This window comes from Varanus komodoensis, unplaced genomic scaffold (genome assembly GCF_004798865.1).
Source record: "Varanus komodoensis strain SLA01 unplaced genomic scaffold, ASM479886v1 scaffold4, whole genome shotgun sequence".
NCBI lineage: Eukaryota > Metazoa > Chordata > Lepidosauria > Squamata > Varanidae > Varanus > Varanus komodoensis.
The window spans coordinates 28,162,100-28,306,278 of NW_025335941.1; the positions used below are offsets into that span (position 1 = coordinate 28,162,100).

General features: G+C 40.8%; 4 protein-coding genes across 5 annotated transcripts; 2 read left to right on the forward strand and 2 right to left on the reverse strand.

Moving 5' to 3' along the window:
- Positions 1-3,312: 3,312 nt before the first annotated feature.
- On the reverse strand, positions 3,313-49,585 carry ILDR2 (immunoglobulin like domain containing receptor 2). 2 transcript variants are annotated; one of them, XM_044442757.1, is made up of 10 exons: positions 49,490-49,585; positions 38,615-38,947; positions 37,234-37,353; positions 21,046-21,102; positions 15,948-16,094; positions 14,188-14,364; positions 11,304-11,417; positions 8,058-8,268; positions 5,805-6,483; positions 3,313-4,369 (listed from the first exon to the last, which is right to left on the reverse strand). In XM_044442757.1, exons 1-10 carry the CDS (start codon positions 49,533-49,535, stop codon positions 4,334-4,336), a joined length of 1,920 nt encoding a protein of 639 aa, XP_044298692.1. In that variant the 5' UTR covers positions 49,536-49,585; the 3' UTR covers positions 3,313-4,333. The 2 variants fall into 2 exon arrangements, with proteins under 2 accessions (XP_044298692.1, XP_044298693.1); XM_044442758.1 differs by lacking the exon at positions 21,046-21,102.
- Positions 49,586-64,767: 15,182 nt separating this feature from the next.
- MAEL (maelstrom spermatogenic transposon silencer) lies at positions 64,768-74,776 on the forward strand. The gene is made up of 10 exons (XM_044441763.1): positions 64,768-64,899; positions 65,732-65,803; positions 66,693-66,786; positions 68,863-69,018; positions 69,447-69,488; positions 70,192-70,319; positions 71,958-72,012; positions 72,101-72,242; positions 72,703-72,765; positions 74,635-74,776. The coding sequence occupies exons 1-10, from the start codon at positions 64,768-64,770 to the stop codon at positions 74,774-74,776; spliced, it is 1,026 nt and encodes a 341-aa protein (XP_044297698.1).
- A 13,196-nt stretch (positions 74,777-87,972) lies between these two features.
- Positions 87,973-100,319, reverse strand: GPA33 (glycoprotein A33). The gene is made up of 7 exons (XM_044441764.1): positions 100,307-100,319; positions 99,857-100,011; positions 96,841-97,057; positions 95,031-95,195; positions 91,624-91,737; positions 88,975-89,098; positions 87,973-88,168 (listed from the first exon to the last, which is right to left on the reverse strand). Exons 1-7 carry the CDS (start codon positions 100,317-100,319, stop codon positions 88,021-88,023), a joined length of 936 nt encoding a protein of 311 aa, XP_044297699.1. The 3' UTR covers positions 87,973-88,020.
- Positions 100,320-112,700: 12,381 nt separating this feature from the next.
- STYXL2 (serine/threonine/tyrosine interacting like 2) lies at positions 112,701-129,527 on the forward strand. Its single transcript, XM_044442498.1, has 6 exons — positions 112,701-112,708; positions 113,652-113,776; positions 119,971-120,065; positions 121,024-121,255; positions 122,326-122,543; positions 125,006-129,527. The coding sequence occupies exons 2-6, from the start codon at positions 113,670-113,672 to the stop codon at positions 127,840-127,842; spliced, it is 3,489 nt and encodes a 1,162-aa protein (XP_044298433.1). The 5' UTR covers positions 112,701-112,708; positions 113,652-113,669; the 3' UTR covers positions 127,843-129,527.
- The last annotated feature ends 14,652 nt before the right edge of the window (positions 129,528-144,179 follow it).

Sequence of the window (144,179 nt, forward strand, 5' to 3'; positions counted from 1 at the left end):
CCCACATTTTCCATGACAGCAGAGGGACTGTCACCCAGGAATTGGAACCTTACTATTTGGCCCCAAAGGTCTTGTCACTAACATGCCTGCATCTCTTTGCTTTTTAAGATCAAAGGGAACAAACTTGTTCCCTGACAGGCAGAAGCTCATCATACTGTGCACACACCCGCAACCTCTGATTAGCAGATAGTCATACTTGTGACACTCAAAGCAATACACTGGATAGCCTCCACACCCCTGCTGGCTTTCTACCTTCATAACAGAATTATTATTTTGTTATGTTACATTTACACCCCACCTTGCTTCCTCTTTCAAGGAACCCGAGGCAGCTTACAATGTTCTCCTCTCTCTTTTGTCCTCACAATAAAAACCTGTGAGGTAAGCTGAGCTGAAAGTCTGCAAATGGCCCAAAGTGACCAACTGAACTTCATGGCTGAGTAGGGGCCAGATCCTAGAGCTCCTAAGCCCCAGCCTCAGTTTGTTTATCTGGAAAACTTAGCAGGAAGTGTAGAGAGAGGGCCCACTTCTTGCATGTCACAGGCTGCTCAGATAGATTCTCTGATCCTGAGGTGGCGGCAGAAGGGCAGAGAGAAGGCAGATGACTTTGTAGTTTCAAAGGTACCTAATGAAGATGCTCAGACAGAGCTTGAGAACCTTGGAAAAAGGGAGACATTTCACAAGGGGGGATGAGATGACAGGTGAAGTGAACAGACCAATTAAGAAGTGTCTGGTATTCCCACCATCCAGCCCTCAAGAAGGAGCCACCTTAGGGTGAAGTCAGAAGCTTTTCTGAAAGGGAGGGTAAAGGGAGGTTTCAATCTGGATTCAGCTCTTTACATAGGCAGATGCTTCTCCCACATCTCAAGGAGAATGCTACTTCAGTTTAAACCATATATACTATAGAAGTGTTATGGTTCTAAAGTTTCATTTGAGTCTGCTGGAGAACAGGAAAGGGAACATATGTTCACTACAGGAGGGGTGTTCTTGGTTTTCTACTGGGAGAAGTTGGTGAATATACTCTTTTAGTTGTTAATCTACAGTTTACACTATGAGAAGGGAGGAGAGAGTTCTCTGCTCTGGCATACTTGACTTGTAGCTGAACTCACTTACGGACTGATGGTTTGTCACTGAGGCTGAGATGCTTCCCAACTGGGGTTCCTTACACTTGCAAAACTGGCTTCTTTATATCTCTTCTTATATAACTCTAGGTAGGTTAACCCAACTGCTGCTGCAACCAATCTGACTGGAGGCCTTTGAAAAGCAAAGGAGGCTGTGGCCAAAATCATTATCTGTCCTAGTTTCCAACATTTGGAAATGTAGATTAACTGTCTAGCCTGGGAATATTTTATTCAGTGGAGAGTGCAATAGTTAATGGGACATTAGAGTGGAGAGCAAAGAATGTAGTTTGGAAGGCTAAGTTCCTTTGTGTGCACGTGTGTTTTAAAACTGATTAGCTGGACTGGTATTGCTCTATTTCAGAGTTTTAGTTTGTGAATTTGTCTATAGCCCTAAAAAATGAAGCCTAAACTGAAGTTAGGCTTTATTTTTATAAGCAGGCTTTTCCACTAACTGGGCTTGCACAGGGGCTCTTGTCAGTATGGAGCTATGTATTGCTTTTCCTTCCCCTCACACATACCTGACAGTGCAATAGCTCAGGCAAAAGCAACTCTGCTTTCATGTTTCCCTGCTGGCTAGCATTAAAGAAGTACCTTCTTTTGCCCATGCTAAAGAAGTCATCCCAAAGGTTTCTGTGTCACCACTAAAATGCATAGACCATCATCTCATTAGTGATGTGAAGATGGGCAATCTCAAGGCCAGGCAAGTCCTGTCCTGAAGCAGCATGGACTGCAAAGTGTGAAATCATAGGGCCAAGGAAGTTGGCTATCCCTGCTCTAGAAAAATCCCAGATGATACCATTTATATAAGACCTAAATCAGGACAGCATGATGAAGCTGCCCATTAGAGGACTTTATCACAAGAAAGGAGTTCAGATTAGTAGATCTCTTGGAGATTTACAGTAAATCAGCAATTGTTTAACTATTACAGCAACCAAATTACTCTGTTCCTGCTCTAAATTGTGTGTTGCTGAAATGAAGACAGTGTGGATAAGCAGGTGTGGATTTTTGTGTGCAAAGACTGTTGCTCTGTTCATTTTTGATACTCAAAACAAATTCCTGCACTCAAAATCCTTTAATTTTAAATGTTTGCCTTCTGCACCAAACTGAGTGGTGAAATCTAGGTTGTAGCAAGTTAAAAAAAGTAAATAGATGCTTAAAGCCAAAATTCTTCCCACTTCTGTTGTACAGGGTGTCCCTCTGTTACCTCCAGGGGTCAGGAGAGAGTCTGGCTACTTACAGACTTTTGGATGGTCACTTAGTGCTTCACTGGCCAGAGAGCTGTATGGCCAACTTTTTATGACTTGGAGGTTGCAAAGCTGCAACAAATCTGCAATAGTGGTGCAGCAAGAAAAATGGCTATGTCTGTCTTTATGTGATGCCCTGGAGAAGGGCCACATCCTCTTTTTATCACTCCATTGGCTCTGCTACTATTAACAGGAACTGGATTATTTGGAGTGGTACCGAGGCTTGCAAGATGCATCCAGAATTTCACTAAGAATATCAAGAGGTTACTGGGATATTTTGGGTGAATGGTTTTGGCACTTCACCATAAAGAAGGCACAACTACACAGACACAAGGGGGGAAACAGCTGCTAGAATTAGTCTTCTCTATCTGAGTATATAGTATTTCATTTATGTATACAATTCTGCTATTCAATTTTTGCTTTAAAAATCTAAAACTCTGTTGTGTGGATGGAAGTAGACTATTACCAGCACAGATGGAAATAGATTGTTAGTGACTGAGCTTCAGTGTACAAGAGTTCATCATCATTAAGTGGTTATGTTATTCACTTTTCTTTTTTTTTTACAGCAAACTAATTTTTGTTATTTGTTTTTGTGGGGTTTTTTTGTGCATTCCTGCTGATTTTGAAGCATCTTATCTTGTTGAAGCTTAGTAAGCAGCTGCCTGTTCAAGAAAATATTTAAATTTCATAATAGAAACCAAAGCCATTCAATTAGTTATGATGCTTAAGATGCTCATGCATCAGATTCAAGTTATCCTCCCAAACAAAGCAGGAAAGACTGTTGTTTTCCCTCAGTTTAAAACTGAACAAAAAGATTCTTCATTGCTGCTAATCCTATCCTCTTGGGGATGATTTACAGAACACCCTGCATCAGCTACTAACAGTTTGAAAGAAAAACTGGGAACAATGAAGTAAGTTTGAAAGGTGATGCTTCACCCAACATATTTATTGTTCAGATTTTATTTTATTTTGCCTTGTTGAATGGCTTCAGCCAGAAAAGAGTAATATTGGTCCTTATAGACGAATAAAAACAATGGCTTTTTTTTCTCTTGCACCCTGATCTTCTCATTCTAGCCCTGTTGTTTTATACTGATTAGCTTTAAAAAGATATAGTCATTGTCCAGAGAGTAGCATCAGCAGAACCAGAGCTTGAGCTCTGCTTATGATAGGGCCAATCAGCAGTCCCAGCTGCAGCCTTTTATGGCTATAGTTCAACTATAAGGCAATGCTGATACATCATATCAGACAACAATGAAATAACATGGCACATTCTCATTATAGCAAAATCTACTGAGTTTCACTTTCAAAACAAAACATTAATCTCACTGGCAGCTCCCATTACAGAATGAGCAGGACATTTAAAAAAAGAAGTCCACAATGTTGATTCTACCCTGACCTTCTTAGCGTAGTGCCCAGGTCTCAATTTGGGTCATTTTCAAAGGATGAAGAATTCCATTTACGGTTTTCTTGCAAAGTTTACTCTTATTCTGAATCAGCCTTTAAGCATTATATGAAGTCCTTCTTTCTCTCAACATGAAAGACAGCAAATTGTGACCATCTCCAAAACTGTTGCAACTCTTCCTGCCCTATGTAAGATGCAAAGCAGTAGAGGAAAAAAATGACATGTGGGAGATGGAATACTTATTATACAAAAAAGTAGCTCCACTAATATTGTCAATAAAAGGAAACTGGCCATCAATGGCCTTTGTGGAAAGAAATTGAAGGATGAGCTTGGCAAAGAACATTTGCTGTGTTTCATTTCCTGGTGGAATGAGCTGTCCCTTTTAAGGGGTTAACTGGATGAGAGCAATTGGTTAGAATTAGCCTCCACATAAGACCTCAATTCCCATGATGAAACAGAGAAGTCTGAATATATCTGGTGGCAGCACATATTCATTGAAGCTTGTGTGGCTTCACACTATGACTGCTTCTGCTTTCTCAGTCCATTAACACAAGTCTTCTACTGTAACATCACACCACAAGGGACATCCTTGTTGGGAACTCATTCTGAGGAAAAGAGAAGCAAAAATTGTAAAACATAAAATTGCATCTTTTAGAGCATGAAGAGAAAATACAACCTGGAACAGAAGTGGACATTTGGCATCTGCTTTCAGGCAAGAGGGAATAAGTAATCTCCTAATCAGGGTGGAAGCCTCCCCACATACTTTAATCATGCCTTTCCACCTTGATCCACCCATCCACAAATCCCATAACCTCAACATGAAGGACCACTTCACATATAAAGCTTCTAGAAGTCTGTTTGGAGGCACCTTTTCATTCCAGGTTCAAAACATGCCCATGGTAACTGTACATCTGAGCATTTTATCATGAACACAAACTGCAGTTTTGCAAGCCACTCCTAGAATGCTTTTAGGGAAGCAAAATCGTAGCCTGAATTTTGTATTGAGTGATCAGAAGGCTGGTCACCACAGAACCTCAGTGGAAACTAAGTAATCTGATGGCATTCCTTACAGACTAAGAAATCTCTTTCTAAACAGTGTAGGCTGTCACTTGGTCTTTTTTTTCCCATCACTTTTCAATTAATCAAGTCAATATGCTTAGGTAGGACAAGAGCACCACCTAATTTTTCTTGGATCATGTATATACTTCTATTCCATACTTTGTTCTCAGCCCAGCACTTTTTCATGGCTAGTTCTTGTGAAGGTGCATCCTCTTCTTCAGTGATCAGTGGGCAATTTTCTAATGAAACATAATTGCAAACTGCAACTTCTAGTCTTGGTAAATAATGGAGCTCATCAATGGAATATCAAAGACTGCAGATGCACCTTGGGTCCCTCAAGCTGAGAGAAACCACAAGTCTTTAAGAAAGAAAAAAATGTCATTGACTCAAGACTGCTTCAGTAAAATATCTTATGGAAGCACTCTCCCTTCCCTTAAGTTCCTTTTATGACAGCTGACCCACCTGCTGAAAAATAGATACCCCTTTCAAGCATTGTCTCACATGAAAGCTGTAAGGACATACTTTAAATCTTAGAATGCTAAAGAAAAATGTTCTACTCAAATAACTAGGATTACATATAGGCAATTCCTGTTTCCACTTAATTACTTAACATTAATTTACCATTTAATGAATATAGGTTTATTTTGATTGATCCTTGATTATCTGCTTTGAGCCAAAGACATTCTGCTGCAGAGATTCCTCTCTGCCCTCCCCTTCCTATCTGAATGGTGCCCACTTTTTATGAGATATTTTGGGTTCCAAAACCTATTTTACAGTGCAGGTGTCTATAATGTTAGATTTTCCTGGAAAAAAACACTTGGAAGTATCTTTTTCCAATTTGCAGTTTGGCTATCAGAACCAGAGTGCAAGCTATTTAGAAAGAAGTGGTGCCAAGGTGCACCAATACCCCAGATGCCAACTACCCTGCCTTATGTTCCCTGTTCAGCCCATTCAGATCAGGAGGGTCAGACATGGCCTTACTGGTTTTTTGGGTTCTTTTTTCCTCTTCTTATCTGAGGCATTGAGGTTAGATTGTTCTCTGCTTCTGTATGAAGGCCCCCGGCCCAATTCTATCTCACTGTATGGTGGCAGAGAGTCTTCTTCCTCTTGTTGTGGAGATTGCTGCTGCTGCTGCTGCTGCTGCTTCTGCCCTGCTTTGTAGGTGGATGGTGGTGACCAAGCATAGTATGTTCCTCCTCTTTGGCTGGATTGTGAGCTAAGCTTAGAAGGTGTCTCACTATGCTCACCACCTTCATCATAGCTTTGTGATTTCCTCTCAAGGGCATTGGTGAGGTAAGAGTGATCATACTTCTGACTCCCTCCAGGTGTCCGACACACTAGCCTAGGCAGTTTTTCCTCATGGTTTCGTCTCCTGGGTGGGCTATAGGTCCAGCCCCGATCTGAATCTGTCAATGGCTCACGGTTTCCTCCCCTGCGTTTGCCATAATACTCATCTGACTTGTCTAGCTGCTGTACTGGCCCTCCACGTGCTCCTCGTGATCCTGATCTCTCAAAATGTCGGGGTTCCTGACTACCCTCTGTCCGGCGAACATGCTGACTGTAGGACTCAGCAAAGGCTGCAAGTTCATCCATGGAAACAGCTGGCACTCCCATTGAGAAACTTTTCCTTGAGAGCATTTCTGACTTTGATCTCTGTTGGCTGTGGGAGACAAGGAAAAGATGCCTTTACATTTATTTTAAATCAGTAAACCAATTTGTAATCTGCCATTAGTCTGTTCAAGCCAGGGTGAATAGATAATAAGCTCCAGGTGACTACCTGAATAACAGATACCAGCAGCCCCATATTTTCCTTCTCCCTGTCTTTCCTAGAAAAAGCAGAACTGAGATCCATCAGAGAAAACTGATTCTCAGAACTGACACATCCAACTCTAGAATGTAGGAAGCTGTTTTATATCAGGTCTGGTTCAGTAGTGTCTACTCTGGCTGGCTGTGACTTTCTGACATCTCAGGCAGAGGTCTTGCCTCTAACCAGATATCTAACTCTTTTGAAGTAGTGAGCCAGGGACTGAACCTGAGAACTTCTGCAGAAAAAGCGTATGCTCCACCAATGACCCAATGTCCCTGCCCTACTGCCCTGGACAAACCACAGGGTTGATCCACAGACTCTAATATCTGTGTTCCAGAGTGTTGTACTAGACCTCAGTACACAGACGGACACAGCTATTAACTTACTATTCAGATAATTGTCCTATGGTCTTCACCTTTGGCCTTCTATCTAAAAGGCAGTGTCCAAATTATAGAATCATAGAATAACAGAGTTGGAAGGGGCCTTGAAGGCCATCAGGTCCAACCCCCTGCTGTTGCAGTTTTTATATAAAATAAATATAGTTTATAGAAGTAGTTTTTATATAAAATAAATCAGGTGCTGATTTGATGAAAAGGAAAATGATCCATATTTTCCAGATACCAAATTTGCTGATCTGCCCATGTGTCTTGCAGGTAAACACATAATCGGAGAGCAAAATGCAGCTTCCCCTTATGTGTAAATGGAGTGACAAATGCACTGTGTGACATGGCCTGCCAACTGTACAAAAGGAAAGCACTGATGGAATCCTGAAGAAGACTGTCCCTCTGATAAGACACTGCCACTCAGACTTCAATTCTTCCCATATTCAAAGCAAATAGTAGCAACTTACCTTATTCCAGTGTTGGCACTTATGGTGTGAATAGATTGGTACACTCAATTCAGTCCTTAATGGGTGCCTTTGATTGGTCTGAAGAACCATCATTTTAAGCAAGTTACACAACAGATACACATCTGTTTTGCACCTGACCACATCTGGAGTGAGCTGGGGACACTCTCTCTCTCTCTCCCCCTGCCCACATCTCTCCACTCCCTGCCCTTAGAGATATAGGCATCATTGGGAGGGCATGGAGGTAAAGGCTTTTCCCATTCCCAAGCAATTGCCACTGAGATTTCTGCTTTAATGCCACTATTAGGAGCCAGAAAAAAGTAATCTTGGGAGAAATATCTACACTCCTCACAGTCCATCTGATCATCTAGGCTGCAGCAGGAAATGAGTGGGCCCTACCAGCTTTCACATATTGGAAAGGGAGGACCCCTCCTGTTTAAAACAATCACAACAGTCAATTGTTGATGTGACTGCCCTCTGAGCACCTTTCCCACTTGCTAATCAGACATGCAAAGAAGCAAAAGTGGCGGAGAGGCATTTTTTCATCCCATTTCTGCAATCTCGCTGGTATGGCACTTACCTGAACCTGAAGCTGCCCCTCTCTTCCCTATAATCAGAGCACGTCTGAGGCCTGGATGTGCCACCTCCGCTGACGACCCCTGCCCAGTATTCTGCATCACCATCCATATCTCCTGAAGGAGGAAGAGCTTTTCTGCGCACCTGGCGGTAAGGCTGGCGGAAACTGGCATCTCCCTCATGTAGGGAACTGAGCTCTGATATGGTGTTATTGTCTGAGACAGAAAAAAAGCATAGAAATGAGGATAAACTTCAGTGAAGATAAAAGACTGGGAAAATTAAAGCAATCTGTACTTAGGGACAGTTGGAAACCTTTCTTGTTGTATTAGAAAGGAATTAAATCACACAAAGGAGTCTCCCAAGAAAGACTAGAAATTTCATAACAGGTTTTCTAGCTGTAAGACTCTTTCTGTATGGAAATTATCTATGTATTTTCTTATGAAAATAAATATGACATGTATGAATGAAGCGAGTGAAGTTATACAAATGGTGGCAGGACTTGTCATTCAGATGATCAGTGTAGCTCTCTGAATAAGAAGGAAAAATCTTATCAGAAATGTGGGTTTAATTATCAGAGCAAGGCAGATACCATTTCCTTCCACTTCCTGGTGAGATATACAGGCAAGATTGAACAATTTCAATTAAGACTAATCAATGCATCAATGTGGAGCCATGGAGTATACATCAACAAAGTAGTAAAAACAACAACAACAATCCCAGAACAGAGGTAGACCCAAGGACATAGGAAATATATCCATGTGACCAAGGGAAGTTTTCATTCATATTTCTCAAACATCAGTTCCACAGTAAAGAAAACGCAAAAGCAATTTGTGTTATGACATGTGGGTTTGCTGGTCAAAAGAAGAAAAAAAAACCTTTTGTGGGGCATGCTCAAGCCCTTGCATGCCCCTACATATGTGCTCTATGAATTCTGAGCTGCAGAATAGGAATGCAAAACTCATATGATCCTTGTATTACTACACAAACTTTTTCACATGCACTCTTTCATAGGCACTCTTCTACAGAAATAAAACCTGAGAGAAACAGACCAAGGTGGGTTTCAGCCTCATTCTTTCAGCCTGCATGATTGGATTAATCATGCAGACAAGGTCTGTATGATTAATCCAGCTTAACTTTTTAAAATGACTTGTTCTTTTCCTCCCATCACCCTCATTGCCTACTCTATAGCATGCAGTGACGTCTGAATCCTAGACATTCCAATCTGGAGGAAGACTTTTTATAGTTTTTCTTGTGGGTGGAAATGGCAGCATGTTCAGTGATGACTTTTATAGAACACCATGTAATTTGTTAGTTTTTCTCAAAGCTGTGATTAAAGTCATCCCTTGAGTTTGTCTGTCAATTGATTGAGGCAGATTGTGTGTCTGTGACTGCCAGGACCTGCTGGCACTTTGGATCTATTGAATGTGCATGCTAAAAATAGAGGGCCCCCGAGATATCTGTATTCACTGTATCTGAATGGACTAGATGACTCATTCCCTTGGACTACCTCAATATGCAGAGCTCTATTTCCTGTCCTATTTCACAAAAATTGATGGATGTGTAGAGACAAACATAAGGTGTGAGGTTAGCCCTCTGTGGAAACACAACATGTTTGTTTAGATGTACTTCTTTCTAACACTGAACTCAAAATAAGTATGTTGATTCAATTGTTCTCAGTGCTGGTTGGCTTTAAACTGATCACATCACTAAACTTACCTCCTTCCTAAAACACTTTCCCTATATTTTAAAAATTGAGTCTACATTTTTAAAATAGTGGGGGACAATGAATGTTTTGCATTGAATAAATGTGCATGTGGTGCTTTAAAAATAAAGGAAAGAACTTCTTACTTGAAAAATTGGAGGGGTAGGGGAAAGAAGGCAGACAACTGAATGAGTGTTTGATTCATTGGCCAGTATGCCTGTAAAATGTATTTAAAGACAAGGAGAAAACATGCTTGAGCAACAGGGTTAAAAACTCCAGGGATCTTTGTATACCACCAACACTGTAGAATGTTAAGGAATATTTTCAGTAAAAGAAGATAGACTGGCACTAGCATTCTAGTCTGTAAGCAGCACAAGAAAAACACAGAAAGCTTCTCCAGGTACAAGCTCACCACCCAAACGGTACATCCTACATTTTACCTGCTATTCCCAAAGAAGTATTTTTTTTTTTATTTAAAATTATTCAAATGCTGTTTCACAATCTTGCTTCTGAGTCTGTCATACTGTCTACTCCAGGTGTAGATGACCCAATGTTCAGGAAGATGCATGGTTCTGGATTGTGGTCTAAGTACTCTATGTTCACATCAACAACTTTTCTGTATAATGTATAAGGCACATTTTTCATACCTTAATACTAATACCCAAACCTGTAAGTAAGATGTACAAGCAGTAACACATTTTGGTCCATGGATGTCCCTATTGGGGCTGAAGTATGAAGGAAAGCTAGCATTCAGAAATCATATGGTGCCCTACTTTCAGATTTTCATTCTTATTTTTGAACAGAGCATTGAAATATTTTTATATCAAATACGGGTTTCTCTGATACAAATTTTGGATTGGGATGTATGCATTTACTTTTGGCTTGGAGCAGGAACATCTTTGATCATATTATATATTGTTTTTGAAATAAAGAGCAGATTAAGCATAGTTTTAACTTACAAGACTTACAAATTATTATCTAGGCCATAAATAGGGAACTGTCTTAATTTTAAGACAATCTAATGAACAAATAAATTAAATTAAAATTATCACTGAAGTAATGCACCTGTGTTCAGACTTTAATAGTCCATACTGCATGTAGACAGTCACCATACTTCTTCAGAGTAAAAAATGTAGAAAACTTGATGTCAGAGGAAAGTTCTTAGTTTTTCATGCATGATAGCATTCTGTGGAAAAGAACTATTTTTTTCCCATGTGAAGGAAGCATTCTATCACATGTACCCCAGCCTACAGCACATGACACAATAATACCTAGACAGGGATTTACCAGCCTAGTGTGAATTAAGCTTGCATTAACTGTGCCAAATACTGCTGGAAAAGTTCCTAGTGGGTACTTTTGAAGCTTAGGATGGAAACAGGGTTCATACAACATGACAACCTACTATGGCAATTATGTGTGAACCAGTTACTGCAAGAACCATTACTTAAGAAACAGGTTGAGTAGCAAATAGGTTTGGGTTAAAATTACATTGTATTATAAGTCACACTATGTTGGCTGTTTCTCAAAATAGCTGATCTGTTTTCTCACATCTCTCTCGCATCCTCCGGGCAGGGTCAAACTGAGCCAATTCTTTCTCAACATAATATAACACCTTCATAGAATCTCTGTCTTTGTCAGCCTGGATCCGATAGCCTTTGCGCACTGTTGGGAAAAAAAAGGGATTGGTCAATATACTTCTTTATAAACTTTTATGTGCCCTGTTTGGGCTTTCTCAACTTCTGCCTTATTATTTATCTAAGGATTCTTGGCATATCCAGATATCCATTTTAAGTATCAAATAATGATGCTTCATGGGTTTCTGAGAGCTAGGAAGAAAAAAATCTTCTGTTGACTTAAAATCCGTAGGAAACAGGTAAACAATATTGTGTCCTCCAGATGTTTTGGACTACAACTTGCAAGCTCTGCAACCATTGGCCAGGGACTTATGGGAGTTGTAGCCCAAAACACCTTGAAGTTACTAGGATGCCCATACCTGCTGTAAACCATAATTTTGACAAACTTATACACTTCTACGCTTTACTGATTTCAGTGGAAGAGTTATTACATTCCTTTGCACTGAAATAAATAGACCTTTAATAGATTTAACTATAAAATGTGAGATATACTCCATTTGGATGTTGTTGTTGTTGTTAGTTGCGAAGTCGCATCTGACCCATCGCGACCTGATGGACAACTTTCCTCCAGGCCTTCCTGTCCTCCACCATCCCCCGGAGTCCACTTAAGCTCACGCTGACTGCTTCAGTGACTCCATCTAGCCACCTCATTCTCTGCCGTTCCCTTCTTCTTTTGCCATCTATTGTTCCCAGCATTTGGCTCTTCTCCAGTGAGTCCTTCCTTCTCATTAGGTGGCCAAAGTATTTGAGTTTCATCTTCAGTACCTGGCCTTCTAAAGATACAATCAGTGAATGTCAGTTTCCCCATATTCTGTGTGCTAAGATAGAAATTAGTAATGTTTGGCCCTCTCATCATCTCTTACTATTGGTCTGGTTTATAGCAAACTTCAGTGTATGGCAACTGAGAAACAGTGCCAACACCAGATCAAATCACTGGGTTAGAGTTAAAGGAAACTGAGGACTACAGTAGATGTTCTGTGCAGTGACATTTAAAAACGCACATACAAGGTCTGTGGTCCAAAATGTTGGGTTTATGGTTTTTGTTTTTTTCCAATGGATACAGTTCTGCTTTGGGCTATTTGATGATTTTTCACTCCTAAATGCTCTCCTCTAGATCTTTCATTAACAATGAAAAAATGTTTTAGCAGTTCTCATTAGCTCATCCATTCTTATTTTGAGTGAAGGAAGAATTAAAATGCACTGATTATTTAATGCATGACTTTTCCAGGATCCTTCCAAAGGTCAATACACAAACACAAGGATGCAAAAGCTGTATTGCCAGTGCATGGTAATTAATTAATTTTTCACTAATGTCATCTCAATGCAGCACTATGGTAAAAGTCAAGTTTGTGACTATTAGCAATTAGATTTCTTCCACCAAAATGCCATCTGCAGTTTCAGGACTTAGTGGCACAAGTTTTTGATCTTAAAACACTATGCAATTCCGCAGATAATGGCACAAGTGTTTTCCAATAACTATCAATTGTAGTCAAAATAGAATTTCATGTGATTCCAAATAGGCTTACTTGGAAGTGTCCCACTGAGTCCAACTACATTTATTCTAAAGTAATATGCACCTGATTGGACCCTTAAGTCTTGCATATGTAAAATGGTTTTTTGGGGGGAGGGGTTGGTTTTTCATAATCTCACAAGTTCTGATTCAAAGTATTGATGACATACTCGAGTCTACATTGAAGGCATACAGAAATTTGTGCAAGTTATGCTGAGATCAAACTAAAAACTCTGCTAGTTTGAAAAAGTGCATATTTCCCTTCTAAAACAGAACAGTCTAAAAATATTCTAGACAAAAGCATCATGTACCAAACAGAGGGAGACAAGGGCGGGGTGGGGGGAGGAAAGATATCTTGTTTTAAATTTGCATAATTGTGTGAATTTACACATTTTTATATTATCTCCATAATAGAAAATATAAAAGAAGCTATTAATATAAAACTATTAATATGAAAGGAGATGTAGGAGAAATACAGAAACAAAACTATTTGCATAAGTCCTTCAGAACATAATGAGCACCACAATAAAGCATGCTCTCAAATGCAACCCCCAATTAAGTCACAAAATAAAAAATACTGTAGAGTTGTAGATAAGGGCAAGGTGAGATCTATGTGCAATTTATAAGTCCCTGCTAAGAAGTTGGTGCAGTACTTTTCATCTCATATGTTATGTTTCTCATATGTGATGACCTTTCATGTCAGCTGGAGAGGAAAAAGAAAAATATGGCCAATTGCAAGTATTTGGCTCTGAGCTAAACAGATTCACAAAATGACAATGTATATGGGCTCTACACCAACACCTGTGCCAGTCTTTGCAAGAAAAACATGTAGACTGGAATGATGTGGTTACACCATACAGCACATTCCTGTGGATGGACTCTAAAGGGATTGTAGCATGCCTTCATAGCTCTTTTTGCAGTGTCACCTTCTTTATTCAACTTAAGCTGAATATCACCAGTAATACAGGAAGCTACCATTCAGAATGACATATCCTAAATCAGCCTGACATAAAGACACACTCAGGGTGATTTTACAATGTTGTTGTTAGTTGCGAAGTGGCATCTGACCCATTGATTTTACAATACATGGAAGCAAAAAGCAAAGCCTACAGTGAAAATAACTACCAAAACCTGTACCTTATTTTTCTGGAACTAACATCCTTTCCTAATCTTGCAACCAAGATTAATAATACACACTTCCTGCATGCAGAATTTAGCTCTGCCTTGTACTAAGGCTTCAGATATTATGACAAGCAATCAAAAAGGCTGCTGAAAGTCTTCAAATTACCGCTTTGACTTCCTGCGCTGGATTCACTTGGTGCTAAGGGAGGAAGGTGTGACTTGTCCATCAGGACAGCATGAGGGTGGACTCCACCCACAGGGCCAGTGGGAATGTAGTAAGGTCCAGGGATTGCTGTTACTGCTGGAGGATATCCAGCCTTTGCAGCCTTTCCCGCTTCATACACTGAAAAAAACAAAAAACAAAAAGCAGTAAGTAACTGGCGGTTTGCAGTTTGCAGCTATCTTGCCCTTAGAAATGAGGACTTAGTTAATAGAAATTGAAAGAGCCAACTGATTTGTCCAAGGGTGTGTCTACACCAGCCTTTGGAGTCAAATGATGTGGAACTTATTTTAAACTAACAATCTCACCCGGAGGTATTAGAATTGTTTTCATAGCTACGTTAGTTTATATAGCACTCCAGCAGCAAAATCAAGTTGGAGTCATAATAAGGTTTTCAAAGCTGGTTTATTTATGCAAAAAACCTATTGTATTTATTTATTTAAAAAAAAGTCCACTGAGTGAACAAATGCAAAGCATAAACAGAATTTGAGAGAAATTGCCCAGCAGTGCTCTTCATGTAAATAAATTGCTTCATTTCTCTTTTAGCTTCATAGCTATTCACTTTTAATTCCATTGGCTGCCTCAAGCTTGCATAAAAGGCCTATGGTTAGATGACCAGAGAGTCCAGTTTATGTCATAATGGGACTTTACTGCTCACAACAATAAGAGATACAAATTTGTGCTGTCATTCATATGTCTGATCTTTTTCATAACGTAGTTTCCCTGATGCAGCAAGGTCTATGTGCAGAAGGTGACTTATATACATGCCAACACTGTCGATTTCCATGTGAATCTAACTGCATGTTATCCAGATTGATGTAGTCATCCAGTCCCTATTTAAGTTCCTGGACATGTCTTTTGACGTAAAAGCATTTAAAATACGTACATCCAGCTTCTACTATGGATTGAAGCAGTTCACATACATTTTAAAAACATCCACTATTAAGTACTTGAACACTTTTGAAAGCTTTCAGTGGAAACTGTAGGTTTTATCCAATCATGGAACTACACTAATGGGATGTGCTCCACCTCATACAATCCAGACACCCAGTCCCTCCAAGCTACAGCAACTCTCCAATCCCGTAAGAGCAGTACAAACAGAACAGACTTTTCTCATTTTACTCCCTGAAGTCCTAAATAGCCATTATGTTTTCTGTCTTTTTTGCAAAGGCCAGCAGGAAAGGATGTTCATGATATATAACTGGGAAAATCTCTTCTAAAGCATTATCAGAGCTCATTGCCCAGCCTCAAGAGAGGAACAGAGGAAGCTTCCTCTACTGAATCATATGACTGGTCCATCCTGACCAATATTGTTGACACTGACTGGAAGTAGCTCTCCAAGACTTCAGTCAAGATTCCTTTCTAGCCCTACCTGGAGCTACCAAAGACTGAAACTGGGAGGGACTTTCTGCATGCAAAGCAGCTGACTCCTCCTATCCGGAACCTATTCATGTTAAATACAACTAAAATAGCTACAGCTGAATTGAGGTCAATTTGCTTTGTAGTCACCCCAAAGATGACTATTGTTGGAGGACGGGGGGGGGAGGGGTGGAATGTGCCTAAATCAAAGAGTGGCAGAGATGAACAGCTCATGAACTACATGAAGCCTCCAGCCTTCAACATTTAGGAAGTTCTTGAAAAAGGCTAATGCAACCTTTCCATCACATCCCAAAATGCTGTCATTCCCTTTGGAACTAGTAACTCACATGCCCGTGGACAGCAGCAAGTATCTGGGCAGCAAGGGCAACGGACATAACAGCAGCAGCTATGAGGACAGCACTGGCACCAGCAGATCCCAACCAGTAGAAAGAAGAGGAAGGCACCTAGGATCACCAATCCTACGAACACCCACTCTGCAAGCAAACAGACATATATGTAAAATGCTGTGACTGTAAATGAATTATGAATGTTTAGTTAGTTAATCTTATTCATTGATTAAATGTGCCTATTATAAAACTCACTTTTGATGCATTTGGAAGTACTAATGGAAATATAAAATAACTTCATTTAATAAACACAACGGTGAATTCACAGAAGGAATGGCTGCTTTCAATACTTTTTTTTCATTCTACTAACCTAGCAGAACCAATAAATGCTAAGACACAAGTATGTTAGCCCTTAGATCACAACATCTTTGATTAAAATTAGCTGTAATGAATTAGAAATGGTTAGCATTTCAATCAAGCAATGTCACCTCTGGAGTAAATGGGACAAAAATAGTATTTTTGACAGGGCAAATACAGAAAAAACGTTTATCTTGCAGAGAATGTTATAATGACATGTGATTGTTTTTTCTGAGAGACTCCTTCTTTACCAGTGCCCTCATAGCCAAAACTGGATATGCCATATTGGTAGGGCAGGTATCAGACAAAATGTAATTGTGTCCTACTGTCCTGAAGAAGTAAACATTTCTTATGAGGAATCTCAATATCACCGGATACATTCTGAAATCAGAATAGCTGGAACAGAGTTCTGCTCAGCACCTGCAACTTCATGACTGTGGCTTCCTTTATGGAGTCAATTCATCTCATAGTTCATCTTCCTTTTCTTCTTCTGTCTCCAACTTTTCTTAGCATGATTGTCTTCTCCAGTGGGCCTTAGCTTCTCATGATGTGCCCAAAGTATGACAGCTTCAGTTTTGTCATTTCTGCTTCTGGGGAAAGTTCTCATTTTATCTGATCTAGAACTCAAATGTTTGTCTTTCAATCAGTCCTGTTTATTCACAAGGCTCTCCCTCCAACACCATACTTTGAATGCATCAATTTTCTTTTGGTCATTTTTCTTCACTGTCCAGCTTTCATGCCCATACATAGTGATCAGTAATACAATAGTATGGATGATCTTGACTCAGGTATGCAGTCAAACATCTTTACTCTTGATCTTTTCTAGTTCTTCACTGATAAGCTTCCACGTCTCTGTTTTCTTCAGATTGTTTCCCTTGATCTTAATCCAGCTTTCCTTATGATAAGTTCTGTACAGATTGAACAGACAGGAAGATAAAATACACGTGTATATTTCTGCCTTCTTTCCTACTTTTGCATTCTGGACACCTATGGTTATCAGCATGTCTTATTTTGGTGTGTTATCAATTTCCTTTTGCACACTTACATTAAAGTTTTTGATTTCTTCTTCAGCATTGGTTGTTGGAACATAGATCTGAATGGTGGTTATGCTGATAGGTTTTCCAGGAATTCTGACTGGTATGATTTGGTCAAGCTTTGCATTATAATCCTTTATTGCCTGTGCTACATCATCTCTCAGTATTAGAGCCACTCCATTTTTTCTGAATTGTCATTTTCGTAGTAAAAAAATTCAAATTTGTCTGACTGAAAATATCCCATTCCAGTCCACTTTAGTCCATCCTCACCAAGTACTGTGATGCTTGACTGTTCCATTTCTTACTTTAGTTTCCAGTTTGGCTTGATTCATCCTTCTTATGTTCCAATTGTGCATCAGACTTTCCTTTTAGCTCTGTGAATGTGAACTAGTGGGCTTCTTTCTGCTTTGAATTAGTTGCATAATTTGTGACAGTACTGTTCATGCTAGTCCTCTATTCTTCCTCAGTAGCTAGTTGAGTGTCTTCTGACCCAGGAGTCTCATCTGCTTGCTCTATCTTTTGATTTATTTTGTATTGTTTCATCATAGAGTTTTCAAGGTAAGAAAATTTAGAAGAGGTTTACCATTGTCTTCTGTGCAAAGCTAACCAGTGTTAACCTGAACATCACAGGTTTTGTCTGTGAAAGATCCTCCGCAAGTGTCATTTAGAACTACTACAGCTGCCCAATAGCTGCCCTTCAGGAGTTTCTCCACCCCATCTTCATTAGAGATATCCATTCTTTTCTGCTGATGTGGCCATTCCTCCTGAAGAGGGTGGATACACCTCAGTCTGGTGTCTGTTTTGACCATTCTGCCTTCAGTGATCTGCTTAGAAGGCCAGCCTAGTGAGAGAGTCTGGTCTCCTGGTGGCATGGTTCTCAACTTCTCTGACATTTTCAAACCCTTTCACCATCTAAAAGTGGGGGTCATCTTGTACTATACTTGATGAAAATCATCTTAGCATCTCTAAGCAAGCACCTGTAAGATTGAAACATTAGAACACTATTGAGTCCTATTACCTCATTGTATATATACACACATATATATGGTGCTATGTACAGTACATCTTCTTTCCAAAAGAAACAGATGGCAGCTCCCCTTCCCAAAGGCATTTATTAAGACACAGAAAACAATCAGGCAGTGGGTAGGGGTAGGAATGGAGGCATGGATAAGCAGGGGAGAAATATAATATTATTTCAATTACAGGACAGAGTGTGCTGGCTGGTGATGATACGGGTTGCAGTTCAGTGCCTGGTACGCACTAGGTTGGGGAATGCTGATATTTGGACTAGGAAGATATTCAGAAGCCAGACATCAATTCTGCATATAATCAATCCATGGAAAAGGAAGCAGTTCTCTCCCTGATATCTGTGTGTGGTTTGGATCAGCTTTACTGAGCGTGCATGTACACCCATGTATGCATACCAGACCACATACGCAGTCTGTCTGCATGATGAAAAAACAAAATGTGTGTACAAAGTTTACACATGTTCTAATTCTGTATGAAAACAAAACAAGTCAGCTGGGAAAAAATCTTCTCCATCAGTTGTTTGCATTATTTATTTAATTTTTATCCCACCCCATTAGTCATAAGGCTCCCTGTATATAGAACTGCTGTCAAGAAAAGGCTCTGAAAGTATTGAAAGGAACTTTTATTCTTGTTTTTGCCATAATTTATGTTCAGGTGTGATATACCACTGGATCACAAAGTGATCGTATTGGAATATTTGGAAAGCCAGTGTAGTAAAGAACAAACATATACGTTGTAGATTTCTGACAAAATTTTAGTAACATAAAAATAGAATAATTAATTCCAACATGAAGGCAGTGCCTATGGGAAATATGAACTTTACTGAAGTTTCTAAAACTAAGTAGTCTTATCCAGTTTGGTGAAGGAAGATAAAACTATGTAGGACTTTTATGGAAACTTGGTTTCCATAAAAGTTACATCTGGAAGTTTTCTTTGCATTGTTACTGTAAGTTTTTTTTTAATTTTTAACTATTCTTAAACAAATACTCTGATCAATTGTATCAAAGAACAAAACAGTTTACAACTTGTTAAAATAACAGCCCATTATAATCATCCTAAACCATAGTTTAGATACTTATCAAGTGAGATATATGATTCTCAGGCATGGCTCCTCCTGCATGCATAAGAAAAGAAGATTTTTTTCCCTGCTGCAGCTTATTCTGATGGTAGCTAGTTAGAACAAACTATGACAAAACTGAAGTTTGCCCTCTACTCCCTTAGAGTTGATGTTTTACTGCAAGTTGTTCAGAAAATCATCTAAACCAGCCTTCCACAACCTCATGCCTACCTGGTCTATTGGACTATAATTCCCATCATCTCCAGTTAGCACAGCTATGGTTATGCTGGTTGTGAATGATGGGAGTAGGAGAATGCTGGTTCAGATGGTCACCTGAACGTCACCTGCATTTCAAATATAGTTCAAGAATTCAGTAAGACTGGAATCATATTTAAAATTTATCTGATAAAAAGCAATGTAGTTCTTTGATTAGAAACTATCTATTTCTAATTGACAAGGCATAGCCATGTAACACCCCGTGACTTTGTAAGTCTTAAAGAAAATAGTTTTCCAAGATAAACAGCAGCTATTTTTTATAAGTAGAATGTATAAGCTATCAGTAAGTCATATGATCAACATAAATAACTCTTAATTTCATCTACTCATTCCAGAAAGGCTGTGAAACTGTTGAACCAGTGTCTGCAGGTGGACTTAAGATGGAGGAAAACAAACGGAAATTGAATTAAGCAAAGATTCAAGTACTGTGGGTAGGGAAACTGACTACCTGAATGGAGGCTTGTTTCTAAGTGGGTATTCTCCTTGAAAGCCCAAGCATGTGCTAACGCAGTACTAACTGGGGAAGGCTGTAGTGGCTAGGAGTGTTTTCTACCAGCTTAAGAGTTGCAATTGTCATGCCAGTCTATCTGGAAGATCAGATCTTGCTTCAGTTATCCACACTCCAGTAAAAGTAGGCTGGATTGTCCTAATGCACACTTATGTGAACTGCTTTTAATCATGGCCTGGAAATTTCAACTAGTATAAAATGTGGCCACTTGAACTGGTAAGTGCTAGGCAGTGCATAATTATATCTTTATTGTATCAGTTGCCTGATGGGCAGTATATTTGTTGTGTAGCCAATTTTAACTGCCAGTGGTTTAAAAGCCTAAATCAGGTGCATGCACCTTGAGGCCAGATGTTTTGGCCTAAAACTTGTATCATTTCTCACCAGCATACCTAATGTGGAGAGAGTCTGCATGCAAGCAAACCTAACACATTTAACTATTTTCCCTAACCTATAATTGAGTTAGGATGTTATTGAATGATATGGTGCTATCTAGTTTTAATTGTTAATGGTGATTTTTATTCTTATTGTTTAAATCATGGTTTTAATGTGCTTTGAAAACTTGCTGTTTGCCACCTAGAGAATGATTACTTTAAAAGGCAGGTTTTAAAAAAAATCAATCAGATAATCAAACTGTTTTCTTTGTATCCCCAATACCACTTGCTAAAGCCCTTACTGCACTCTCTTATTGTCAGTTGCAAGCAGTTATAGGAGAGACAAGGAAGAGAACTCATGTTTGCAAACAAGGCATATATTATTGCAAAAGATGCTGTGGGGTGGTAGAGAGATAAAGGAACAAAAGAATGGATAGATAAATAAAAGTGTTAGATGACAGAGTACCTGGCATAATCTCCACAGCAAAACTGGGCAAAAGATCAGCAAACAGCCCTGTCCTGCCTAGAAAAGACAGATGAGGAAAAGAAGAAGAGAAGTTAGTGCAGGAAAATTACTCCCCATCTCTTGCCTCTATAGCATGCAGCCTACTATCTCTATGTTAACTAAGATAAGGCCTCCAGGCACTCTGTGGCAAGAACTAAATACTTATTTTACTTATTTATTTTTCAATTTATATCCTGCCTTTTTCCTACAAAGGACTCAAGGCAGCTTACATCTCCTCCTCCATCTTACCCCAACAACAACCCTGTGAGGTAGGTTGGGCTGAGAGTCTGTGACTGGCCCAAAGTCACCCAGTTGGCTCCATGGCTGAGCGGGGACTAGAACCCAGATCGTCTGAGTCCCAGTCCCATGTTCTTAACCACTACACCACCCTGGCCTTTTGGCTAAGATCAAGTGTAAATACTTCAAGAATTTAATTCCTTGGCTTTAGCTACTTCCTTGATCCAGATATAGCATGATAAAATAGTGGCTGAACAATTGCTAACCAAGATCAGAAAGGTGTATTTCATAAAGGTAAGCACTGGAAAGTTGGTAATACAATCAAGACTCTGTTTCAAGACTTTGTTGTGTTTGCTTTCAGTGATTTTCACAGGTCCAATATTATATAGTCCTTTCAAACATTTGCATTGGTTGGATGGATTGTAACTCCAATTCAGAGTGAAAGCCCTCTGGCCTATATATAAACCAGGCATGTACAAGAATACACAGACTTCTTAAAGTGTAAGTTATTTACATGTGAATATCCTGTATGGTCTTTGGATGATCAGGAGCTGGTAAGAGAAACAAAGCTACTATGTCCACAAGATTCAAACAGCCTTGGATGGTGGTGAAAATTACTCAACAGTGCACTCAACCAAAATCTCACCAGTACTTTAATTGCTAGAAAAAGTTTAGAAGTCTACTATAATAACTTTCAAAACATTAATTTTCTTTCTCAAACCTCTTCTCTAATGCTGGATACTTTTTCCAGGCAGCATTTTTCAGGTTGGTCCAACCCAAATTGCCACCAAAACAATAATGTAGGTGGGAGCACACAGATCTTTTTAACCATGTCAAGCTATTTCTTTCTGTAAAATGTTTGAAGTGGTTTCCATATCAACTGGGAGCAATCTTTGTAGGCTCAGTGCAGAATGTTTGGCTCTTATCTCCCTAAATCCTCAAAAGGCATAACCTAAATATATTGCATAAAGTCTAGTTTGATACCAATCCTGTTGAGAGAGTTGTGTCCTTAATGATCATAAGCCCCCAAATTCAGAGGCTTATGCTTATATTTTATGCAGGGCAGGAGAACCAGCAGAGGAAATTGTTGCCTCCCCATCCTCCCTCTCTACATTTTTCACTAGGCATTTTTCACTTCCAACATTCCTAACTACTGACCATGCCGACAGGGACTTCTGGGAGCTGAAGTCCAAAACATCTGGCGATCTATTGTCTACCTAGGGCATGGGTGACTTTTGACTAGAAGGAAGTACTGAGGCCTCATACTTCTAATCTGCCTATTCTGAGAATAATTTGTGGCCGATCTCATTACAACACAATATACTTTCTCCCTTTACAAGATTTCTCCCTTTACAAAGCTGAATCATTTTCTCCCTATGTGTTCTCTTGTTTTTGCTGGGATCTTTAAATTGCTTTAGTGTAGCTTTTCTCATTGAGACTATGCTGACTGGAATGATGGCCCTTCTAGACTGGGATGGTCCTTTCAGACACAAATGTTGACCCTATAAAGTTCCTGTAACCACATCTTATTAGGTATTTTCTAGTATCATGGTTCTTCTCTTAGGACTAGCAACTTCACATGACTTGTAAGGGATGGGGTCCCCATGTTCTAGAATAATTTTCATCTTATTGAAGAACATTCCATGAAGAAGAGTAATAAAGGCTGGGAGAAGTATCTTTGGATGGAGAAGAAATCAGCCAGTGTGACTGTAATGATTAGAGAACCAATGTGTCACAATGGTTAGAGTACTCAACTAGATCTTGGCAGATCTGTGTTCTATGCCCCACATGGAGAGGAGAATCATGTAAACCACCTTGAGTTACTTCCAAGAGGAAGAAAGGTGGGTCATAAATGGTAATACAACAATAACAATCAAGTTTCCAGAGGATATGGAATACTGATTTTACTTTTCTCATTTGTAATAGTGACTTTTTACAGCAACTAATTTAATGCAACCTTTGCATTACTTGAATTGAGTTCCCACCAAAAATAAGATCCTCAGGTACAAAAGATTTCCAAAGTAAGCCTGCATGCAAGCACAGAGGCCACAAAGACGAGGAAGCTGCTTGGCTCACTTTTGCTGAGTGGAAGAGTGGTGAGTGGGAATGCAGCTGACCGTAGTTTCACCAACATGGTTAGTGCTAACATGAGAAGTTAAATATGAACATTTAGGTAGAGCTCCTGATGAAATGGTTGTATTAAGCCATTTGATAAAATTCAGGTATCAACTCTAATGTTATCTTAAAACCTCTAGCTTTCTTAAATGTCCACAAGGCCTTCTTGACAAGGCATCACTGGACTGTCGAAATTATCATATGGTATATCCACATTTAGAGGTCTACAGTGACACATTTCTTAATGCACAAAGTTCCACAAGTATACTGTGGAATTTAAAAGATTGACCCATAAAGATGGATCATTGTGAGTCAATATTTTGCTGGAGCAGCCTATTTCGCTTTATGTATTTAATTATAATTTATTTACCAGAAAAGCTTTTATATGGCTAAAAGAAACTGCAGACAGCTGGCTACAATCTATGGAAGAAAACTCTGTATCTGTACAGTTGCTTCTGCATTAAGTCAAATTAAAATTGAGGGCCATCCACTAGAATCAAAATTTCTGTTCTATCTTTTCACTTTGATTAAAAAAGGGAATTACAGCCAGCCTCATAGGTATCAATACTTCATGCAGTATGCATCTAAGTAACCTTATGACTGTCTGCCTCTAAAATAACAAAACATACTCTACATTCTAGCCCTGTTTTGCTACCTACTGCAATTATTCAAAGCTGCCCTTTTATCATCACTGTAACACCATCAATCATGAGAGGCTCTTGGAGCTACAGTGCAAGATAAAACCAATCCTTCAGATAATCATGTTTTCTTATAATAAGAACTGGTTCCATGATCATGCAAACAGTGTTTTCTTGGGACTATTTCCCAGAGGCTAACTACATAGGCTAACTACATGCATCAGTCTTTTTCCCACAGGAAAGCAGCTTCAGGGAACAAGTTTGGAGTAAAATGGAAGGCAACAGAAGGAAGGAAGAGGGGGTGCTCTTTCTGCTCCCACTGCTTTGCAATTCAAAATTCTTCCTTGTCTATTGCTCCCCTCTACAGGTAGGATTTAGAAGAAAACACATATTTGGGTTCCTGAGGAAGGAAAGTTCCCATGGGGCAAGGCCAGCAGTTTTTTGCATTTGGTTACCCACTGTGTTGTGACAGCACTGCTGCATTAATTGTCAAGCTAGCAATATCAGGATGTTCAGAGAAGGCAAGGCATCTGGCTGTTAAGACTTATGTGAACCTTTTTTACTATGGGGAAGTCACCAAGGGCCAAAACTAGATGAGATGCAGGAAATCCCTGATCAGATCTCATGATGTGTCCTTTTATTTGTTACTATGTAGTTGAAAAGGGCTGGTTGCTTATTTCCTTCTGTGCTACTTTCTTGATCTAACCTCTAATGCAACTATCTGGTTTGCTGGTAACAGTATAAAACAGAAAAATTGGTACCTATATATTGGTGGTGCCACAAAAAAACCCCCCAAAACCGTATGCACATTTTAAGAGATGTTATCTATGCATTACTTTTTGATGTTGAATTGAATTATGGTTGCAAAGGGTAGTATGATGTTCACTCAAAAGATGATGTTAATCAAATGAATGCTAGTGTCACCATATGACAGGCAGGACAGTCAAGGAAAATGGTGGAAGCACAGTTGTCATTTGAGGAGCACAAGACCATTTTGAAGTGGTATTTGAAATTTGAGAGTATTGTGAAAGTACAATGACAATGGAGGCATGAGTACGCAACAGAATCTCCAACACACCTAACAATTGCAGGGAACTGGGTCTCTTCAGCCTGGAGAAGAGGAGACTCAGAGGGGATATGTTGGCAACATACAGGTATGTGAGGGGATGTCACATGGAGTCGGGTAGAGACTTGTTCTTCCCTGCAGAGGAAGGCAGGAGGCTCCAACGGAGCAAAGCTCAGGGAACCAAGGTTCCATTTAGATGCCAGGAAGCACTTCCTGACAGTTAGGACCCCGAGGGTGTGGAATGGGCTTCCACGAGAGGTCGTTGAGGCCCCATCAGTGAGGGTGTTCAAAGACAGGCTGGACATGCACATGGTGGGCATGTCGTGAGTGGAGCCGGCTGGTGCCGGAGTTCAGACTAGATGGCCTGGGAGGCCCCTTCTGACTCACTCTGTTTCTATGTTTCTATGTATTCATGATAGGTTTGAGACACATGGTACTGTGTGTGATGTATACAAGGCAAGATCCGGGAGGTCTTGCACAGCAACAAGTTCGCCATAATCATAAACGCCACTGATGGTAACCACCTGGAGCGGCTCTTGTAATTGCAGAAGTCAAATGTGACTTGTATTCATCTTTTGTTATCGGTGTACCGTATTTTTCACTCTATAAGACGCACTTTTTTCCCCCTCAAAAGGGAAAATGTCTGTGCGTCTTATAGAGCAAATGTGTGTGTGCCCGATGCCTGGGACGCTGCTGGCCGCCTGCACCAAGTGGCACCACCTGGCCGGCACGCACTCGGCGCGCCCTGCTCTGCCCCCCCCCTCCAGCGCAGGTGAGAGCTGTGCTGCTCAGGGGGAGGCATGCGGAGGAGGAGGAGCCACGGGCTTTAACCCACCGGCCGCACGGAGAGACGGATTGCTCACCCACACCTCCCGGGAACTGCTCACCCCCACCACCTGGGAAGACCTGCCGCTGCCGCCGTGCCGCCCAGAAGACCACCGCCAGCACGCTGCCGGCCCCACGTGGGACCACCTGGCCGGCATGTGCTCGGCGCGCCCTGCTCTGCCCCCCTCCTCCGGCACAGGTGAGAGCTGTTAATCACAGGTCGGTGTGTGTTTTCAAATGGCAACCCGTCTTTTAATGAAGCCCATGGGGAAGTGATGGGGAATGTGCCTGTGATTATAGGAAGCTTTCCATGGATCAGTTATCTGTTAGCTGATCAGACACATTTTTTTTAGGATCACTGGATATTTGAACAGCATTACCTTCGTGTATGAAGTTTATTCTTCAAAGGCTACTTAGTCCTCTGTGTGTTTGATTTACTGTACAATATCTCATCTTTTGTCAGAAGTTTTTTTCTATTTACTAGTAAGGCAGCATGGACATTACTGGCTTTTTTAGATTTGTTATTGAATTGCCTGCAGCAGCTCTTGTATAACTGGTGTAGATTGTGGATTCTTTCAATAATTCCACTACTGACTAAGAAAGTGATGTCAGTGATTGTGAGCAACAGAGCTTCATAAATTCTGACTCTATTGATGATGAGTTCTATGGGTTCAACGAAAACTAGAAGAGTACTCGAACTTTAAAGTCTCTCTTTTGTTTATTATTATTATTATTATTATTATTATTATTATTATTATTATTATTAGAACATTTCTATGCCGCCCCTTGATGGTTTTTAATGCCACTGTTGACTGCTGTTCACTTTACAAGGTTGAAATACGGTATTACTGTATTCTGTTATAGTTTATTAAATAGTTTAGTAAACCATTTGATTCAGAATATTTTTTTTCTTGTTTTCCTCCTCTAAAAACTAGGTGCGTCTTATGGTCAGGTGTGTCTTATAGAGCGAAAAATACGGTATATTGAGTATTACAATTTTAGTACAGTTTCTTCTTTTCTTAAAGTGTGTATACATTTTTGCATTCTCTGTATTTCCCCCCAATAGATAAATAGCAATTTCAACGACAGGAGGGAATATAGATTTGGAAAAATGACATGAGAAACCAGTAAAATTGCAGGTTTTGCCATCCTACCTGCTTCCCCACAGCTGCTTCTAAGAATAAAAACATATTGGGAGATCTCCCAAATCAGTTATGGAAAACACTGAATTAAGCATAATCATTTATTCACATGTAAAATCCCAATTGCGTTAAGGGTGGGGCTCTGCCTTTCAGCTGCATGAAGAAAATAATTAGAAGTAACAGAATTGTGTGCATGCGTGCCCACGTGTGCAACTGCTTCCAGCACTGTCTGCATGAATGCTCAGGCAATGTCAGATGTACCGAAAACATGATCCAAGTGCATCAAAATCTGGGGAACTGAACATCCCCTAACTGTTCAGTACAGTAACCTCCCATACAAAACAAATGTGGTAGCCACCCTAGACGTCCAATGTTTTAGCATGTTCTAAGCAAAACAATCAAATCAGTGCAGATTGCCAAGGACAATGCTGCACCCTTCTGCTCCCACAGAAATTTTAATAATGGAATTCCAGAATGCCAACAATAGTTCTGGCAAAATACACACACTCACAAAGATTGTGCATTTTTTCCAGGCTCATAGATTTTTTCCTAACCCTCCCTCCCAAGCCACCATCCCGTCTTTTGTAAGGAATTCAATCTGTAAAGGAATTCACTAAGCTCTTTTCTTTGTAGCCAGTTCAACAAAAGGCAGGACAGACAAGCATGCCTAGAACTGAATCTGCACATAGATTTGAATATGCCAGCACACTCCCCTATCCACAAAAAATAAAAAATCATCACTAAATAAGCATGCTATCACAACCACCTTTCAGCATTTTGGTCTTTCCCCCCACTAGCTGAATTAATTAAGTGATTGATGATAACCCCTCTTCCTACTAGCATGTACTTCTCCCCCTTCACAGAATCTCCCCCTGAGCCTATTTTTTAATACCGGCTGTTAAGTAGGCTGCTGAAAAACACTACAGCTGACCCAGCCGCTCTTGTTCATACCAGTGGTTACCACAGCAACGGCAGGGGGAGGTAACACATAGGCCTGTCATGAATGCTCGCTAATTGAAGGCCAACTTTCCTCCCACAGGGATGAGCAACAAGTGAACCAAAAATATATAACGAGAAAGGACAAAAGAATACACTCTGGGTGGGGAAGAAAGAGGTCTAAAATCCTTTGGAGATTTGTAGTCAGAACATGGAGAACTTGCAGTTAGGTAAGTCAGACCCAAGACAGCTTGGAAAAAAAATATATTTTGTAGGCCAATTTTGGCAGAGGGAGGAACAGAAATTCTAGGGGAATGATCAACAAATGCAAGGTTGCAAGATAATTTTAGGTGGAGTTGTAACATTCTTTGGTTTCAGCAATCATCCTGAGCAACATTCAGTTGTTGATTTCTAGCCAACCGCTCTGCTGGACTAGCTGAAGTTTCTGAACACTTTTCATAGGTGGACACAAGTAGCGTGCATTAAAGTACACTAAATGGAATATAATTAAGGCATGCACAACAATGGCCTGATTATACATTTTTACATGCAGCACAGTTGACATGCTTTCGTAAGCTTTGCACATCGCTGTCACCAAGTCATATCACTTTACCACTTTAAAATATTGCAGAAAAATGTTATTTTTCTTATGTGCCCCTTTCTTATGTGCCTCTTAGCAAAAATTCTGGTTCATGCCCAGGTCATCATTAGTTTTTTGGTTACTACACTCTTTTCCTCTCTGTTGCTGGTCTTTAGTCCTCTCACCCCAATCTAACACTTTGTAATCAAAGATCACACATCACTTATATCACTCTGACCACATGGCATTCTGTCCTAAATTTCTGTGTTGTCTTTCTACCTGCATCTACATCTAGTACAAACTCTTCATCCATAATTTCAAATTCTTCCTTGGCTTTTCCTTCCTTATAATCTCATATCATATCCCAACATACCCCTGCCTGCCTCTATCACCCTCAGACCTCCAAAGATATCCTCCTCCTTCAAATGACTCCATCATTTTCACCTTCTGGCCCAGGGCACTTTCAAGATGCTGTAACCTCTCTTCCATCAAATCCCTCCTGAAACAGTTCATCTTCTATCAAGCAAGTGGCACAACACTTTCCCCATTGAAACTAGCCTCAGGTGACACAACAGAAGCAAATGCATATTCTCCCCCATCTACCCTCACTTATGTCATCATTCTCTCTCTCCATTGCCCACCTGTTGTCCAATTTTAGGATGTAAGGGGCAGGGACTGATCTTCTTCTTACCTTTACAATGATAATATATAAAGTAGTAACCATCATTAACATATTATTTGTGCCTGTAGTTGCTACCTCCTTGCTGATAAGCTCTAGCCTCCCAAGGAAATACTGAGCCACGGTTCTTTCTCCTGTTACAATGCTGTTAAAGAGATAAGAAAAACAGAAGCTACTTGGTGGTCTTTCTGCTCCACAATTATGAAAGTGTCTAAGATTCTTTTGGGACTAAAAATTGCATACAATACTAGTATCCAAACATCTCAGCACAACTAAATTGCCCCAGCAGGGTTCTAACAAGAGAGCAGGTACGCCTCTCAGTTTCTAACTGGGTTTCATGCTGGAGAGGATGCCTTCATACAAACAACTACAGGCATGTCAGTTATTTTAGTAGGAGAAAATATCTCAGTCCAAAAGAGGGAGCAAAACCTGTCCCTCTAGACTGCCTCTATTAAGGGACAGCTTCTTTATCATCTAACCTGAACAACTTTCAGTTCCTGCAAAGAAGCAAGGACTTTATTCTGTCATTTCACCTATTGCTGTAATTGTACAGTGGAAATAGAACTCAGTCTGGCACTTAACAAAGGTGCCAAACTCAGTTCAGAATCAAAAGCGGGGGAGCACAGTGAGGGAACAAACTGGCAAGGGAAAATAGCATATTAAACTCCCCAGATAACAGATCATCCATCTTTGCTTCCTGTTTATTATTGTTCTCTCTCACTGGAAAGGGAACTGCAGACATTTGATAAATGGATTGAAACAGTAGCATGGTTTTTCAGTGGCTTTTCTATAAACATCTCTTTATTCTGTTCTCATGTGCCAGTGACTCACAGAAACTATATTCCTGCTATGCTGACTAGATGTCCCAGTTTATAGTCAACTTTCCCAGATGACTATATCCAAATAGCAAGTTTGTCCTTGTTTCAATATTAATAATAAAGTGAAATCTAGGACATGCTGTCATTGTCTCTATTCCTGCTGCATTGCTGATTGTATGTTTCATACAAGTACTTTCAGCAGCTGCCTCTCAGAAATTTCCCTAAATGCACCTTCTGCCTCTCACCCATAAGCAGAAGTATGAGCCATGCAACTAAATGAGGTGTACCAACTATAAGGCAAAATCTACAAAGTAGTAGCCTGTATGAGTGTATAAAGCTAATATAGGACCATTGGTTACAGAATTAAATCAAGGAAAAATACACTACCTCAAAAGCTGGAGGGATAAAAGGAAGACAATGCATGCACACAGTAAGAAATGGTGAAAAACAGTATAATTACACAGATGGTAATGAACCAGGAAAGAATATTTTAGATGTAGTTTGAGTTTAGAAGTACTCATGAGTTCCCTTGCAACAGTATGATTTTTAATCCTAAGGGGTATATAAATGAGTTTTCTATCAGAGTAGGTTGCCTGAACCATAGCTAGACAGAGCCTTGGCCTTGCAAAATATGTTGACAAAGTTTTTCTTAACAGAAGAAAGTTCTGTGTACTAACTAGGGAACTCTATGTTATGAAGTACCGTACAATTGTCAAAAGAAATAAAATGAATTAATGTCATTCTTTAATTAAAGAATTAAAATGAATGGCACTAGCTTTAAGAAAAGACAAGGAACGAAAGCATGTCATACTTCCTCCATGTTCTCCCCATTCACTTTTCTAGCAATGGGAAGAAGCTGGCAGTTGGCTGGAGTGAGAGCTGAGTTATAGTTCTGGAACATATCTAGGATGCCTAGGATGCCCCATCCCTATTGGAACTTAATGAAAGAACAGTATTTACAGGAGCCGTCTTCTTATTTACAAAAAAGGCTTGGCATAAATTCAAATTTTACAAAATTCTAGGTCACCATAATTTCATTCCAAGGAAATAAGTGCTCAAAAGCCCAATATTGCATGGCTTGGAATAAAATTGAGGTACATGTAATACTATGAAACCTTTCTGGTTGGGTGGGCACACTTGAAGCTCTGAAAAGAGTGTTGTGGGTGCTTTCACAAAATGTTTTCCAGAGGCTTTGCTCATTCATAAAATGGATAGTATAGCAGCCTCAGTGAATTACTGAACATTTATTTTCTGGAAGTCAAGCTAGTGAAACCATAAGGAAAGTAACTGCCAAGAACCTAACTACAAAGCAGTGATAGAGTCTGAGTTCCAAAACACAACACCACTATTTTGATTCCAGTTTTATAGTCTCCCACCCATAAAGAAAACTGATGGGGCTGAGGGAAAAGTAATTGAGTACAAAACCCAAGAAACTGAGTACAAAGCATAGGTGGGGGTCTGAACCCTGAATGCCAATCACACATTTCTATCTACAAAACACACCAAAATACCTTTTCTGCCAGAAGCAAACAGTATCACATCGGTGACCCCATAAACAGGACATAGAAAAGATTGTAAAAATAACATGAATGGTCAAACAGAGAAAATATACACAGTGACACAAATATAGTAAATCAAGAATCAAACATGAGAGATTAATCTATGACAGTATTACTTTAGAGGTATAAGTAATTATGGAAGATTAAGGTCATCTGGGTTTGTAACCCTGTAACACAAGCTAACTTTGGAGGACAAGAAAGAAAAGGAAACTATTGTGCTTCCAGTAGTGGGAAGATGTGTCTCTTAGGCTGTGGTACTATTTGGGCCTCAGGATTTAGAAACAATCCTGCTGACTGCACTAAATGGACAGGAGAGGAAATGCAGCTCTTGTAAATCATAGGGGCATCAGAAAGCCACTGGAAGATTTATTGGGAGAGTGTGACTGAATTCTTCCTTGCTCCCTCTAATAGAAATAAACTTCCCCTTTGTTCTCATCCCTCTTTTCCTTGGTTTGTCATTCAAAGGAGGAAAAGCAGCAGCCATTCCCAAAGATCAAAGTTTTAACAGGCAACAAAGACCTACGAGCAGCCTGTTTCCATAGAAACCTTAGTAACTGAAGCCTTTGAATTGTGCTGGTATCCTTTGTTATCAGCATGTGGTTGAGGCTAGCAAGTTAAAGAAGGGAAGAAAAGCAAAAGAGTCAATAGTAGGACTGGACAGAGAGTTGCCAGGAATGCCATTTTGGTTAGCGGTAGAAAGATTGATGGAAAAGCTGCATAATGCTGGAGTGACCTGCAGAGGAGAAATGAGAACCACCACCATGCCACCATTCAAAACATGCATTCACAGATGCCCACAGAAAATTGTGCTTATTTTAAAGAACATTCATTTTGCCTTATCATCCTAAGTGATGCATGCTGCTAAATGCATGGCAGGGTCTATGGGACATAGGCCCATCATATAAAGCACTGATTCAACCTGCATGCCATGCTATGCTCTTGCCAAACTGTCTAACTCAAACTGGTCAGAGCTTCATGATATGCATTGGCCTACTGAGGACCAAACCAGCAATACTCTGGAATACCCAGAATTGGTCACCCATCAGCAATGTAATCAGTAGAAAAGGATGATTCCTATGATGAGAGAGAATAACAACAGAAAAGGGAGGTCCGCCTGGCGTCATCATTATTTGTTTTTCGGCGCCAGGCCAAGACCTTTTTATTTAAATGTTATTTTAATTGCTTATTTTATTTATTGAGTTTATAATTTATGCCAGGATGTTTCCAGTTTTTATGTATTTATATTGATATTTATTTATGTGTTGGAAGCCGCCCCGAGGCTTATGCGAATGGGGTGGCATATAAGAATTCCAAATAAATAAATAAATATTGGGTCTTTTTTGGAATCAGATGTAAAACAGATGCTTTTTCAAACATCAGGAAACACCCCCCCCCCATGTATGAGAAAACAGCACGAAGGAGTAAAATTACACATTCTGTCCCCCAACTCCCACTCTGCCCAAGACAGATTTGCAGTTCCCTAAACTACATCTCAGAATACATCCTGTTTATTTTTCAAGTTCAGGCTGTAGCTGTCATTGCTTATATAGCCAAAATGGCACCACCCATACACAAGAGAGAGGAATCAGCAGATCTAGGAAACACTGAAGTTTGCCTTAGTACATCTTATCTTATGAAGTAAATCACGGAGCAGTTCATTGAGGACCCTGTGTGTTCAGTGGTCTCAAAAAATTGACAAAATGTGGAGAAGGGGAGGGTGAAAAAGGGAGAGCAGATGAATGGAATAAAGCAGCTGACATCCTGAACAAGGAGCATTCCATACTGCAACATTTTCATCCAGGTCTCACTTGCTTGATCCAGAGTCACAGGAAAGGTCTTTTTCAGGTTGCTTGCATGAGTACCCTTTAGCACTGTAAAAGCTTTGTTTTCATAAATAACAAGAAGTGGGAAAATGGAGAATCTACATAACTACACTTAACTATATAATATATAAACTATATAACTTTTAGCACTAGCCTTGCCACTGTTTGAAATTGTGTTATAGAAACATAGTAACGGAGTGAATCAGAAGGGGTCTCCTGGGCCATCTAGTCTGACCCCTCGGCTCCAGCCAGCTCCACTCATGACATGCCTTTGCTCATGCCTCCACATATGACATGACATAATATTTACTCACAATTTTCATTCAGAAAAGGACCTTTTCAATGTTAATTAAGGGGTTTTTGCAGGTCATGTATGTCTGGGTTATCCTCTTAATAGTCCCTGGAATGGCTGGCCTTAACTGCTCCACCATTTTTTATACTATTTTATTTTATTTTGTTAGAAAAATGAAAAAATGATACTAGGAAATAAGAAATGAAACTCTTTTCCTGACTTTTAGGAACAGAAACTGACCATAGGTTATTCATCATTAATCTCCCTGAAAGCAATAAAATGGACAGGATCTGCAAGAAGGAAACTTTTCATTATGGGCACAGGAAACGTCAACAGCAGTTTGTCTATCCACATTAGAAAGCCTAGTGCTGAAACTACATTTTATTGCAAGCAATTTCTGTGTGTGTGTGTGTGTGTGTGTGTAGTCTGAAAACAAACAAACAAAATACTTGATTGCAATGAGTCAATGAATGGCATCATCTGGATTCTTTGTAAAAAGTGAGTGAACAAAGGATGGCAGATTCAGAGAAACTAGCTTTGTTAGTGTCTCCGTGATTTATAGGGCCACCAGGTGACCAGCTGTAATGTACCCTTGCCAAAACTACCACTGGAGTATGGCGGCATCAACCCTTCAAGATTTGTTCCCAGAGTTGCAAGTTGTCAATCAGTAGTTTAGAATTTCAATTGACTAAATCCTAGGATTTTAGCATCCCATGCCTATCAAAAAATACCAACACCTGTTTTAATCACTGTGATAAGCAGTTTCTGAGAGAATACTAGCAGCCTTTCAGCAAAATAATGCAAAATCAAAGAGGCATCTTTAAACTGTCGTATTTTAAGTAGAGCCTTACCATGAAGGATTCTTCTATATCCCACATACATTTCATCATTAGGGTTTCTCTTCAGTTTTTGTCAAATTTAAGTTTGTTTTGTCCTGTTTCCACATCAGAATATATAGACAGCGTTGCAGAATGGATAAAGGTAAAGGTACAGGTACAGGTTTCCCCTTGACACTAAGTCCAGTCATGCCTGACTCTAGGGGGAGGTGCTCATCTCCGTTTCCTAGCCAAGGGAGCCAGCGTTTGTCCACAGACAGTCTCCGTGGTCATGTGGCCGGCATGACTAAACACCGAAGTGCACGGAACACTGTTACCTGCCCACCGAAGTGGTACCTTTTTATCTACTTGCATTTGCATGCTTTCGAACTGCAAGGTTGGCAAGAGCTGCAACGGAGCAACATGCACTCACCCCATTGTACAGATTCAAACCGGCGACCTTTCGATCCACCAGCCCAGCGGTTTAAACCACTGCGCCACCTGGGGCAGCCCCTAATGCCTTTACTGTTCTAGGTTTGCATACTCTTCAGCTTCCTATCTGAATAGAAAACCAAAGCCTCACAGTGTTATTCTCCTAGAACTTAGATATTCTACTTACAATTCCTTAATAGTGGGGTGGGGACATTAATGCTCCCAGAACCACCAAAATTTTCCAACAAATTCTAATTTGTTTGTGCCTGTTTTCTCCTTCAAGTGATATATTGTGCCCTGAAAAGAAATGGTAAGAACTGGCAAGGAAATGTGTGTGCATAGGTGTGCACATTCCCAAATACAGGTTTTCTGATAAATTAAATCCACACATGAAAAATACAAGTAGTGCCTGGTAGGACAGACCAAAGTTCCACCTAATTCAACACCCTGTTTTCAACTGTTGCTGGTTATATGCACTGGAAAGTCCGATGCAGAACATGAAGCCTCTTGATCCTGCCTCCCTACAGTCACTAGTATTTTCATTTTATATCAACCCTTATCATCTCCACATATGAAATGTCTATGCCACAAGTTTATTAATGTCAACATTCAGTGGGAATTATTTCCAGGCAGGTGTGCATAGCAAGGGTGTGGAACCATTTTCTATGGGTGGAGCAAGGACAACTGTGGGCAGCATCAGAACGATAAGTGTGTTGAGTTTGCGGCACTGGATACCTCTTTCCCTCTGTATATGAGACACTCCCCCGCCCCTTCCAGACACACGAAATTCAGTTGAATTCCCCCACCCTTGCCCCAGCTGTATGGGGTTTCAATCTTAGGTATTATTTAAGGTTATCCAATGATAGACTGAGCTTCACGGCTCAGCAGAGCCGTGATTCAGATTTAGATTCAGATCTCCCTGATCCTAGTAATCACTAGACTGCATGTAAAAAAGACTAGCCCCAATAGAAACACAATAGTATAAGGACAGATACATATTTTTCTCTTGCAAACACTAAGTCCAATTTAGATTTGAACCGATGTACTTATATACTTCTCCAAATTCACCTCCTATCTTTGCTTCCCATCTATATGCTCTGGCCTTCTTCGAACAAAGAACAAACACTGCCAGATACATTTTGAAAAGCTAAAAAATATTCATAAAATCCTCCATGACAACAAGCTATAGGAATATTGTGTCTTTATATTTTCTCTGTGTAATCATTTGAGCCTTGCAGTGCATTTAATATAGCACAGAATTCAATATAGTGTGCATATGCATGCGTGCGTGCACACACACAGAATCTAACACATTAATATATAATATGCATGATGACTTCCCATTACTATATGAACACATTAAGAAAGCTAAATGTACATTAAGAAAACCACTGTGCTTTCATGTGCCCCTTTTTTGATTGTCAAAGATGCCTTAATTATCGGTGGATTTATTAATACTATTATTCAGTAACATTGTAACACCAATATAAAGTGGTTCAAAAGAGAAGGATTGGATCCAAATTGTGCCCTTCTGTTCAGAGAAGAAAAGGACTCCTTCCATGTGTGGAGAAACATCTTTGGATCCAACAGGAGGGCCCATTTGTACTGGAAAGAACCAGCAGCTGACATCTATAGTACATCTACAGAAGATCTGGGAACTGATTAGCCCCCACTGAAGTTAGATTTGCACTTATTACATTGTGGTCCCTTTGTCCTCCCTCCGGTTTTTTGTGTGTGTGTTGCAGTTTTCCATAACAGCTAGAAAATCAGGCAAATCAATTTACACTAACCCCAGTTTCATTTTTTGTGTTTGTTTTGATTTTAGTATTGTGGCTCACAGCTGCATATTTCCCTGACCAGGTTTCCTGATAATTTTGCACATTCTCCAGCTATCGTCGTCACGGGCATTGATACTGTGATATACTGGATCTAGTGTACAAGTAGTTTAATTATGCATTTCTTCTTTTTATTTAAATTTAAGCCATCTTGAGTTTCACAGAAGGTAAAATAGGATTAAATAATTTAAGTAAATAAAGATTGGAGCACAGAATTTTGCTTCAGTGCATTTTTTTCATTGAGCTAGGCATTCCACCACCCTTTCTTACATGGCAATCTGAAAACAGTGCAAAGTGATTGTGCAGGCAAGCATCTTGGGCACAAGCTGTAATGAAGGTTACACTGAAATGACTCACCCAGAACAAGCAGCTCCACTGACTCTTCATTTTTGCCCTCCACATCATCAGGTGTGATAATGAGGCAGTAGTACAGCCCACTGTCTCCCCACATTAATTTTCCAATGTGGAGATCTGCATCTGAAAGAGAAACAATAAAATCACAGAGATGAAGGAAGACTGGAAACTAAGTTTCCATCATCAGTTGTCATTGGCAGGAGTAGATTTGTGTTCTTGTAATATCATACCTGGTGGAGGACTTGTCTGATGAAAAAGAGGAGGAGAGCCCAGCACTGCAGACCCAGCAAGAGCCAGGCAGGAAACTGGAGGGTTCAACTGACAGCCTTCCCATGGAAGAGCAACCTGGCACCTGCTAGGCCTGGACTTCCCCAATCAGAGCAAGTCACAGTTCACCCTTGGAATAGCATAGCACAGCAGAACTTCACACAGAATGGGGCCTCCCTTAAAAGCAACATGCTGACCTGCTTAACCAGCTGTGCTGATTTATAACCAGCTATAAATTAGCCCAGCTGGAACTAGCTGGCTGCTGCAAACAATATTTTAACTTGTGCTTTGCCTTGCTCTACTGGGCCTAATAGATTTCCAGACCTTCAGCGACCCACCAGGACCACTCTTCTGGACACCCCTGACTGACCTGGATACTGGTATGATGGACCTGTGGAATGACCTCTGGACATTCTGGTTTCTTGCTTCATCATTCTTGAAAATTTCTCAAGAATGATGAAGCACTTGCTGGTCTAGGAGCAGGATACTTCTCCCCAAATCATTGTAAAGGCCCAACATGCTCCAGAGAGCTACTGTGCACCACTGGATAGTGTTCATATTCTTATTTTGTAAGGAACATATCAGTTACCTTTTCCAGAATGAACAACAAGAAATATATAAACTAATTTCACATTGATGGGGAAAAAAGCCACCTCAGTTGAAACTCTTCATTCCAAAGTTCATTAGGGAACTTATTCCAAGTTGGACCCAGACTATGGGGGACAGCGAGGAAGACATCCTGTTTTATGTCACAACTTGGATTAGAACAAATGGACTTGATGCCACTCAAGTCTATGATTCTGTGATCAAGGTGGACCAAGTGAATTTGACAGTAATGTGGCCTAAGACATTTCATGAATTCACTTCACTCTTAATGATACCAACTGTTGCTCTACCTGAACAGAGACAATCTGGAGTAAGTTGTACATGCTGTAATAAACCCTAGAATAGACTACTTCATCTGAAACTAGTGTTATTATCATATTATGTTTGGTTGCACAGGCTCCAAGTCAATTTCAAAACACAGGTTTTGTCCTTTAAATTCTTAAGCCTTATATTTCATAATAAGCAAAGAAGTGTTTCAAACATTAATAAACTAATAGTTAGGTAGGGTTACCGTGGACAATGGTGACATCTCTTCCCTTGTAGAATTCTCCAATTGTCACTGTAGGACCCTGTTTGGAAGCCACAATGCGAACTGTTCTCCTGCTGTCCACACAGTCCACATAGGGATCCCATTCTGGATTCCTCTTGTTTACTGCCTGTATCCCTGCAGAGACCACTCCCAAAGCATCTCCCATGCGATCCTGGCAATAGGATTTGAATTTCCATTGCACCACAGCTGGTTGTGTAGAAGAAGTTGAAAAGTGGCATTGAAGCACAACAGGCTGAAAGAGCATGGCCACTTGTTTCTTCTCAGGCACCATAACATGTAGTGCTTCAATCATAGCTACAAAACAAAAAGCATTAATGTTACTTATTTGCAAAGTATCAATATTCCGTTTGGTACTTATGATGATATGACATTCTACTGCGTCCTAAACATTAGAATTATCCACAGATGTGGGTGCTAAGGATAACATCTAATGAAAGAATACTGATAGCAAGGAAACAGGGAAATGTTGCTTTTTAATGCAACAAGGCAGTACCAAGTGGGTTTGGACATCATGATAAACGTATGGTTTATTGTAATGGAAAGCAAGTGAGCAAGAGGGTGTTTACCCCCTCTCTTCTTCTCCAGGACATGCATGCTTCCTGCCTTCCTCCTCCAGCTATGATGAGATTAGAAGCTTTTGCTTCCATTTTTGACCAACCACAATGTATCATTTCATCTAAACACAACAAATGGTGGTTCATATTAACTTAGGTTAAATTGAAATAAATCACCTTCAAACCATAAAATTGGTTTGCTTTGGCAAGATTACCCACATTTTATAGGTCAAATGGAATGCTGAATTACAGTTTGTTTCCATCATGATAAACCATGGCTTATTATAACATTCAGACTGACCTTATAAGTGCTGTTTGAGCACCAAACAGCTTTCTGTTTACATTCTCAGGCAATATAGGCAGTGCTTTTGTCATAGAACGCACCAAAATGGAGTTCCGGCACCTTTTTTCGACATATTTTCAAAGTTTTAAAAGTAACTTTTGAAAATTTGATGTTTGGTCCACATGGATTTGAATCTCCCTGTCAAGCATAGCAGGTCGGCGGCAGAATCATTAAAACGGTGCATGCAGGCTGCTTGTGTGTTGAATCTGATGCGTGCGTACTTCGTCTGCACTGGTTGTGATGGTGCTGCTCAGCTTGTGGTGCTGCTTGGCTTGTGATTGGTCATGTAGTCGTGAGCTGAGCTTACTGCGGGTGGCAACCATTATGTTTCGTTACACAACTGACGTGTGTGGGTGTGTACACAGTGATTGACTACATACGAAAGGTAAATAATTTCATGAGTTCTGGCACCTTTTTTCTTACAAAAAAAGCACTGAACATAGGTTAAAGATATAAACTTTCCAGAAATTTTGATGTAGCAAAAAACTATTCCCCCAGGTTTTTCTCCCTTCCCTGAGAGGAGAAAATAAAATTTGGGCAAAACCAAGCCACTGATTCTTTTAGATAGATAAGGTTTATTCTGGTGGCAGAAGTTAAAAGTACAATCCTATGCATGTAGGACTTGTTTGCTGTCTAAACATGTAAAGAATTGTGCCCTTGAAGTATTTTAACATTTTCTAGCAGCGACAGAAGTCATAAAGCCTATATAATGGATTGCCTCTAGTATAAGAGGCAGTATGCCTATATATACACCTATAACATAAGTTAGTTGTTGTTAGTTGTGAAGTCACGTCCGGCCCATCGCGACTCCATGGACAACAATCCTCCAGGACTTCCTGTCCTCCACCATCCCCTGGAGTCCACCCAAGCTCACACCAACTGCTTCAGTGACTCCATCTAGCCACCTCATCCTCTGCCGTCCCCTTCTTCTTTTGCCATCTATTGTTCCCAGTATTAGGCTCTTCTCCAGGGAGTCCTTTCTTCTCATTAGATGGCCAAAGTACTTGAGTTTCATCTTCAGGATCTGGCCTTCTAAAGAGCAGTCAGGGTTGATCTCTAGGACTGACCAGTTTGATTGCCTCGTGGTCCAAGGGATTAACAGGAGTCTCCGCCAGCACCACAATTCAAAGGCATCAATCCTTCGGCGCTCAGCCTTCCTTATGGTCCAACTTTCACAGCCATACATTGCAACTGGGAAAACCATAGCCTTGACTATATGCACTTTTGTTGGCAGGGTGATATCTCTGCTTTTTAGTATGCTGTCTAGATTTCTCATAACGTAAGTAGAAAGATGTTATTACATCTTGTGTTCTTGTATCCTACTTGTGGGTTCCTACAAGCATCTGGCTGGCCACTGTAAGGCTTTGCTGTAATCCACCAGGACTTTTCTTATTTTTGCACAGGTTTATACACTGCAAAGCAAATACTAGAATTCCAATTTATATCAGACATTTCTTTTGTGAAGACAAAAAGTAGCCAACAAAAGAAATAGGTAAGAGATCAAAGCAAGCCATCTGAAAGCTGGAAGGCTTTCCCTCCCCACCCCCTCTCTCATACAGAAAGGCTGGCCACGGTAAAGCCAATGGAAGGAGTCTTTCATTCCTGTACACCTTCTACTTTGATTCTGCAAAGCTTCTGAGACAAGAGTATGTGCTAGAAGAGGAACAATGGGTGACTAATGAACATAATTAAATATACCAGAATTAAATTTGCTGTGAAAAATTGCTAAATGTAAACAAATAGCTTAAATAAATAAACATTTATTTTCTTATACATCTGTCATGGATCTTCTTTACAGGAGACTAACAAAAATAGATTTAAAAAAATCACAAAACACAACAGGTAATAAAACAGATGCAGATCCAGATGGGTGCAACTGGATTAGTAGAAGCACAATTTCCCACACCTTCCTCCCCAGAGGAACACTTCTAGACCTCTCAAATGCTACAAAGAAAGAAGATTTAGGAGATTCTACTGAATGTAATAAGTTGTGGTTTCCTGAAAATTGAGAAGCACCTTCCATGAGCCCTTTTATTCATAGAAGACAGATTCTAGAGCTAACAAATAGTGCAAAAAACCCCCCAAAAACTGGCAATGCCAAACAATATTAAAAGCTGAATAAAAAGCTGACTCTCTGAACAAAGTATTTCTAAAAGTTGTAACTAAGCATGTGAATTACCAATTTTTTTCCAGGTGAAGACGACAAGAAAAGGATCAAGGAACAAACTACTCAGTTATTAGCTATCAATAAACAATTCTGATAATCAGCATTTTCTTCCTTTATTGCAGGACACATTTGACAATGGCTGAGTTCTAAGCCATCCTAAAGACAAACCACCATGTGTTGTTTGTTTGATAATCCAGGTTACTCCTGCCAGACAGAATGCTTTCTGTGGGTTGTTTCGCCCATAGTCCTTCTAGCCCCTCCTGCACATTTTTGCAGCACCTGTCTTTATTCTTAATTTTAGCACCTTTTCTGGAGTTGCCAGCTTAAGAATGGAAGTTCTCCTGCAACGTGCATCAGATTGCCAAACGCATATACTGTGGTGCCTCATAGTTCAAACGACTCTAACTTTGAACAATCCAGAGTGCAAGCGTTAAGAGTCAAGAGAAAATCGCTCCACAGTTCAAACAATACTTCTAAGTTTGAAGTGCTAGTGAAGTGAAAAAAATGTGGTTGCAACAAAATCGATTGTGTACCCAAGTAAAAAAAAAAAAAAAATCCTCAATGTCCTGAATCAATTCGTCTTGAAACGATTCCTCTTTAATCAAATCAGGATATCGAGGCAGCCATGACAGCACTGGGGTAACTGTGTTCAAAAGGATGAAGGAGTATTTTGAAGGGGATTAAGGACAATGTTTCTGTTACTGTAATTTTAAAAAAATATTATACATTCACCATATTTTTTGATCACACCTCGTATATAACCTCAAACTTAATTCATTTCAGGAGGCTGTATTTGCTGTTTAAGTTTACCGAAATGGGTATTGTTTAGGGTCTGGGAATGGATTAATTCACTTTCCATTATTTCTAATGGGCAAAACTGATTCAGACTTCGAACAATTCAGAGTTTAAATGGCCTCCATTGACAAATTAAGTTCAAAGTACAAAGCAGCACTGTACTTTTTGAAGCCCTTAGGAACCTAACAAAATTTGAACATTTTCTGTTACATTGTTTTAAAAAATAATTTGGAGTCTTTGCACAAGTATACTAAAGTGTAATCCTGCTTGCTCATTATTTAACCGAGCATACATGATCCCCCTCGTGTCAATATGCTTGCCAATTTCATCTTTTGCTTTGTTGTTTATCTTGCTAGTATGGACCTTTAAGGGGGGGGGGGGCTGCTTCATGTACTGTGAAACTAAATGCTCCTGCCTGAAAAGCTCCTTGTCCTGCAGCCGCCATTTACTTTCATCCATTCCACCCCAACTTTGAGTTTGTTGCTTTCCACCACTGGTTTCTGTTGTTTCCTGTCAAGGCAGTGATGAATGAATGTGCAAATTTCATGGCAGAGCAGTAAGTAAAGTGCTGAGGTGCTACTCAACATGTAAACAACCCACATGTTCAAGAGCAATAAAACTAAAGTCCTTTATTGTTACTTGTCTACAAGACTTACAACTCTAGATAAGCTCTTCTGTTGAGGTCTTTGGAATGCAGATGTTAATCTTCTAATGGTGTCTCTCCCCGAGCCCACGTGGGACTAGCTCTCTTGGTCCTGCCTTTCTTCCCTCTGACGTAACAAGGCCTGCCTTTGCTCATATCTTCTTAGAATTCTACGATTGGTTGCTAAGGTAAAGTCTATAACGCCCCCTGCATCTCCTGTGTCATGTTCAGGAAGTTCAGCGTCAGTGGGAGGAGGGACAGCCTGCTCTGACTCTTTCTGAGTAGAACTCATGGTGTCTTTTCTCTTGGGGCTCTCTTGCTTTGATGTGGCCTCGGGTGTTTGCTCAATGGGCAGGGTGTCAGGGGGAGGTGCAGCTATCTGCTCAGCCACCCCCAAGCTAGGTTGCGGGGTTGGCTTTTGGATACAGGGTCCCAAGCACAAGACCTCCTCGTGAGGTGCTGTCTCTGTCGGGGCTTCAGGCACGACATAAAGGGGAAATGACACAAATTTCATAGCAGCAGACTTTTGAATGTGCACACTTGAGCAAGAACCAACAACACCACGTTATGTAAGAGTTCAGGGTGTGGGAAGCTGGATAACAGATAACGCACCAGGACCCAGGAAAACAAAGTAAGTGGTCAAAGCCAGAATCCAATTCCCAGTCCAAGTCGCAAGTCCAAATTGCAGAGTCTATCAGGCCAGTCAAACTGGGATTCTGTTGTAGCACAGTCCAGGAAGTATTCAAGCACAAGCCAGAAGAGCCAGGAAGACAGCATGAAGGAGTGTACCCAGAAGCAGGAATAGGGTCAAGGAGCAGGAACAAGATCCAGGAGCAAGAACCAAACACAGCAAGAGCTTCAGCAAACTAGAGAGCAGTGTTGCTAAGGCAGCTTCCGGGGGGAAGAGCCAGTTCTTAAATAGCTCTTCCCCAAGGGCTCCCAGTTGGTGCTGATAAGTGCCCTGGCAGCTCCAGCAGAGTGTGGGACAAATTCCACAACTACCAGGGCTGTTATTCTGACACAGACAGGATCTGGTCAGCTTCAGGACTCCAACACATTAAGAAAATGTCCATGACACTCTCTGATTTTCTTTATTCTTGATTTTTAAGAGCAAAGGTTAGAGAAGATAGCAGTGGCACTAGCAAAGTTGTCAGAAGGAGCAGGGGTTTTCATTGCTCTTGCTGAGCAGCTCACTAGCCATTCCTAATAACCCATCAAGGAGGAAGCTGCCCTTTTGAGTTTGAGCATTACAAAAGAGCATTCTGAACAACCCAACAATGAGCCTTAGTTTCACACTCTGGCTTGTTCATGGGAAATAACCTATGATTAAAAATACACCTTTCATTTGGATGTTTGAAAACCTATGGTGACAAGCCACCATGATTTATCAAATTGTGAGGATCAGGTGAGTTTTAAAAGTACTGGTTAGAAGGTAATGTTTGGGTTTTCACAACATGACAATTTAGAGTTAGTGCAGCATAGGGCCACAAGGTTGGTGGCTGGTTTACAGGGAAAGACGTATGAAGCGAGACTGAAGGAATGGGGTCTTTTCAGGCTGGAGGAGACTTAGGGGGGAACTATTGGCAGCATACAGGTATGTGAGGGGGTGTCACACGGAGGTGGGTAGAGACCTGTTCTCCCCTGCAGAGGAGGGCAGGACGTGCTTCAACAGAGCAAAGCTCAGGGAACCAAGGTTCAATTTGGATGCCAGGAAGTACTTCCTGACAGTTAGGACCCTGAGGGTATGGAATCAGCTTCCACAGAAGGTGATTAAGGCCCCAACGGTGAGGGTGTTCAAGGATAGGCTAGACATGCACATGGGAGACATGTAGTGAGTGGAGCCTGCTAGAGCCGGGGGTTAGATTAGATGGCCCGGAAGGCCCCTTCTGACTCGCTCTGTTTCTATCCCTTGTGGGTTACTACCCCCAGTGTGTTCTCTTGTCATACAAATTGAAACAGATTCCCACAAGGTGGTTTTGTTGAGGGGCTATAAGCCAATCTGTCAACTTATGAGTGGTAACTGGATTTGAGGTTGTTGTTCCCACAATGGATTGTTATGTCATCCACACCCACGCAAACTACCCCATCATGGAAAAAAGGATTGGGCTACCATGCCATTTGACAGAAGTGGCAAAAACCCTAAGTTCAATGTTGTGGCTCCTTTGGTCTTCTTTTTCTTCTTCCACCTTCAAATTTCCCTAGCATGAGTATCTTCCATAGGGAACCATGTCTTCTCATGATGTGTCCAAAGTATAACAACCTCAGTTTTATCAATTTTGCTTCTAGGGAACATTCTTGCTTGATCTGATCTATGACCCACTTGTATGTCTTCCAATTAAAGTCTATTTGAGTTGGCCAACTGATCATAATCACTTCTAACATTTGTAGATAAAAGATAAAGTAAATTATGTACAGTTGTTTATTTATTAAATTTTTAGCTTGCCCATTAGCCAGGATAACTCTGCATGGCTTACAAAATGTAAAAGCAAGAACATACCCAATGAAACAATATTAAACTAAACATACATACTGTAACAATAAAGGAACAGCAATAAACACAGGAAAGCCCCACTATAAAACCTCACAATAACCACAATTTAATTAAACCAAAGGCACAATAGTACTAAAATACAATAAATACCATATTAAAAATCTCTTTAAAATTATTCATATTAAAATATTGGGCAAATAAAAAGGTCTTCACCTAGCACTGAAATGAGTAGAGAGCACCAGGCTCCTCTTTGGGGAGCTGGTTCTAGAGTCAGAGTGCCACTACCAAGAAGGCCCTTCTCCTCATGGTCACCCTCTTCATTTCCTTCAGAGAGGGCTCTCTAAGGAGAACCTCAGATTACGATCTTAGGATATAGGTAGACAGATATGGGAAGAGGTGCTCCTTTAGAGAACATGGCCCCCAACAGTTCAGGACTTTAAATATTGATGTTAACACTTTGAATTGGGCCAGTGTTTTTCTTTTTTTTTTTTATTCCTTTTTAATTTTTTTTCTGTACTGAGACGAAACATTTCTACTTAAAGCAATGTATCACCAGACAGATTTTCAATATTGCTGGGTGAGTTAAGGGTGCTACTGCTGTGGGCACAGAGCATGTAAGAGCTTTGCTTGCCTGGTGTTTGTCCCTCCTAGCTTGACACAGAGCTCCTAGGGGAGACTAGGTTGCAGCAGTGGCACCACTGGAAAAAAATTGCCTCACATCTGGCACAGCGAGGTCACATCTGTAACATAAGGTCAGATCAGGCAATACTCATTATGAACAGGCAAGGTGAGGCCTTTGTAAGATCACTGGCTGAAACTCAGTCATGCCACAGCATGCAGAGGTTTTCTGGTGCCTTATGAGGGCTAGTAGGTCTGGGCCTGTTAATTCCTCCTTTTCTAAGGAGCTGTCTACTTCTTAGAAGGCCATTGTTCACTTCTGTAGCTACTGGGCTTATGGTATGGAGCCACTGTGGGCTACATTGCAGGGATTCCTTCTGTGCTTAAAAAGAAGGCTGAGAAGTGGTGGATCATGGGTCACAGGATGAAGCCTCCTACCCCACCAAGTTCTTCTTGAGGTATAAAGGGAACTCAAGGCTGGAGAACACAGCAGGACACTTTTCTGTAGAAAAGCTATGTACACAATGAAGGTTGTTTGCCTTACTTTTAAAAGTCCTGCCAAATGCAATCTTGACTCTTTATCCAAGAGTTCAAAACTTATCCTTAGACATCTCTGGTTCACATTACAAAATACTGTTTAGAATGTTTTATATATTTTTGGCAATGTTTTCACCTTCTTTCAACTGCTCAAAGGATATATAACCAGTCAAATTGGGTGCCCATTTTGTGCATCTGATAAAACCATCTCAGCGCCAAAAGCTTATACCACAAGATTTTCTGTTATTGTTGCCTTTTTTTTATTTCTTACTTGAGACTCTTGGAAGTTATCCCACATAACCTGCTTGCCTAATGTCAAGCAAGTCACTTTATAAAAAAGTAACTGAACACTGCAAGAAGTAGCATCATAACATTTCAGAAATTGTTTTTTTAATTCCTCTGTAGCTCAGTTCAATTTTTTCTCCTCCAACCCCACTATGCCCACTTTACTTTCTCTGATTTCATATCAAATGTACCATATTTTCCAGAGTGATTTGCTTTTTTAAAACATTCACCACTATTATTTTTGTAAGTAATACTATGTTTAACTTAGCCCTGGAACTAAAAGGTGAGCAAACACTTGGGAGAGGAAATATAAGAACAGTCCTCCACTCTGCTCATAGAAGTGCAAGCCTGACAGGGAATTCTGGACATTCCTTCTCAATCCCTATTTATACATTGACAGAGAATTATTTGGGGGGCATCTTCAAATAGAGCATCATTCCTACATGAGCGTATGTGGCTGTACAACAGCAGTTGTGCACATTTTTGTGCAAGAAAATCAAGTGACTTTTTTATATAAAGCTGCCTGCTGCTATAAATACAATCTTATCCCACAGCACTCAGGCCTCTAAATGATGCCAGAATAACTTTATATGAAGTAGCAATGTGGGAATTCTAATCTCACCGGAAGTCCACCTGACCAGCAAAAACAGCAGCAGCAACAATGAATTGTCCATGAAGAAACAGGAAGTATGCTCTCCCCCGAGCAGAGAAAAGTGCTAATCCAACCAATAACATCTGCACTTTCCAGTAACAGAACAGCCTTTTCAGCTGGGGTAACCCTCCAGTCACCTGGCCCCACACGCAATCTTTTTGCAGTTGACTTTGTCTCCTAAAAATCACTGAAAATAGCTGTCAAGAAAATTAACTCCTTTCCTGAGGACCTATATAGGAGTGCCACAAACTATGGCTTATGGCAGCAGTTAGCCAACACAGAGACTGCCTTTTGCAAAAAGCAATGAGAACACTGATTCCTGTCATGGAAATAATGTGCTGCATGCAGCACCACAGAGAGCATTCAGGACACCTTAGATGAGCCACACCCTGCCTACTTTAATTCACTTCTCAGCTTTCCAAAGTGCAAGCCACTCTTGTGGTCTGGAACATGGGCAGAAAAGAAAGAGTAAGTGCAGGACTGTCTGGTCCCAGCTGGCACACTATAGCTGCAACTAGAAAATATGCTGCAGCGGCTCTGGGGAGGCAAGGTGAAGGAATTAATCCAGACAGATGGGCAACATTTTTAGCAGAGAAACTAGCCACCTCTGATTAAAATAACAGGGAAGATTTTGGACACTGGGACACATTCAGTAAAGCAGGCAGCTATGCTGAAAAGGAAGAAACAGCAAATACAAAGCTCAAACTACCACAGCTAAAAATTGGGTCTAGGATGGATAGTAGACGCTTTGGAGGGACCAGACAAGTAGCTTCCTAGCCTAGAAATCTGTTGAACCCCATCCCTCTACAAGGATTTCTGCTGGCCCAGGAGTCTATTTTCTCTGAAGCTAGAAAAGACAGAGGGTTTGAGGGTTGATTTGATGATGATTGATGATGATGATGATACTTAGATGTTCCTGACACCTTGCTACAAGCACACCCAATTGCAGAAGTAGTGTTTGGGCATGCTTTGTACAGGTAGCCTCAGAAGAGATCTCTTCCTTTTAGTGAAAAAGCTATAAATCAAAAGCAATTTGTTATACTTAGAATAAATATACCCAGAAGATTTTATATACAACCAGAGAGAGAGACTTCTATTGCATATTTGTGAGCGAAGGTGGAATATTATTCTGGATTAGTGATTGTTAGGACTGAAGGGGGGTAATATTGACTCTGAATTAATTATCCAGACATTTGTATAGAGCATGTACCGAGTTGGTTGCCTGGGAATCCAGAAAAACCTTCAGCCCATCTATTCCTTGTTAATTCACACCTCCCCACTCCTAATACATATCCAAAATATGTTTTGCCACATAAAACCAACCCCAAAGATGAAAACACAATTACTCAAGTGGTCCTTGGAGCTCCTGCTTCTCTTGATTATCATCTTCAGTATTTGTGGCAACTCATGCCCAGTCTAAGCCTGTTTGCTTCTCACTCAAATCAAGAGTGAAAAGATTTGGGGAAAGATAAAGGTGAATTTTCTTTTGAACAGAAATGCGATGTGGGAGCATGTCGTATTTAAATGTCTACTAACCATAATCGAAGCCTGAGACTCATTCGAACATGCTGTTTGCCAGGAGTTCAGCATTTTTCTCTCTCCTTGTTTTCCATTTGCAGAACATACTTAAACCTTCCTATAACGTCCAGGACACACACACACACTCAGAGAAGAGCGAGGATCCAGATCGCTGCCTTTCAGCTCTAAAAAGTTATCAGCTCACCATGCAACTAAAAGGTTAAAACCCTTACCTGTTACCCATAGGAAAGCAGTCCAGCCTTCTAAGACCCCCTGCATCTTCCTGGTCTGGCTTAACAGGACTGAAATAGCAAAAGCGCCAAAAGGGAAAGAGTGGCGCCGGGGAAGTAGATAAGGCACCCTGCTATGAAGCGACTGGCACCTAAAGTGTTCTTTCCCGTTATCTTTGGGTCTTCCACCACACAACTCAGTGTGTGAACGACAGAGAGTTCTGAATGGGAGCTACCACTCTGCTAGGGGGAAATGAAGAAAACAGTGTTATCCTCCTATGGTTCTGTTCTCCATTAAATTAGTTCTGAATCTCAAGCAAAGAGGAAGAATCCCTGTTATACAGCCACACTCCTCAGACTTGTCCCTAGATTGAAAATGAAGAGGCTTCTTACGGTTTTAACTTCTCTTCTCCCCCGGCACCAATATTCTGAGTCTACAAGAGTTTCTAAGTCACATGTGTCCATTGAAGCTATCCAGGAACTGCAGAGTTAATCCCTTAACAAATTTAATATTAAGGATCAAACAGGGTAACTGAACGATTAATAAGAGCAAGCAGACTCACTAAAAGGGACCAACAGTGTCTAAGAATGAGTCTCGAAGAAAAAAAATATGGAGCTAATGGTGGGGGGGCGGGGGAGAGAAAGCATGTGAACCTGAACTTTCTCAAGTTAAAGAGATTTTGTTAGAGGCACATAAAGAGAATTCTGGATGTGTACACATACCCCAAGAGAGTTGAGCAGCAGTACAGACCTTCTAACATACCCAAAAATTGCAGCCGTATGATAACAAGAAAACATTACCCACAATTGTTCTTTGGTGTAGCTGTTTTTTTAATGGGACATTATAATAGATAAAGAAACTGATTAAAAAAGACAACTCAATTCGTTAAACCTGTTTCAATACATTGTTTGCTGTACTCATATATTTATGTTATTCTTCAATCCCACTGAAGCTTTTAGCAACATCCCATTCACTTATTGTAAAATTGAGTATGCGTGGATGTGTGTCAAAATAACCATATACACAGTAACTATTTTCTGATATCACTTGAAACACCTGTAGAAACAACTGGAAATGTGATTATTACTCTTAACATTTCAAAACCAGACTCTTTGGACAGTGATCAAGGCAGACAAAATACTTACATAGAATATTTATCCCATCCTAAGTTACATGATACTAATAAATTACAAAGGATAGCAACAGTTACTCCAACTTAATCTTCAGTTGCAGGGGGTGGTAGGAAGTACATTCCTGAAGATATTACCACTAGTAATTAGATTATCAGAAACTTTCTAACTCATTAAATAACTATCATTCACTGTATATTTCCAAGCTAGCAGATGTTACCATTTGCTACTGCCAAATATTTTCCAAAGGTACTTTCATTATGGAATTTTGCCTGTTTTGCCCTAACCCAGAATCACTACCCTTTTCTATCTCCATTCCCCCTCTACTGGCAGAATAAAGATTAACTCAAAGCTTTTGTGACTAAAACAGATGCCTATTTAAAACAGAAAATATTTGACACAGAAGTGAAGAACGCAGACCAATGGTAGTCCAGGATCAATTGATCTGGGGTGTTAGGCATCTGGGTTCTATATCCAACCTCAGTTACGGACCCTGGCTTTAGTCACTCATCTGCAAAATGTGCATAGCTATGATCTACCTCATATTGCTGTTGTGAGGATGCACAACCTAAAAACTGTAAAACATTTTCCACAGTAAGATTACAATCCTACACTCATTTATCTGGGAATAAGCACCACTGAATTCAATGGGAGTTGAATCTGAACAGACATGTACATTGACCATAGCATTAAAAACTGTTTAAAAAGGCTGCATTATGCAAAACCTTAAACTTCTGTAGTGTTTGCCAAGTAAGCAGTAGACTGAATTGGCAGTCACACTAGGAAAAATGAAGCAACAGAATTCATTCAGGTTCAGCAATATATTTCTAAGCAAGCCAGAAATAAGGGTACTGATATTCCTCAGCAGGTATCGAAGTGACAAAAACCAACAGGTACCACTCCTTTGCAGCCTACATTCTTATAGAATTTACATGGTACTTAATGTGTTGCACACTTCAGATCAATATGAATATTTATGACAGTGAAAACTCCACTAATGTTTCTAAATTCATACATTTTATGAACACATCATCTCCACAATCTTCTATTCAATATACAAACCTTCCACTTTCTCAGAAGAGACATACAGAATGTTATCATAGTAACATCACTCAGTTCAGGACATAAATGGAGTTAAGCTTTAAACACATCAGCAGAAGATTAGTTCCCTATTTCATATGTAAAGGTTATTCAGTAAACATGTTATATAGCATAGAAATAGGTATCTACATCACAAGAACACAGAGCAAGCTTTGACATATGATTGAAGAAAACATAGAAGTAAAACATAAAAATCCAGTTCATGGTATCTTACTGAAAAAACCTGCTGATGCTACTTCAAATTATAAACATGATTCTCAGTTAAGGCCCTAACATGAGTATTTGGTTAATGTTTTCTGAAGTTCTTTCTCCATGAGCACTGCCAAGCCAACTTGGCAGAAACCATAATTGTTGAAAATAAACTGACTCATTGCTAAGGAAAGAGATTCTCAATTCAAGGAAGTTGTATTGTTCCATGCACAACTTTGATTAGTTTCACTTTAAAATATCCCTATATTCTAAGTTTACATTGGATAGTCTTAGTGTGCTATGCACAACAAATGAAAAAAATCACTCTGTAGCACAGGTCACAGATCAGACCAGACCTTTGGCCCCTTTATCCTGACTTTTGTGCTTTCTGACATTAGTTTAAAGTTAACTTGAAAAACAGTTCCACAGGCTTTCCTTTGAAAGCATAAACAATGTTAGAGGAAAGAAGTAGCACATTTCTGACACTCCATTTCCCCAGATTGGTTGCTTTTGTATTCTCACGGTGCTTGGAAGTAAAGTCCTTACCTGTCTCAATCCATTTGCCAGTCAACAGTAATGTGCTGTTAATTCTGCTTTGTTTCCTATTTTTGTGTTCCAGTCACCATTGATGCAACGTGTCTTGTTTTAGTGTGTTATCAATTTCCTCTTGGAAGCTTCCATAAAAGTTTTCTATTTCCTCTCCTTCATGAGGAGTGATGGTTATGTCGATATGATTCTGACTGATACGATTCAATCCAACTTCATAGACCCTTATTGCCTGTGTTACTTCTTGCCTCAGTATTAGAGTCATTCCACTTCTGATTTTGTCATTTTTCAAGTAAAACATTTTGCATTGTCTGACTAAAAAATGCCCCATTCTAGTCAACTCTCACATCAAGTACTGTTACGCATAATCATTCAATTTCTCACGTTAAAATCTCCAGTTTGCCTTGATTCAAACTGCTCATGTTTCATGTTCCAATTGTATTGATTGTGTACCACTGGACTTACCTTTCACCTTTGTTCATATCAGCCACTAGACTTCCTTTTTCCTTTCATCTAGTTGTATCATGAATGGCAGCACTATTTATATTTGTCCCTGAATCTTCCCCAATAGCTGAATGCCTTCCAGCCTTGGAGTTTTATCTTCTGGCACCATCTCTTCTTTCAATTGGATTGTTTTATCATAAAATTTTTAGGGTAAGAAATATTCAGAAGTTGTTTACTGTTGCAAATATGTACCTTCAAGCAACCCATCGTAAAACTATATACATGGTAAAGCAAGAGATGGTCAATACAGAAATCGAATAGATTATGTAATTTGAAGTAGAAGATAAAGCAGCTGTTTTCTTACTGCTAAAGCAAGACTAGGAACAGATTGTGATAGTGACTAACACCTCCTAATACTTTTGAACTAATAGTTTTGTGTGCCTAATAAAAAAACACGGATAAGATTGAGAGCAGGAGGAGGAAGAAAATGATCTAAGTGGCTTGGAGTTCTTTAAAAATAGAAAAAAGCATATAAATCAAATAAATATCAGAGGAGAGCTGAAAAAAAAGATCACTAAAAGAAGCATGGTGTCAAAATTCAATTTAATATTGCTGAGGAAATTTAAGTCCACCTAAAAAAACCAGATATGCATTACTGAACTCACGACGCAGAAGCAGAAGAATTATGGACTGAGAGGCATAATTAGCAAAGAATACACCAAGAAAAATTATGCAGCAAAAAAATGAATAAGCCTAGCTGGATGACTACCACAAAGAGATAAAAGGAATGATTACAATGACCAGTGCAAAGATATAGGAAAAAAAAACAAAAGAATGAAATGAGACATCTTCCAGAAGATCCAAAAAATCAAAGGGAAATTCAAACCTAGATTAGGAATGCTGAAAGACAAACAGGGGAACATACTGTCTGAACAGAATAAAATAAAAAGGTGTGAACAATACACAGATGAACTATACAGAAGAGATGAAATGATGACAGATTCCTTTGCATGAGGTAGAGCCTGCAATATTAGTCAGCAGAGTGAAAGCTGCTCTGAAAGTCCTTGGAAGGAATAAAGCACCCAAGAGTAGAGAGCAGGCCAACAGAAGTATTCCAATCTACAGAGACTGAATCAGTCCAAATCTTAACAAGAATATGTTAGCAAATATAGAAAACAAAGCAATGGTCCATTGACCAAAAACATGTGCAGCCAATCCCCAAGAAAGGAGATGCAAAAGAATGGTGTGGTGGTTTAGCATGTAGGACTGGGATTCAGAAATCCCCATTCAGGCATGGGTGACTTTGTGCCAGCCGCATATTCTCAGTTCAACCTTTCTCACGGGGTTGTTGTAAAGACAGCATTGAAAGGAGGAAGAGAATTATGTAATCTTCCTCAAGTTCCTTGGAAAAAACGGTAGGATATTATAGAATAATAGAATCATAGAACGGCAGAGCTGGAAGTGGCCAAGAAGGCCATCAGGCCCAACCCCATGCTGTTACAGGACGCCAATTTATACCATCCAACTTAATGACAGTTCAGTTTCTTTTTGCAGTGGTGCTTATCCTATTATCTTATAAGGAGTAAGACATACCCAACATTCAAGCTGGATTCATATTGCAAATATACATTGGCTACTGGAATACACTAAAGAATTCCAGAAGAAAACCAGTCTGTGTTTTATAGATTACTTTGAAGTCTTTGACTCATGGATCACAAGAAGCTATGGCTGATTCTGAAAGAAATGGGTGTGCCTCAGTGCTTGACTGTCCTGGTGCATAACCTATATTGCTAATAAGAAGCTTCTGTTAGGATAGAAAATGGAGACACAGAATGGTTTTCTATAAGCAAAGCCATCAGACAAAGGCGTATTTTATCTCCTTAGCTCTTCCATCTGTATGCAGGAGATATCCTAAGGAAAGCTCAATTAGGATCAGAGGAAGAAGTGAAAATTGGAGGAAGACACATCAATAATTTAAGTTATGCAAATGATGACAAGAGCATCATACTGGCAGAAAGTAGTGATAAATTGAAAAGACACTTGATGAAAGTGCAAGTGAAATAAGCACTGCAGCTGAATATTAAGCAAACAAATCATGACTACAGCAGAATTACAGAATTTTAATGTCAACAATGAAGAAACAAAATATGAAATATTTTGCATACCTTGGCTCAATTAAACAATTCAAAGGGAAACTGCAGCCGAAAAAGTTAAACTGAGACTTGGAAGGGCTGCAGTAAAGGAACTAGAAAAGATCATCAACTGTAAGGATGTTTTACTGGAGACCAAGGCCATCATCATCTACATTCTCAGTCACAATGTATGGGTGTGAAAGCTGGACAATGAAGCAAGCTGACAGGAAGAAAAATGATGAATTTGGAACACAGTGGTGGAGAACTTTGCAAATACTTTCAACTAACAGAAACACAAATAAGTGGATCCTAGATAAAAGGAAGCCAAGTGTTGAAACAGAAGCTGTCATACTTTGGCTACTTTGTGAGAAGGCAAGTCACTTGGGAAGACAATCATGCTAAGGAAAGTTGAAGGCATAAGAAGAGGAAGAAAAACTACAAGATGGATCAATTCCATAAAAGGCACACCATTGAGTTTACAAAAGTGGGGCTGTCAAGGACAGAACATGTTGAAAGGTACTCACTCATAGGGTCTCAGAAATGACTTGATGGCACATAACAGCAACATGAGCCTTCACTTACTGAGATTTGCAGTTCTATCACCCCCCCCCCCCCCCCGTATCTCCTATGTTTACTTGCCATTTTTATATGGTGAGGAAAGTGATTTTCCTGGATGGCTCATTGACCATGAGTCACTATAGAAACCTAATGTATTTTCACAATTCCATTCTATACCACAGTGCTACTTTCTTTTGTATAATGGAACTTTTAGAAAGGCAAAGAAGAAAACCCCTAGGGAAAAATCCTTATGTGAAAGATACTCTAACCCTCTAGTTGGGGGGAAAAAGAGCAGAAGCAGCAGCCTTGGTAATTTGATGGGTGAGATGTATCATGTAAAGAAGCCCTCAATCATACTCAAGGCTGTTCAAGCAATATTTTCCTTAACTTTGAGAGAAATTACTTGCCCATCATTTAAGCCATGTTCTTCCTCTTTATGCTCATACATATCCTATTATTTTAATTGCAGTGAAATAAGCATATGTTATAAACACTTACCTCAGTTATTAGCCAAGTTAGTACTAGAAATATAATCCACAGTTTGTTCAAAGTAGGCAGGTTTGCACTATTAAGCACAACCTTGCATTGTATAAAATATATAATTTAAGTTTCAGTCAGTCTAGTCCCATCCCTCTCATCATTTCCTCTTGCTGACTAAGTTTGGTTGATACAGACTTTTTGAAGCAGTCATGTCAGTTCCAGGGAATAACACATTCCAAATTATCTGATATGTTTCAGTGAACAAACTTTTCTTAGGCTGGTAAAAGACATAATTCAGCTTTTTTGGTTATCATAGGCTAAGTTGTAAAAAAATACCACACTGAGTATAATATTCAAATACAGGATTTTATATGAACAATGTTGCAAATCTTTCTGAAGTGTTTTCCTCTATCTTAGCAGTCAGCAAGAACAATAATCACACTCTGCAAACCAAGTGGTGTTACAGTGAATAAAATGTGCTGCTCTTCTTAAATAGTACTCTTTTCTTCTTGATTTTCCAGCTTTATCAACCCTTTCTTCCCTCTTTAGGCATGTTAATTTTTTTTTTTTTAACAAGAACTGCTGGTACCTGACATCTTAGGTGCCTCCAGACAAAGGCTGAATTCACGCATAACACTAAGCAAGGCCACACAGCTACCACTGGCATGGTTCACACATTTTTGTTGTTTCTATGCATACATTGTCTCTGCACTTCTCCATTTTCCCTCCAAATAGTGAGTCCCATCAGCCCCCTTGGCTGAAAATCACTCCCAGACTGCACTGCTCCTGCCTGTCTGAAATGGCCTCAGCCAGCTGCCTTTTTTGCATTGTTTTTCTTTCTACTGTTCAACAAAGCAATTTCCTACTCCAAGAGTAACACTGTTGCTCTGGAGAAGTCCTACAGGAACAATTCCTGGTGAAATCCTGGCCTGTGCCAATGTACAAGCCCACCCACACACCCACCTTTCCTCTCCTCCTCACTACATACATATCCATGTTCTGTCATGCACAGGGCATGCACATGCTGCCCTCCCCCTGCACACAGGAATGCAAATGGAGTCTGGGCAGGCAGGCCATTCCGGGAACAGGAGTGCATCCTGCTGGAAATACTTTACCTAGGATGCCCATGTGGGCATCTCCATGGGAAAGTTCTGGCTGGCCACTGAGAATGTGTTTGCATTGCAGCTGTGGTGGGGACAGTGGGGTTTGATGACAGCCCTCAGGAATTTATTTATTTATTTATTTAGGGGATTTCTAGGCCGTCCATTACTGTCCAGTGAATTCCAGTAACAAGGCAGTAGCAGTGGGGAAGATGGGAGAGAAAACGGAAGACCTGGGCTTCTCAGGGCAATTGCCTTGATTTTGCTGCCCATGCACAGCCCATGTGCTCCTCTTCCATAAAGCTGTTTTCACAAGAGCAGCACTCTGGTTCCCTGACTAGCACAAGCACACCGTCATTTCAAAGCACTTCTCCAGAAAACTGCAATAACCAAACAAGAGAACCAAGCACAGCTGCCTCCACATGCAAATAGTCCAAAGCTACAACTCAGCATCAGGAAGGCAGCATGGAGACAATATAACAGCAGGGAGGAGAAGCAGCCAATCAGAGAGTGACTACAGCGGTTTCAGCAATCGGTAGGCAGAAAAAAAAGAAGGTTGGCATGTCTACTGCAGCTACAACTGCTCCTGCTGCTAAACTCAATGGGGGAAATATGGAAACTGCACAGAAACATTCTGACTGGAGTCATACATAACAAGCCATTGTAAACTGCAGAAACCTTATGGCAAACTATTGTTTCACTGCATGGTTTCATAGAAACCAAATGTACCATGCTTCAGTATGGATGCTGGTACATACATAATGACAAACCATGCCTGCACAGTTTCTAGCATGGTTTATCTTAATGCGTGACTTCAGCCAGAGTATTCTGCAGGTATTGGGGGGTTTTTTTCCTTCCTATTTTCTACACTAAAAAGACAATACACCATGGAAGACAGTATCACCTCTGCCACCACACACCAAATTCCACAAATGCAGCAGGGCAATGACGTTTCCTCATCCAAAAGCACTCAATGCCTGAATAATCAAACTTCCACATAAAGAAAAAAAGATGTCAAATATATAATATACAAAAATGGGAAACTGATGGTGTAGGCCACATTCAGTATCAACACTACACCTGAATATATGAGGTATGTCCAGAAAGTAATGAGAATGAAGTCGCTATGCTCAAGAAGGGCTCTGTGAAGGGAGAAGCTGGCCAAGGTCACTTGGGGTGCCAGGTATACATTAGAACACTAATCATTTGCATTCCAGCCCTGTCAGAGTCGAGACATTCTCTTTTGTGACACCCTGTTCAAGTGCCTTGTATTAAGAAAAATGCAAGTGAGTTTGGAACAGCAGTACACGATCAAATTGTGTGAAATTGGGTAAAAATGCATCAGAAACTTTGGAAATGGTGAGAAAAGCTTATGGAGAAGCTGTGCTCCCATCTGTACAAGTGTACCGATGGCACAAGCTGAGATCAGCTTAACTTGGATCCTTTATCATGACAATGCTTTGATTCACAGTGCTTTGGCTGTCAGAATTTTTGGCTGAAAAAGAAACCCATCCACCCTACAGCCCCGACCTGGGTCCTTGTGACTTTTTCATCTTCCCAAAGATGAAGAATGGTTTGAAAGGACACCATTTTGGTAGTGTGGATAACATCCAAAGAGCCACTACACAAACTCTCAATGCCATCCCACTTGAAGACTTCTAGGAATGCTATGAAGAATGGAAAAATTGCCGGGAGCATTGTGTACACTCACAAAGTGCATATTTTGAAGGAGACAATGTTCAATTGTAAAATTTTTCAATAAAAGAATTTTAAAAATATCACTCTCATTACTTTCTGGACACACTTTGTGTATGCATAAATAAATATCTGGAAAATGGGATCATGAGGGATCACCTCAGGCTGCAGGGACAATCTTGCAGGGTAAATATATCATTACATAATAATCTTCTAACATTTTATTTGGAAATTCACTGTTTCCTTGTGTTCATCTCTATATTCATTCAGTGCCCTGGATATACCTTGCAGTAATTTCCATAGAAACAGTGATTCCTACAGCCTTTGGAGATGTGAAGCAGCACTCAACAAATTGGCATTGCTAAATTGCTTCATTATATTCACTAAAGGCCAGAATGTCAGAAAAAGTACCATTTAATACTGCAGTGACTTCCTGTTGTTCAGTCAGTTTCTGTAAGAGTGCCATGTGCTATAAAAGCTTGCCTCCACTAGCACTCTATTTTGGAATCTCTTTTCTCACTAGCACCTTCACAACAAATTGCTGTTAAAGCATTTATTTACTGTGACTTGACATACATTTTTGTTCCTGGCTGTATCCAGTCTATTTATATTCTGCAGTCTTTCATTTCAATAAAGCTCAGATAAGTGGGTACAATTTGTTTGTACATGCTTTTTTACATGCCCCTGCGTGTGTTTTTCTTTCAATGCTCTCAAGCTGCTTTTGTAAGGAGAGCTTATTATCATGGACAAGTGCAATCAAGGGCATAGCACTGACCATTTCAACAACAGTATCAGGCTGTAAATCTCTGCCAGGAGAAAGATGCTTTCTGTTCTGCATGTGCACAGGGAAAAGGTGCCATAAACCACATGCAACCACCTTATAGCTTTGATGGGAATTTGAATTCAGACAGCAAAGACAAAGAAGTTCTGGAATGTCAGCAAACTACAGTATGCAATCAAGGCAATGAGATGTCTCAGGTACAAGGATGTGGAAGCAGGTGATAGCCAGCTGGCCCATGGGAATGGGGAGATAGCACAGCAAGAGGTGAGGTTAGCAGCCAGGGCTGATGAGAGCCCCAATCTGCCAATGGGAGAACTTGGGATCTGGCCACGGTGCACCCCAGAAGTTAAGCAGTCTGTCAGATATAGAGGTCTCTCTCCCAAAGAGGGGATGCCAGTTGCTAGGAGACAGACTGGGTGGGAGATCCAGTTGATGGAGCAACAGTAGGAGTGTCAGCAAGCGAAGTAACACAGTGCCCCACCTCTGGATTAGGGTAGCAGAAAGGGCTATAAGCCGGGTGGCAACTGGAAACTTTTAGAGAGGGCTCAACATTTCACTCTGGGTGAAATCAGATGTGTGACAATAAAGCCATGTGAAAAGAAACTCTGGAGAAGCTTATTTACTCAGGAGAAGGACTGTGCCTCTTGACAGTTTCTATCTTATTGCTCTCTTAACTGAAGCTTCCAGAAGGTTCAAATTTAGATTCTCCTTTTTAAAACTACAGAATCCTATCTACACTTAAAAGGTAAACAATTCACTGAACCACAGCTGTGCAATACTGTTCAGGAACAAAATCAGGAGGAAGAAGCAGGGCTTCCCCTGCAGCAGAAAAAGAAATGAAGACTTCTAACACTGCCTTGTCGTGGCAAAGGGGCTTGCGTAGCTCAATGAAGCTATGAGCTATGCCGTGCAGGGCCACCCAAGACAGACAGGTCATAGCAGAGAGCTCTGACAAAACGTGATCCACTGGAGAAGGAAATGGCAACCCACTCCAGTATCTTTGCCATGAAAACCCCATGGACAGTGCCAAAAGGCAAAAAGATATGACGCCGGAAGATGAGCCCCTCAGGTCAGAAGGTGTACAGTATGCTGCTGGGGAAGAGCAGAGGGCTAGTACTAGTAGCTCCAGAAAGAATGAAGCGACTGGGTCAGAGCCGAAAGGACACTCAGTTGCTGATGTATCTGGTGGTGAAAGGAGAGTCCGATGCTGCAAGGATCTATACTCCATAGGAACCTGGAATGCAAGATTCATGAATCAAGGCAAGCCGGATGTGGTCAAACAAGAGATGACAAGACTGAACATCGACATCTTAGGAATCAGTGAACTAAAATGGACAGGAATGGGTGAATTTAATTCAGATGACCATCAGGTATACTACTGCGGGCAAGAAGCCCTCAGAAGAAATGGAGTAGCCTTCATAGTCAATAAAAGAGTAGGAAAGGCGGTACTGGGATACAATCTCCAAAATGACAGAATGATCTCAGTTCGAATCCAAGGAAAACCATTCAACATCACAATAGTCCAAGTCTATGCCCCAACCACTGATGTTGAAGAGGCTGAAGTTGACCAGTGCTATGAAGGCCCACAGCACCTTCTAGAATTAACTCCAAAATATGATGTCCTTATCATCATGGGGGATTGGAATGCTAAAGTAGGAAGCCAAAAGATAACCGGAACAACAGGCAAGTTTGGCCTTGGAGTACAAAATGAAGCAGGGCACAGGCTAGTAGAGTTTTGCCAAGAGAATATGATGGTCATAGCAAACACTCTTTTCCAACAACCCAAGAGACGACTACACACATGGACATCACCAGACGGTCAACACAGAAATCAGATTGACTATGTGCTCTGCAGCCAAAGATGGAGAAGCTCTATACAGTCAGTAAAAACTAGACCAGGAGCTGACTGTGGCTCAGATCATGAGCTTCTTGTTGCAAAATTTAGGCTTAAGCTGAAGAAAGTAGGGAAAAGCACTAGGCCACTTAGGTATGACCTAAATCATATTCCTGATGAATATAGAGTAGAGGTGACAAATAGATTTAAGGAATTACCTCTGATAGACAGAGTGCCTGAAGAACTATGGACGGAGGTTCTCAACGTTGTACAAGAGGCAGCAGCTAAAACCATCCCAAAGAAAAAGAAATGCAAGAAAGCAAAATGGTCATCTGAGGAAGCTTTACAATAGCTGAGGAAAGAAGGGAAGTGAAAGGCGAGGGAGAAAGAGAAAGATACAAACAATTGAATGCAGAATTCCAGAGAACAGCTAGAAGAATGCCTTCTTAAATGAACAGTGCAAAGAAATAGAAGAAAACAATAGAATAGAGAGGACCAGAGATCTCTTCAAGAAAATTGGAGATATGAAGGGAATATTTCATGCAAAGATGGGCATGATAAAGGACCAAAATGGCAGGGACCTAACAGAGGCAGAAGAGATTAAGATGTGGCAAGATTACACAGAAGAACTATACAAGAAAGAGCTTAACATCCCTGCTAACCATGATGGGGTGGTCACTAACCTCGAGCCAGACATCCTGGAATGTGAAGTCAAGTGGGCCTTAGGAAGTCTGAGCAACAACAAAGCTAGTGGAGGCGACAGTATTCCAGCTGAGCTATTCAAAATCCTAAAAGACGATGCAGTAAAAGTGCTACACTCAATATACCAGCAAATTTGGAAAACTCAACAGTGGCCACAGGATTGGAAAAGGGTAGTTTACATTCCCATCCCAAAGAAGGGCAATGCCAAGGAATGTTCAAACTACCGCACCATTGCACTCATTTCACATGCTAGCAAAGTTATGCTCAAAATTCTACAAGCTAGGCTCCAGCAGTATGTGGACCAAGAACTACCAGAAGTACAGGCAGGATTTCAAAGAGGGAGAGGAACTAGAGATCAAATTGCCCACATATGCTGGATCATGGAGAAAGCTAGGGAGTTCCAGAAAAACATCTACTTCTGCTTCATTGACTATGCTAAAGCCTTTGACTGTGTGGATCACAACAAATTGTGGCAAGTTCTTAAAGAGATGGGAGTACCAGACCATCTCATTTGTCTCTTGAGAAACCTATATGCGGGTCAAGAAGCAACAGTGAGAACTGGACACGGAACCACTGATTGGTTCAAAATTGAGAAGGAGTTTGGCAAGACTGTATACTGTTGCCCTGCCTATTTAACTTATATGCAGAGAACATCATGAGAAAGGTGGGGCTAGATGAATCACCAGTTGGAATTAAGATTGCTGGGAGAAATATCAACAACCTCAGATATGCAGATGATACCACTCTAATGGCAGAAAGTGAAGAGAAACTAAAGAGCCTCTTGATGCGGGTAAAGGAGAAGAGTGCAAAAGTTGGCTTGAAACTCAACATTAAGAAAACTAATATCATGGCATCCGGTCCTCTCACTTCCTGGCAAATAGATGGGGAAGAAATGGAGGTAGTGACAGTTTTTATTTTCCTGGGCTCCAAGATCACTGCAGATGGGGACTGCAGCCAAGAGATTAAAAGACGCTTGCTCCTGGGGAGGAAAGCTATGGCAAATCTAGACAGCATACTAAAAAGCAGAGACATCACCCTGCCAACCAAAGTGCGTATAGTCAAGGCTATGGTTTTCCCAGTTGCAAGGTATGGCTGTGAAAGCTGGACCATAAGGAAGGCTGAGCACCGAAGGATTGAGGCCTTTGAATTGTGGTGCTGGAGGAGACTCCTGTGAGTCCCTTGGACCGCAAGGCGATCAATTCAGTCAGTCCTAGAGGAGATCAACCCTGACTGCTCTTTAGAAGGCCAGATACTGAAGATGAAACTCAAATACTTTGGCCATCTAATGAGAAGAAAGGACTCCCTGGAGAAGAGCCTAATGCTGGGAACAATAGATGGCAAAAGAAGAAGGGGACGGCAGAGAATGAGGTGGCTAGATGGAGTCACTGAAGCAGTTGGTGTGAGCTTGGGTGGACTCCGGGAGATGATGATGGACAGGAAGGCCTGGAGGAATGTTGTCCATGGGGTCACGATGGGTCGGACACGACTTTGCAACTAACAACAACAAATAAACATAGTTCAGCAACAGATATCTCCAATTTAAATATGCTCTTAAGAAAGGAAGTTCCAAGTTGATTGCCCAAAACAAACTGTTATTTGGAAAAAAATGGAGCAGATTGTCTAGTGTTGTGTAGTATTTTGGTGAATACCATCTTTTCTCCAGAGTCCACGATACCATACAACTTCGTTGCTCCACCCTTCCAAGGTGCCTATAGAATACTATCTTGCTTCCAGCAACACCTCCACCCAATTCTTGGCGTTTTAACTACACACTAACCTTGATTTCTTCCTAAGCATATCTGACAGCAGGTAGGTGCCATTCCCATAATAGAGAGTCTCCTATTGCAAGTGATTTAATAGTATTGCTATGTTGAAGGAACAAAAGACCCCTCCCCAAAAAGGAAAATAAGTAAAATCAGCATGTACAGTGCAGTAATATGCACGCTACACAGTAAAGCAGAATCCTGTTAAGTTCAAACATTTACCATTACCAGCAGTTGCCTTAAGTTTTTTAAAGCTACTACACCACATCTTTTGAAGCTCCGAGGAGGACTGAAGTCAAACCTATCCCACTTAGAACCATTTCATATCCATCTGTCCCCGCCCCCTTCGCCACCAGGTGGATTGGATTACAATTCCCTAATCCCACAGCCAGCCTGTAGATCGTTAGTTCTACTTGGTCAGAGGACACCGCGGCTTAGAAGAAAAAAAGCGAGGCAAATTCTTGTCCGGCCTCCCCCACGCTGAGGTTCAACATAAAGCACAGCTCCCAGTATTCCCGATACTTGCTCCCGCTCACTCAGCAATGAGAAATCAAATCCAAACATCGACAAAGCACCAAGTTGGGGAACGCTGCCCTTCCCTTTTTTTTTTTTTTTTAAACCCAGTAAGCCACGCCCCCTGCCGTGCCTCTGCTAACCGCGCGCACGTGCTTGCCTCGTGTTTCCCTAGAAGGCGTCATGTGAGTGGTCCTTCCTTCTTTGAAAGGCGCGCCAATAAGGGTCGTCGGTTCCCGCCCCCTTCTTCTTCTTCCTCTTCTTCCTCCCCCCTCCCTTTCCGCTCGAGTCGTTCGCAGGTGCTCAAACGGAATGCCGAACCGCAAAGGGGCGCGCAACGCGTATTATTTCTTCGTGTTGGAGAAGTTGCCGGAGCTGAGGCGGCGCGGCCTGGCTGTGGCGAGCGTGTCCGAGGCCATCCCGCACTGCTCCGAGGATTGGGCGGTGAGGGGACGAGGCCGGGCTCTTTCTTCTGTTCAGCTCTGGGGACAGGGGGGCAGTATCGATGGAAGATTTGGCGGAGCAATGGCCCTTATTTACTGTGATGGTGTTTGCCTTGCTTCTCTAGGAGAGGCGCACGGCTGATAACGTAAATAAAGCGATTGTCTCTAACTACTCTACTTCTAGGTTTCCTATTCTTGTTGCAACTGAGTTTGATCAAAAATAGGAGTTGAACCACAGAAATGAGATTTTTTTTGCCTCTGTAGTTATCTGCTGAAAGAAGGCATGTAACTAAATTTGAAATCAGAAACTATTCGGTGCTACTATTTGGAAAGCTTTAGAATTTGAGGGGCGGGGACGCAAATCCTTTCAACTGTTTTAGATTGTAGATCCCATAATCTCTGACCATTGACCCTGCTGGTGGAAGCTATTGGTAAAAATATCTGGAAGGGAGAATAGGTGGGGGAATGTTACGTTATGATTTTCCCATTTGCACCACAATTGTAAATACGGCTGTACGTTCAGGAATTGCCTTAAGCACAGCAGCTTTGCTGAGAGCTGAGCTTGTGATACTGTACACACTTGTTGAGGAGTAAGACTATTCAAACTTGCATTAAAGCAAGTATATATAGGATTGAGTTGTAGGAAAGTTGCTAGGTGCATGCTAGCTAAAATTAAGCACTTCGACTTGAGTGGGAGTTGGATTCCAGTAGGAAGAGAAGTGCAATGCGAGTTTAAATATTTAGCTGGATTGTGCTCTTACCTTCACTGAAAATTTGGGAGGCCAGTTTATTAGGAGGAAATGATAGAAAGCTTATAATGCTTCTTTTCCAAGATGCTGACTGATGAACAAAAAGAAAAGTATGCAGAAAAAGCTCGTCAATGGAAAGCTAAGAAATTGGAAAAGGTAACTAAGAATTTTACCGTTTATAGTTTTCCTATTTTTGGGATCAAATTTTAATAGCTAGAGAACTGGAGGTGTATTAATAATTTTGGGAATCAGAAAAGTAATCCTGTTTAATATTTTTGGGGGAGTCCTGGGTGAGATGGGCAAAAGTATTCCAATGGTAGGTGTTACATAGTTCTCTGTGCTATTTTCTGCATGGGCCTCTTGGATTAAAATGTTTATTGAAATGTGGAGGGAGGTCAGTCTAGATGTTAATAAGGCAACTATTGCAGGAATAACTATTCTGAAGCATTAATTTATGCTAGTTATTTTGTCATATTTTAGGTTACTTAATCTTCCTTGCTCTCCAATTAAAAGTAGAAGGGAAAGTATCATCATAAGATTTTTAATGATAGCCAAGTTATCTACGTCACAAGCTTGGGGCAGTGTTCAAACTTGTAAGCATGAAGGGGCCATGTATGCTATCCCTTCCTCCTCCACCTTTTGAATAGGTGGGAAAAACTGTAACCATGTTCAGTTGAACACAGTTAAAAATCCTTTTGGACCTTGTTCAACATGAAGTTGGGGGCAGAGGAGGGCAAGAATGCTGGCACACAGAACCATTACACTTGATATTTTAACTGTTTGTATATGGGTAGTTTAAGTAAAACAGTCTTGTCAGAAAATACAGTATTCTGAGGAAAATTTATAACAAATGCTCATCTTCAAGGGTTGTTTGGGTTGTACAGAGGTGCATGTTCCATAATTATATGAGGAAGGCTTTTAGACTAGTTTGCAAATTTATATATAATGTTGGGATAGACAAGATTAGTCTTCTCTGTCTAATTGGATGTGGTTGCTTGTCTTTGATTCAGCACATAATTGATGGATTGTTTAACATTTTTCTCAGCCACCCTGCCAAGTCACAGCACCTCTTCCCACACAAACCCAGAATAGAGTTCCTGTTTCAGACATCAGCAGTGCACTTAGGAAGTGTGATCAAGGTAAAATAGAGTAAAAATAACTTGAATTTCTGGAGCAGTTCACCTCTCTTGTATGCATTCTGAAAATGGTGAGAAATGATGCAAACATTATTACTTTTTGTGACGTCGGGTGAAGTGAGAGAATTACGGAGACAGATGGAAGAAGGTACATCAACATACCACTTGTAGTTAGGAGTGCGTGAGAGAGTAATTGGTGGTCAACTCAGAGTGGAATGAGGCTTTATGAAGGCCTGCATATACAACAGGGGCCATATAGGAAGGAAGCAAAGCTATTGGACTGGTAGAATTAGTGGCAGATATGGAACAAGGGGTTGAGGTTCCAAGTAAATACAAGGTATTGTGGGATTTGGTGTTAAAACAAATTACTGTGACCCAGAGTACCGTTAAGCTTTTTGTGTAAATCATGAATAAACTCCCACTCAGATCATTTTGGTGCTTAGGGACTTCATATTTTTTCAAATTTAGAGTAAGATACTTTGGTTTAACACTTGTGTCCTCATGAAGTATCCCACTGAACTCCTCATAATACAGGCAATTAGTCCTTGTGCTTATTGAATTTGCAACACCTAGCTATCCCCACTGCAAACATTTTGTTTTCAAGTGATGCTCAAGTTTATTGCATTTGTGATCATAGCTGATTAGAAATTATTACTCATGGCAGCATTACAGTAACTACAAGGAGGGCTACTAAATCAGGAATTATGCACAGTTGCACAGCTTTGAAGTTACCAGTGATGGTGGTCTTGGTCTCAGCATTGTTTGGTTTTCTAGAGTATTGGCAAAATACCAAACATGCCTGGCTTGACTTCATGGTCATGTTGGAAAGGTTGCTGAACAAGGTCTGTGGGTTAAGGGGATTTCATGAGCTTGTCACCAGTGGTCTTAGTGAGGTTTGATGGTAACCCTTCCTTGTCCATGCAGGACAAAGTTGTGTAGCATTTGCATCAGAGATGGCAAAATATGGTCAGAAACTGGATCAGAAAAGAAATGGAATAGATGAAATGAAACTATAGGAAGGCAATGTGCCTGCAGTTGCATTGTCTGCATTGTTTTTCTTATTTTTTTCCTAAAAAAAATATTTCTGAAAACTTTGGGGTTCCTGCTGGTTTGTGGAGTTTTAGCTGTGTCTTTTCTGGAAAAACTACTGTACATTCATACAGCAATGTTTCTTTAATAAGGGATTGTCTAATTTAACTATTGACAGTATAGCATAACTAATGCTTCTTTTAAATGTTTGTTTTGTCCTGTAGTTGCTTCCTCTGGAAGTAGATTGTGACAGATTAATATTGTACTGAAGGAGCTTTTATACGTTTTGTATCATGGAAATTAACAAATTGGCTTAAATTGAGTATATCTGTGCCCTCTGAGACTAATATTTACAGCATTGGAAGGTTAAACACAACTGCCTATAATGTAATAGACTGGGAATCTTACAACATTTTCTTTTATTTTAAAACTTGGCAGATAGATGCCCTATTCATATGGCTAGAAATGATAAGAATTTCATAAAATCCATTGCTTTTCATTTAAGAAGGGGGTGCCCCTGTGAGCACCATTTTTATTTTTTATTTTATTTTTGGTTTATATCCTGTCTTTTTCCTACAAAGGGCTCAAGGCAGCTTACATCATTCTCTTCCATCTTATCCCCACAACAACAACCGTGTGAGGTAGGTGGGGCTGAGAGTCTGTGACTGGCCCAAAGTCACCCAGTTGGCTCCATGGCTGAGTGGGGACTAGAACCCAGATTGTCTGAGTCCCAGTCGCATGCTGGGACTGGGACTCAACCAGTACACCATGTTGTAGACTCTACCATACTGGAATGTTTGTGTACACTGTATTGGGGATTACTATATTTCTAAATGGCTACAACTGTGACAGATATATATTGAGTAGCCACTCCAGTAGCTTAACGTCCCAGTCAATGAAATATATTTCCTTTATTGCAATTTCTCACTGAAAAGTTATAGAGAATTCTCTTTTAAGTAGATGTTAGCTTCACGATTTCAGTGTGCTAAGAAAGCTTATTCTCAGCAGTATTATTTGCTGTCATAACCTTTGTTCAAATTCTTTTTCCAGTTGTACTTGAAACCTCATTCTATTTCCTGAATATCTTCAGCCATGGAGTGTTACCCCCTCATTGCAATCAGCGTTTCCTTCCTTGTGAAATTGGCTGCATCAAATACTCGCTTAAGGATGGCATAATTGCAGACTTCCATCATTTTATAGATCCTGGTGAGCTTTGGAAAAATGAGAAGAATGAATTTGAACTCTTTTGTCTGTTTGGGGTGAGACTGATTTTCCATCCTGTTCTAACAAACAGGTTTGCATTGGTTTAGGCTGCCTGATTTGGCTGTGTGCACTGTGGAAAGAAGAAAGTCTTTGGATAGTTAGCAAAATGTTGTTTGATAGCATTGCTTGACAAAAAATTAAAAATCAATTATTCCTGGGCTAGAGGAAAGCATGATATTATCCACTCAAGGTTCTTTTTATTTTTCTATCTTACTACTTTGTCTTTGCATTATCTCAGTAGTAAGCATTGTAAACAAAATCACAATGAGAGAAGAGTATTCAAACACTGAACCTGTGCTGTACACAAAAACATAAAGAATGGTGTTGTGACAGTTATGATTTATCTTGGATTTCTTTCTGGTCCTCTGCAGGAGAGGTACCACGGGGATTTCGTTTTCATTGCCAGGCTGCAGGTAAATATTGTCAAAGTTTTATGTCCCCATGTATGTTTCTCCAATAATTTTTTAAACAGCTTTCTTAAAAGAGGGTCAAGGTAAATTTCCCAGAAGTTTTTTTTAAATTTGTTTTATGAATGCAGTGTGTTCAGATTACCACATTACTTTTATGGTCTCAACCCAGACCTCTACCAGAGGCTTTTGTATAGTTCTTACTCTGGTGCTTATGTTCCCTGGTACAGGCATTGCATATGAACCTCAGGTATCACTTTTCCAGCAAAACCCAAAGCTTTCTAAGCATGCTTCACAAATTCTTTTACCCAAGGCTAAGATACTGTAAATTGCTATTGTTGAATAGGAAAGTCTTTTAAACTAATGCCATTCAATCATTGTTTGAATTTAAGCTAGTGATGTTCAAACACTGTGAGATCTTGGTTGATGTACTTAGTTCAAGCGGGTAGCCTAGTACTAACCTCACATATATGTGTGTGTGTGTGCGTGCGTGTACGCATGTGTATATGGTGACAATTGTTTTCTCACAAGGGATTGAATTAGCCTACTTTTCTCTATTTAAATAAAGCATAGTCAAATTTTAAAAGATAATACTTAAGCATTCTTAGACATATTTCAAGGTGTACATCCTGCAAAATGTAACTCAAGAATATATCTGACACTTCTAAAGGGGTACTGTCATAAGATATTTTTATATCATTTCTGTTAGGTGATATTACACACAAGATTCCCATATCTGGTTTTGAGCTGGCAACTGCAAATCATTCTGTTGTGCTACGTGAGCTATACACATTTATCCAGCCACATTGGGGCACATGGCCACCTGTGTATTGTAAGGTATTGTTTTCAAAACTTCAATTGCTTTTTGTTTCTCAGAAGTTGTCAGATTCCTACTCAAATATTTATTTGCTCATAGCAGATGTTAATCACAGGGCTAAGACCTGTAAGTGACCCTCTCAAGCCTGGAGGATATGGCTTTATGACTTTCACAGACAGGAAATACAGTAAGCTGGATACTGTGTGCAAAGCTTACTCCTTTCCAGCTGCTGAACCTAATATGAGAATGGCATCTTACTTAGTTTTGCCTTCATAATTAGCAATTGTGTGAATAGCACTTTAAAAAGTAAATCACGGGCATGGGGCCTGATCAAAACCCTGGTATGAGTGGCAGGTAGACTTTCTCCTTTGCAATCCTAATCCAGTTCAGGGCCTCCATGCCTGATATTTACATTGGGGGAAATGAGTGCTCATAGCAACTGTAAGGATTTGATCAGGACTAAAATGAGTGGGCAGGAGATTAACCCACTTTCACCCAGTGCCATGATTCAAATTGAATCTCCGCACTAATAGCTTTTTAAAAGCTATTCACCCAATTGCTAATGGAGTGAATGTTGTCTAAACTGGTTTGACCTCAGGTTATAAGAACTTGATCATTTTCTTTAAACTATAAAGGCTGAACATATGTTTGACACCTTCTCCCAGCATTGAAGGACTCTGAGGCCTGCTTGAAATTTAAATCTGTCTCTTGGTCCAATTAAGTTATGTATGTCAGATTGGTACAATGATGATTCTCAATGTGCTCTCTACTCTTAACATTCCTTAAGACAATATGGGTAACTTGAAGGAGGCCTTTCATAGTCAAGCACTCTTCAAAATGGGGCTCCAAGGAACTGTGTTGTGATGAACCCTGTTAGAATCAGTTCCTCAAAGCATTCACGGGCTTCTTGTGTTCAGCCCAGTCTTCCAAGGCAAGCCAAGCCAAGAGGAAGCCCATGAACAATTGCAGACCTCCAGTTGTGAAAAAAGGTTGCTGGTTGTACATCAGCTTCAACAGTCCAAAAGTTAGATGTAGCTGGTTCAGAATAGGGACATTGCTTGTGTCGCCAGGGGTTGCTTTCCTGGCAAGACCTCAAGGCTAGGCTTTTTTGGCATCAGCTGCAAATCCTGGCACACAAGAGGGGGGGCACGACTAGTGCAGCATGATGAGCTTCATTTCTGGCAAGTACCCCGTGAACACTTGGCATGCATGCCAGGAATTCAGACTCTGGGCTGCTGCAGCTCAGACCAGAGTCCAGGGAGCCAAACCCAAGAAATCTAATGAATTGTTTACACATTCCTAATTGGGACCACCACATTTTAACTTGTTCATAAATGTTTTAAGGGTAAAGTTTAGCAGTAAGATGACTCCTCATCTTAAATGCTCTAATATAGCTGGAACAATGAGAGTAGAAGTTATGCCTCTACTCACTTTTTTAGACTGTTCAGTTACACATCTTTTTACAAATATTTAACATTTAGACTGGATAGAACATGATCTGATTTAGTGTGAAGAATGAGACTAACTGCTCTTCTTGAAGCAGCTATCAATAAGTGAACTGCAACCATAGAGAATTTAAAATATTTTAGAGGCTTTGTGTTCTTCTGTTTCTTTCATTACATAACTGGATGTTTTAATCCTGACTTCTGTTTTTGTAGTCTGATGATCACTTTAGGGTCAACTGGTGCCTGAATCACATGGCTAGAGAAGCAGGTTAGAATTTAATATCCCTTCTGTTTAACTCTTTTTAATGTAATTTTAAATACTACCTTCATCTCCTGAAACTTCATTTCTCTAATAGGCACAGTAAATCATCTAGTGCTTCTCAGTGCGGAAGACCTTGTTGTGGATCTGTATTATCAGAAGCTTCAAAAAGAGCCTTCTAAGACTTGGGTGTGTAACACACTGGATGCCTCCATGTGGGATTATTCAGTCAATACCAGGTACAATATATAGCCTTTTACCTCTACTCCCTACGCTGTGAAAAAAGTATTGCATATGCCTGACCCACAGTATTTGTCTGCTGTGACTTTGTAAATGTTAACACACAAACTTATTAATTGATGAAATAAGCCGCATTCATCATCTCGCTTCTATTTGAAGTGCCTTTAAAAATTACTCCTTCCTTTACAGAAAACTACTAATTTAATTTGCATGTTCATTATGTTTGTGCTAAAATTTACCTACCATAAAAGCAAAACCACTGGAAATCCTTTACTATCCCCCTTAAAAGCCATGGATTGTCTTAAAATGCCTGCATTGAAAGAGTAGAGAAGTGTTAAATTTCTAATCTTGTAGGGAGTTTTAATACCTAATTTTTTGCCTGGAACTCAACATGATATTTGTCTTTGAAATATAGATCTGATATTCTGGATTCATAATGAAAGCTTGGTTTATATTTAGGTGCAGGTGGCATGAAGAAAATGATGTGCTATTCTGTGCTCTTGCTACTTGCAAGAAAATTGCGTGAGTACATGAAGTACCTTAACAATTTAAGAATGCTTTTGTATTTTAGAAAATACGAAATTACTTTGTTAGATTGATCATTACTGTTAGCCCTATACAGTGTCTAAGGTTGTTTTGTCTGTCTTCAAAGCATCTGGATATTTCTATATATTCTCTAGTGGGCATTTTGTCTGCTGCGATTGAATGAAAGGCCAGCTGTGTGCTTTTGTGGCATTACTACTGTTATAGGATAAAGGGTTTTTTAACTGTTCTGAATAAGATAAATCTTTTTGAGTGATATTTGGCAATCCTCTGGGTTTGTATTGTTACTAAGGCCTCTTTCAGTTCAGGGAGGAAAATTTTTGACACTTGTTCTAGTTAGTTGAATATATTCTAGAGCATGGGTCCTCAAACTTCAGCACAGGGGCCGGATCCAGCCCATCACGCCCATTTGTACCTGCTGCATGTGTGTTTGCTTGCTCGGCGAAATGATCTCCAAGCGAGCAAGCCGCTGCCTCATGCGCCCGCCTCACAGCACATGCCTGTCCCGCCTCGCCTCATCTCCCCTCACACTTCACCTCGCTGCGTGCCCTGCCCTCGCTTCAGCGTGCGCACCTGCACCCACCACCCCCGCCCCCTCCCTGGCCCATGCACACTGCCGACACCACCTTTCCAGCCTGCAACCAGCACCGGCATCTTTCAGCTGGCCCGCTGGTGAAAAAGTTTGAGGACCCCTGCTCTAGAGGGTGATCTGCCACACATCTGCACAAGCTATTAAAATTGATAAGCAATCTTTTTGGCCCAGAGGACTCCAGACAGTACTGGATGGCAAGTCAAAGTCTCTACACATGTGCTCTTTCCTGAATCCTACATCCGGCTTCATAGTACTGAATAGTAATCTTCTATTTATTCTCTTGCTGCTGTTAATGTTTCCTTAGTTAATGCCTCTTCCATCCCAGCAATTGAGAGTCCTGTTGCACTGGAAAAGAGGTTGTGCAAGGATAGTTACCCCCTTGTTTTTCCCATCCCTGGGAATAGGGAAGCTCACCCCAATGATTTTAAACAAGATTGTTGGACTAAGAAGCCCGATTGTGAGATTGGGCCATTGGGAGTTTAGTATACAGGAAGGAATCTTCTCCATGTTGCCTCTTAGTATGGCTGGGTTCCCAATAGTCTACCAATCCCTTTGGGGGAAAGAAGGGATTGGTGGGGATAATTTCCAAACCAAACCTCTTTACCAGCCCAATTGGGCTCCTGAGACCTGCCAAATACCTGTTTGGCCTGTGCAGAGCTTAATATTGTTCTTATCCTAAACACATTTTTGCCAGGAAGGAACACTGGAGAAAGGGTGGCAACACTGACAGGCCGCAGTTGCCCTTATCTTAAAAGAAAAGCATGGGGTTGACAAGAATCTGCATTCCTTTGTTTCTAGTTCTGAGAGCAGCTGAGGAAGATCTTCTCCTTCCTCCTATAGACAGCTCCTCAAATCATGCCCACTTCCTGTTGCAGTTAAATTCCCTACTCTTGAGCTGGCTCTAGTCTGTGCTCTGAAGGAGGGGGTATTTCAGATCTCTGTTCTTACAGGTTTCTGTTTTTCTGCAAGAAAATGCCAAAAAGATTTGCCAGAATCCTTTTCCTTCTTTGGGTCACCCAAGGTGGTCTCCCACCTCTATGTTGTATTTCCTTGGTGATAGAATGATTAATTTGTTTAATCACTGTATTGTTGTGCTCCCACCCTTCATTTTGTTTATGTGCTATTAATAGTCATTGGCTTGTAAATAAAAGAATTTGACATCCAGGGATATTCCAACATCATGCTTACACTCTACAACAAAATAATGCATTTTTCTTCAGTATCTGAATATCATTGTCCTTTCTTTCCCATTGTAGGTATTGCATCAGCAATTCTCTAGCCAATATGTATGAAATCCAGCTAACTTCATCACATTTACCCCTACGTGAGAAGGATTCTCAAAGCACGATTAACCCTAAGATGATAGTACTGGATGCTGGCCGTTTCCAGGTCATTTAATAAATGGTGCTTTCTCCTACAGCTGTTGGTATTGTTCCTGAAATCTGCTTAGAAACATGTTAGCAAGCTTTCTTTGGATTGTGTTTTCATGATATAATCTATAAATTTGTGATGTAACACTTTGTGCCTTTTGATAAGGGCTTTGATTTTATAGTTTAAAAGAAGTGCTAGGCATGCATTCTTTAAACCTGTTTTGCTCGGGTTTAATGATCTTCCCAGGGATCTGGCCGCCTCCTGTTCATCAAACTTCATACACTTGGCTTTCACTTAGGAAGCAAACCAAGCTGAGAGGAAGTCCATGAATGCTTGTGAAACTCCACTTGTGCAACTGGTAACCTTCTGGTGCAGTACATTCAGTGTGAACAAAGGCTGCAAGTCATATGCAAGGAAGAGGGACAGTGCTTGTGCAGCATTCACATGGGCTTGCTTCCTGGTGGGTAAACGCTCATTGTACTCAACAGGAAATCAGGCTAACAGTCCCAAGAAAGCAGGCTAGAGTCCAAGGAGCTGAGTCCAAGGAATCTGAAGGATTCCCACCCCCAAAATTATTCCTCTCTCATCCTTATTCATGCTTATTATAAGCTGCCTTAGGAAAAATTTCTATTTTAATATGCAGTACTATAAAATCTATTTGATATATTTTGTAGTACTGCCTTTTGACTAAAATAGAAATTTTTCCAAGGTAGCTTACAATTACAGTTATCAAACAAGTAAGAACCAGTATCTGTTAATGTTTTAAACTGGCATATAGGCAAATGTCCATTAATAACCAAATACTTCTTGCTTTTAGGATCTCTGTCAAACCTGGTGATTGAGTTACTGAATGAGCTTACAAATCTGTTCAAAGCATGCATGTGTTTGGTTTTGAATTACAGAAGCTGAGGACTGAGGGCCCCGGAAATGATGGATACTTCAGAACACTTAACCAGGATCGAGGTGCCACACCTTGTAGTAGTAAGTAGAGGTTTATTTTGGAAATTTACATGTGGTAAAAAGATGTTGCCATTAGAATCCTGACAAATCTGTTTCACATTTGTACCCAAAATGTACTTCTGTGTAGTCTAACCGTAGCATATTGTCTGCCTGTTCTATTTATGGAGCGTTAGGCTGCTTGCCCACTGCAGTCTGATGCCTTATCACAATTAAAATATTTGAAATAATAAAATTAATGTTCTTTGAGAAATACAGTTAAATTGAACAGTTTTCTCTGCAATCAGTGTAGATAAATTTAATGGAAAAAAATCCTTCAGAGATGAAAAATATTGAACAGATAGTGTCTCTATTCTCTCTAGAAAGTAGAGCTATGTAAATAGGCTTTGTCTAGACTCTTCCTTTGGGAGAAAACATCTAGTTCTTAAAACCTGTATAGTTCTGCATATGGCTTTTGTACCTACACAGAGCAGTATTTAGATCTCATAGAGCTAAGTGATGAAACATTTTTGACAGGAAGCCTGGCCCACAGGTCACACTCAAAGGAATGGCCTCCATCTTCCCATTCAATTACTTCTTAACCATTACTTACTTCTTAACCATCATAGTAGCTTCCCATTTTGAATTTTCTCCCTTCAAATTCTGTTGAATAGCTGGATCTCTGTTTATCTTCAGTTTGTTAATTTTTGCATTTTTATTTTATTTTACTAATCTAAAATCTGTCAAATCAGTTGCAGCACAACACATATTTAAGAAGTGTACCAACTGTGGCAGCCACCTTTCTGCATTAGACAGACTGCCTTTACTGGCTGGGTGAGAACCATGTGGTTGGAACCTGTCCCATTGTCAAATGTTTACAGGACAGGCAACCCCAAATGAATTCCCCTGTGTTTGACTCTGCAGCCAAATCCTCTGGAGTTAGGTACCAGGGTTCTGAGCAAGTAATGTCTTTGAACAGCTACTGTGGCTGATTGTCACCATTAATTACTCTGAAGGAATCAATTGCCCCTGATCCAACTTAGGCCTATTGAAGTTTGGTAGGAATGTTTACATCTTTTCAGTGATACCAGTGGTGACTTTTTTAAGACTGCAGGAAGAGGTGTGTAAATTTGAAAGGCGAACTTGGCTTGGGAGGAATATTTTAAACCCACCCACACATGGTCTTGGATGTTTGCTTCGTGATTCAAAAAACATGAAGACCAGCTGCATAGTATCTATTTCAGCCTTTTCCAGTTGCACTCTGCCTCATTGATTCAGGGATCCATGACAGATTTGGTTGACAATCTCAAATACTGTGGTCTTCTCTAGCCATATTAAGATGTTAGGAGCAGGCTCACTAAGCACTGTTGCATTCACGGTGTGCTGCTTTCCCTGCATTGGTTGGCACTAATACTGGCTTGGATACCACATTTCACCATGATGGCAGCCTTTCACTGTCCATGTAAGTGAAACAGGGTGGATTGCTTTTCCAAGAGGTAGAAACAATTTATTTTTCTACAGTTGGCACCAAGGCTGAGATTCATCCACACTATTATGTTCCAGATTACTGTTCAACTTTCACACCCATACATAGTAAAGAAAACTGACAAGAATAAAATCAATGTGCTCAGTCCATGGTGCCAGAGGAGAGGTGTGCAAATCCTGGGCTGACAAAGACAAAAGGGGTCTTAGCTCAAATCAAGTCTGAACTTTTCCTAGAAGCAAAAATAACACAACTGAAGCTGTTATACTTCAGGCACATCATGAGAAGGCAACACTCCCTGCTAGGGAAAGTGAAAGGCTAAAGAAGGGGAGGAAGACCAAATATGAGATGGATTAAGTGGAAAAAACAATTTCTTGTTAAGTACTTTCAAGTTTTTTCTGACTCACGTCAACTTTATGAATGAAAGCCCTCCAAAATGTTCTGTCCATGACAGCTCTGTTGAGCCCTGTTCTAAATTCAAGGCAGTGACTTCCTTTATGAAGTCAGTCTATCCCATATTTAGCTGTCTTCTGCCTTCTACTTTTTGTAGCATGAATATCTCCTCCAGAAAGTTTTGCCTTCTCATGATGTGCCCAAAGTATGGCGCCATCAGTTTTGACATTATGTTGCTATGAAAAGCACTGGCTTGATTTGATCTAGGACCCAAGTGTTTGTTTGTGTAAGTCCAGAGTATTTGCAAAACTCTCCTCCAGCGCCATAGTCTAAACACATTGATTTTCTTCCTATCAGTTCTCTTGACTGTTCATCTTTCACACCCATACATTGTGATTGGGAATACAGTAGTGTGGATAATCTAATGCGCTCTACATGGGGCTTCCCTTGAAAACAGTCTGGATACTTCAGCTGGTACAAAATTGAGCTGCCAGTCGGCTGATGGCGACCAGTTGTTATTCTCATATAATGCCAGTCCTCTACCAGCTACATTGGCTCCCAGTTGAAGGCCAGGCCCAATTCAAAGTGCTGGTTTTAACCTATAAAGCCCTGAACGGCTTGGGACCAAGATACCTGAAGGAGGGCCCCTTCCCTTACATGCCCTCATGCCCCTTAAGGTCTGTGGAAGAGGCTTTGCTTCGGGAACCCTCTTTAAAGGAGATAAAAAGAACAACTACCCGGAGCAGGGCCTTCTCTGCGGTGGCGCCCAGATTATGGAATGTGCTCCCTGGAGAGGTGCGTCCGGCACTGAGTTTATATTCTTTTTGGCGCCAGGTTAAAACCTTTTAATTGCTATTTTAAAAACTAATATTTTATCATGGAACAGTTGTACTTTGTTTTTGTTTTTTTGTCCTTATCTAATCTTGAAGATGTTGTTCATAAAGATCATTATATTGTTTTTAATTGTATGTATTGTGAGCCGTCCGGAGATGCCAAGACATGTGGTGACGGCATACAAGTTTTAAATAAAATTGACCTTGGTCACCAGTGAAGTGTCTTTGATGACCTTTTCCAGTTCCTTCATTGCTGCTCTTCCACATCTCAGTCATTTTTGAATTTTTAGTCTGCAGTCTCCCTTTGAATTGATTGCTGAGCCTGAGGTCTGTAAACTCACAATTTCTATTTTTTCATTGTTAACAGTAAAAAGAATAAATTGAAAGAGTTTACATACCTTCTTCTGTGATCATGATTTTTGTTTTCTTAATGTTCAGATGCAGCCCTGCTTTTGTTTGCTTCTTTCACTTTCATCAGGAATCATTTCAAGTTACTGCTGTTTCTTGCTAGTAAGATGGTACATCATCTGTATATTTTATTGATGTGTTTTCTGCCAATTTTCTCTCCATCTGATCTTAATCCAGCTTTCCTTATGATATATTCTGCATACAGATAAGGCAATAAAATACACCCTTGTCTAGGCCCTTTGCCTATGGGAAACCACTCTGTTTCTCAGTAGCCTATCCTCATGGTAGTGTCTTGTCCACGATACAGGTTACACTATGTCAAATATGGCTGCTACACAGTTTTTCCATCCCTTTGCATTTCTTTTCTTGTGGATTGGAATGTATATTGGAACATTTCCAGTAAATGGGCCATTGTTAGAAACATAGAAACCACAAGTCAGAAGGGGTCTCCCAGGCCATCTAGTCTGACCCCCAGATCCAACCTGCTCTGCTCACGACATGCCTACCATGTTTTTTCCACATCCTTTGGCATTTTCTTGTTTAGGTTTGGGCAGATTCAATCTCTGCAGCTTGGAATTGTTCTATTGGTATCCTATCTATTCCTGCTGCTTTATTCCTCGCAAACTCTTTCAGAGCACCTTTCACTGCACTTTCTAATATTGCAGTCTCCTCGTAGGATTCCTCTTTGAAGAAGTCTGTCACCCTTGCATCTCTCCTGTATATCGTATTTTTCGCTCTATAAGATGCACTTTTTTCCCCCTCAAAAGTAAGGTGAAATGTCTGTGTGTCTTATAGAGCAAATGTGTGTGTGCCCGATGCCCGGGACGCTGCTGGCCTGCCTGCACCATGTGGCTGGTGCGTGCTGCTCCACCACCACCACCCCCCCCCCCGGTGCAGGTGAGAGCTGTGCTGCTCAGTGGGAGCGGAGGAGGAGCCGCCGCGGGCTTTAACCCGCCGGCTGCACGGAGAGACGGATTGCTCACCCCCACCACCCGGGAAGACCTGCCACCGCTGCACTGCCCAGAAGACCACTGCCGGCCCCACGTGGCACCACCTGGCCAGCACGTGCTCTGCGCGCCCTGCTCTGCCCCCTCCTCCGGCGCAGGTGAGAGCTGTTAATCACAGGTCGGTGTGTGTTTTCAAATGGCAACCCGTCTTTTAATGAAGCCCATGGGGAAGTGATGGGGAATGTGCCTGTGATTATCAGGAAGCTTTCCATGTATCCCTCCTCTAAAAACTAGGTGCGTCTTATGGTCAGGTGTGTCTTATAGAGCGAAAAATACGGTAGTTTTTCTGTATAGTGTTTCTGCCTTTTTCTCCTGGTCAGATTGTACGTTACATTGTTTGTCTATTAGCATTCCTAATCTAGGCTTGAATTTCCCTTTGACATGGATTTTCTGGAAGAGTTTTCTTGGGCTTTTTTCTCTTTTGTCATTGTCTTCTCTTTCTTTGGACTGGTCATCTATAGTATTTCTGATCACTGTATGGATGTAAAATGTGGACCATGAAAAAAGCTGACGGGAAGAAAATTGAAACATGGTGCTGGAAGAGAGCTTTGTGAATACTTTGGACTGACAGACAACAGGGGCCAAGATCAAATTTAAGGCAGACCTTTCCCTGGAAGCAAAAATTACCAACCTGAAGTATTCATTCTTCAGGTACTTGATGAGAAGGCAGGAGTCACTGGAGAAGACAATACTGCTATGGAAATTTGAATACAGAAGAAGAAAATCAAATATGAGATTGACTCCATAAAGAAAGCCACAGCCATGAATTCACAAAAGCTGAGTGGAGTTGTGAAGGATAATGCATTGATAGTGCCACCATGAGCATGAAACAACTGGGCTGCATATCACAACAACAGCAGTAAATTTAAAGGGCATTTAAGCCCTGTTCAACCCAGTGACAGAGTCAGATAAGTAAAATCTGACTTAATCCTCTTTGACAGAAAACTTTTTTTAAAAAGCATTCTTTTACAGTCTTCCATGGAGTGCTTGGAATGCATTTTGTGATTTTTTTTTTTTTCTTATATGAGCACTTTGTTACAAGGTAATTCTCATAACTTGCTAATGCAGAGAGTGAGGATTGAGCTGAGTGCAGGATTGCTTTTGCAAGTTTCGGCTAACCTATTCATATGAAATGTCATAAGGATGTACTGCTTGAAAATCTGACAAAGTTATCTTCTGGGTGCAAGATGCTATATCAGAATTAGTCTATTTGGGACCTGATTTTGTGCTTTTTAACGTAAAGTATAAATAGAGGCATCACTAGAACTGTTTCAAATGTTCTTGGCATATATGTGTGGTGGACTGAGTGCACTTAGTTATTTATGCACATAGTAAGCTAAATATGTGGTTATTTACATAGGATTTCTAGTTACGTAGAAATTCTCTGTATGAAATAATATTTTTACATCTCTGAATGACTAACTAGAAGAAATATTTTAGAGCACAAGTTTCTGCATATCCTTCAGTATACAGCGGTTTATAATTATGCTTCTGTCTTCAAAGTAATTATGTGAAATAGTTGAGGCTGTTTGTGATTTCCCTAAGCTCACCCCATGATTTCATAACCATGTAAGTTATGAAAGTTTAGTCTAATTGTGGGAAGCTCAACATAATGGCCACTGCAGCATGCTGGCCCTTATGTAGACTTTTATGACCCTACCAAAGTCCTTTGTGGTACAACTCTAGTGGCATTTCCTGGTATGTTACCTCAGACACATGATAGAAAATGATTTTTTAAAAATAGAATCCAGTTCAGTTTGAGCTCTTCATAATTTAAAAGGTCACCTGAACCATAAAACCACAACTGCATGTAGGTTTTGATATAAAATGACACTTTAGTTCAGTGGAGCTAGTTACTAATTTTTATTTTACACCTATTATACATGAATATCTACCTTTTGTAAGTAAGTTTTAAATTATTCTGGCATCTGTGATTTTGATAAAGTATATACATTATATACTAACAGATGCTCTGTTTGCTTAGGTGAGCATCCTTCAGGAGTGAAGGCTATGTGTGGAACAAGCACAAGGCGTGGAAGAGGAATTACTCAGTTTCTGGAAAGCATTTCCAAGCAAACCAATAGTTAAAGCTTTGCATTTCCATTATTTTTCATCTTTAACTGTTACCTTAAATGGAAGGGATAAATCTAATCCCATTGTTCACGGAAAACTTCAATGTTAAAAAAAAAAGTTCTTATTGAGTAAATTTTGAAGAATATTTCTCAGTGTGAATATTTCTTAATTTTTCTCAATTTCCATTACTGAATGAAAAGAAACCCATGGGGATAGCTTTCTTGATAAATCCCTTGGTTATGGAAAATTCCTATGTATTACTTAGAAAACAAACCTTATTAACACCTGCTGGTGTCCCATTCAGGTAAGCTTCTGCTCAGTTTATAGCCTAAGGAAACTACAGTTACTATTATGGTAATGTTGAGTTAAGCAATCTATGCTACAAATTGTACAGCAATAGAATCAAGTGGACACTTATAGTAAACCATGCATTCAAGTAATCTTAATTCCAGTAGCACCACAAAACAAAAGCTTGAAGGTACACTAGGGCATAATCCTATTCAAGCTTAAATGGAAAAAAGTCCTACCATTCCCAGCATGCTGGGGACTTTTTCTATATAAACATGCACAGGATTATGTCCTTATTTAATCTCGTTGGATCATTCCTTGAAGTTACACTGTCATGTTAATCTTGCAGAATGCTTTCTAGTTCTAGCAGACCAACCAGACTTTCAGTTTTACAAATGCAGTATATCAATTTGACTTCATGCTCTACCTGAGTTTTTCCTGTTTTAAATGTTTTGTTACATGGAGAATACAGTAGCACAAGCTATAGAGGCTATGAAAACATGGAAGCTTAGACATTTTTGAAGGATGAGCATACATTGAAGAAAGATGTATCCATGTTGCTTCAATAGCCTGGTTCATTCTTCATGGAAAATAAGCATCTGTTACAGTATATTAAATGTATGATTGCACTTCATATAATGATATTGGTTTGTTTTTGCTAAAAGAGTGACAGAAAGGGATTAGCTTTCCTCTTAGCCTGCTATCTCTCACATGTGTACCATTTTAGTCGTCACAAAATCTTCCGCCCCTGAGCAGTTAGCAGAGAAGCTGCTTTCCATGTAGGAAGTAAATATTAGAAACATGGTCATAGTCTTGATTGCCCTGCTGTGCAAGTGGTATTTGCCAAAGAACTAAATGTAACATGATCAGATATTTTACATCTTTTCTAGCTTGGTCCTAATAGTGCTTTTAAAAAATTGATTAACAATAAAGCTAACAACTCACTATAGTGAAACCTGCAAACTGACTAAATCAGCTGTGAACCCTAAGGGATATGCTATTGGGAATAGAAGTTGTCCAGGAAAGAGGACATTCTATATCTCATCGGCTGTGCATTAGGTCAGATCCTGCTCTTAGTTGTTTATGCACACAAAATCTAATTATTGATTATTTATTGGGAAGGATGGTTCAGCTCACCCTATCATTACAGTGGGAATATGCACATCTTGAGATGTGCATATTCTACTGGATGTGCCATCCAGTAGAAATTCCAGCCCTACTTTGTGTAAATTGCATACTGTTTTAGCACAGAGCCCAGGGGTAGACTCTTTTTACTCTTTTCCTGACTAATGTTGTCACAACTGTGAGCTAGTTAAGAATTATGCACATTTCCCTTCCTAAAGAATGTGTAGTAGTAAAGCAATACTGCACAAAACTGCGGAAGAAACAAGTGTGCAATGTTGACTTCTCCAGCTTTTGCATCCACTAGTTATGGAATGTATAACTGGTTGTGTGCACCAGAAGGCAATTATAGGCAATGTCTTCGTAAATGAGAGAATGCTATTTCTAGCTGACATATGTTTGACAAGCATAGAAGTAGCTTGTTACCTGAAGGAAGATTTTTCTGTGTGGCATGTTTGTGTCAGCTGGAAACTGCTTGAGAAGGAAAGTGCTCATTGAGATCTGGTTCATTGGAATTTCACTGCATGTTATTGTCTCTGATGTTTCAGAAGCCCCATATCCCAAAACACCCAAGCAGCTAATTTTTAAGAGTCACTTTATAAACTTTTTTAAGAGAAGAAAGAAAACTATTATTAACCTAACCTTGTATTATCTCTGTTCCTCACTGTTTCTTAGCTCTGACTTAAGCTATAGCTAGCTATTGTAATTGCTGCTTTCAAGCTATTCCACACCCCCAGGTGAAGGCAGGATGTGAGAAATTGTCTTCCTTTTTTGGGACAAGATATGGTACTACTTCTGCTGGTTTGTTGATTCTTGTGTGCCTTGTATGACAATTGAAATTGTTCCCAGAAGAATTTGATGTAATAAACACATGTGTACAATGGTTACCATTGAGGGGTGGGTAGGAGAGGATATTTATGTGAAGAAATCTGAAAAGGAAGTTTTCTATCAGGAAAAAGCTATTTACAGTTCTGTTCTAAGAACTTGGGAGGGTCTCCAGAAGCATGTCCTGTTTAGAGGGAGCTCTCAAACTGAAAAGTTCACCACTCAGTTCTCAGCAGATATTTAAACTTCCTCCTGGATTTTAATTTTGTGTCTGTTCTTTATCTTGCATGAACGATTACTAATGTGCAAGTACTAGCTGATAATGCTAAGGAATGATTAAAAGCAATAAACAGTATTCCTAAAAAAAACCCCTAATAACTGACCATAAATCCTTTGGACCTTGATTCTTCTTCTCATCTGCCTGCCTTCCAACTTGATTGCTCATTTGGCAGATAATTGTAGAGTAAGTTTCTTGGGGCAGTGGCAGGGCTCTGTACTAAAGGTGTTACCTGCATTAATGGTGGTCTCCAGTGACCATTTCAGGAGTGGTGGTCTTATGTAGAGAGACTGCCATGATGAACCGTTGCTTTTTAGCAAGTCACCATAAACCATTCACTGCACTTTTAAATAATGTTAAATTCATGGTTCTGATTTGAGTCAGACACTATTATTCAATCTACCATGTAAGAAGAAATTTTCGTCTAATTTGGAACAGGTTTCCTTGGCACTGTCTTCATACAGTGAATGTAAAGACTGCCCAGAAAAATGCCTGCAATACATTCTAAGGATGCAGTGCTGTGCATGATTAGACAGAAGAATAGTCGGCAATTGCTGGCATGCCTCTAATGTTTTGACTTAGGGAATATAGGAAGCTGCCTTATACTAATTGTAATCATTTCGTATTTTAAAACTGGGAATTGAATTAAATGTCAGTATAACTTATACTGATTCAGATGTAGCTTGTGATGGTGACTGAGGAGTAGAAACAGGAAAGAATCAGGGCAAGTTAAATTTCACATAGAATAGGCTTCTAGCTTTTCTGACTCAGGCAATGATTCTGAGGTGTAATGTAAATTGAGTAACATGTCAACTGGACTAAATTTCTACGGAATGAAGAAGCTATTTTCAAGTATTTTTGTTAGTTCAGAAAGTTAATTTCAGAGCTAGTGTGGTATAGTGGTTAGAGTGCTGGGCTGAGATTGAAGAGGTCTAGATTGTAATCACTCCTTGGCCATGAAGCTCACCAGATAAAATGAAGAAGAGGAGAGTTGTGCAGGCTGCCTTGGGTTCCTTGCAAGAGGAAAAAAGGTAAGAGATAATATTGTTACATGGATGCTGAATTGTCAGAACTCAGAAGGGACAATGTGAATCTACAAGTCTGAATAAATAGAACAGTTCAGTGCTTGCGTTTAGTTTCACAGCTTCTTCCATTGTTTGCCTTTTGTTCAGAAAAGCTATTTGTACAGCATATCCTTCCTTCAACTGCTTTTGTGATTTTTTTAAAAATGTGAACCGTTTCTTATTAATGGAAACACATGCAGTGACTTCCTAAGGGTTCTATGAGGATAGCAGCACACTTTGAGTAGAAAATTCATATTATTTGATATAATTACAAATACACACTTATAGAGGGTACATCCAGACAACTAATTACTGTGAAATAATCAGAGCTTGTGCATTGTGATCACTGAATGACAACTGTAGCTGAAATCTGGGTTTTCCCATTTTTAATGCATGCTCAGGAAATAAGCTGTAATAATCCCACAAAACTTTTTGTGGACATTCTATGGCACCTTTCCATTAATAAGGTGAGCAGGTGAGATGTGATGGTGCTGTGGATTTGGCCAGTTTACCATGAGGTGAGGAAACTTGAGATCGTGATAAAGGTGTTGTATAGAAGGACTCTGAAAGTGCCAGTTGCACAGGCATGACCTTTGGAACTCAGTTGTAACATCTGCTTTCTGAGCATGCAAAAGCCATTTGTCACTGAGAACTAGAATTGTATATTAAATAAAAGGTTAAGGATTTTAAAACTGGAATGTCATGCTAATAAGCTAGATCCTACATTTCTTGGTGTGATTGCAATTGTATAAGCATATTAAGGATGTTATCAATGGCTGTAAGTCATGATGCCTATGTTACCTCCAGTACTAGAATCCATATGCTTCTGAATATCACTTGCTGAGGAAAACAAGTGGGAGGGTGAGACCACTCCTGACTTGCTTGTGGACTTTCCAGGGGCATCTGGTTGGGAGCACTGTGGAATGCACAGAATGGCACTTTGGTCTGACCCACCAGGGCTGCTCTTATATATTTTGGACTGAGGGACAAGGAATATCTGCAAAAATATAGAACAGCCATCTAAAGCATTATTACTGTTTGTTCCAATTTGACTTCCATTATGGCCAAGAATACTCAATGTACGTACTCAAGTATCTCATTTTAATTCTTTTTTAAAAAAGCACACAGTTCCAAAATAAACAGCACATTCTTTAAAAAAATGAATTATGCGTCAAAGACTGCTGCTAGCTGCAATTTGATTTTTTTCTAGCGGATTCTTTTAAAAAATCATTGTCAACTATATAATTGCACTAGTGATGCAATCCCAGTAGCAAGCAATTTAAAACAAAAACAGGAAATTAAACATTTTTTAAATAGTGAGGCAGGAGGAAGTCTGTTGGGTTTATAACCTGATTTCCTTTTTAAAAGAAGTGCTGGATAGCTGGCTGTGCTATCATACATAGGGTACAGCAAACAAATAGAGCAAAATAAGAGGGCATGTTACATGTACTGTCTAATGGGTGATGGTGACTGTCATCACATGGTTAAGTTCCACACAGTAAAAGCAGTGGATGTAAAGGCAAGGGAGTGATCATCCTTCCAGCATTTGATTTTGTGACTTTGAGTACTGGAAATACTCGATATTCCCATAACAGTAATACAGCCTTAATGGATGGCATCTGGATCTCACCCAATAAATGAGGGACACTGGTGCTATAAGATGGTCATCCAAAAGACCTGAGGCTTCTAATTCCAGCGGCCCCTTTAAGAGTGACATGGAAATTTCCTCTGGATTATGTTTATTGCTTGCCTTTCAAACAAGACTCTTCCTTTGGTGTAGGGATAGGGAACATGTACCCTTTAGGCCAGATTTGGTCCACAAGCTCTACCCTCTGAAGGCTTTCCAGGGCAGCTGGCTTCATGGGGAACCGCCCTGAAGCAGTAGTTCCCAAACCACTTCTCAACCCTTGCCTTTCCTATTAAGGGCTAAAGAAAGTCTGCTCAGTGGTGAACTGGTGCAATGTGCTCCCAGCATCTTGAAGCAGTACTTGAGCTTCAGTCGCCCCTTCTAGCTAGGCTGAAGGCTGGGTGATTACAGAACAGTCACTTGAGGCACCCAGAATACTGTAGTGGCAGTTTCACTGAGCTGAACAGCACATCTCCCCACTGCCTACTATACTTATGAGTGGTTGATGGGACAGTGTGAACCTGCCTGGGCAAGAATTTGAGGGGCCATAGGACTATGTGTGGCCCCACCTGCTGCTGGCATGAGCTCTCTGATGTGCTTGTCCAGAGTTGGTGTTGCCCTGAAGCTGAAAAGGTTGCCCACTTGTGCTTAAGAGGGATAGACAGTGTGATGATTCACAAGCACAGTATATGATTTGTATGGATCCCATGTATGATGATGCAATGCAACAGCTACAGTGGAATGGTCTTCTTTGTCTATGAGGAAATGGGTAAGAAAGGCTGCGGGAACTGGTATGCTTCTTATATTGGCTATTCTGTGCTCCGGGCTAAAACACTGCAGAATGTAAAGCAGTTCTTCTCAACCCTCGCCCTCTTAAAAAAGCCACACTAAAGTAAAAGAAATATTCAGTAAGTCTTCTCATGAAATGCTTGTCTCTATATCACAGCATTCGTAGAAAGCTTGGCAGGTGGTCTGAGTTCTGGTGTCATCTGTGGACTGTACTTCCCAGTGTTGTAATCTTCTTCTTCCCTTGGTCCCCGGATTCTTACAGGTTCTTGTGAGTGATAGTTATTTTCTGTCTCCCTAAACATTTGATGCAGAAGAAGATGGTTCTTGGTTAATTATAGCTTTTATTTTAAAGAGTTAAAGGCAGTGCAATGGGCAATCACTGTTTCATTTCCCTTGCAGGATCATGTGCTATGGGAGGCTGTGTGAGGTAAGAGGATCACAATAGGTGTTCCAGCCCTAAGACTATTCATCCCATTTTAGTGTAAATAGTTCCTGGTGATTAGATTACAACAAGCTTGCTGCTTGTGGACCACTGTTTCACTAGATGTAGTATTAAAAAAACACATTACACTTATATCAATTATAAAATAGGTTTTCTTTATACCTGCTCTATTATCTTCCTTTCTAGATTTCAACATTGTGGGTTTTTTATAACTGGTTTTGCTCTCATTGATTATACATCCTATAGTTTAACTAGCTTTTAATCCTTCACTTTTGTGTCTATTTAATCCACTTTTAACACAAATTCAGCTTATATTTATCAGAAACATCCTATGGAAGAGAAACAAGCCGATAAGTGTATTTATGGTTTTATCACCTTGTAGAAAATTATCTGAAAGCCCTTTAGTGAATCTTTCCACATTTCTGGATCTACAGGCTTGGAAAACATAATGTGGAAATGACAATGCACACTTCCTACTTGTAGACAAGTTTTCAAAGTCTAAAACTTCCCACACGACTTCTAGACTATTAACAGGATTACAAAGAGCCTCAGTGCAACAAGGGGAGGAGAACTGTGTGCTGGTTTCATGGTCCCCCTCAAGAACAGGTGCCCTCTGTGCCACTTTTAGCCTAGCCAGACCTCCAAGGAAGGCACTCACGTTTGCTCATACTGATTATTCTTTGAATCCCTGCAGCAACAGCAGTAGACTCCAATGCTGATAATAATGATGAGTGCAACACTTCCACCAATGATTCCACCAAAGAGGGCAAAGTTCATGGATGCTGTGGAGGAAAACAATATTTAGTTACCACAGAGTTGATAAACCAATCTGTTTTAATTTGGGAGGATCGGCACAGTAGTAAGTTTGAAGGTCATGTACTTACCATAGCACTCTACATAGCTCTTCCAAAATCCTGGAAGAACAAAGGATTTGGCCATGGGGAGCAACCCCAGAATCTGGTAGTTGGGTTTATCCATATCAATAAACCAGTTCTAGCAGTTTTATTTCCACCAAGAACTGATTTCCAGCAGAAGTAGATGTGTCTGAATTGCCTATTGATCAGGTTGTTTCAATTATTTGTATTACATCAGGCAATATATTTTTGCTGGGAAAATTCATTGTGCATGTGTGCGTGCACACACACACACCGCACTTCACCTGTAAGCACTGCAACTAAGCCCATTGAGAACACAGAAGCAGGGGGCGGGGAGAGGTTTTGGCAAATTATGTCAGCATCCGTGCTCATCAAAAATTGCTATAGCTGCATCCCTGCACTGGGGAAGCTGTCTCTCGTGACTTCTGTTCTCCAGCTTTCTTGTGGCAAAAGCAAGGGACCAAATCAGCTTCCTTGGTTTCTACTTAAACCCATGATACTCAAGGAATCTGACACTGGGAGTTTGCTATTTTAGAGAATATTTTGCCTTTGACATTTTCCAGTAAAAGTATTACCAGCCTCCTTTAGTGCTACCCAATCATCACTCTTCTGCTGTAAGCTGCATGCAGAAGTGCCATTGATTTTGCTGGGAATTCTGCTACTTTCCACCTGCACTAGTGACACAGTTGCCTGGGTGGCGAAGAGACAATCTGCTCATGAGCTCTCTCTTTTTCAGTAACTTTCTAACATCAAAGATGTGCATCAAAATACTTCTTCCCATGCTATTTCACAGTTATCCAATACATGTAGAAGTAGAAACAAGACCATACATATGATAAAATGGCTTTGTGCCAGGAGCTTTTTTTTTTTTAGCCAGTCTTGTGACCTGACATCATCAAGGGGACAGCATATGATTACTCAGATTCCTAAGTCCTGTAACCTGAGAGCTGGGACTCTTGAGGGTCAAGCCCCTGTCTCGCCTCCTTCACAGCCAGTGAAAAAGAACCACACTAGCCGCTTCTCCAAGGTTGTGAATGAGCCTGGGAGAGTCATATCCATATGGTGCCTCAGCCTCTTTTCTTCCCATTCTGTGCTGCCTAGATAAAACAGTCATCTAGATAAAATACATGGCATGAAGTGCAGCAGTGACAAACAATCTCTGTGACTCATACCATGTATTGGAGCCATGCAAGTGTCTAAGTTTAGGGATTGATGTGCAGGGGAGGGCATCAGATTGCAACCTCAATATTTTAAAAATGTTAAACATTTCTGTATATAGATGCTATTATACAAATGTTCTAATTTAAAATAAATTTATTTAAAACTTTTGTACGCAGTCCCTTATGCAAGGCATCTCAGGACAGCTCACAAATACATGGAGGTGAAAGAGCACAGAAGTCAAACATGCATGGCTAAACTGATGCTACTCAAAAAGTTAATACAAAAGGCATGCTAAGGTAAAGATGTGTTGCACTCAAAACAGGCACAGTATATCACTGCATGCACCAAACCCATGCCTTTTAAAGACAGAAAGCTAGCTCTAAGGTGGTCTGCACTGGTGGTGATTGTGCTACTTGTCCCTCCTTTTCAAAAAATGTCAGATATGTATTCTGAAAAAAAGATGAAAGGTTGTGGGGAAAACACAGAAGGATAACAATTTGAAGATGCCATGGAGAGGGCTTCCAGATTAAGCTTTGTTTCTGTCATCACCCTGTCCTGTTCATAGAATTGGAAGGAGGCGGCCCAGGCATTGCATCTTCCACCTATAACTCTCCTGTAACTTTTGCACACTTTTTCTTCTCTCTTTTTCGCTTGTACAGAAAACCTGTTAAGAGTAGTAGCCCAAGGCCTCGTGACCGTGTGTGACTAAGGCCTCACCTTCTGGAGGCACCCATAGTCACCCTGTAAATAATGAAGTGTGGCTATCCTGCAGCAAGTGTGGAAGCACTGCAAGAGCCCTCTGTCCATTGAAAATGGAGCAAGGAGTTTCTTGCATTTATTCTTAGCCACAGGCAGCTGCAAGTCCTGCAGGTAAGCTAACCTGAATGCCATTTTTCCTGCTAGAAAGACAAGGTACAAATCAAATGACCAACCAGTGTAGGATAGTGGTTAACATGGTTGTTGAGAAAATAAAGATGAAGAGAACTTAAAGACCTAACCTTGAGTTCCTCACAAGAGGAAGGAAGGCAGGGTATAAATACAATCTAATATAAGTAACTAAAACCATCTAAGAGAGAAAGTATTTTGAAGCCTCACTGTTTAAGCTGTTAGGTTAGTGCAGCTTCCTTCAGTTCCCATAAACCCCAGCCAGCCTGACCAGGGACCGGCAATGCTGAAAGTTGTAGCCCACAACACCTGGATGACACCAGGCTGGAAAAGGCTAGTTCAGCATGATGCCTTATCTTACCCCTACACCATCATTCTGCACTTACGAGGCTGAACAGCCACACTCATGTTGCAGTTCCTTTGCCCGGCAGAGTTACTGGCAAGACAGACAAAGTAGCCAGTGGTGTCTGCAGAGATGTTCTTCAGTAGAAGCATTCCTCCTGGTACAAAAAGAGAAACACTGAAGGTCACAATTGCACAGTGAATGTAGATGGAACTATTTATCTTCCACTCAGTACTCCTAAAGATGAAGTTTTCATGTCATTTCTGGGAATTCAGTTTTTTACCACAAAACATGCATGCGTGCACACCCCCAAAAAAACATGATGTGGAGGCCAAGGAGAGGGAAACCTACAGGATCAGCCCCTGAAAATGGGCTTTCTTTGCACATTTGCAAAGCCACACCTTTGGCAGATTGGGAGCTGGGGGGATTTCTCTGCACAGAAAGAGCCATAGAATCTGTGCTTACAGAAATATGTGGGTTGAATGGATTGTGTACATATTTAAATACACAGCTGAATTTCTTTGCAGTGATCTCCAAATGTGTTGGATAACAACTCCCAGTATTCCTCATTCAGCCTAGCTCAAGGGCATCAAGTTGGGGAAGGATGAGGGCAGAAACAGATCTACTCGAAAAATGTAATTTGACCAGGAAATACAGGTAATTCTTTGAACAAATTCACACTTGACTGGCTCTAGGATAGGATGCTGCACTGATGGAGGATGCCTTAACCCAATTTGGAGAAACCACTCCCCCCCGCCCTCACCACACTGCAGCTCACCCATTCAGCAGCATCTCCAACCTCTGTGTAGCATTTTCAGAGGTCCATAGGGGTGAGGTGGAAAGAGGTAGGGTGGTCCATTTCCATAACCCTAAACCTGAATCTAGCCATAGATCTGTGATCAACATTCTCTCTTTGTTCACATCCTTCAAACTTTTGTGTGAATGGGCACGAAGGATACTTATGCAGGTCTTCAGTTCAGCTGATACTAATTTCAACACAACCAAACACTTCCCAAGAGGCATCATCTGCCTTCCACTGCTGGGCCCAGTTACTTCTGCAACCTGATCCCAACTTCATGGGTTGCATTTGTTAATTTGTCTGAAATGTTCATTTTTTAAAAAGGGATTCTTAAACTCTTCTGTGGAACGACAATTAAAGGAAACAGAATAGAAGCAGTAGGACAGTGACTTAGCAAAGCTTGAAAGGGAGTCTGTTTCCTGGTGCAGTGCCACCACCTATAGGTCAAGCTGCTGAACAACTAGCAGAGTTTATACATATAAGACTTTCTTTGTAGCTGTTTTGAGCTATTATTGAGGCTTATTCAGACAAGCAAAAGTGTTCCAGCCAAACTGTAGAGAGTGCTTGCAAAATAGGATTCTTCAGTGCAGGATAGAGCACAAATTGTACTTCTCAAGAGTTTGTGCCTACAGTTCCCATCAGTGCCAGCCAGCACAGCCACTAGTAAGGGATAATGGGAACTGTAGGCCAAACCATTTGGACAGTTCCAAGTTGCCCATCTCTGCTTATCTGAAGGAGGAAGGTTAAACTATCCATCCCTGTCTCATCACTTTTTCCAAGAAGACTCTGGGGTGTCTCTTTTGGCAAATGTATAATAAGGAATGGTAAAGCAAGAATCAGAGAACAAAATCCCAAGCATTTCTTCAGTGGTAGGGTAATGCTGTGAGTTCTAGCTGAGAAAGTACCAAACCTCTTAAAAGAAACATGCATGAATCACAAGTGGCAGGAGCTTGCCTTGCTTTTTGTTGTTGATAATGCACAGTGTAACTTCTAAAATTATATTTAATATTAGTGCAAAACACTAATTTCACTCAGAAGAAAATCACATTTCAAAGGTTTGCAGTTTTATAGTTAAAGAAAGCAGTATGATTTGCAGAGTGGTACCACCATTTTCCCAACTGTACCCTGAGATCCCATTCACAAGTGCTGTTTTCCAGGCACTTGTCCTCTATGAGACAACACCAGAGGTGGGGGAAGTAGGAGCATGCTAAAATTTTGCTGTTCAACCTCCTCACATTAGGATACAGACCAGAATATTGAGTGGTTACATGTGCTCTATGATAAGCTACCACATGTTAAGTAATCATCTGCATTCACCATACACTGTTAAGACAAGTTTTTGAAGTGGGGTGAAGGACAGACAATTACCCACCCACACACAACAAGCCTATACATCCTTTTGTTAACAGTAACCTCTTACCCATTGGACTGCATTAGCACTTGAAAAGGCACAAAATGCAAGGCGAATCCCTCTGTGGCAGTAACCTCTCATGGTTTGGTCAGTTTCTTTTCTCTCTTTTTTAAACGTAACCTTTGAATAATGTGTATTCCCTCTTTCCAGCATTAGAGTGCACAGCCTGAGATCCAGTGGGAGGTATTCATTAGCTTGTCCCAGACTCTAATCCCTGCTTGACCATGAACTAACTGGGTGACTTTGGGCCAGCCACAGGCTCTCAGCCTAACCTCTACCTCACAGGGTTGTTGTTGAGGGTAAAACGAAATGGAGGAGCACTAATGCAAGCTGCCTCGGGTTCCTTGCAAGTAGAAAAAGGCAGGATATAAATGCAATATAATATCCTCTCTTACCTTTTAAAAGAAGGAACTCCTCCCAACAGCAAGGCCTCCCAGCCTCCTGCAGTAATGCCCCCTCATTCTACCTTTTTACATTTATGTTTTTGCCTGAGTGGCACTCAACATATTATTGCTAGGTGGGAAGTTGCTGTCACTACTGCAAAGAAATTGTCCATGAAATCCAAAAGAAGCACATTATTCACATACATCAGTTGGGTCTGTGAACCATAATTTTAAACGCTCTAAAACAGGGTGGGGATCCTTTCAGCCCTCAATGTCATTGGAGTCCAACCCCTATCTGCTCCAGACAGCAAAGACAATGGTAAGGATGGAAGGCTACAGGATCTCCCCCCCCCCCCCGCTCTAGCAGCTCCTTCAGGAATGAGAGTAGGCAGTGGTAAAAGCATGAACAGCAAGTCTCCTGGATTAAGGGTAAGTACCTTTTGAGGGCTATGGACACATTGGAACAACACAATGGCTGCCATGGGAGGCACAGCTAGTCACCACATAGTCCAGAAGCATTCATGGGAAATTAGAGCTGGCAGCTGTTAAAGTCCCTCACTGTACTTTGAAGCAATGCCAACTGCCAGCAAGAAAATATGTGATATTTTTCTTATGTTAAATTGGAGGAGCAGAGATCCTTGGCAGCCCAAATAGTCTAAGATGCACATTGGTGTCACATTGCCCCTTATTCTGGTTGGTTCTGGTCTCTGTTGGAATTGAACATGTAAAACTTTGCCCCAATTTTCTGTCTCCATGATGACTGGAGGATTTAAAAAAAATAAAATGATGATTTAAATGCCAGTAAGATATAAAATGAGTTTCCAAAGAATACTGTAATCTAACTGAAATTTGTGTACCTGCAATTTCTGTTCCCATGTGTTTCCGGGGCTGGTTTTGTGCATCATAACTTGTCCAGGAATATGTAGGCTTGGGGGATCCTTCAGCAGAATTGCAGGTCAGGTTAATATTTTCTCCATATTCCAATTTCCCTATAATTTTGCATTCAGGGTTTGACGGAGGCACTAGCAGAGGGGGAGAGAGAGATAATAACCCGAACAGATTTAGTATTGCAAATATATAAGTCTTAGTGTTGCACATCTTGGAACACATATTAAGTCTTATGTCCTATCACTATGCAAGTTATTCTTTGCATACACATATATAATAATGGGAGATAATAGCTCAGTGGCAGAGTACATTGCAGAACCTGAGGCCTAGGATGAACCACTGGCACCTCCAGTTAAAGGGTCAGGTTGATAAATATTAGACTTGTGTTACTTGGCAGGAGCAGTACATCAGTGGAATCAATTGGAATGCGCTCCCCAGAGAGGTCTGCCTGGCACTGTCGTTATTTGTTTTTCGGCGCCAGGCAAAGACCTTTTTATTTAAAACTTATTTTAACTGTTAATTATTAACTAGGGTTTTTTTTTAAGCCGAGAATGCACTGGGGGGTGTTATTTATTTTGTAATTTAGTATTTATTTATTTTATTACTTCCATATTTATTTATGTGTTGTGAGCTGCCCCGAGGCTTTGTTGCGATGGGGCGGCATAGAAATGTTTTAAATAAATAAATAAATAAATAGCTCTTCATGGGCTCTCCCACATTGAAGGCATTCTAGAGGCAGTCAACAGCCATCTGTCAGGGATGTGTGAACTTGGAGTTCTGCACTGAGCAGAGGGTTGGATTCAATGGTCTGATAGTTCCCTTACAACTTTACTATTCTATTATTCTATTGTAATAAGCCGATTTCCTACCAACTTCACTTCTTTTATATCCCAAACAAGTAAATATAGGCTACAAGAACTAGCTGCCTCAAGCAATACTTTCCCATTTAGCATAAGGACACTGTCTCCAAGTCCATCTGTAGTACAAACACCATGTACTACATGGTGGGTTAGGATTGGTAGGTTTTAATGTTTGTAAACCACCCAGAGAGCCCTCTGGGCTATTAGGGTGGTATATAAATGCAAGCAAGCAATAAATGAATGAATGCATGTAATCGTTTCATCTAGAACAGCCTTCCTGACCTGGTGTTCTCCATATGCTTTGGTCTACAATTCCCATCAGCTCCTGCAAGCATGGCCAATGGCCAGGAAACCAAAGAGCTATAGGATACATTTGTTTGTAGCTATACATAAGGATTTTAATCACCACTTTCCCAAGACTTCTACTCCTGGATTTGGTTCCTTTACATGTATCTTTTTCTAACCTATATGTTCCCTTACACAACCACCAAGCAGTAATGTGGTATAAAGGGATACTGAAAACACACAAACTTACCTTACCACAATTTCCAGATAAAACTACACTCTCCTCAATTTAAGAAAAGCCACAGCAATGTTTGCAAAGTCCAGGAGTTGACCTGGAGAGCGATGACATCAACTAAAGTACTACAAAGCACCTTGAGTGAGGATGCAGGAGTGCTCAGAAGACTCCTTCGGTAGAAAATTTCTAAACTTTCCCAAGGCCTCCAGGGTGGGGGTGGCTGATCTAGAACAACTCTGTGCCTGTCTCATGTCACAACAGAATGCAGAATCAGTCTTCCTCTACAGAGCAAAGGACTTCCAAATCCTTGCAATGCTATTTCTTGCTAGTTGTTAATGTGCAGCTGAAACCAAGTAAGTTATGAGAGCTGGTATAGACACAAAGGTCAGAATCCCTTACCAAGAACCAAAAGTTCCATATCTGCAATCTTCAGGGTGGATTCAGCGGAAATACGGACTGAGCATGAATAGGTCCCATTGTCATCCATGGTCAACTGACTGATGATGATGCTGGCATCACCTCTATTTGCATCGCCAGGGAAGCTCAGACGGCCTGCATAATTTTGGTCTTTACCCACCTCACCATTATCAAGTCGCTTGTTAGCAATTTCTACATGCTAGAGAAGAAATTAAAAATAATTATTGTGGCACAAATCTTTGGCTTGTCAAAACAGTATTTTGACCATAAAATTCAAAGAGAAGACCAAGACTTTCCTTGACTTTTAAATAGATATTCTGTCTCACCAATGAAATCAGTGAAGTTTGTGTTCCAATAGGCACTAAGGTTCCAATCTGGATTCAAGCAAAAGCCTTCATGTCTGTCCTCCATTCTTTCCTTCCTGCCAAGGACAGGTGGGTTGTTTGGCTCTTCCACCAGCAGGCAAAGCCATGCTTATTCAAGCAGACCTTTAACATGTAGGCTGGTCTTTTGCACTGGGTGCTATTTTCATTCTTTATTGTTGTGTTATAACTGTCTTTCTAATATATGTATTTTATGATTGTTTCAATTAGTTTTCTAAAAAATACAGGTAGTGTTTTATTGTTGTTAGTCACCTTGTGTGCCATTTCCTGGTAGATAGGCAGGGTATAAATTAATTAAATAAATGATACATGAAGAGACCTCCTTGGACTACTTTCCCACAACCTCTCATAGCACAATGGCTTTTACCTTTACTGAATTCTCAAGGCTTGCAGATTTCATACATGCCACTTAGACTGCAAACCTGTATGTATGTATGTATGTATGTATGTATGTATGTATGTTCTGGGGAGTAAATTCCATTAAGCTTTTCTAGACATAGAAAAGATTGCACGATTAACTTCAAGTGTTTTTTATGCTTTCTCCTCCCGCTGGTATGCAGGTACAAATGCAACTTTAAATCTGCTTTACTGGTTTAAGGACGATTTCTTTATGATCACCTTTCAACCACCTAGTAGCTGCTGCTGTTCTAATCTGCATTTTTTTCTTCCTTGCGCTTTTTTCTCCCTTCAGTTGTGTATATTTGGCTTTTCTTCCCCATATTTTAACTTTTCCTTCTGGTATGCAGGTATGCAGGTATCCTTCTGGTATCCTTTCCTGTTGCTTATCAAGACATTGGAATGAGCTCCCCAGAAAAGTTCACCTGATACCCTTGTTATATTCCTTTTGGCATCAGGCAAATACCTTTTTATTTTATCATCATTTTAATTGTTAGTCTGTTTTTGATGATATTTTAATAGAAAGTGGTATTTCCTTTATGAAATTACTGGTTCTATTAGGATGAAGTAGGGTGCACTTTTATTATTTTATTATTGTGTTTTTCTTTTGTTTTTTATATGGTTTTATTCTTGTAACCTGCCCAGGGACCCACATGGCTAATAGGATGGGCTAGAATAAATAAATAAGAAGGGCAGCCTCATTCCTTTTTTGATTTCCCATAACTGGGGACATCTGCTCACAGAAATTCCCTTCAGTGTAGTAATGGCAAATTCAGAATGAGAGGAACTTAATACTTAAGTGCCATCCTGAGCAAGATCCAAATCTCTCCAAAGCTAGGAGTGAGCAGTGAAAGGGAAGATCTGAAAGACTTTGCAAGCAATCCCACTGCCTACATATTCTCCACTCAAGGTCCTCATTCCTGCAACTTGTGAAAATTAAGGGGTTTTAATAAAGTTTGACAACCCTCCAATATGCTGCTGGGGCAATTTGAAGGCTCTGCCCATTGCTGTCAAAATGGGAATTTAAGAGCTGGCTTTCAGTATCTCCAGGGAAAAAAGTATAAAGTTCAAAAAACAAACAAAAAAACACAACCCATGGTGGGACGGAAAAGGATGGTGATTGCAGTGGATGAGTAGGCAAAGTCTGTGTCAACTGCTCCCCAGTTCCACTTGGGTGGGGGCATGAATGGTAAGAGTGGTAAGGGGTTCTGCTGCTTTAACTCAAGTCACTAAATTACCTGTGCCCACAGTAGGGTAGGTTGCCCATGTTTGATTGACACAACAACCCAACATAGGCCATCAAAATGGCTTGCTGCCCTCAAACAAACCACCCTATGAGAAGTGATCTTGAGTTATACAACACTGCAAACCATTGTGAGTAGAAACCTGCAGAGGTTTCTTACAAATCATGTGCAGGACTAGACTATATGACAGCAACCATATGCCTTCTTATTGGGAGTAAGCCACACTGAACACTGGTAGACTTGATTTTCAATAGTTACCATTCATCTTACATTATTCCTCTAGGCCACAATGAACTGTTTGAATGCACCTTTTTCCAAGTGGAATCTGTTTGCTCATCTGGAGCTGCCATTTGCCATCTATGATGCATGCCTGGTTGCCTCTGACTGGTGCTGCACTGAGGCCAGAATAATTGTCCAATATGACACAGCAGTGTAAGTCCATGATTAAAGCAGGTGTTGGACCATGATCTGCCATCTCCCTCTTGCATTGAGGCCTCATAAATTCCTAAAAGTTCAGTCTCTGGGTCCAGACTGCACAGCTGTCTGTCATTGGCTTATTTACTTAAGGGTAAACTCATGCAGCTCTGATATTAATTGAGGCCATGGTAGGAAGGAATTTAAGATTTGTTCCATTCAACCCCACCTGATTTTCGTCTTGAAATTTCACCTTTATCTGTAAGACTGGGGGGTGGGGGTAAAAAGAAAAGCTCTTCAATGAAAGTTTTTGTAACACCCACCTGATCCATTTGTGTGTGTGTGTGTGTGCATGTTCATGATTTGGAAATGAAAACAAGGGGAGGGGGGTTAGTTTACATTACCCTTCCCTTTGAAAATGAAGCCTACATTTGAAGAATGCATTGTCTTATTCTGAGGTCAAGAGTGGTTCCCCTGTTTCCTTGACACACCTGTCTCTTCCACTTAGTCTTATTTTTCCCACAGATACTCATGCAAATGTCATACACCACAGCTGCCTACCTCATTAGCTCTTTTCACCCAGGAAATAATGTCTCCTGGCTGTCGGTTAACAGTAGTGCTTTTGAAAGTACAGGGTAAGGTGGCATTCTTCGTTTTCTCTGCTCTCACAATCTTCTCCGGTGCTTCCACTGTCAAGGCATGAACAGCTGCCACAACTGAAGAATTAGGGAGAAAAAGAGAGGAGGGAAAGTCAAAGGTAAAGTTTTAAGGTAAAAACAAGGCACTGAAGTGAATTGCATCAGACACTCTACAGAAGTATCTGCAGTTGTGGCCGTTTTACTTCCTTGTTCCATGGATCAGTCTTATCATGAGGAAGACTGTTGTACAATGATGAAAAAGATATTCTTTGTGTACCATTTGACTCTGCTAATGAAGCTCACAATAGGTGGTGTGTGGAGAGTAGGAACCCACAGGTTAGACAGCAGAACATCAAGAGCCCCCAGGCTTTACCTTCAGAAGTCATCTTCCAGCAATTCTTACAGCTTTTGAAAACATTAATGCAGATGCAACTGACTACAGCTTCCATCATCCCAAACCAGCACACACCTGAAAGTGATGGCAGGGGGTGGTGGGAGTTGTAGTATGACATATCCTGAGGGTGCCAGGTTGAAAAAGGCTAACACTAATGTAGCTAGAGATGCCAGGTTATTCATTTGGTTGCATCATATCATTTGTGGGTTTTGAACAGCACTCTCTATATGTTGGATGAGAATTTGAGCCTTTAGAAAGGTTCCAACAGAGGGAAACAAAAATGATCCAGAGTTTGGAAACACTACCCTATGAGGAGAGATCTGGGCATGTTTATCCTTGACAAGAAAAGACTGAGGGGGGACATTTAAGGTACGTATAAAGACTGACACAAAGAGGAAGTTCAAGATCTCTTCTTGCTGATACTGGAGTGCAGGACACGGAATAATCAAGCTGCAATAACCCAGATTCAGGATAGATATCAGGAAAAGTTTCTTTGTCAGAGCAATATGAGAGTGGAAGCAGTTGCTAGAGAGTTTGTGGGCTCTCCCACACCAGAGATATTCAAAAAGAAACTGGACAGCCATCTGAGTTGGATGGTGTAAATTGGTGTCCTGCAATAGCAGGGGGTTGGACCTGATGGTCTTCATGGTCCCTTCCAACTCCGCTATTTTATGATTCTATCTATCTATCTAGAGTATTTGTATGCCATCCCTTCGCATAGCCTCAGGACGGCTTACATAAATAAGAAAAATAAAATAAAACATAATACAAATAAAATCCAGATCCACCCTGGCTGCAGATTAAAACCTATATAGGTGATGTTAAAAGTTATTAAAATATTGTTGATGTATGTCATTTCATTCAGGGTAGCACCATAAGCCACTTCAGCCTCAGTAAAGTACTTTGAAAGAATACATCTCCTACATCCACCAGCAAAGTCTTACCTCAGGCAATTGAGATCCCAGGCATGTCCATCACATCACACCTAACCTAAGTGCTCCCACACAGTTGTGGTTTAGCACTCTGAAGGCACTGCTGTTCCATGCACAAAGCGAAGCAGCATCAAAATGGTGCTTCCACACAGCTCTTAAGAAACTGCAAATTTTTGGAAACTTTGACAAAGTATCTTTGGAATGCAAGAGGGGATTTTAGCATATGGGGTGGATTTTACTGAAAAATTCCCCTTCTAGACAATATCACCCAATGTTATGGTATAAAATATGTTTATTTGGGAAAGTAGTGGGGGGATAGAAAAGGGAAGGCAACAACCCTCCCCCATAGAGAGAGAGAGAGAGATGCAAGTAAAAATATAATCAATCTAATATAGCTAGTAGCTTTATTTACTAGCTAATCTAGCTTTATCTACTGGATTACCCCTTCAGGTTCCGGACTATATATGGAGTTCATTGCACAGTCAATAGTTTGAGAGTGAGCATGCAGTTGGATAGTCCTAAGAGACAAACTATGAAGTAATACTTTGTCTATTTAAGGCAATTGGAGACCAAAAAAGGCACCCCTTCATGGATTTTTTTTTTTTTTTTGCGGGGGCGGGTGACTAAGAGAAACTTCATGTCTGGTGTAAGCCATCTAGCTAGGCAATCAGAAAATTGCTCAGGGGTTCCTCCTACCTCCTCAACTATGCTAAATTTATATTATAAAAGCACTAGTTAGTTTATACCTGATGGGTTATTATGAAAGGAGGATTAATTTATGTATTTGAGGTGATGAGTCAGGGTGGGAGGCAAGAATACCTGTCTGTCCACAGGCTTCCAAAAAGTATTTAAACTGCAGACACTCCAGGGGGCAGTGTTGGTCTATTCAGGATATAGATGTGTTGGCAACACTGCACAAAAACTGTGTGAAGGAGGGATGACTATTCCAGATTAAGTAACTAATGTGGAAGCAATCAGAATTTAAACGGGCACAGCATTCACTGCATTTTTTTTTTTTTTTACAAAAGCTGTAATCTTTTTCCCTTTGCCCAGTGGTCCTGTAAGAATATAACGAGCAGTTATGCTAGGATCTAGATTAGTGCACTATTGGAGGTTTAAAAATAACTCGAAAGGCAATGATTTGATAACTTGATGACAGATCCTCATTCATTACTTCTGTTCTTACTCACACACAGCTGCCCTGCAAAATGCCCTTTGCCACTGTCTCCTCCATCCCTTTCCTCCTTTTATTCCCTGCTTGCTCTCTGCTCTTTCCTTGGTAATGGCACTGGAGAGAGGCCTTTCTGCTGAACAATACCATGCAGAATAGAGTGAAAAAGGAAGAGGCCACAGTGTAGTGAGGAGATCTTGCAGGTAAATCTGATTAAAATCAGAGCAGGGGAGAGGAGGAGGAGGAGGAGGAGGAGGAGGAGGAGGAAAACAGCAGCAGGAAAGCTTCAGAGCTATTCCCACCAGTGCAAGTCATTATACTTTCAGCTTGGAATACACAGGTCTTTGTAGCACACAAAAATGCAAGCATCATGAAAAGATCATCATAAAAGTAGTTTGTAAACTAATGGGATATGACAAGCAAAATAGTGTGATGAGGACAGTTCGGAATATGTATGAGTCAGACATTGCAATGCCACTAAAAACTCTCGGACAGATCAACCCCAGGTCATCCCATTTGTCCAATTGGCCCGGTGTTGTCTGGCAGCTGCTCTCCAAGATCTCTGGGAGCGGTCTTTCTCATTACCTTCTACCTGATTGATTTCTTTCATTTAATTCAAGGTTGCCACAACTGGACTGGAGTCCTTCTGCATACAAAGCATGCCTTCTACCCCTGAACTATGGCTCATCTGAACAGGGAAGCAGCCCTGTTATTTATTAGTTATTTTAGTTATTTTGACTGCGGGTGAGGCAGCTCAGGTCCAGGGTCAAATCTGAGCCCCCTGGGGTTTCCAGGCTATGCCTGCTTTCCCCCAGCCACCATACAGGAGGTTCCATGTTCAGTCCCTGAGATCTTCAAACAGAGCCCTGGAGACAAGCTAGCCCACTTAACATCGATGGTGCTGAGCTACACAGACAAGTGGTCTGACTCAGCACAAGGCTGGGTTATTTTCACATGGATTTGAAAAATAATATGGGCATTTGCAGTTTTGCATTTTAACCCTCACAGTGCCATCATGACTACAGGAACAAAAGGGAGTGTTCTCTGCCCTAACCTGCTGTGCTGTATGGTCATGAGACTGAGTCCTGGCTGCCCTGCTACGCTCCTAAAAACCACAGCCAGGAGCAAGTCTGGTTTCTCTTATGTTTATATATGGCAGTGCCAAGTTCCCACACTTATACATTCTTCCTCTCCCTCCCCACCCTTGCCCAGCCAAGTCTCATGCATAGACAAGAATTCTTACCTGCCTGGCAACATAATGTTACTTTCTTGATCCTAGCATCACACAAGGAATACTGCAGGAGATTCTTCCTGTGTTCCATCTGTCTAAACCAGTCTTCCCCAAACTGAGCACCTTGCTTTTGTGCTGATGAACTACAGCTCCCATCATCTCAAGATATGGAAGGCACCAGGATGGGAAAAACTGGTCTAGACAGATGGAAGACACTGGCCTAGACTGTTCCTTTTCTTCATCTCGTAACTGCTTTGGGGCCTGTGAGGGCTGTTTGAGGATGGTTTCTTTGTTAGTAAGTCCAGCTGCAGACTGAGCTCTAAAGAGGCTGTTACAAAAAACAAACAAACCATAGAGTAAAAGATGCAAAGGGGACACAGGCCAGCACCACCCAGAGCATTTTGCTGCCTCGAAGGACAAGGTGGAGCCTGCTCCATCCCATGCATGGAAACAGACATGAATTGCAATTAACTGTACTTCAACACCAGCAATGGGATAGAATCTTCCTCCATACCTGAGGCCAGCTGGCTAAAATCATGTGGCACACACAGCTCTGTCCTCTAAGTATGACCAGGAAGGGGGAGAGATCAGACGCACCGGACATTGGGAGGTCACTGCTGCTCCCCCTTCCCCAACCCGCAGCTTCCAAAGTTGGCTCCTTCTGTCTAATGGTAGTCCCAGTCCTGAGAGGAGGGAAGAGACGCCAAGAGAATTTCTACCAAGGACATACAGGCACTATTTGAAAAGCATGCAAGCTTTCTCTTTGAATGATTCGTTCACTCAAGAATTTCAGTAATGCAGATGACTGTGCAGACAAACTGTTTATTCCACTGCCTCAGTATTTTAGGATAGCTTCTTCCTGAATGGACAGATAAGATTTGCAAAAGACCTTCTTTAGGTGCAGGTGAACATTGCTAGAGGTAACTTTTAAATATGGATTAACACCGTTGCCTGAATTTTTTGACTATCCCTGGAAGCATGACTATAGGTACTATTATGATAAGTGCACTTCAAAAGTTACTGCAACCACATGGCCCTTCCCCATGAATTGAATATCCTTTTATTTGTTTGTTTATTTTTGGATTTATATCCTGCCTTTTTCCTACAAAGGGTTCAAGGCAGCTTACATCATTCTCCTCCTCCATCTTATTCCCACAACAACCCTGTGAGGTAGGTTAGGCTAAGAGTCTGTGACTGGCCCAAAGTCTCCCAGTTGGCTCCATGGCTGAGCGAGGACTCAAATCCAGATTGTCTGAGTCCCAGGCCCATGCTCTTAACCACTACACCACACTGGCTTTTTGTGATGTAATCATGCAAAAAAATTGCAGCCACTTAAACAGGGCTCTCAGAACATGTCCAGTGTTTTCTTCATGAGGGTTCACAGCCTCACTAAGCTTTTGGGCATTTCCTGGGCCCTGTTGCTGTCATACCTCTCAAAAGAAAAATGTACATGCATTTTCAAGCTTTTTCCAGAAGCCAGGCAAGTATAAGCTACTTTTATGAGGTTTAGAATCTTAGCTCTTTTCTTTTTCTATGGCCATTTATTCATTGACTCATGACCATAAATGTTCTGGAAGGAAATTACTACCAGAGGACAAGGTCCTCTGTTCATTATTGCTTTATTGGCACCACACCCAACCGATGTCTAGTGCATATAGCTGGCCCCACCAATCATCTCTCATTAGCCAGTTTATGGCTTTGAAATCCCTGGTAAGAGCAGTGATCTTGGAACCAATGTCCTCTCCCCAACCTGAGATACTGAAGCAGAAGCTAGGCAGTCCATCTATTGGAAATGACCTTGATTCGTACATCATGACAGGATTTGTAGATCTTGTATGTCATGCAAGGATTGGACTGCATAACCTATGAGACCCCCCCCCCCCCAGTTCTGAAATTCTCAACTGGTATGTTTAACTAAACCCTCAAGCACCTATTTGACTTCCTGGATAATCCTTATAGCTGAAAAAAAATGCTAGCGTGCTGCTATTGGACAGGACTTATTTTCCCTTTCAGCTCTTGATCAGCAGAAGGCAAACAAAAGTGCCCACAAGGCTTTTGTTTTTTGGCATGCACATAATTATTATGGGGGATAGCTCAACTGCACCAGAGAAACTGGTTCTTCCAGTTTTTCATTCAGAATCAGGTCATGACCAGCTTCAGAAGGAGGAAGAGAAAAGGCAAATTACATCCAGGAAACATGCCAAAATTGGAGAATTTCTGAATCAAAATGTTAAAGAATGGGGATAGTTTAAAACCTCTGTGCACACCAGAAACCTATTGAAAAACTGTTTGTTTCGTCACCGAGGTAATTTGAGAGCCTCCAGAACATCTCCAACTTAAAGTATTTAGCTGAAATGAAAGACTTTGGGAGTAAGGGATGGGTCACAGTTTTTGCCTTGCTCCTAATCACCTTGGCTTCTTTTATCAACAAATATAGAGATTGAAACTGAAATGAAAGTAAGGGTGCAATTCTGTACACATGTACAGGGACTATGGTCCATTGAACTTACTGTGACAGATTCCTATTAACATTCTTAGTAGCCAGATAAAACCTGAAAATAGATAGGTCAGATTTCTAAATTTTTAAAGCTTTTCTATACTGTCCTTTACTGAGTCCCAATTACCATCTGCTATAGGTACAAGAAGCGTTTGCAATCAGCTTTGTATCTAAGAGAGATACCCGTGAGTTGTGTTTTTTCTTATGGACCTCAAAAGGGAAAGGATCATGATGACTTGGTGGAGAAAGGACCAAGTAGGTCCGTTTAGTAGGTCCCTTTCCATTTAGTAGGTCCCAAGTTCAATCCTTGGCACTTCTAGTTCCAAGGAACAGGGAGCAAGTTGTGGAAGAGACTTCTGCCTGAGATCTGGAGAGCTTGGCCATTCTGGGTGAGATGGAAAAAACCTGGCTGGCTATAAGGCAGCTTCTGATGTTACTCCTGAGGTATGGAAGCTAGGCCTCCATGTCCTCACTGATGCCACAGCAACCTGTTTGTCTCAGAATTCTCCATTTTGGGATGAAAAAGAGTTAAGGGGCTGTACCCTATATATCATCATCATCAACATATCACACCTCTTTTGTAAATCCCGGTGGAACAGTCTAGAATTCCCCCAGGAAGCAGAGCTTAAGAAATACTTGTGTGTGTCTAAAAATACCTATGGTGTGGTAAAGGACAAATAAGATAGTATCATTCTTTTTTCTTTTTTTCCTTTTCATAAAATACAATGGAGAGAAAGAAAAATGTATAGGAAAAAGGGTGCCAAGAGAAACCTCACAAGTATAACACGTAACTTCAGTATCCAAGAAGTTCACAAAAAGGTGAAAATCCCCATCTCCTATGATCACATTTATGTCATTCAATTCTCAGTCAAGGCTCCCATACAGCTTAATCTAGTCCTTAAAACAGAGTGTGGACAATATCATAGATCCAGCATTAGGGCAACAGTCCCTGACAATATTTTCAGTACCAACCTTATTCTTTTTTTTTTTTTTTTTTAAATCAGACTTAGGAGAGGCCATGAGGAAGAGAGAATGCTTGACCTGTTCTCCACTTGCAATGTCTCTATGCCAAATCCTCCCCCTCCCACCACTCTTCCTTTGGAATAGGGTTCTATGGCATAGCGTAATTAAGTAATAGTGCACAATGAGCCACAACACATATATTTCGTAAGAACATTCAACAGAAACAATGCTTTAGTTTAAATATTTATCTGTAATACTTTAAGGAAAGCCATGAGCGAGAGAGTTAATAGACCATTTCACCAAGTGAACTGCATGCAAAGAATTCAAGGTAGAGAGCAGCTTCATAGCTGCCATTTCTGCTCCTGAGCCCCAAATATTCTGAATCTCTGTTCTCAGAGACCCTACAAAAGTCAGGATCCTGGACCCAATGGAATAGCCTAGGCAAGCATGACTTTTCTGTGAACATGCATATACAATCCTGAGCCCAGTCCAAGGGCTTTTCTATAACAGGCTTTTAACCCTCCACTTTACCAAGGCTTCTGCTTCCAGATTCTCTATGAGATAAAGACCATTTCCTTTACACATACTATTTTCTGAGGCTGTTTTTCTCTGCCTTTCTATATGCTTCATTGAATGACTTCTAAGTAGCACTGTGATATAGTGGAATTGTATAAATACATGTTGACATCATGCCATCATTTCCAGATAATACCAGAATACCTTGTTCTAAATAAAGCTGCAGATATTCAAGGAAAGCACAGGAGAGGCTCTAGAAGAGAATGACATCATGTAAAGCACTCAGAAGAGAGGAATAATGACCATACAATACATGCCTCATATAAAACCTCTAAGTATTCATTGCCTACAGTTGCAGACTCCATGAAAGTTATATTAGCCTTCCAGAACTCAGTGCTCTCCTCAGTATGACTGCCAGTGTTCCTCAGCCAGACAGCTTCTTTTGTTTGTTAATGAGGTTGTTATCCAACCCAACTTCCAGGCTCAGGGCAGCGTACAGATTTCCTGCCCTTTATTTTACCCTCTCGACAACCCTGTGAGGTTATAGTGAGGATCAAAGGCTGAGAATGTTTGACTGGCCCCAGCTCACTATGAGTGAGTGGGGATTTTAGCCAGGGTCTCCCCTGCTTTAATCTGGCACTCTGATCCTGCTTACTTCAACTTGGTACTCTCCACATGTGTCCATGTACAACTTCCATCATCCCTAGGCAGCACAGTCTTATGTCATGCTGGCTGAGGATGAGAGTTGTGGGCCAGCATATCCAGGTTGAGGAGGTCATGGCAGCGCTCTGGGTTCTTTGATGAAAAGTTTTTTCAATGTTTCAATCTTTAAAAGTTCTAACAGAACACAGATTAAATATACTACAACTATTCCCATCCACACCCCATCATTATAATTGGAACAAAAAGACAGCATTAAACATTAAAAATATAATTCTGATGGGGAGTTTAGAATGCTTCATCACATGATAGCTCATCATCACAAGCTTCTCACCCTAATTATCACAGACCTAAGTGGTATGTACTCCCTTGTATTCCAGGTGGAGTCACTGCCCATTTAACAGGTACAGCTTTTCCTGGCATGGAATTCAGTAATGAGGAAAGCTTAACCTATTGAATTCCAAATGTCCATGCAGGCTTTGTCCCTGGAAAAGTGTTACAGTTGCCCATGAAACCCGTTGCATCCACGTTCCATGCAGTGCTGATAAAAGGAATCCATGGGTTGGGGAATGGGGGATAACATTTTCCCAATGGCAAAATATTGTGGTTTAAGTACAAGGGAAATGCAATATCCCATTAGCAGAAATGCTTTAAGGAAAGCATCTGGGTCCTGCGCAATGAATCAGTAACATCTGTCCATGCATTTCATTACAAGATTTGTTCTGTGAGAAATCCGCAGACACCAAACAGGGTAGTCACTGACTTGAGGGTGCTTCTGGGGGTATTGCAGCTCTAACGATCAGAACAGTCATTCCATCCCTTCTATTTTAACAGGTTGTGCAGCACAGGGAAAAGCCATATGAAAACATCAGAGGGCCATGAGTGGAAGAGGCCAGCCCAGCCCTACTATTAATTAGAGTGAGGCGGTCACCTTGGGCAGCAGGTGCTGGGGAGCAGTGCTGATGGACACCTGGCTGTTCCTCCTGAACTGTTCTCCTCTGCTGCAGCCCACACCACCTAACCTGCCCCACCGAAATGAAGCTGTTGCCTCAGGTGTGATGGCAGATGCCATCCCCTTGCTGGTGCTAAAGATTCAATATCAAGGACAACTGATTTCTGTACATGACCAAAGGAGGCGTCACCTTCTTCATCTCAGGCAGCAAACTGGCATGGTCTGGATCCCAAAAATTCTGTGAACAAGGTAGGGTGATGGTGCCATAAATGTGCCTTTGTTCAGAGTAAGCTTTCTGCCTGCCAAGCTCCTCCTCGCTTACTGATAGTAAAATATTAGTGACACTCACCTGCACTGAGTATAAACAGTTTAGCTTCCTTGTTTGCTCTCATGTCGTCTTCCCTTTGTCTCTCCCAATCCTTTTTGCAGTTGCCAAAGATTCAGTTACTGTGAAGTTTTATCTGAGTTTTATCTGAAGTTTGAGGAAAAGCCGATTTGCCTCTCAGCTGCAGTTTGTCGTTTCCCTTCTTCTGGCTGTACGTGTTCCTTCCACTCCCCTACCCTTCCCCTGTGACACACCCTCCCACCCTTTGACCAAGAATGACATCCTGTGGCTCCATACCACTTCTACTCTTATCTTTCTCTAGCTCTGCCTTTTTAGTTTGCCCTACCCTCACCTAAGCAAACAAGCCACCCTCCTGATTGTCAACAACACACAGGACAGGAAGGAATCAGTAAGGTATTTTAGACTTTCAAGTGAGCATGCTAGTACAAGTACCAGGAAAGGAACACTGAAGTAAGCAAGATGACACCAAAGCTGCTCCAGATGATGCACCTTATTTATTTGATAGCTAAAACCTGCTCTTTAAATTTTACTCGTTTAAAAAAAAATCCTAGTTATTACCCATGTCATCCTGGTGTAATTTCTATTTATTTCACTAACCTGAACTATGTCCTAGGGGGAGTTTCATGTTATTCAGCATTGTCGTTGCACAGTGTGCTAAACATTTTCCACTGTTTTGTTCCCTCCTTCCCTCCCTCTCTTTCTGACACCCATTTTCTCATCCTTTTCTTTTCTGGTGGGAGAGTTTCAATCTTTCCAGAGTTTGATGTTTAGCGAGGATTTTTGCAGTTAAGTCAAAGGTGAGGTGAATTGAAGTTGAGGGTGGATCCAAAGACTTCATCAGGTTGCCCCATCTGGTATATAGAAATATATTTCTGCTCTGCTCACTTATAGGGTATGGGACATGTTAAACCTACTCCCACAGTATGAAGCTGTGAAAGCTGACATTTGGTATACAAGCACTCCAAGGCACCACCATTATGAGAAGAATCCAGGGATTTTTCATTTCAGACAATGAAGTCTCCATGCAGAATGAGACAGGCAGGCAGACCAACAACCTTTCCCAACCTGGTACCCTCTAAATGGATCAGACCACAACTCCCAACATCCCACAGCCAGCAAATTGGGAAAATAAATTTAAGGTAAATCAGGTTTAGTGAAAAGAGAAGATCAGACTTGAAAGAACACAAATGACAAGTAAGAATTTGGTCATTATTAGTAAGAGAGATTATGAACATTTTCCTTCATATTCTTGAAATATCCTGAGATGGAATTTCCGGTAACAACCAGAAACATCAACAAATTTCTCCTTCATGCGGTGGAACCACAGTTTGGTCTATTTGCAGTGACATTCAGGAATATATCCATGCTTGTGTAATGAAAGCTGTATTGACAAAGTCTTTATATACGTTCAGTTAGTAAAAAGTATTTCAAATGTTACCATGATGTCTTAAGAGGTTTCCATGTTCACCCAAGTGCCAGAATGGTGGAAAATTACAATTGTTAGCAACCATGTGTCAGAATTTGTCATAGAGGTATCGTGACAATCTTTCCACCTAGGAGGTTGTTCAAATTCTCCTTACATGGGATCTGTTTGAAAAACTGTGTACATTTTACCTTTCTTAAGAACAGGAATTTTTTTATTTAATAATATATGAATCAAAATATTTAGGATGAAAACAAAACATATAAGCAACCAAGTATAACAATTATACAATGTAGCAAGGAGCATCATAATTCTGAACCTTTCTTCTGGCCTTATACAGCAAAGACTTTCCCAAACAATGCAGTACAAATGGAGAAAGTGGCCTATAAATTTAACCCCAGCAAAGTCTCAGGGGGACAAAACTGACCATTGCTGTCCAACTGTTGAATTACTGATCAAATCTTACACTCCTATAAATACACCATTTGCCACTATTTTTACCTCAAAACTGGCACATACCTGTCTCAAACTGACCTCTCCTAAACTGCCAAGTTTCAAATCAGTCTTCTCAGTTGTTTTATTTATTTATTTATTAGATTTATTTATTAGATTTAATTTAAGATCCTACCTTTTCCTTTTTTCAAACAACTCAGAGCTGCTTACATCATTCTCCTCCTGCTGCTGTCAGTCTTATTCCCACAATGACAAACCTGTGAGGTAAGTCGGCCTAAGAGTCTCTGGCTGGCCCAAAGTCACCCAGTTGACTCCAAGACTGAGTGGGGACTAGAACCCAGATCGCCTAAGTCTCAGTCCTCCATTCTTAGCTACTACATCATGCTGACTCTCAGTATAAGAGATTATAAGTGGTAGAACATATTGCCCTCCTATTCCGCTATACTGCAGTGCCACCTAGAGGTTAGGTGATGGAAGAGCAGGAAGGAGAATGTTCATGTAGTGCTTGGATCTCAGTTCTGAGACAAAATCAGACAGCTAATTGACAGTGAACTAACAATTTATAGACTTATTTTGTGCTGGCCTATGATGAACAAGAAGAAACTGGGTCTAAGGAGGAGATACTGAATATTTTTGGCAGGGAGAAAAGCTCTTTCCTGATTCCTGAAGGGACACAACAAAGGCCCCAAACAGATATTACTTTGAATCTGCATTGGACAGCTCACTTGCTCTGCTTCAATTACTGTAGACACAGGAGCCCCCCTCCCCAATTTTGATCTTAAAAGCCCTTCTATCCCCCACATTAGGGTTCCAATTTGGATGTGGAGTAAAAATGGGGGAAAGGCAAAGTTTTAAAGTAAGTTCTGTTTCGGTCCTAAGGCATAAGAAGCAAACCAATAATAAGATAGTCCGTCATATATTTGGCTCATTTGGTTAAGTAAAATTTGTCGATTAGTAGGGATAGAGTTAAAAGCGCAAGCAGGCATAGTCTGAGAGGCACTGCATTTTGTCCTGTTACCCAATAGCTGGTGCCTGAAGATGCTATATTTAGAAGGCTGATAAAGTTTGAAGCTTCGAGCTGTCCTGCCCCTTTGAGAAGAAATCACAGAGAGGAATGAAGGACAGCTCTTATCCTAGCTGTGTTCCGTGGCCAGTTACCCACTTTTTCAGTTTGGTGTCAACTATCAACAAGGAAAATTTGTGCTGACAGGAGACGCACATTCCCCCACCAGAAACAGTAAGTTAAGCTCTCATACCTTCTACATCCAGATTTGCTAGGTCATTGTGAGGCAGCCGCCGCCACTCACCCCTCACCCCTCCTTCATGGAGGCACAGCGACATTCCTGATATTTGAGACCAGCTGCAAAGGGTGGGAATAGGGATGGTGTCACAGGCCTTGTGGGCTGCCATGGAAAGACATTTCTATAGGGAGAGTGATGGAATGACAAAGAAGCCTGAAGAAGCAACTGAGGTTTCTCTAGATGATTGCACTGCAAACCAGGACCCCAGGGGTACCTTTTTAGATTGGGAGGGGAGCAGTGGAGATCAAAGGGAATTCAATGTGCAGATGTGAATCAATGCTCCGCTCTTCGATAAATAGTGCATTAAATTACAAATTAACCTGAGTATAGTTTCCACTGAACTTCTGTGTAAACTTACATGGGTGCTAATTCCATTGTGCTTAATAGGACTTTTCAGTAGATATGCACTAGGGTTGCTCCTTTAATTGCATTTATTCTGCTTATTTTTAATATCTCATAATATTTACAGCTCTTAACTATTAACTCAAATATTCTCTCTCTCCCTCACTATTTTTTTAAGTTTGGGTCTTTGGAGTGCATCTCTGATACACAAGCCTATTTAACTGTTTATATGAATACTCCGTTAATGGGTACAGCTAATTGGTAGTGCTGTGGCAGCAAATGTAGTTGCCCTCTGCCTTTCATTGACATGCTCTCCGGAAAGCTGCTTTGTCTTCCCCATCTCCAGCAGCTGGTACTGACTTATGGCAAGGGTTTGCCTCTGGGCTTTAAAATCACTTGGGATCACATGTTTGCCCTTGATCCCTTGGGATCTGTTTATTAGGGCAAGCAAACCCCCATCCCTCACCTACTCAGCCTTCTCCAGAGATGGGTTTGTGCTTTAGTGCATTCCTAATTTTACTCTCTCTCCAATTCTAGCCGGTTCCCACAGCAGCCATGGCAAGTGCTGTGCATTCAGAGGGTGAGCAAGTGGTACCTGATGAAGAAGGGCCTGATGTGAAAGCAGTGCAAGCCCACTACCTCCGGAGTCCCTCTCCTGGCCGGTGAGTGGTGGCTTTTGTTCTTGTTCGCATTTTTTATCCTTCTGGCCACATGGAACAAATTACAGCCACTTTCTCTTCATCCACACCCCTTCCTTTTTATTTCACAGTAGCCCAGCATATTATCCAAAGCCTGACCAAGAACAGAGCCCTAAAGGGTTTTTTCTTACTCTTTTCAGAAGCCAGGATGGAAAGCTCATGCATTATTTAGCTAATCTAATTGATTCAACAGAGGTTTCCTACAAATACTAAGGGTTATTGGGGAAAGCATTATCGAAATTTGATGAGGCGGGACAGAAAGAAACAGAGCCCACCCAAGCTGAACTGTGTTTGCTTCTGCCTCTCCACAGTTCTGATGGATTTGAATTCAAGTGTTTGATTCAGTTGGTTTTACAGATTCAGAATCTATGCACAGGCAGAATGTTCTGCAGAGTGGGATTCCCAGTTAACTGTGTTGCATTCAGGTTGCAGCTATTTTTGAGGTTTTCTTTAGCCACTTTGTTTTAATCTATCAGTGGTAGCCTTCCTCAATGCCCCAAATATACAATCCTAGTTTTTCTCACTCATGAGAATTCCATCTCTCTCTCTCTCCCTCTCTCTCTCTCCCTCCCCCCCTCTCTCTCTGTAGCATCTCCTTGCACCTAAAAAAGTTCAATTATTTCCATTATGATTTTTATCTCAGAAATAAATGTAAGAACTCCAAAAACATATGTTGTAAATGGTTGTTTTTGCCGAGTGACTCTCTGGTTTCAATTGATTTTTGTTCTAGTTTTAATAAGATTTTTTTAATGGAGAGAAACAAGTGAGATTCACCAGTTCTAACTCTGAAAGAAGGTACTTAAGAGTCTTCATCAGCAATAACTTTTGGCCACTTGAATTTCTTTAAGGAAGGGTTCAGCAATTTGAGTACTCCAGATGTTCCAGGACTGCAGCTCCCATCATCCTTCAGCACTGACTATGTTGATGGAAATTACAGTCCAACAATTGCTGAAGGGCCAGAAGTTCTCTATCCCTCTTTAGAGAATGAGCTGCAAAACAGGCAGATGGCGGGAAAAGAGTGAGTGCCATTTTTCATAGCATTTTCTTAATGAAAAGGCAGGTTACTAATCAATAAACAAATAGATCTCAATCCAGGTGTTGCCCAAAAGGTCCGTGTCCTGCTGTGCTTTTGCCCAAAATACACAACAGAGGAAGGTTTTCTTTTAAAGGATTTATTCTCAAGAATTACTGGCTACTAATGAATCATTCCAGATGGCACACCTGAACAGTCTTCAGTTGGGTCTTTTATACACTGATCATTAAAGGGTTACACGTACCACAGTTAACTTCCCAATAGGTTACAGAAGTAAAAAGCTGCAATGGCATGATCTTTCCCACTGGCATACCAAAGAAGATGCTCTGAAGGAGGCTAGAAGACAGGGTGCTATGACATAGAGGAGGAGGAGGATGGGCTGGGCTGGTATGAATTGCCCTTTGTTTGCACTACTGTTATCTGTCATGTGCCAACTAGTTTTCTCTGGACTGGTGCCTGGTCAGTGTCATGTACATTTCAAGGATGCACACATGCTGATTTTTGAAAAACAGGGTTTCTCTTAGGCCTGGTTATGGGTCAATGATTGCATGATTTAACCAATGAAAATTCTGTCTATTGATTTGTGCAACACAGATTTTTTTTAGCCTCTCAGGAGGGCTAAGAAGTGGAATGCTAACCTATTCATTCCATATTAGATGTGGCATCCTCTGATTGCTGAAAACATAGAAACAGAGCAAGTCAGAAGGGGCTTCCTAGGCCATTTAGTCTGACCCCTGGTTCCAGCTGGCTCCATTCATGACATGGCTATAGAAACATAGAAAAATAGGAATGACTGCATCACTCTCAAACTATGGGCTTGTCCAGGATTTGAACCCAGGACCTCTTGCACTAAAGTGAGAATCATACCCCTAAAGCAATCCAGCAACTTCCTAATTTGTTTCATGTTGAAATGAAGCATGCTTGGGGTTTGTGTTTGGAGGAGTCAGAGTAGGAACCATTTTGAGTATGGAATACAGGAAGTGGAAGGGGAGTTGAAGGGAATGACAGTTGGGATGATAGTGGGGAAAATGTTGTCAGTTGACAGCTGGAAAGCAATGAGCATAGAGCAGGACTGGGCAATTTGTGACTTCCAGATAGTTTGACCTACAGCTCCTCTCATCTCCCATCATTGAGTATTTTAGCTAGAAGTGAAGGGAATGGCTGGCCAAAATTCTGGATGGCCACAAGTTGCCCACCTCTGATACAAAGGCCAAAGAGAATCACATGAATAGAAATAAGTTTAGAACAGGAGATTATTGAATGGGTGGGAAATCTTTTTCATCCTCTCAGGGACTCCTACCCTGACTGGCCTAAGGTTTATTTGCCCAGCTGCAAAAAATAATGAACAATCGACAAGATTAAAAACAAAACAAAACAAAAGCTTTTTATTGAAGCATGTACACAGCAATACAGAGCAGCCTGCTCTTTCTCCATAAGAAATCAGCACCAACCATTAACAAGCCAAATGTTTTAATACCTTTAAGAGCAAACTCAATCATTGATCAGTTTGACCTATCCTATCTGCATTTTGATCCCAACTTCTGCACAATTTCTAGCTAGTAGGCCACGTTCCACATTTATCTTAACAGTGGACAGTTATGCAGAAAGTTAGATGCCAGCAATTGTCTTCTCAGTGCACATCCAGTGGTTCTTATGCTATTAGAAAATTATCAAGCTAAGAATGCTGCCTCAGCCGAACAGTTTCTGTTAAACTAGTGTTAGTGTTACATTCATACACAAAAAATGTGCATTTCTGCCTTGCACTGTTAGACAAAGTTTACAACTTGAGGAATGCTCTTTGGGTTGAGATCTCAGGAAGGTTACAAAGAGCTCAAGCATAGGGAATCAGAAAAGTTACATCAAGCTCGAGATCACATTCCTCCTTAAGTAAACCACCAGACCCCACATGCTAGATAGGGACAGTCCAAGAGCTAAACTGGGTGGGACCAGAGCTGAAAATGAACAGGGTCCAAGCCTCATAAGCACACCCCATTCACACACATCCACCCACTTCCCCTAGTCACAAGACATTCCCTCTTTTCCATTCACATACATTAGGATCATGGTTTCTTGCTGAATACTAAGAAAACGTGCTACCCATAGAGAAAGGGAGCCCCTTCTTCCTCTGCAGATATTTGGACTTAACCCATGTCATGTCTTCAGTGCTTCCTGGCTGTTTTTCCCAGCCTCATTGAGCAACATAGGGAAACAGCTGAGCATGGGGTAATGTGGCTGAAGGGATAAAAAGAAGTGTAGACAGGGCTTAGTGGGGCCAGGGCTAGATGGGGAGGCTTAGCACGTAAGGGATCCATCCTGTTGAAGCTAAGCAGGTCTGAGGTCAGCCTGAGCTGGGAACTGAATGTAACCACCTTGAGTTCCACAATGGGAGAAAGGTATTATGTAAATATAACAAACAAACGAACAAACAGACAGACAGACAGACAGACAGATAGGCTGCCAGTTCCCCACCCATACATTACTGCCTCTAAGCCTCCTATTCACCTCAAACTTCAATTTCCATTGTCCTCAAATATGTATTCCTGCTATTCTTAACACCTCGGCATTTGTCAGTGAATTCCATGCTTAACGTGTCTGAAGACCCACCTACACAATGCTTAGTACATGAAAACTGGTAAATACACAGCTAGGTACTGTCCCCAATCTAACTTCCATATGTTCAGGTGAAGGTTCGGAACAGCATTTTCTAATCTGGGGCTCTCCAGATGTGTTGGACTACAGCTCCCAAAATCCTCAGCCAGCATGGCCAATAGCTGGAAACACATACCGCTGGGAACTCATTATGCCAGTCATTGGGTGAATGTGTGAAAAGACAGGAGTGGGGGCAGCAAGTGCAATTTCCTCACTCACTTTGCTTTTGCTGCAAATGTGAAGAGGGCTCCTATTTTAAAGTCCACCCCTAAGAGAGATGGAAGGATAAATCAGGCTTTGTAGGCTTGATCGTTTTTTCTTTACTTTGATCTGTCTCTGTTCACATGGTTGGTGATGAGAATGGTTACTGCTAGCCAAACCATCTGTCTTATTGCAGCTTAACTACACTTGGCCAAGTGCTATTTTTCTTTGCATATGGCTCATTTGCATGTACACTGGTAACGATTGCAAATGCATTTTTCCTCCCAAGTTTCAGTCTTTTATAGGAACTCCCCCTCCATCCCTCAAGAGGTGCGTGCGAGAGAGAGAGAGACGATGTATTTATATATTATTTGTATGTATGAGGGATTGTAGCTTGTGGCACTAGGTGTCAGTGGGGTACCAGTCCACTACCCAGCAGAACAAAGAGAAGGTGATTTGAACACCGTCAAGGTTCTTTCTTTCTGCTGGTCTCTACAATTCTTTGGTTTAAGGATCTTAGTTCAAAGTAAGGAGACAGCATTCAAATGGACATCCTCCCATGCTAATAACAGAGGGAACATCCTTAATGCTGTGATAAGTACTTAGAGCAAGGGGTGGAGAGCTTTTTTCCTGTGAACAGTCATTGACTCATGGGAAAATCAGTTAGGGGCTATACCTAAAGTTAGGTGGAACTACTTATGATACTGGGTGGGGACAGAGACCAAAATATGTGGTTTGAGCATTTTAAGACTGAGGAGCTCTTTTTCTGTGTGCTGCACACACACATGAGCAAGTAGAAGCAATTCCCAGCACACAGCTATTGCATCTAGACAGCAAAATGGTGCTGAGAGCCACAATCAGTCTGGCGGCTGCAAGTAGTCCATGAACTATAGCCTCCACATTCCAGATCTAAAAGATATTTTCAGGGAAGAAATTCATTTATCTCATGCTGATATAGGAAAACCGAGGCAGAAGCTTCAGTGTGCAGAATTTGAGTGGTGCAACTGGAATCTAAGTAAAATTACTAGATTTCTTAACAAAATGGTAGCAGCTCCAACTTTAAAAGGCTGAGACAGCAGGGAGTGGGGTCAGAAACAGAGCAAGTTTTGTTTTCCTTTGACAAAGGAAACAGAAAAGCAAAACACCGGCTACATGAACATCTACTTTTGCCCTTCCTTCAGCCCATCCCTCTATCTTAGTGTGGATTAGGCAAATCTTAGTTGTTTGCAAACTTCAACCCAAGACAACACTGGATTCCTGCTTTCCTGCTTCTCCTGGCCTTCTCAGCTGCCACAGGCATGGGAGCCTTACTGGCCATATACTGTTTCATGACCAGTTGCTATGGAGACCAATTTTGACTAATGCAGCTGTCAGACAGCCCTGTGTTTACAATATTCAGAGACATCTGGACCCTCTAGTGGATGAAAAAGAAATATCCTCCTTCATCTTCTGCAAGGAAAAGAGATGACATGCACACTCAACTCCTTAACTTTACCACAGCGGTGGATACTCAAGAAGGTTATTTTTTCTCGCCTAATGTTGCACTTTATTATCTGAGGAAAGGCATTGAGCTAATAATCCTGGAGTTGAATGGAGACAGCAGGGGATCATTTGCTTCTGAGCTGCCTTATAAACGTACGTCAGCTCAGCTTTTGAACAATTTATACTGCCAATACCACGTTCCCTACCTGTTTCATTATTGTACATCAAAGTACAATAACATATTTTGTACAAAGTTTACAACCAGCATTTTATGAAATTTGTGTATCATTGTAGCTAGTTTAACTAGGTAAGTGTTATCACTCTCATTTTACAGAGGAGAAATTGGAAACGGCACAGGGCAGGTGGTATATACAAGCAATTTTTCCAGGGAAAAATCTTGGAAATGCTTCCATGATTTTCTCCCACATTTGTTCTCCACATGGTACAATCAATGTACAACAATGGGGACTGCAACATTAGTTCTATGCAAATAAATTTGATGCCATAGTACCTTAATTCAGCATATTTAGGAGCAGAAGCACATTGATGAGAATGAATGGCCCTACAATTATTACAGTGAAAATGAAATAAATAATAAATAATGATAATAATCTATAAGCAATTCACCCAAGCACAAGCCCTTTCTCAGAATTACCTCTTATCAACTCTCCTGCACAATATATTTTTCTCTCGAGCTGCTTCATTTCGAAATGGTCATGAAGAGCTCCAGGGTAGGGGTGAGCATCAAATGACTTACCAAAGCTTCCCTCATGCAGTTGTCATTGATCAACAGATATTCAGTGATATCAGACACAGACACTGAGAGCATCTTCATGGAGCCCATACACCTGTCATCTGCTGTTGCTGCTAAACAGATCATCAAGGAAGGTAGGGTGGAGAGGGGAAAGGAAATGGGGACAATAGCAGGTTTATGAGTGAGGGGAGGTTGATGAGTAGCTGCTACAACTTTCAGGCAGAAGAATGGACAAGATGGTTTCTGTTCCCCTCTAGCCCAATATTTCTATATACCTGAACAGAACCTCTTTCTTCTAATAAACCAGGTTGCTCCATATCAACAATGTAGTCTGGAATTGCCAGCCTTTATCAATACACTTTTTATGGTGCACCCAGATTAAATCACAGTCCATTTATTCCACTCTAGTGTTTTCTGTATTGGCATCCCACCTTTGTGGCAACTTTTTACAATTTGAAATATTATTATTATTGAGACTTCCAAGGGTTATTGTACCTTTCATTTGAAGTTTTCTTTGTTTTTGTCTCTAATTGCTCCCAGTTCAGCATGGCAGTAGGATTGCTGATGAACTACCTTTTAATTAAGCAACTGCTGTTCCCATTGCATGGGGGCAGGGTGTATTACTGGTTTTTCTCATATTATTTGTTGTCATTTTTACTGCAAAATACTGCATTTAAAGTACAAGAAAAATAATGAATGTGATTGAGGCTTTTCCCCATGTTCTCTTCTCTTTATTTTTTATTAAATAAGAAACCAGCAGTTTCTGTTTTGAATTCAGGGGTGCTGCATTGGAATGCAGTTCAGGTATTATCTAACTGCTTGCCCTACAGCCAGACAAACTACTTTCTTCTATTCCTTCAGTATTGGAATGAAATTCTGCTTAACTCCTTGCTGAAATCCTGTGATATGACATGCTATGGTAAATAATAGGGATCAGCAATCCTTTAAGACTATATATCATCATTAATGTGATTATAGCTAAAACCAAGTGGATATATACTATGCTGACCAGTCCTTAAGAGGCTTACCAATCATAAACAATTCCAGAATATTTCTTGATACTTTGAAAATGAAAGCATTGGTTTATTCCAGAGCTGAAGACAGAGGAGGGGAAAACAGACTCTGTGTGTCCAGGGATGCTGGAATCTGCAGAGCAGCTATTTGTGGAAGACCTGTACAACCGGGTTAAGGAAAAGATAGATGACACTAGCTTGTTTAATACACCCTGTGTCATGGACTTGCAGAGGGCACTTGTGAAAGACCGGCTTGAGTCCCCAAGGAATGCCATTGATGAGGTCTGGCCGAATATCTTCATAGCAGAAAAGTGAGTAGGAAAACCTTTTATTCTTGAGCAACATTTGAGCATTGACCATCTCAAACTTTGCCACAGAATACGATCACTGTTTCTAGGTCAATAGGTAACATCTGTCAGAACTCCTCAGCCTGCCTGGCCCAAAATAACTTTATGATAAGAAGTTAACACAAATGCAAAGATGGATACTGTGAAAAATCTAATGGGTGTTGGAATGAAACCTCAAGAGAGATGTTAAATGAGTAGGTTGAGAGAATCACATGAAGCTAACTGGGTGACTTTAGACCAGTCACAGACTATCAGCCCAACGTTACTTGCATGGCTGTTATTGTGAGGATAGGATTGAGAGGATGAGGAGAATTATGTAAGCCCCCTTGAGTTCCTTGAAAGGAAGAACATGGAAGGGGATATAAATATAATAAATAAATGGACATATGTGACCTGCAGGTGAGTAGTTCCCCACATTTCCCAGTGTCTTAAGAGGCACTCAGGAGCTGATTAATAATTGTTGTTAGTCGCAAAGTCGTGCCCGACCCTTCACGACCCTATGGACAACATTCTGCCAGGCTCTCCTGTCCTCCACCATCCCTCAGAGTCCATCCAAGCTCACACACATTGACCCAGTGACTCCATCTAGCCACCTCATCCTCTGCCGTCCCCTTCTCTTTTTGCCATCAATCGTTCCCAACATCAGGATTAATGCTACTACTACTAATAATAATACAAGTACCTCAGACTATGTGAGCTGGCTTAGACCCAGAAAAATTTTGTAAGGGTATGTGGTATCAATTTATTTATTTATTTATTTATTTATTTATTTATTTATTTATACACATGTTTATAGGCCGCCTATAACTGCCAAGGCCTTCCTAGGCAGCTACAATACATTAATATCACTTTGAATTTTGTTTTCATCTTCCAGCGTATTAGCTATCCCATTTTGTGCCATCGGAAAGCCTGATAAACATTCCCTACACCTTTTCATTTTCATTAGTCTTTCATCAACACAACCAATTTGTATTTCTTGCTCCTTGAGTAGATACAGAAACTACAAACCTAAACTCTCTTCCTTTGCCTTGAAGGAGTGTTGCAGTGAATAAAGGCCGATTAAAGAGACTAGGAATCACTCACATCCTTAATGCTGCTCATGGTACTGGTGTGTATACAGGACCAGACTTCTACAATGGTATGGAGATCCAGTACTTGGGCATTGAAGTGGATGACTTCCCAGACGTGGACATCTCTAAATATTTTCGCCAGGCTGCAGAGTTCCTTGATGAAGCGCTTCTAACTTACAGAGGTAAAGTAGGCAAACTGTGCTCTTTATACATCCCATTTGTGGTTTCTATTCTTCCACATTCATTTAGAAAGTAACTATTGTGAACCCTATGCACACTAATAAATGTGCTTCTATCATTCGTACAGTGCTTTTAAATATTTCTATCAGCCTTTGAAAGGACAATTATGCTACAAACTAAGAAGATGAAAATTAGCTTATTTATCATTTGTCCCCAAGTAATAAGGAAAAGTGTTCAAGCTTCCTAAATACTACTGGGGGAGTAGGCAAGAGATAAATTCTCCCCAAAAGATAGAACATCATTATTCTTTAATGAATTTGTATCGAGGTTAACAATATTAATTTATCTACTGTAATGACTACAAATTGGGGGAAGATTTTTATTTTCTAGAAGTTGAGGATGTATACCAGTCCCACCTTGCTTTGGAAGAAATTGTTTTAAACAGTAAAATATGTGTTCAGTAGTTTCACTAATATGAAGTAACAGGGTTTTTTATTTTTCCTCTGTTAAACTTAAAATGAAAATATCTGCCAGAAGGATTGCAACCCATTTTCTTTTATGGCAATATGAATCAATAAGTCCACATAGGAGTAAAGGATGCTATAACTTCTGTGTTTATTAAAGACACAATCCTATGCACAGTTAATATTAAACTCAGTACAATATATTTATAAGTAGAATTGCACTGAAAGTAACCCCAGGAAAGGAAAACATAAAGCTTCATTTGATGATAGGCTTTTCTACATGAGATTGTTAATCCACTACATCTGCTCTTGATTTCATTGCACAATTGAGGCCCATGCACTCTATGAGAATTTCCTTTCTGCTTTTCTACTACAGAGCCTCTAGGTGGCATTATGATATGGTAGAATAACACAAATACTTGAAACATTTTTTCTCTTGTTCAGAAATAATATATCATTTTCCCTCCTTCTTTCTCTGAAATGTAAGTGAAACCAGAAATTTGCATTAAAGTCTAAAGAATCCAATATGTACAATATGTATTCTTCTTATTTATTTATTATTGAATATATATATGCAAAAGCCATACATAGTTCCAAGAACGATTTACAGAAAAGCAGTATTAAAATAGATGTTCAAAATCACATCATATCACAATTATAACAATAAAAAAATAAAAAAACATAATTGCAGAAGGCCATTTTAAATAAATCTAAAAATCTCTCTAATAAATAATAATGCCACAATAAAACAAGGAAGCCCTCCTTGAAGGAGATTAGGGGATTAGGAGGGTGGCTCCCAGGAGAAGGGCCTTCTCTGCAGTGGTGCCCTGGTTATGAAATGCGCTCCACAGAGAAGTTCTCCTGGTGCCAACACTTTATTCCTTTCAGCACCAGGCTAAAACCTTTTTATTTGCCCATTATTTTAAGGTTGACTTGGTTTCAATGTGGGTTTTATTTTACTGGAACCATTTGGATGCTGTGCTTCATTTTATTTTGTTTTTATTGTGAAACCGTCCCAAGACTTTTGTAGTGGGATGGTATGTAAAACCTTTAAGTAAGTAAATGCATCCTGTGGGAAAGCTTGACATGTGTAAAATGTTTTGGAATTTCTGTGATAAAATCCATCAATTATTTTCCAGATTTGTTTGTTTGTTTATTTTATGTCATGCCCAATCAACAAAATTGTGTAGATGCTTCATAACAAATAAAATCATAAAAGAAAACAAAAGAAAATACCATGCAAAATCTAAAAGTTTAATTTTAAAATACTGTCTGAAAACAAAAATAATAAGCAAATGGAACCTAGACACAGTTCAAAGTTTTATGATACAATACTAGATTTAAAACAGAAAGTTAAAAATATAAAATGTCTAGAAAAAATAAGTCTTCACCTGGCACTAAACAGAGTCTTTCTGGGAAATCCATTCCACAGCTGGGCTGCTACAACAGAAAATCCCCACTTGTTAGTAGCCACCCCTCATCTCTTATGGCAGGGCTTCAAGGTAGGGTGTCACTGAAGTCGATCTTAGTGTTGGGTCTGGTAGATATGGGGGAAGACAATCCTTCAGGTAACCTGGCCTCAAGCCTTCTTAAGCCTCTGAATGTTAGTACCAGCACATTGAATTAGGCCCAAAAATGGCCTGGCAGCCATCACTGAAGGAAAAGTACTGGTAGAATATGATCCCATTGGCCAGTCCATGTTAAAAATTTCACTGTCCTATTTTGGACCAGTTGAAGTTTACAGACTATTTTCAAAGGCAGCCCCACATGTAAGGCATTGCAGTAATCTGAACAAGAAGTTATCAGTATATGGATAACTTGTACTTAGGCTATCTTTGTTCAGGTAAGGATGTACTTGGTATATCAGGCTCTCATTTTAAGGTACTTATTTAATTTACTATTAAAACTTACAATGGGAGAAAATAGCCATTGTTTGTTTGATCCTGGAATTGTTTCAGAATTGCCCTAGTAATTAACCAGCTGTGTAATTTCACTTCTAGGAAAGGTTTTGGTCAGCAGTGAAATGGGAATCAGTCGCCCAGCAGTGCTAATAGCTGCTTATCTGATGATCTTCCATCACATGACAATATTGGAAGCCTTGATGACTATACGTAAAAAGCGGGCCATTTATCCCAATGATGGCTTCCTAAAACAGCTCAGGGAGCTCAATGAAAAGCTTCTGGAAGAACGAGAAGAGGAAGATGCAGAATACTCTGATGATGACACAACTGGTAGCCAAAGTTCTGTTATTAGAGTTGGAAGCTGTTCCTTGCTTTCTGGGAGAGACGATTCTGAGAGTATTATGGGAGCCAAAGTCCACTCTATAATGGTAGAGGAAGAAGACACGACAAGCCTCCTTGGAAGTGTAATGAGTGGTTCCTCAATGGGAAAATCAAGCTTGGTTTCCAAACAGCCTACTCTTATCAGTGAAGAGGAGGAGGACCAGCTCTATGAAGAATGGAAGAAGAAGCAAGGTTTCCCTGCAAGGGAGGTTTCAAACAAGGATGGAGAAAGTAAACCTTCAGGTGCTCAGGCAGAAACTGAGGAGGACATGGATCAGATGATCCAAGAATGGCAACGAAAAAATGAGAGGTACCAGAGGGAAAGCGACTTGTTTCCCAGGGAAGAGAATGAAGACTCTAGCATGAGAGAAAGACCATACCCTGGAAATGATATAAGCGATAATGAAAGTGTGAGTAGCCAAGAGATCAGGATCTTGAAACAACAGCTGGAAGCAAGTGGCATCAACAGAATGAGGAGAGGGCGCACAGACTCCATGTCCACAGAGAGCACCTGGGATATGTGGAATGAGAGGATGATGGAGATAGAAAGAGAAGCTGCTCAGAGATATAGTTCAAGACCGAGATCTGGTGATGAGACTCTAAGTCTTGAAAATGGAACAAAGGTGAGAGATCTAGATGAAGAAAGTGTATTGTCTGATGCTAGCTCTTTTTATAACTTCTGTCAAAAGAATAAAGACAAACTGACCCCTCTGGAAAGATGGAAGGTCAAGCGAATCCAATTTGGCTTTCACAAAAGAGATTTGGAGGCTTCCAAGCAACCCAAAGTGGAAGATAGCAGTGAAGAAAATAAGGAAGCTATGGAAGAAGAAAAGAACTCATCAGATATTAACCTGACAGCTTACCAAGTCTGGAAGGCTAAGCACCAGAAGAAGATTGGCAATGAAAATAAGGATGAGATTGTGGAGCTTGCTAAAGCTGAAGATTCTGCTTCTGCCAGGAGAAAGCAGAGAAGAATGGAGTTACTAGAACGCTCAAAGAAAATTCTGGAAGAAAGCCAGTCTCTCTGCAGCTGGGAGGCAGAGAGCGCGATGAGTGGAAGCATCCCTTTGTCAGCCTTTTGGCCCCCAACAGCTTCTGTAAATGGGGCAGAGGATGCTGCCTCTGCACTGAGTATGCAGACCAATCACTCATCCTTCTCTCAGACTAGGAGCAGTAGTGGGGCTGCACCAGCCCATGCAGTAGCAGCTAATATGCCCAACCTCCCTCTTGGCCCAGAGGGCACTATATCGGTTGCTAGTATTCAAAACTGGATTGCCAATGTTGTTAGTGAAACAATTGCTCAGAAACAAAATGAAATCCTGATGTTGTCTCGGCCATCTTCAGTACTGAGTTGTAATCTTAAGTCAAGTGATCTGGGCCGACACATGGATGATGACAAGACATCTTTGCTTAGTGCACAGAGTGACTTGTCTCCAGCTAGTTCACTGCGTCACCGGCAGGAGACCCAGTATACCGATACTCAGTCCTTCCTGTCATGTAACACCTCAACGAGTGGAAAGACAGGAGGATCCTACTCAAGCAGGAAAGTGATGCAGACAAGCAAGCCTTTTTACAGCCTTTTTGCTGATGAAGTTGACCTAAAAAAGCTTAACAGAAAGGAAAAAGAGATACAAATGGAGGTGAGAGAGAAAATGTCAGATTACAAGACTGAGAAGCTTATCAATGACAATAAACGTAGCACTTTATTTAAGAAGAAAAAGATAAAAGGGGACAACGAAGATGAAAATGATATAGAAAATGCAATGAATGGTCTTAAGTACCCTTTGCAAGCAGATCTCAACAGGAATGAGACAGCTTCTGTTCTCTCAGGTCAGTTTTCCAGTGGTGGTGGTGATGCTATAAGATCAGAGGTGGAGAACAATGTAAACAAATGGCTCAGAGGTCTAAAAACAGAAGAAAAGCCTTTTTACCAGGACTGCGCTGGTAGCAGTGACGAGAAATACAGGAGATCATCCACATTCAGAGAGGTAGACACTGAAACTTCTAGCTATAGAATTTCCAGATCTCAAAAAGAAGAAATGGATAGTTCTTCAACTTACCAGTGTAAAGATGACTTACAGAGAACTGCTTCACAATTTTCCTCTACTTCTACAAAAGCAGGCAAGGAGGCACGTACATTTACACGATCAAGATACTTCTCGAGTTCTCGAGAAGAAAGTCCAGAACCGCAGTTTTGCAGAACTCCAGAACCTTCCTCTAGCTCAGAAAGCTCTGAACCATCAACTCGAAGTCGTATCAGATCACGCCACTTGGAAGAGCATGAGGAGGAGTCCAGTTCAGACGTGGCTGAGTTCGGAGCCAAGAGAAAGTTCACCCAGAGCTTTGTAAAGTCTGAAGAGAATGCAGAAAAAGAAGAAAAGATAGAAGAAAAAAAAGAAGCTTTTGCATCAAGGCATTCATTCAGACACAGGCAAAGTGTTCGTAAGGAAGAAGAAGAAATGGATGATGAGGCCATCATTGCTGCTTGGAGAAATCGGCAAGAAGAAACCAAAGCCAAGCTTCGGCGACGGAGAGAAGACAGTGATGGACAGTGAGGCTGTGCCAGCTCCATGCTGCTGCCTGTTTGATGGAAAGCCTTTCAACCCTCTTCAGGAAATCAAGACTCAGTGTTCTTATTGTGATCACCTTCCGTCACACTCTCTATTTTCCACCCCACCACCATTTAGTCCTACAGATGTTCCCTTATCATTAATTTCTAAAATGAGAGAGGAAAGAGTAATCATAGCCTTTCAGAAAGAAAAAAGCAGGATTGTTGATGATATCCAACTCTTGATGTACAGAAATGTGTCAAGTGCTATTTTAGAAAAACTGCTAACAAAATTATACAAATTGACAAGAAAAGTCAAAGAAGACATCAGAAGTCCAAATAATTTGCCTCAGAGATGCAGCTTATCCTGCTTTCTAAAAACCTGGAAGAGTCACTCTCTGTATTCCTTTAGTTCCATCATTAGCTTGGAAAAAATAAATAGCCTTTACAAAAAAAAATTGAACATGTAGCTGTTTTATAGTATATATACCCTGCTCCCGTGTGCAAAGCACAATACAACTTTCAATATTCCTTTCCTTCTAACTCTCAAACCACAGAGCTTTTTCCTTCTCTTGTGTATATCAGTACAGAGGAAACTACAGAGAGAATAAATGTAATGTGTGTTCCCATGACAACTTGTAACAGAGAAAAATATCAATCATCAGTCACATGGGGAGACTTTGTTGAAGGATTTTAATTTTGTTTGCTATAAAGGAAATGATACTAGAGATGCAATTTACCTTTGAAACAGAACTGTAGGTCTAGCCCTATCAAGCATATGCTGCAGCTCTGGGTATCCCTTTTAAATGTAAATTCATCTAGGCTATGTTGTGTTGTGTAGGGGATACAATCACTTGTACTGAAATATTCTGAGGTAAAAGATATTCAGCCCATCTGCTTCTTTGCTGTGCATAAACTGCAGAAGAGTTTTCTGAAAGTCAACTGGTCAGTGTAAATCAGATGACAAAGGCAGCTGCCTATAAGAGCTTCAGGGTCAAGCCTGTATGGCTGATCTGACCAACAAGCATCCTGGATTGGTCGAACAGACCATTTCATTTCAGATTGCCTGTGGAGAATCTCATTCTGTTAAAACTGCAAGTACTTTGCAATCAGAAAACTAGCACAACAAAAAGTGCTCTAGGCCACAACCTTTTCTTCTGATGTGTGCAGCTTTTTAAAAATTCTAAATTTGCTGGGAGCTTGACGGATAAAGAGAAATAAAAAAGAATGTCCCCGCCCCAACACCTGCAACCTAAAGTGGTTGCCGTGAAGGACTGGCTGCAAGTTCAAGGAGCTCTTTGACAAAGTGGGTCCCTTCTACCTTGCTGACTCCCTGGCCCTGGGCTTAGCTAGCAGCAGGAGGTGAATATAGAGCTTCATTTTCAATTTCCCATGATGCCCCAGTGTAGCATTGGGCATTGTGGAAAATGTTAAATGCCATTTGTCAACCAAGTCACATAGTACAGGGAGCACAGGGAAGGTGTCTGCACCTGTGGGCCCTACCTGGACACTGGATCCACAGCAGCTGCCCAAAGGTGCTGGGTGCTGCTTCTAGGTTTTGTGCAGGCTACTCTACCATTTCAGTATCCTGTCATTTCATTCTTCTGCAAGCATATTAGATTAGAGTCTCATTCCCAAATCATTTTTTCTTTCCAAAAATGCAAATAACATTCCTTTTTTTCTGCTTCCCTGCCAATTTGAACAGTGTTTCCAATTGCAGTTGCTTTGGTATGAACTAGATATATAGAAATAATTATGGCAGTCCATCATTCTTGAAATAGGATGCTTGTTGTTTGATTCTTTTTAAAATGGGTGAAGATGGTTAAGCCTCAGTCTGTCCTTCACGTGCTCCCACTTCTCTGTGCTCTCTTTGGAAACAGGTTTAAGTCCATCTACTTTCATATTTTCAAACAAAACTCATGAAAGGGCCATAAATACCATGACTTGTTAAAAGGAAAGCCGTTTTTTCTTTCCCCCATGAGACCCCTTCCTGTGAGAGGGGCAGAGAGAGTTCAACTCTTTGAAGAATTCTCCTTCTGTTAAAGTAGCTGCATCTGAAAGCTGTCTTCTGGGTTTTGTTCCTAACATCATCTTGACTAGGCTTTGCCATGGCTCCTCTCTCTCTGTTGCCTCTGCAAGTGTGAAGGAGGATCAGTAGTAGATAGGGAAAAGAGTTTAGTTTGCACATTTCAGCTATTCCTGGGGCTAAAAAACACTAGATATGAAAAATTCAGAAAGTCCCTCCCCTTTCAGTGCAGAAAGTTCAGATCATCAAACCATACCTGTATGCTAACATTAACAACATGAAAGTTAGCAATTATGATCCTGAGATGACAATCTTTCTTGCCCATGATTTTCTGAGATTTGCTATGATATTGATAACATGCCCCTCCCATAGGTTTGTTCCAGGGATAAATCTCTGTAGGAGGAGGCACCAGTGAAATAATGGCCCAGGTCTATTACTGATTTGTTCAAATTTATTTAACAAAAGAAACACCAAATGCCCCTTGAAATATTCTTGCAAAGATCTGGGCTTCACAAAATCACAGCTGATTATAGAGAAGTCTTACAAACTTAATTTTATCTTCAGGATTCTAACTGAGAAGGACTCTGGGGTAGATGGGATAAAACCCCACGTAGAGAATGAGAAAACTCATTTTTGTGAAATGATTCTGTGAAAGAGTGGGAGTTACGTTTTGGCAGCCAGAAGAGTTACAGTCATGTGAGGTGGAATCTTTTGCCAAGAAAGTAGGCTTCAGAAAACTTATTCTTTTGCATCTGAAGAATTGAGACTGAGAGCAAAACTGAAGAACACTTTCTGCCTGCTAACCTTCCAGTTATTTTATGGGAAAGTCTCCATTCTGTGAAACAGAGCGAAGAAAGTGATTTCCTCTGAACATTGTATCATCCAAATGATTATATTTTAATTAATTAATTAATTAATTATTAAAAGCTTTTGTATGCCGTCCTATTACACAAGATCTCAGGATATTTAAAAAGACAATTAAAACAACAATTTCAATAAATAATAGAACAGAACAAAACAAATTGCAAAACAAACAGAGCGACTAAACTTAAAAACTATTAAAATTTAAAATACTGTTTTGGTCTGGTGCCGAAAAGAGTATAAACATGGCACCAGGCGTACCTCCCTGGGGAGTACATTCCAGAGTCTGGGCGCCACAGCAGAGAAGGCCCTACTCTGAGTTGACCTTTTTATCTCTCTTAGAGAGGGTTCCTGGAGTAGGGCTTCTCCCTTAGATCTTAAGGGGCATGAGAGCATATAAGGAAGGAGACATTCCTTCAGGTATCCTGGTCCCAAGCCATTTAGGACTTTATAGGTCGAAACCAGCACCTTGAATTGAGCCCAGACTTCAACTGGAAGCCAGTGCAGCTGGTAGAGAACCGGCGTTATATAAGAGTAATGGCCGGTTCCTGTCAGCAGCCTGGCAGCTCTATTTTGCACCAATTGAAGTATCCAGACCGTTTTCAAGGGCAGCCCCACGTAGAGCACATTGCAGTAATCCAAGCAGGAAGTTACCAGAGCATGTATCACTGTTGCTAGGGAGTGCTCATCCAGGTAAGGATGCAACTGATGGATCAGTCGAAGTTGTAGGAAAGCACTTCTTGCCACCACCGCCACCTGGAACTCCAGTGACAGCTCTGGATCAAGGAGTACTCCCAAGCTGTGGAACCTGTCCTTTAGAGGGAGTGCTACCCCATCCAGAACTGGGTCAAAATCACCTTGGTGACCCGCACCGCCCACCAACAGGACTTCCATCTAATCTGGATTGAGGCTCAGTTTATTGGCCCTCATCCAGCCCATACTGATGACTCTGCAGCCCAAACCTCCTGATGACCTCTCCCAGCGGTTTCATGTAGATGTTAAATAGCATGGGGGACAAAATAGAGTCCTGCGGAACTCCATGGCAAAGCTGCCATGGCACAGAGCTATAGTCCCCCAGCACCACCATCTGGAATTGGCTGGCCAGATAGGAGTGGAACCACTGCCACACAGTGCCTCCTACTCCCAATTCCGCCAGCCTATCCAGAAGGATACCATGGTCGATGGTATTGAAAGCTGCTGAGAGGTCCAGGAGAACCAACAGGGACACACTCCCACTGTCCCTCTTCCTGCACAGGTCATCATACAAGGTGACCAAGGCAGATTCAGTACCATACCCGGGTTTGAAGCCAGACAGAAATGGGTCCAGATAATCAGTTTCATCCAAGAGTGCCTGGAGTTGTCCCACCACCACCCACTTTAACACCTTGCCCAAAAACATAACATTTATTTATTTATTTATTTATTTATTTAAGGCATTTTTATGCCGCCTCCCCTTTGCAAAAAGGCTCGGGGCAGCTTACAAAATATTAAAGTTGTCTAAAGTTGGTGGCCATCTCTGGGTCCAGAGATGCCCTCTTCAGGACAGGCCGGATCACTGCCTCCTTCAAGGGGACTGGGACCCAGCCCTCCCTCAGTGAGCCATTAATAACCTCCTGGACCCAGGGACCAATCCTGTAACTGGCCTCCTTAAGTAGCCAGGAAGGGCAAGGGTCAAGAAGACAGGTGGTAGGATGTATATCCCAAGCACCTTGTCCACATCACCAGGCTGCAATAACTGAAACTTATCCATTAAAGATGGACCAGATGGAGCTCTGGACACTTCCCGTACTGGAACAGTATCAACTGTGGAGTCCAGATCGCGGTGAATCTGAGTGATTTTTTCCTTAAAGTGCTGGGCAAAGTCATCACAGTGGGCTGCCGAAGGTGCAACCACATTGTTTTCCTGGCCAACATATGTTAGGCCTCACACTATTTGGAAAAGCTCCGCTGGATGGCACTGTGAGGAAATGATGGAAGCGGAGAAGAACTGCCTCTTCGCCGCCCTCACCACCACAGCATAGGCTCGATGATGAGCACGTAAGTGTGTTTGGTCAGATTCGTCCTGAGACTTCCTCCACCTGCACTCTAATCATCTCTCAGCCTGCTTCATCGCCCGCAACTCAGGAGTATACCATGGTGCTGAGTGGGCTCTACTAGGTGGGAGAGGACGCTTAGGAGTGATCATGTCGATTGCCCTGGTCATCTCCCATGAATCGACCAGGACATCAACAGGAGTGCAAGCTTTATCAGCCGGAAAATCCCCCAGAATGTTGGCTTGGTGAATTAATGCGACCTCCCTCCCCTCCCCTCTGCACGTGATCGGTGTTGTACCAAGTATCCAGGCGGGCATAATTGCATGAGGGAGACATCTCTCCCTTCACCCGCCCAGGTCTTGGTAATACATGCCAGGTCAGCCCCCTCATCCAAGATCAAGTCATGAATGAGGGATGTCTTGTTATTTTAAGGAAATAATTTGTGGTAACTCTGGCCTTCTTGTTTTCCTTATTTAAATAACAAGCTCCTCATAGAGATGGTAAAGATTTTAACTTCCTTGAAGTAAAAATTCCAGAGAAAATTCCAGGGCTTCCCTTTCTGCCTGATTGAGGCCAAGCACTCACTAACAGCAGCTGAGGTTTATAACTTGTGTTAAAATTGTATCACCACAATCAGTAGGCAAGGGCTCATGTAAAAGGCTACTTCTCCAAAAATAAATATTTCTGTATGCATAGAAAACTAGCAGACCAGGGACACATTTAGTTTTCTGTGTTTGGAAAATTATTAGTTTAGAGTGTCACTCAAACTTGCAATTCAAGTGATACATTCCAAATGTAAGTTTTCACCTAGTTTGTAAAAAGCAAGTCTCAGCTGCATTTGCACTGAAGAAGAAAGTGCTCCTGTACTTTTTTCTTCATTCTTCTTAGATGTGACTGTGGATTTTCCCATCAGAGTTATAAAAAGTCTGGCAAAGTATGATAGATACAGCCTGTTTACCCAGAGTGTCATTATGTGTGTCTTTAGTGCCACAAAAGACTGAAAAAGTGGAGAATTTTTTTTTAAGTATGGAGAGATTTTTGTTTAACAAAGTATGTTATGTGTTTTCCATGGAGGAGTATGCAAAAAAGGGAGGGCTGATGTTTGGTCATCTGACCTCACCTCTCTAATCTGACTGTACTTTGCACATGTTTAGAAGTTTTCTTTTAAACATAGCTTAGAGATCTAATAAGCAGGTTTCCATGTATTATTCATGCTTCATGTTTTTAGTTTTGTTCTTTTGTGGCAACTTGCAGATTTCATTGGGCCAGATTTTGACCTTATTCACATGAACAGTGACTTCAATTAAAAAGCACATCAAAATCACAAATATGCTTAAGGATACAATCCTATGTGAGTTTGGACAGACAAGGTATTCTGCAGAGAGGCAATATAGCCCTGCAGAATACTAAGACTTTTGTATAGGACAGGATAGAAATGCCTTAAATAAGTAAGTAAGTATGTAAGTAAATAATACAGGGAGCTGTAGGACTTCTTTCAAATACCGTATTTTTCGCTCTATAAGATGCACCTAGTTTTTAGAGAAGGAAAACAAGAAAAAAAATATTCTGAATCCAATGGTTTACTAAACTATTTAATAAACTACAACAGAATACAGTAATACCATATTTCAACCTTGTAAAGTGAACAGCAGTCAACAATGGCATTAAGAACCATCATCACTGTCATTAACAAAAGAGAGACTTTAAAGTTCGAATACTCTTCTAGTTTTCGTTGAACCCATAGAACTCATCATCACTAGAGTCAGAATTTATGAAGCTCTGTTGCTCACAATCACTGACATCACTTTCTTAGTAGTGGAATTATTGAAGGAATCCACAATCTACACCAGTTATACAAGAGCTGCTGCAGACAATTCAATAACAAATCTAAAAAAGCCAGTAATGTCCACGCTGCCTTACTAGTAAATAGAAAAAAACTTCTGACAAAAAATGAGATATTGTACAGTAAATCAAACACACAGCGGACTAAGTAGCCTTTGAAGAATAAACTTCATATGCGAAGGTAATGCTGTTCAAATATCCAGTGATCCTAAAAAAAATGTGTCTGATCAACTAACAGATAACTGATCCATGGAAAGCTTCCTATAATCACAGGCAGATTCCCCATCACTTCCCCATGGGCTTCATTAAAAGACGGGTTGCCATTTGAAAACACACACTGACCTGTGATTAACAGCTCTCACCTGCGCCGGAGGAGGGAGGCGGAGCAGGGCGCGCTGAGTGCATGCTGGCCAGGTGGTGCCACGTGGGGCCGGCAGCATGCCGGCGGTGGTCTTCCAGGCGGCACAGCAGAGGCGGCAGGTCTTCCCAGGTGGTGGGGGTGAGCAGTTCCCGGGCAGTGGGGGTGAGCAGTCCGTCTCTCCGTGCGGCCAGCGGGTTAAAGGCTGCTGCTCCTCCTCCTCCACACACCTCCCCCTGAGCGGCACAGCTCTCACCTGCACCGGAGGGGGGCGGTGGAGCGGGGCACACCGAGCGCATGCCGGCCAGGTGGTGCCACGTGGTGCAGGCGGCCAGCAGCGTCCCAGGTGTCGGGCACACACACATTTGCTCTATAAGACGCACAGACATTTCCCCTTACTTTTGGGGGGGGGGGAGTGCGTCTTATAGAACGAAAAATATGGTACATGAGATAACATCCCATCATTGTTTAAGCCCTTGCATTGTTCATAATACAGAGAAGAGTTCAAATAAATATGCATAGTGTTTGTGCAAACATTACACTATGCCTGCAACAGGCCTGCAATTTTCCTCTCTGAGGTATCTCAGCCTATACTTCAGGCTATGACAGTGTGCACTGTAGGAAACAGAGCCAAGAAGAAATTTGAGCTATTCCTACAACTTAAGAAGAAGAGAGAGATACCCCCCCAGAATAACCCCTACACAGGTCCATTTATTTTCCTGTAAGTATAAACCCTTCTCCTTCCCTTTCCGGCTACCCTTCTTATTGTCTTGTCAATCACCGTCTTCTCTTGTGTTGCTATGCCTATGCCATACAATAAGAAAAATGGATGTGGAAGGTGGGCGGTATTGGCTATCAGCAGGAAACCATGTGCATGGCATTGATGGTGTTTCTAGGGCAGGACTTAAGGCTGCAGCACACAGCAATTTAACCAGTATAGGCAGGGCACAAACCCAGAGCAGCAGTTAAGTCGTTTTTCTATTATAAAGATCTAAAAGAATTAGACCAGAATCTGGTACCTATTAGTTAATTCTTACTTTTCAAAAAACCTGAACTCTGAGCATATTGGAAAGCATAACTCATTTTGAAATTCGGATTTGCTACCATTATCTGCTGCCATTTTCTGCTAGAATGGTGTTCAGATACACTTGACTAAATTATCCCATTTCAGATTTAAAGAGCAAATGTGAAATTGCTCCAAGATATATTTGCTTCCTGAATGTTATGTCATTTGGCCTAGGAATGTGATCCTAAATATGTGAAAAGCTTACCTTTTAGAAAAACTTGCTTTTAAAATGCATGTTTTTAAAAATCCTATATTATGTTTTGAATTTTGCTGCTGAAAATTAAGTTCCACAGGACCAGCTAATGATAGACTTTCTCTGATGGGGAGTAGCACAGAATCTGTTCCTGCCAATCAAATGTTAACGTAGCAGAGTGAGTCACATTTTTAATGTGTGTCTCCAATTACCAACTAAATTTACATCTGATTGTAATCGCAGCCTATCTCACATGAAGCTCCTGACCACTAATCTTGACAAATATAACGTACCAGTACACTTATACAACCTGGAAAGCAGTATTTTATTTAGTCTACAGATACGTATGTATAATATTTTCATTCTTATAGCTGTTAAAAAATATGGGCTGAGACAAAAGCCTGCCACTGCAATAATTGCTCCATGCACCTTTCTCTTATGTCTATGATTTTAAATTATCATCTGCTTAAAGTAACATTACATGGGTGAACTTGATCCAGAAAGACAGGGTAAAATATTTGAATAAATAAATATGTTCTATAATATATTCAAGTGGTAGCCTTAATGTTTAACTCTCCATGAATAGAAATCAAACATTGACTGTACTTGTCCAGTATTGGGGGCAAATATACCCCAAAAAAGCCATGTAAATAAAATACAAGGGGGAAGTGATTATACATGTCATTAATTATAAGTTTTTAAAAAATTGTATTGAGACCTTCCATTTCCCAGTAAAATACTATAGCTGTATGTAACTCATCAGCATCAATAATACCATACAATGTAAAATATAAAACATCCATGAACAATACATGCAGTCCAATTCACCCCTACACTTTACAACATAAACAAATTACTATGTTATAACATACCTATAATAAAATTAAAACATTCATGACAAAATTAAAAGTTATACAGGTACAACAATGCAATATTCAGGAGTTGTGAATTACCAATAGCAACAGGTACTGCAACTATAGTGCACACTACCCAAACAGCCTTCAACACATTACACAGTTGCACAAGTAAGACAGGTGAATGGTTACAGGAAGCACACCATAGCTGCACTATTTGCCATTATGGCAGCCACAGAGATGCCACCTGCTTCTTCTCCTGATGTCAGCAGTGGCAGGCCCTACCCATTCTGGGGTTGACCAGGCAGGCAGGCAGGCAGGCAGACTGGTTGCATTCAGTCCAAATCTTGACCAACTCTTGACTCAGGTCTATTAGGATGAGACATTTTTCAGGATGTTCAAACCAACATGGCTTATTCAGCTTCAAAACAGTATCAACAGTTAAACAATCAATGCCCATTATATTTGGAAAATCGTCATTGACATTTCTTGTTCTATTTATTGTAGTCCACTCAAAAATAATTCTGTTATGAAGTGGTATAAAAATGTCATCAGTGTGTACAAATATTTGGAGTTGTATGTCCTCCATCTGGTCACAGGTGTCCAGATACCACCTTCAGTCTTAGAATAGTAATCAATGCTTTTAGGCTTGGGTTTGTTGTCTCAGATGCCTGATTCTTCATGCATTCAAGAAAGGAAAGACACTGGGTTTTACCCACTGTGATTTTTATTTAGGTTGTCTGGCTTCAAGGCATGTAAACCTCTGAACGCAGAGGCTCATGTGCACCCACTGCAGGAAGCAGGGTGGAGCAGTGGTGATTTCTGCTATCTAGTACTTTGCACCCTGTATTCCATCTAAATGAAGCATCCCAGAGAGGAAGAAAAGGAGGTGCCATTTGGAAGCAATATAAGCTGTAGGCCCTATTCCCCTTCCCTCCCTGGGACACCCCTTTAGACCTCTTGGAGATTGATTCCTGACCTCAGAAATGCAGCTGGCTCAGCTCTTTCCACACCACAGGGGGCAGGGTGGGTGCTCCATATTCAGAGTCCCAGCTCTGTGGTCAGATGACCTCAAAGCTGGGACTCCAGATAATCCTATGGCCCTTCAGAAAATGTCAGCAGGCTATAAGATTGTGCCTATATTTATTTTTTAAGGAATTTAGACTGCCTTTCAGGGTAGATCCTTTCAGCTTTAGAGGGTAGACCCACTGAAGTGAATGAGCCTTGAGTTAGATTAACATTGGATACAACCCACTGTCATTTCTCTCATACATACATAGCAAGTACCCAAACTTTTTGGCAACCAAACATATTGCTGTTCACACACAGCCAAATTTTTGGCTGAGAAATGTTGTAGCATAGTAAGGACACCAGGTTGGGGAGGCCTGCTTTAGGTTATATATATAGCTACATCCAGACCAGTCAGCTTTCCTTTATTAGGTATTTGGTATAAGACTGAAACAAGAAAGATTTTGAGCCATGAGATGCCAAAATTGGGGAGGACCTTGTTGATATACAACAGTTCTTGACAGATATCTGCAAGGCTAACTTCACACTGAGGAGACAGTGATCGTGTAGTTAGTTGATAATCTGGCATTTTCCCCTCTAAATATTCTTCTCCATTTCTCAGGCTTTATCACCTCCATTTTCTGAATGCACCTTCTCTGGCCTCCAGGTGAAGCAAACAGCTTTGCTATCTTTCTTACAAGGGTCCAAAGACCTAGGCTGCAGTCCTATGCGCATATCCCTCGGAGTAAGTTCCCTCAGTTCAAGGAGGCTTACTTACATAGAATTGCACAGTTAACATTTTTATTTCCTTTTTCTCTTCCCTAAAACAGGTATGTGATTAGTACCTATCTCCTTTACTAGCACTTACTTTATTCTCAGAGAGGCTTTAAAGTTTTGACATTTCATGTTGCCTCCCAAGCACTCCATTTTGGTTGCTTTCCTTGCTGAATTATATGACTTAAGTTTTTTCATCCTGATTTCCTCCATTCTCTCCTGGGAAATTTGTTTTCGTTTCTGGCATCTGTGTCTCTCTCCCACCCCATTATTATTTTTAAAAAACCAAAGTCAAGAAGAACCCAATCTCCCACCCGCCTGCCCCCTCTACCTTTCTTTTTCTCAGTTGTCTCCAGTATCAATAACTTCCCTTTTGCCCTCACACAGGGACAGACCTTCACATTCCCATTTGCTGACCTCCTGCTATGTTTTGTATGATTTTCATGAGGCAGCAGGAGGAGGAAGAATGTAATATTCCTGGATGCTCATTCCATGACAAACAGCTGTCATTTGTGTAAGTGCAAAACCCTGCAAAGAGACAAACAGCTGCCATCAAATATTCTTTGTTCATTATAGAGAACCACCAATTCTATCCTGCTTTCCCAGTAGTTTCAGCACATTGTTCCATGACTAATGGGAAACGGTATTTAGCTGAATCGTGATAATTCTATGTACCATCAAGGCATAGCAAACATCTATTTTGGTGTGCCTGCTGTACTATATTTTCATAATTATTGTGTCCCCCCCTCCCCACTTTCCTTATCATTTCTAGCCAGAGTGATACAATTGAAAAACCCATGTCTAGGGAACCAGATGATGATGAAGAGGAAGGCAATGAGGAGGAAGATTTTAAAAACATATTGTACAGCATTTATACTCTAGTCCTATAAAACTACAACACTGCAGAGGATACAGGTGCTGGCGTGTGTTACAGCAGCTACAGCAGTTGATTTTGCTCCTTGCTCCTTGGTGGACAAACACTGCTTTCAAAACAAACTACAAATTACACTGCAATTCTATACCTGTCTACTCAGAAGTAAGGAAGGGGAAAGAGGGTATGAAATGGCAGCCTGAGTTGGAACATAAGTTTCTCCACTAGGTGGCAAGGCAAGGCTGCCATTCCACATGGAATTACCACACATGTAACAAAGCTGAGAATTCTGTGAAGAAGATAACTCCTATCCCCTTACAGGCCTGACAAAATAGGCAAGAGCACCTCAGAAATCTGTAGAGACTAACTGGAATTTGGTTTTATGGCATTACAGGAACCTGAGGGAAGGAGAAATGAGTAAGCTATAGTAAAAGAAATACTATACTAAACCATACTGAGAACACTTCTGTCTTACTTTTTTTTTTTTTTTTTTTTTTTGGGCTAGAACACCTGCAGTCTTCCCCCACTCGGTGACTCCCAGGTGTGCTGGACTTACAGTCCAACATATTTGGAAGGCATTTGGTTGGGGAAGGCTGGACTCGTGTAGTATATGAAGGGCCATCTGTAGACTCGAGGGCCCTCTGGAGGACCTCTTTCAATATTGATGAGTTCTTTCTTCTGTGAGCCCTGGAGGGATTACTTGGGTTTGGGGGAGAGAGAGGCAGAAGCACTCCCATGTACTCTGTGACAGCTTTGAGCAATGATGTACATTTCCTGCAATGCTCCAGTGCGCCCCCAACACATCACTGATCCAGGGCACTGTGAGAATTTAAAGTTGTCTATGTTGCAGACACTCTGGGGAATAGCTGACATTTCAGTGGTGCCTCAAAGCCACCATGGTATTTACTGCATCACTGGAAAAGGTGAAGTTGGAGCTCTGGGCAGGTATCTGCAGTGGACCCTGCCAGGGTACTGGAGCCCTGACAGCCCCTTGAATCTGCCATGTTCCAGTTTTGCCTTGACTATAGGAGTATAACACTGCCCATATAATTCTGTAATCATGATTGATTTTAATGGATCCGTATTGTTAGCTTTAACGCCCCACAAATCTTTGGTGATGAAGTGTTCACCAGTGGATGGCCTGTGCAGCTGTTCTCTATTGGAAGGGCTATTCAGTCCTGGTAAGTTTAGAGATAAAGAACTATAAAGAAGGAAAACAAAGGCCTTGAAGCTGCCCTTCAAAAGTGCCAGGGCAGCAGCTTAGCAAGCCCTCAGCTCATTTGGTCACAATCTTCCCAACTAGGATGAGATGTATTGTATTTTTATTCGAATCATAGTAAGAATTTCTAAATGTGCAGCTGTACATATTAATCAGCATGTGCAATTTTTATGCAAATACATATGATCTTTTTGTCATCTCTTGGTGATTTATATTTTCTGTTACAGCTATGCATAGAAGATCACTTTTTATGAATCTTTGGGAATGGGTTAATCTAGTTAGCTGAAGAAAGCAAAAAGAACTTTCAGAGACCAGCAGGTATTTTAAAATTGGAATATTATTTTAGAAGATTCCATATCCCCCTCCTAGATTCTATATCAAGAAATGCCGAAATAAATAAACAGCACTGAGTAGGTACCCTGAACCAATATATTTCTTCATATGCTGCTTCTTAGATGAGCATAGTAAACCAATGTATTAGGAGCGTTTAATGCTTGGTAACAACGTATTATTTTCAAGTTACACAGCCACATTGTGAACTGTAATATATGTTAATTGAAATTCTGGGTTAATTAGTCATAAAATATACATATTGCATTTGTTTGTATTTGTTTATAATCTATTTTTGCACCAGGAAGAATCAAGCTGTCAAACACAGAATGAATCTCACCCCCACTTTGCAGTGATTTGGTTGCTTGATACATCTGCAATCACAACTGTATAATGCCAGGGATTACACAAGACTTCAAATTATTGTCACACAAACAGGAAAAGTTTCAGCTGGTGGCTGGGGAAGGCAATCTATTTACCCTCTTTTGTAGAGACCGAACTTCCAAAATTTGTGCATTTGTTCATGGAATGGACATTTGGACATATTAGTGTGTGAACTTCCTTCAGCCCAGGCTCTGAATACAATTTTGGCCTTGTGCTCAGTGAGACCAGAATACAAGAAATACCAGCATATTTTAAAGTAAACTTGTTAGTTCCAGGAAAGAAGCCTTAGGAGAGGCAATTCAACTTTTTAGAATAAGAAACAAACTGCACAAAAGCTGGGAAGCCATCAAACAATAGACAGTTGGGGAAAAGGGAATGGGGCCAGGGGAAAGGGGAAAAGGGCATGACCGTGTCAGGAACACTGAAGGGCAGAATTGGGACCCCAGAAGTGCTATATTTCCCCCCTAAAGCTGGGGTTTACTACTCCTGAATTATAACCTAAATGCAGAACACTGGATTAGATTGAATGGGAGTTTCCCTGTTGTTATTGAAGAGGATCTGATATGCACTTTGAGACAGTAATAGATTTTAAAAGAATATAGGCTACAAAGGAAGACATTGTCATTTGCAAATGTACCCAGCACTGTACTGCTAAAAGTACAAAGAAATAAATCAGGGCTGGGCCTACCCTCCCATGAAGAGAGGTGAAGCCCCTGCTTCAGGCATTGAAGAGGAAGGAGCACCAAATCGCTTACTGACCACTCACCTACCAGGATGACCTATCACTGCAGTGACGCCTTCTTTTGCTGCTGCTGCTGCTGCCACCACTGCTATGTCTCCCACCACCTCCTTCCCATGGTGCAGCCTGACTCAACAGATCCACTCAGAGCAAGCCAGACAGAGGCTGAGCTTTCTGAAAACCTACGTGAGCCAGAGAAGAAGCTTCCACCACTCTTTAGAGAGCTGGCTATTCCAAAACCCCTCTTTTCCTAGGGCAAGGCACTATGGGAGGTCAAGTGTCCCTAGAGATTGCCCAAAGAGCAGCAAAACTGCAGGAATATCCCCCTCCTCAATACCTGGCTCTAAGGAAAGATTCCCTCAGGACCAGGCATTTCAGCATGGCTGGCTCTCTGAAGAGTCAGGGTGGCCACTTTTCTGGGCACAACAGCTCCATTGGCTCAGAAGGGATCAGGAAGAAATGGGAAACAGATGGAGTAGGCAAGAGCAAATGGGAAACAAAAGTAGCAGGTTCAGGGGAGAGACACAGAAAGAAGGTGGAAGAGGGAGGGAAGGAAGTCAGGTAGGTCGTGGCAATGGCAGTTCATGTGCTTTTCCACCTCAGGTGCCAGGAGAATTTGCGCTGGTGCTGAAAGGACTGCAAAGTACTCTTGGGTAGGAAAGATGGCTCTTGACAGATCTGATGACAAGCTGGAGAAGCAAACTAGCGCATACAAGAGTATGTTGTGCCAAGCACACTGTTAGGTTGGTGTACTTTTTGCTTTTCCTGATCACCATATTTGTTCTATATCACTTTTATATTCTGAAGGAGCAGTGTAAAAGGCATTGCTACAGTGAAGAAACTGTCTGTTATCATCACACAGCCTTCAGACAGAATTGTTTTGCAAGTCATTCCTCGATTTCCAGTTGTGCGGTGGCTTTTGAAACCGGGGTGCTGCAAATGCAACAGCCACTGGAGGATTCTAAGAAGAAAAGGAAAATTTATAGAAAGTTTTCTCCATCCAGCTTTAAATGCAGCTTCCAAAGGCAGAAAAATGTTACAGTGCTACACCGTTTTTCAGAACTGGGAAAGGCTCGTGGCTCTGATTCCAGAGGTGATGAACAATAATTCTAATTTTTAAAGAAATCCCAAAAGTCCATGGAAAACTCCAGGAAGAAGTTGAGGAGATTAAACAGTTGGTGGGAAAATGTAATAGAAAAACAAAGGGTTGAGGTGTCACTCAGTGGCAAAGCACACACTTTGAATGCAGAAGCTCCCAGTTTCAATCTCCAGCAACTCCCAATAGGGCTGGAAGAAATTCTGCCTGAACCCTAGAGAGAGGCTGCCAGTCAGTTTTGAGGATATTAGGTTAGACGGACCAATGGTCTGGGTCAGTATAAGGCAACTTCCTCTGTTGGAAGGCAACACATTCTGATGCACAGCTGATCAAACTATGTATTCATGAAGGCTTACACAGCTACATCTACTGCTTCTGGGCCTAGGATATCATGTTCATGCAAGTGGCTCTATACTGGCTTGTGACAGTATAAGGAAGAGAATAAAGGCTCTTGGAAAATCATATACCAGCCTAATAATTTGTTTCATACAGTTTGATGAAGAAAATCAAGTCAACTTGCAGGGTGTGGGGGAACGCATAGGATTCATACTGAATTTATCACTAAATAATAAATGGGTACATCTTTTCTTCTTCTAAGAAGGTGCAGCATCTCCTAGACAGCAAGATTCTTAAGCACCCGTAACTCTGACGGATTTGCATTAAGTAACCCCCAATTCATCTATATTAATT

Bases quoted from the DNA above. Each gene is read 5' to 3' on its own strand.
- STYXL2 (XM_044442498.1), top strand. From the start codon at position 113,670: ATGGCAAGTGCTGTGCATTCAGAGGGTGAGCAAGTGGTACCTGATGAA. The intron at 120,066-121,023 runs GTAGGGTGGAGA...GGTTTATTCCAG, and splicing joins TAAACAGATCATCAAGGAAG to AGCTGAAGACAGAGGAGGGG. The intron at 122,544-125,005 runs GTAAAGTAGGCA...TTTCACTTCTAG, and splicing joins AGCGCTTCTAACTTACAGAG to GAAAGGTTTTGGTCAGCAGT.
- MAEL (XM_044441763.1), top strand. From the start codon at position 64,768: ATGCCGAACCGCAAAGGGGCGCGCAACGCGTATTATTTCTTCGTGTTG. The intron at 66,787-68,862 runs GTAAAATAGAGT...TTCTTTTTCCAG, and splicing joins ACTTAGGAAGTGTGATCAAG to TTGTACTTGAAACCTCATTC. The intron at 70,320-71,957 runs GTATTGTTTTCA...CTGTTTTTGTAG, and splicing joins GGCCACCTGTGTATTGTAAG to TCTGATGATCACTTTAGGGT.
- ILDR2 (XM_044442757.1), bottom strand. From the start codon at position 49,535: ATGCAGGGGGTCTTAGAAGGCTGGACTGCTTTCCTATGGGTAACAG. The intron at 16,095-21,045 runs GTACTCTGTCAT...GTTTGCTTGCAG, and splicing joins TGCTGTGGAGATTATGCCAG to AGTGGGTGTTCGTAGGATTG. The intron at 8,269-11,303 runs GTGAGAAAACAG...TTTCTGTCTCAG, and splicing joins CCGGAGGATGCGAGAGAGAT to ACAATAACACCATATCAGAG.
- GPA33 (XM_044441764.1), bottom strand. The intron at 89,099-91,623 runs GTAAGTGCAGAA...TTTCCTCCACAG, and splicing joins GAGTGTGGCTGTTCAGCCTC to CATCCATGAACTTTGCCCTC. The intron at 88,169-88,974 runs GTGAGTGCCTTC...TCAAATGTTTAG, and splicing joins AATAATCAGTATGAGCAAAC to GGAGACAGAAAATAACTATC.